General features: G+C 37.3%; 1 protein-coding gene across 8 annotated transcripts; it reads left to right on the top strand.

Moving 5' to 3' along the window:
* The first annotated feature begins 30,184 nt into the window (after positions 1–30,184).
* Scn7a (sodium voltage-gated channel alpha subunit 7) lies at positions 30,185–132,766 on the top strand. Of its 8 annotated transcripts, XM_063284500.1 has the most exons (26): positions 30,973–31,387; positions 31,763–31,834; positions 57,276–57,523; positions 62,009–62,127; positions 62,367–62,456; positions 64,077–64,205; positions 65,128–65,219; positions 65,952–66,158; positions 69,510–69,579; positions 71,993–72,134; positions 77,045–77,251; positions 96,269–96,365; positions 99,294–99,532; positions 105,441–105,611; positions 106,128–106,484; positions 108,362–108,796; positions 111,422–111,527; positions 113,791–113,945; positions 116,699–116,872; positions 119,157–119,264; positions 123,533–123,811; positions 124,633–124,686; positions 125,059–125,196; positions 126,021–126,125; positions 126,668–126,938; positions 130,140–132,766. In XM_063284500.1, the coding sequence occupies exons 3-26, from the start codon at positions 57,290–57,292 to the stop codon at positions 131,201–131,203; spliced, it is 5,043 nt and encodes a 1,680-aa protein (XP_063140570.1). In that variant the 5' UTR covers positions 30,973–31,387; positions 31,763–31,834; positions 57,276–57,289; the 3' UTR covers positions 131,204–132,766. The 8 variants fall into 8 exon arrangements, with proteins under 8 accessions (XP_038961708.1, XP_038961709.1, XP_063140572.1 ...); XM_039105780.2 differs by lacking the exons at positions 30,973–31,387; positions 31,763–31,834 and adding an exon at positions 30,185–30,571 and having other exon boundaries at positions 126,024–126,125; NM_001388508.1 differs by lacking the exons at positions 30,973–31,387; positions 31,763–31,834 and adding an exon at positions 30,355–30,571.
* Positions 132,767–144,179: the final 11,413 nt, after the last annotated feature.

Raw genomic sequence — 144,179 nt, 5'->3', positions numbered from 1 at the left:
GTTTCTGTTGCTTAGGTTCTTGCACTTGTCTCTGGCCATCTGGTTATTTCTAGTCTTAATTGGTCTTGCTGTCTGACTGGAGTTTGTCCCTTCTATGGGCCTGTGATCTTAAGTGTGTCAGCACTCCTGGGACACCAGCTGTCTCTGGGAGGTAATGAGGTGCAGAGAGCTGTGATCTTAGGTGTATGAGCCCTCCTGGAGACAAGTTCTCTCCAGGCTGCATTTAGGTGTGGAGAGCTATGTCACAGGGTTAGCTCAGGGTTGCTGATGGAAACCAGAAGGCTTGTGTCCTTGGCTGCTCTGTGGTTTCTGTTCCCTATGCGCTCCTGGCGGATCCCTCTTTGGCCAGTTATTGAGGCAAAAGTGGTAGTATGACCTGTGAGCTTAGGAGTGACAACACTCCTGGGAGACAAACTGTCTCTGGGCGGGATTTGTATATGGAATGCTGTGGGACAGCCTTAGCTCTACAGCACAGATGGAGACTGGAAGGTCTATTCAAATCTTTCAAGGAGTCAGTACTAATTTTTCCTGTTTTCCAACCCCCAGTGGGAAAAAAATAACTATGGCTGTCTCAATAATGTATTAGATTTCCATTGCTGTCGTGTATTCCCACAAATACAACTATACTTATGGTTGTTAGAATTCCCAAAATAAGTGCTACCAACTACTAGCATCCTTTTGAATCTATAAAAAGAACCCATTTTCTTGTTTTTCCCAGCTAGGATTAGTGTTCTGCATATATATATATATATATATATATATATATATATATATATATATATATATATATCACTTATTTGAAGAAGAAGGGGATCCAGGAAGCATGCTGTTGACTATGTGTGGAAGTCATCTTTGGAAAGTCATTTCTCTCTTTCCATTCTGTGGGGTTTGGAATTTAAACTTGGGTCATCAGGCTTGGTGGCAGGTATCTTTACTAGTATTACTTTTATTCATTTAATAGTAGTCACACTGAATTTTCTCATTCACCCCACAAATTGCTAATGAGCTAAAACATTGGGTGCTGGGATTATCAAAAACAAGGCAACAGGTTCTTATTTAATATGCATTCAGGAGAGTAACAAATGTCACCTGATTAAGTGATAAAGTAGCTTGGTGTGTTAAAATGACTCTTGAAGCAACTCCAAGGGTCAAAAAAATGCAAGAATTTGATCTGTTTAGGGTCTATAATAGCTATTTCCCTGGGATGGAAAGGATAATTCTTGCAAGTAACATAACTTGTTGTAAGAATGGTATAAAGAAAGCCACTGAGGTGCATTGAGGTAGATGTTATAATGGAAGGAGATCTGAGGATGGTACACACCATGAGGAAGCATGTAATTTCAAGACTGGAATCTTTACTTGTATGAGAATAGGCTTTTATGGTCTGAAAAGAAGTTTCCTTGAGAACAAACTGCACAAAATAGTGGCAGGTGGAAATGAAATTTACAGTTGACTATACAAGGTAGCATTATTGCTTCTTCATTTGGGGAGATATGTATCAAAAGAGATGACTTAAAAATTGCCAGGCTCAGGCTCGCAGGTGATTGTTCAGAGATCTTTCATCGTGGAACTGCAGTGAATGAGCTCATGGAAGCAACACAATAATCCCTGGACATTATTTCACTCTAGGGGGCAGATTTTCTGCAACTCAGTGAAGATATAGTTTCTTTTCATGATCCTATATAGATAAATAGTTAATTTCTAATGATGATTCTATAAGAATCCCTAAATTTATACTAATAATTATTGAGCCCTTTATAATAAGGACTGTGATTAAGGGCTTCTGTGATATGAAAACTGCAAATAGGATTCTGCAAGTCTTCATGTGTCGTAAGTTAATTGATATGAGATAGAAAGCAGACATTGATATAGATTTAAAATTTAGGAATTCATATCTTTAGGCCATAAAACAATTAACTAAAGGCCAGAATCTGGGGATGAACAGTTTATTGTAGGTACAAGGACAGAAGATAAAATACTGACTAGCTTTATCTATAAAAAAACTTTAAGGTTAACTTAGACCTAAGAATTATAGTTTAAACCCTCAAGGAACCTGTGGAGCTATTGACAGAAAAATAAATGTCTGGTTAGATAACCAGTCTTAATGAAAACACATGTAATCATCTTTTTTGTAACTTCTGCCTCAATTTATGATTCAAATTGATATTTGAACTTGTTGGAACTTTTGGAATACCACATGATCTATTCTCTCAAAAAAAGTGTGAAAAACTAGGAATGATGACATTAAAGAGGCAGGAAGAGAATAGGTTAGAAGCATTGTAGAGATGAGCAGCCCAGTAGATGAGGAGAGACTAACAAGAGGAGCTACAGAGGGAGAGCAGAAGACAGCAGGCAGCTTTCTCTTACAAGGAGACATGTTTTTACATTCATTTAGCAATAAAAGGGTAGAAGCTTTTTCTTTCTGTACCCATAAGGCTGAAGCTTATTTTTCATCCAGAACAAGTGAGATCTTTCTGCACCGACGCTTGCTCTATGAAGCTTGCTCATGAGGGCATTGGTTTCATCAACCAAAAAATGTACATATGTAAGTAAGTATAGGTGTATGTTTAAATAAGTAAGTTCATGAAACAAGTAACTAGACCCAACAGGACTGTATGAAGATATGTGTGTATCATGTGTGTTTATGCGTATTTGCTTGTGTAAAAGGTTTTTCTTTTGTGAGAAATCTGTGACTCTCTTCTCCTGGTTCACTAAAAGTTGATTGCTCCAAACCTCCCTCCTTCATGGCCAGAGAGAGGAGACCTGGAGGTGGAGTTGGGTATCTTCTTGGGGACAGAGGGAGGAGGAATGGGATGAGAAACTATGGGAGGGCATATTGGGAGGGGGGCAATGACTGCTATACTGTAAAAAATTAAAAATAATAAAAGCAGGGAGGGAGCAAAGGAGGGAGGGAGAGAGAAAGAGAGGGAGGGAGAGAGAGAGAGAGAGAGAGAGAGAGAGAGAGAGAGAGAGAGAGAGAGAGGAGTCCGAACAATTCTTTACTTACCCCACTCTCCAACTCCCTCTCTTTTACAATAGGTTGTTAATAGCTTAATAGTCTGAAGTCTTAGGCTTCTGACCTCTAAGTAACTTAGAGTCAAAACAAGTAGACTTTATTATATTAAGCAACTTTTATTATTCCTGCCCACACTCCATCCAATCTGCTGTCTCAGAGAGGACCTAGAGCCTGGGGCAAAGCTCCAAGGAAACAATGCATTGGGTAATGTGTCTTTTCCCCTTTTGTTTATTTTCAGTGGACAGAAGAAACTGAGGAATCTTCTCTTTAAAACTGTAGTGTAGATTAAACAACATTTTTAATGCAACCTTTGTAGATTCTATATTTCAAGCAGTAGGAACTGTTCTTGGCTAGGAAGAAGTCTATTGGACAAGCCTGAATGAGTTTATGGCCATTTTAATGTCCTGTCGCCTGAAGCTGAACCCTCAGAGACTTAGCTGCTGCTATGAAATTTGAGTAAAGAAAAAGGGGCTGTCAAAAGCAAAGGCAATACAAATTTCCATTATAGGAGGCAAACAGATCCTTACTATGTAGAGAGAGTGGATTCGGGGAGGTGTGTGTGTGTGTGTGTGTGTGTGTGTGTGTGTGTGTGTGTGTGTGTGTAAATAGTCTACCCATGAGTCCTGATAGAATAAAAACTTCTATTCTGACTTTTAATTCAAAAGCTAACTGTTTTTAGGAAATCCAGACACGTTGAGCCAAGGCATGAAGGAATAGTCACGGACACATAGAAACCATAGTCTTGCTTTATCAGTCACAATTTACACACATCTGAGCACTCAGTGATTATGGTGAGTAATGAGGTTAATAAGATAAAAATACAACAGCTTTCTAGGACTGATAGAAACAACATGAAAAGAACTGAAAGGCATCATATAAGCTCTGGCTTCTTATAAAAGTTAAGTTTGTGAAGGTAGCCAGCTCCGTCTCTCATAGCAAGGCTGGGACGAATGGACTGGTGCATTATTCCCAATTTCCCCTGATGCCAAGGTGTAGTGCCAGCAATGACCATGTCCAAGGAGGAATGGAAGCCTTTGTCCTTTATAGAACCTTCTGTTAAAAACAATGTAATGACAAAGCTGTGGGTAAGCTGGCATGATTCAGTGTACCTGAGAAGTGCCGAACATATTAGCAGTGGGGATTGAAACACTGGGATTGATTCACACTACATGGCCTAGAAGTTTTCCCTGGTGGGATATTGTTAAAAGTGTAAAAACTTTTCCTTTAAAAATTATTAAGGTTTTTACACACATTAGTAAGACATATGTGTATCATATTCATAGAAGTCTCTATGTATAAGTGTGAAAATTCAGTGATTTTTTTCACTGTGTAGACATAGTATAACCAAAAAATCAAATTGCAGATCAAACCAGTACGCAGCAAATTCTTTAGCATCTACTCCATAGAAACCACTAATTCGTGGCTCTTTATTTTATTTTTGAGATTATAATAAAATTACATGATTTTCCTTCCCTCCCTTCAACCATGAATATTTTCCCTTGCTCTCCTTCTAATCTGTGCCCTTTGTCATTAAGCTCACGAGGTAAATTTAAACCATTCAGGAGCTTGAAGAAGTCCTTGATACTGACTAGTTCCACCAAGGCCCTCTGTCTTCAAACATGCATAAGCTGTAAGAACTGCTAAAGGGCATTCTCAGACAAACTGAGCCTCCTAGAAGGGGCTCAGACCTGCTAAGGTGCCTGGACAAAAAGACAGACTGAACTTCTTGGAAGAAGAGATGACCTGAGGTGCTTGGAGGATGCAGAGACCAGATGGGCTGCCTATAAGAGGCTCAGACCAACCAGGAAACCTGGAAGAGATAACCCCCTTTCCAGCATGATGCCTACACTTTGTGCACTGTGTTCCAGGTTCCCAGCTTTTCTGAACTGCTACCTGTGCTGTGGATGGGTTAGTAACACAGTTTTCAGAGTCATTTCTGCTCATCTCCATAGCACTTCACCCATATTTCTGCAAATAACCCCAGTAAAATCCCTTGGTTCATCAAGTTGGACTTTGGCGGTTTCCTTCCTTTTGTCTGAGGTAGTTCCGTACTTGCGGTTAGCTCATATCTCAGTAACACTGCCGTGGTATGTGTATTTAAGTCTTCTGTCCTTCTACTGGTGCCGACTTTTATTTGTGGAAGTTTTTGGAAAGAGAATCTGCGGTAAAATTTAAAAGAGGTCAATTTACATATTTTTCTGTTTAAATGAATGCTATTATGTTGTCTTTAAAACTTTTTAAAATCTTAAAAAAAGCAGTTGTGGGAGCTGGGCTGGAGATTTAGATCAGCAGTTAATAGCACTGACTGCTCTTCCAGAGGTCCTGAATTCAATTCCCAGCACACAATCATCTGTGGTGGAATCTGACGTCCTCTTCTGGTGCATCTAAAGACAGCTACAGTGTACTCATATACATTAAATAAATAAATCTTTTTTATTCATTTATTATATATAAGTACACTGTAGCTGTCTTCAGACACACCAGAAAAGGGCATCGGATCTCTTTACAGATGGTTGTGAGCCACCATGTGGTTGCTGGGAACTGAACTCAGGACCTCTGGAAGAGTAGTCGGGTGCTCTTAACCACTGAGCCATCTCTCCAGCCCCATAAATCTTTTTTAAAAGGGGGGAAATTTTTAAAGAATAATTTAAAAACAATTTTTAAAAAATAAGTACATGTGGATGAATAAATACCACAAGAATAATCTATGATTTTCTAAAAATATATTTATATTATAATATATTATATGTAATATATAATTTTATATAATATATACTTTTACACTATATATAATATATAATTTTAGTGTGTAATCACATAGTAATATTTTGTAATAATTTTATACTGTGTCTGGATGTAAAAGTCTCCAAATGTACATATTATGTATGTGCATTCATATTCTCCATATGCATATCCAGTAAAATCAATATCACACATTGAGCAGACTATTCTTTATATACAGCATCATGTATCAGTTTCAGAGTAAATTCTTTAATGCTTACACGTCCTTAAAATGGGGTTGCTCTACTGAGATAGACGTTTGAGTTGTCTATCCTCACGTGACTGTGTAGCTTTAAAATAAGTATTTGTGCCTTACACCATAAATGCTTTCATGTCAAAGTCATTTTATTGTTCTTGGCTATTTACTACAGCATAAGTTTATAGCTGCATTGTCAGTTAAATGTAAAAGATGTCGTATAGAGATTTTCATTGAAGTTGTACTGTTTGAGCAGAGTAGTTAAAGTAAAGCTCTAGGATGTAAAGCAAGCATTATAATCTCTCTCTCTCTCTCTCTCTCTCTCACACACACACATACACACACTCTCTCTCACACTCTCTCTCTCTCATACACACTCTCTCTCACACACACTCTCTCACACACACACACTCTGTGTGTGTGTGTGTGTGTGTGTGTGTGAGAGAGAGAGAGAGAGAGAGAGAGAGAGAGAGAGAGAGAGAGCTCAAATCTATAGCTTCACTTTACCAAAGAAGGAATTAGGGAAAAGAACAAATGAAACTCCAAGGAAACCAGAGGAAGAAGAGGAAGAACTACCAGAGTTTAAAGCAGATCAAACAAGCATGCATTAATAAAGAGAATTAAATGGAAAACAAGAAAAACTGATTGAACAAGAAAAGTTGTTTCTTGGAAAATGCTGTCAATGCTCTGTGATGTATTTAACCTTGGACACTGTTTTATTGGTTTCCTTTATCTGCCCAATCATTTTAATGTAAATATTTAAAAGTTGGTTGGAAATCTCCAAAAATAAGTAAATGTTTGACATTTCCCTGAAGTAGTGTCATATTTGTAAATTGATCTTGAAAGCACAGTAAATTTATCTTTGGCATACTGATTCTTTTTGGAGTGATTAATACTATCTGGTAGTGTGGAATTCATATCAACATTATTTTTACCCAAAACACTGTCATTTTAGCTTGGACACTATTTTAGGACATTTTTCTTACTTTGTGGCTGTTATAATGTACTATTTATAATGTACTGTTTCATTTTGCTTTTGTTATATGTGGAAACAAAACTATTTTTCCGTGTTAATCAGCAACCCAATTACTCTGCCCTGTCATCTCATGCTTTACAGTAAATGCTTCAGTTTGCCCTACTTAAAATTCCTAGAATAAACACACATTAAAATGATTTTACCTCCTCCTTTCCAAATTTATGAATTTGATCATTATTAAATCATGATCGTCAATAGTACATCTATGACTTCTGTGTGACTGAAATATATTTCCAGCACATTGGACAAAAATTTACGTTAAAGAAAATAATCGATATCATATAGTTCAGCTTTGAGTTAAATAGAATAGAATTCACCTTGTATTGTTTGGCACTTAAATAACTATCCTTTTGTGTTCAGAATTAAGGAGAAGCCTCCATTCATATTTTATTACCCTGCTTTCCTCAAACAAACAACAAGACACACATTCACATACATGTGCTTAAACATGTCTCTTCAGATAACAAAATGTGCATTGTCTCCCTTTATTTAATATTTTTTCTTTCTGCCTGGCAGAAGAATTATTTTCTCTAAAGATATGTTGTTATCTCTCTCAAATTTTGGGCCCGATATCTTTGTTCGTGGTAGAGATGTTACTTTGCTTGTTTTCTTCTTTTATCATGGACTCTGGTTTGGGTTGCCCAGTTAGTCTTGGGGCTCAGGCCTGGTGTGTCGTCATCCTACCAGTGGTCCCAACATTAAAAACCTGCCTTTTCCTCTCCAAGCAGGGGCCAAATAATATTGGCTCCTATGTTAACAGTTGGGTTATGTACCCACCCCCAACCCAGTCCCTCACTGGGATTTTTTCCCAGCTGCAGTTTGAAGAGGTCTTTTGCCCACTGTCACAATAGCTTCACGTTCCTGTGCTCATCAATCCTGTTGTGTCTTGAAGTTGCCCACCACCTTTGGTTCTTATGGTCCTTCTGACCTACATCTTGCAAAGATCCCCAAGACTTGGGGTGAGGTAGGAATGTCTGACTTAGGGATGAGCGCTGTACAGTCTTTTATTTCCTACATGCCGACCACTTGATGGAGTCTCTGTGTTACTTCCCTCTACTGCTAGGGGAAGCTTCAGAGACCGAGAAGCTGCTCAGATTTATGAGGACAGCAATAAATCACTATGAGCCACTTTGAAACTATATCCATTTACAAGCATAATAGTATTGGCTTCCTCCCTAGGGTCCAGGACCTAAAAATCAGAAATATTTTTTTAAAACACAAATAGCTTGTCAGTATCTCATGATTATATATGCATAAAATAAGACAAAATTTCTTTTTGAAAAACCAGATGTGATGTGCAATAGGGAGAGTATATTATGATTACGGTGGTAACATTTGCAGTAGTCAAGAGTTGGTGTGTTCTTATTAAGGCAGTCAGGACTAGCCTCCTATTTCTTGGCCAAACCCTTCACTTGACTGAATCATGAGTCATTCATGCTTCCTGTTTTTTTTATTTCATTTGCATCTTATCAATTTTTCCTTTTCATTATCTTCAGAAGGAATTCTAATCCTAGAATGGAGAAAACAGTGAATTGTAATTCCAAGTACATCTGTAACACTTGGGTAACCTGGAGGGAACCGTTCTGGGCACGCCATGTCCCGACTGGATTTAGTGTACAAATTTTTAAATTCAAGATTCTGGGTGGAGTTGGCCCTATGCAGCTATCCATGGCTGCTCTAATGGAAAAATGGACAGACTCCTACATCACTGAAAATTACATTAGGACTGAAATTATATTAAATATTAAACACGACCCATCTAGTCACACTGGCTCAGGCAGGAATAATAGAAAATAAATTTGAAGTTAAAGCTTAATGCGTCTGGTTTATTGGTGATTGCAATCCCACGGGAGCAGTTCTGAGGGATTAAAATCACCAGCAAAGCACAAGAAAAAACTGCTTGCTTAAGATACAGGAAGTGCAAAAGTGAGGAGGCTCTAGCTAGGTAGCTAGAGGAGCCATTGCTCATCTCTTTCAGTATTCCCGTGGAAACTGTGGAGCCGCTACTCTGCAAATGTTCAAGGCAAGAACGCGCATAGAGGTTTTCTTTCAGTTACTGCTGGACGACTAGGCTTCATTCGTCAGTTTTGTTTATTTGTTTCCCAAGAAAGGTGAGCTTTCATTCATTTGAAGGCATTTCTCAGTGCTACACAGCCTTGCCAAAAGCTACACAGAACTTCCTCTGGGTGTAGAGTAGTGGAAGTAATATTACTCATTCAGCTGCAGTTGGGGTAAAAAGCTATCTAAAGTTGGTAGATGGAAACGTGGAACCAAGAGTTGGTTAGAAAAGACAGCTGAGTTACAAAACTTGAACTGGCAATAATATCAACATCTAGGGCATGACGCCCACACCCGTAATCCCAGAATACACCAAGTTGATGCAGAAGTAGTTCAAGTTTGAGGCCTCTTTGGGCTACAATGAGACAGTGCCTCATAAAAATAACACCACCAACATTTTATTGTAGATATACAAATATAGTCTCTGTTTGCCTGGGAACCCCTAGAAATACATTGAATATCTCCACTGTCACCTTACTAATAAACAGAATGAATTTATTCGCAGATTTTTAAACTTAGAGCTGTAGAACAATTATAGACTGGCCCCTGTTGTGTGTAATTTTAAAAATGCATGCTTCCCATGCCTGCTCTCCTTGCCCAGTGTTGCAACCCCTCACAACTTAGCTCTGAGATCACACCGCTCCTGCTTGCCCCTCCTGAGAACGCCCAGAGCCACCGCTCACACTCCACTGAATGGCCAGTCCTGTGGCTGGCCCTGCCAACCGCCAATGACTGCCCCAGTCTCTCTTAACCAGCTCCTTTTAGCCCCATGAAAGGAAAACACTAGAGACAATTATATTATAAACCTGACCAGGTAAATCAAAGGCCGTGTGAAGAATAACCTGCCCCATCCTCCTTGGATGCCACAAACTATTGGTGACCCAAGAAATCTATGTGTCTTAACTCCTATCCACCACCCCCCCATCCAATCTCCCTCTCTGCTCCCCATCTGATCTCCCTCTCCATCCCTCCATCCTTCTTCCTGTCCTTCCCTGAAATCTCACCTACAATTTGCCCAGTGACTAGTTTCTGCTGTCTTTATTGAGCCAATCAAAATGGGGAGAAGGTTGACATGGAATAATTGCCTGAGTACCTGATCTATTCCTCATTGTGGATGAGGAAGCAGAATTAGCATCAAAATCCAAACAGCACTAGAGCAATCCACGAAAGTCATACTACTACACTTTTACCGTTGGGCATCCTAGCATCTATTCTTGTTGGGCACGCCCACTCAATATACTTAGTAGTTAGTTTTGCAGAAGTTTCTAGAGTAGAAACTCCTATGAATCGTGAAGATGGTCATCTTCACAAAATCAACAATCTTACGCACATGAGTCTTTTTATAGCTTTTCCATTCGTTCATTAATCCTTTAGTGTGGTGTGCGTGTCCCATACACTTATAAAGCTGAGGTCGTAAAAGAAGTCAAACATGATTTAGTTTAAATGCTGTCAAATAAATATATAAATCAGCCAAAGTTGAGACTGAGTTAACATAAATAAGTAAGGAAAAAATGAGCTACACCATAATTGGTTTTACAGGCGGTTTTTACATCTAAGTTAAAACAATTCTAAAAGCTATGTTACTGTCACAGCAATGGCTACTGCCTTCTATTTCCTCTATTTAGTGGTGCTTAGAAAACAGATACAAATCTGACTTGCACTTCTAGCTCTTGGCAAAGCTTAGAAGGGGTTTTTCAATACTGTATTCTGCAGTCCCAATGGGCCAAGGAGGTTATTATGTTCTTCCAACTCCTAAGATTCTAGGATGTCAGTTCTTAGCCAACACAACTGCATTAGGAAGGAATTAGGAAGAGGTCATGGCCATTCTCTGTTGTAAAGTGAATCCCTGTGAGATGCTTGGCCTGGTTGGTGCTGGATGGTGATACAGGAGGCAGTTAGTGGGGGACAGGAAATAAATAATGAAAAACTGCCTCCTGCAAATGCTAGCAGATAAATAAGTTGGGCTCATTTAGATGAGTCACCCCATTATTACATTCACTGTATGTTAAATCAACCTATCAGTATACTATATGTGGGTGAGATTTGGCTCAGTTTCACAGTTAAGTTCCCTGTTAAGGGTCCTGGACCCTTTTCTATGTACCATAGATTTTCATCAAGTTCTTCAGATTTTCAAAATGCAAACCGAAGCTTGAAATGGCCATTAGGATAGAATGGCTCATGGATTTTCCTCAGCAGATCAGGAGCACAAACTCCAGAATAGATCTGTTTGAAGTCATTAGTAGTTCTGGGGCAACGTTTCATCACATTAACAAGTGTCATGCTTGCTGAATGTCTGTACTTAGAAACACCAAGTGAAGGACCAAGGTTTTCAGCACTATTATTCTTCGGTGCTATTTTTTAAATCTGTGCCTCTTGCATGATTTCTCTGAATGGTTATGTTAATGGGGTTGTAAATCCATAGAACGAGAGATGCGTTGGTTGAAAAAATGAATTATTTTGTGTTTTTCCAAGAGTCTACTGTCCAGTCATTATGGTTTAATGTCTCAAAAGACAAGAAAGTACACAGTCCTTTAAGAGCATCTCTGTTCAGTTGTGATAAATGTCTGAGGAGTTAATCTGCATGACTATATATCATGCTGACTTTTCCGTGCTAGGATAAAGCATTTGGACCAAAAGCAAGTGAGACAGGAAAAGCCTTATTTCATCTTAGACAGATTACAGGCTACCATCAAGGGAGGCCAAGACTGGAACTCAAGGTAGGGATGTGAAGTGGAAATCATGGAGGAACACTGCCTAATGACTCACTTTCTCACTAGCCGCCTCACGCTCAGCCAGCATTTTAGTAAAACTCAGATCCACTTGCCTAGGCATAGTGTCAAGTGGGCTGGACAGGCCAACATCAACCATCGCTTATGCTAATCTCCCACAGACATAGTCCTGTGCCAGTCAGATATAGTCAATCCCTCCGTTGAGCTCCTGTCAGATGACTCCACGTCAGAATGACAGCTGTCAAATAACTGACACCCAGTAGGTAATTCTGGATTTGCTCAAGTCTCAAAAAACCTTAAGAAAGTGATATATTGGTTTATCAAAGGACAAAGGAACTAGGAGAGGACTGAACAGGGCTTTAAAAATAAAGTGGCTAATAAACCAGAGCAAAGGGATTTAAGAGTACAATACGCTGCATTATTCATGTACCCCGGAGTGCTTCAGAACTTAGTAAATAACAGCATTTATACTGGGATCTGTATGCATACAATATTGAAGATAAAACTTAAAATGTATAAAGAATAGTTTGAAACAGTTGATTCTACACAAATGATCCCGCCGTGCTCCACACACAACTGTTGAGTCCTCAGACAAGCTGTCCTTCTGGTCTCCAGGTCCCGGAGGCTCAGAAACTGACAGGATGGTAGCATGTTTTCACATTTCCTTTCATCCTCTAAGTGCATTTTCAGTTTTCCGTCCTTGCTTTTAGAATATTGAAAATCATTAGCACTGCAGCAACACTCATTTTGTGCCATTATAAATACTGACATTTATTCTTAATGACTCAAGGGTGGAAGCCAAAAAGCAATTACAATCGATTATATGTAGAAAGTTCATTTTGTTATAATTATAGCATTTGTAAGAGTTCTAAGATCTGAAGTTCTACTTATCTTTGAAGGTAAATTTGCAATTACTACCAAAATGCAAAATACATTTTTAAAAGCAAGTTTTTTAAATAAGAAATGTGTCAAATATGTTGTTCTCCTTTTCTTCCCTTGGGATCCAATGCAAAAATTATGTTTTTGCGGTCAAAGACTCATCCCCAAAGTATAGTAAAGAGTTTCATTTATTCTGTCTTTTCCAAATAAGTTATCTTAGTAAAACAAAGTTTTAATGTTGATTTGATATCCATTCCCTTTAGCTTACCTGGAATTTCAAAACATGATTCTTTCCCTGAAGCACTTTAGTGGCAATGTTTCCTATTGGAATGGTTTAAAACACCCTAATGTCTATGATGTTATTTCTTGTCAACTTATTTATTTCCCTTTCCATTTCATTTTTATGACTGTGCTATGAGAACAGGTTCATTATCAGGAAGAGAGTGAGTCTTTATTGTTTCTTTTGTATTGTTCTATAAGCACTAATCCCCATTTCCAAACAAATGTGGACTACTCCTACTTCGTGCTTTATGACAAATTTCTACAGATGTGGGTTTATTATTTAAATTCTACACTGGCTAAAGCTTTATGGTCACTTCTGCAAGTGTCTGAGCTACTTTTAAGGTTTTAAAATCCATATGTATACACACACACACATATATATGTATACATATATATATATATATATATATATATATATATATATGGTGGAGAATATGCATGAATGTGTGTGCAGGTATCTTCAGAATCCAGAGAGAGTATCAGATTCCCTGGGAATGGAATTACAGAGGGTTATGAGGCACCTAACATCAGTGCTAAGAGCCAAACTAGAGTCCTCTGCAAGAACACCATACATTCCTAACCACTGAGCCACACACCAAGCCGAGCTCTCCACTTCTAACACTCCAGTGTATTTTATGCTTGTTCTTTTAATGTAGGCTTATACTTATCTGATATTCTCTTTGACTGTAGAAGGGGTTTGCAGTCTGTTTGCCACAAGGTATGGCACATAGTAGCCACTTTGCAAATATTCGTTTATGTAAATAATAAAACGTCTCTCTGCTTGCCAGTGGTAACTTGCAAGAGAAAACATCTCAGATAAAACGGAGCGTTTGTGGCTTTTATCGTGGATCTCTGTTATTTCTAATGTTCCTTATTGTATATTTCTCCAGAGCTGAAGTGAAACACTGCCCATGTTGCCTTGAGATCGCTGGTGGCTCTAAAAGTGCAGAGATATCTTCTTCATGCTGTTTCCCATGCAATAATTTGGAAGGAGAGGAAAAAGGAGTGTCTTACAGATTTTCTTAGACAGTTTCGTAAACTAAGTATTGAGATAAATCTATGTCAATGGAGTGGGCTCAGGAAGAGCCTGATATTTAAGGAAAAATTAATTTTACTGTGTCTATAAGTTTGCTTCTGAATGAGATTAACCTTTCAACCTGTAGATAGACAATGAAAATTGTCCTCCCTCATCTAGAGAGCACTCATCTAAAGTGTTGAAGAATGAACAAGAAAAAAAAATCTGCCCTCTAGCTTTATATAGGCTGAAAGGATGAATATCTTGAGCTGACACTCTTGGTTTCTCCTGCCATTAAAGTTAGATTCAGACTGGGAAGTCCTTAGATCTCTGTCTTACTGAACACAAGGCCTATCATCCTCCTGTTTTATCTAAATTTTTGACTATTTTAGATCTACAGTTTTGCTATGTAACCCGGGCTAGTCTCAAAATCATTTTTGCATCAACCTCTTTAGTGCTAGAATTAAAGGCATGTATACCACCATATCACACTTTAATGTGAAATGTTATTTTTTTCCAGTGTTGAGTATTGAACTCAGGCCTTTGTGCATACTAGACAAATTTCTTCCACTAACCTGAATCTATAGCTCCAGATCACTAATTTTAGATTGGAATAATTAAAATATATGGATCAAAAAATGAAAAAAATCAGTTATTAATATTATTATTAATTAACCTAAAGTTTACAGCTACAGTTCAAATAAATCTCACTTCTATCCCCAAATTATGTGACAGTAATTGTTCTGGGTGGCCTGCAAGGTTATAATATGCAAACACCAGGGGGCAGTAGAGTATTTTCTTCTTTAAAATACAACCTCTAGGAATTCTTAATTTCAACCACCCACATTTAGTAAATGCCACTGTATGCAAATCCTTGGAGGCAATGTTGTGGAAATTCATCAATAAGTAATATATATCAATCAGAGCCATTTAAGGTGCATTAACTTCGAGTTCACTCTGTAGAGCAAATGATCCATAGCTACACACAGTTGCTAATTACCTTGTTAGTCAGACATTTCCATCGCTGCTGAATGCTCTTTTGGAGACCACAGCTAATGGTAATATAAAACCATATCTTCTGAGAAGATGTGTCAGAGATATTGAATCATAAAAGTGTGGTGGCAGCAAACACAAAGAAAAGGTTTCAAGGAGGGAATGATTCAACGGCCTTGTGTTCTGACATTCAGGGAACAGACTTCAGTACACTGTACAAAGTCTCCAAGTTTCCAGTATTATAGTAGGATGTTATAAACTACAGAGGGACCAATAGTTCGAGTAAATGGAGTATTGGATTTTAAGATATCACAGGGCATCAACTAACTAATTAGAGCCACTTTCAATTTATTTTTTTTATTGTGAAAAGTGTGAAGATTTTTCTAACATAAAAGAAAAGACAAACCAGGAGAACATCTTACGATCGTGTCAACTGCTACCATTTACCCTTGCAGGGCATTTTAGGCCCTAGAGATGTTCTCATAGTTCATCCTGACAGAATCACTTCAGGTTAAGAGAAAGAATCTTATGTCAAATTTTGTAGGAATGTGGAAGAGGGGATGGGATGAAAAATGTTACACAGAAACCATTTCAAAATGTAATTAAAAAAAGACAGAAACGGAGGGGTCCATAGAAGATCAGGGTTGGTTTCATGCAACATCTCTCTAACAATGGTGGTTCACAAACCTTAGGAAACCAAATATTCTGTTTCCTGGGTTTGTGTACCTAGGCCCTGTCTCTGTAGAAACAGTGCATAACATATCTACACTTGAATGGAAGAATTTGGAAATCAAGAATAAGGAGTGAAAAGTGATGTAAGCGAGTGTCACAGAAAAACACATAAAGAAAGGGATTGTGGATGGTTCACAGAGGATCACAGAATCCTCAGCCCTGCTCAATAGATGGAGAGTGGGGGACAAAGCCTGAGCCATCAGTCCAGAGTGTCTACGCCTGCAACTTCCTTCTCAGGGCTGTGCATTGCTCTTCATTTCGTGCTGTGTTTTCCACACACCATTGCTAAGGTAATCTCTGTGGTGAAGAATGTTGTGTCTGTGTCTGTTATAACCTAGACTTTAAGCTAACTCATCAACACTTATTAATTGGGCCACTCTGAGTTCATGGTGGTCAGCCCTTTAAAAATTATTCTTGCACATGCTTATTTGTACCAAGACCAGAAATATTCAGAAAGGCTGAGATGCAGCATTACTCAAATGATTTTTAAATATTTAGTGCATCTGGGAATCTGCCTTATCTTTGTTATTCATGATACATAATTCATTTCACCCCTTTCTCCATCATATCCAGAGTCCTCCTTGTACGCTGCAATAAGCAGTCATAGTTCTGAGGAAGCTTGTTTATTTATAATTCAGTGCCATTTTTTCCCTTTTAACCTGTTTGTCATGATTTTACTCTAAAACACGTGTCTGGAAGTCAATCTCTGATCATACTGTTGCTCTCATTGTTCTGTAACAAACCGCAGTAATAAACAAACAGCGTTTATTAGGTAGTTATCATTCAAAATCTTCGTGTTGGGTATCGGTATACTATCATACTTTCCAGACAGCTTAATAAACACCATAATTCTTGGGTCTCTGAAGGTCATTATTTTTTTGCTATTTACTTTCATTTCCAAACTAGCAAAGCAGACAAAATTGCTTACAGGTTCCTTAGAAGATTGGCACATGTGACAAGAAAGAGGCGTGTTCTCTGATTCCTTGGCAATTGTGGTCTGGGGAGAAGATCTCAGTTAAGTAAATAATGACATCGTTAATTGTAATGGCAATAGGCTGTGTAAACACTTGTAACTTCTCAGTAAGGAACAACAAAGGAGTCCTTATTACTCCTAAATCTGAGGTGGAGTACAGTAGGAGACATACCAGCCAGATGTTACTGGAGAAGTAGTAACCTCACAAGTGGTGGCTATTTCTTCCAGATTTACATACTCTGCCAGAGAGAAATTTTTATGTATGCTATGTTGTAAACATGTCTGCATGATAAATTTTGACAACTGACTGCTGGGGCCCAGCTAAATATGTGCTTCCTTTCTCAGGCAAAGCCATGATTGAATTGGAGCTATGTGACTATAAGATGACTTTGGAAAACTATAGTTACTAGATAAAGGCCAGGGAGAATGTCCCTGGGGACAAAACTAGATCACAAGCGTGGGGAAGTGTGGACCAGGTCCAAGAGACAAGTCTCTCTCTTAAGCTCCACGTGTACTCTATCTTTAGTAGCTAGCTAAGTGATATATAAACATCATTGGGAAAAATAGTTGTTAATTCCTGAAGCAAGCCCAGAGTCCTGTGTCTCTGTCTATCATTACTCTCTTTTCCGGGTCCCTTTGCCCCCACATCAATAAACTTTGACCAACAGCTGAAATTCTCTGTGTAAAGGGGCCACTGCACACCCCACATCCCCTGGAGCATTCTATTTTGGATTCAACTTAGATTCTTTGAAGGTTTGTTCCATGGTCCAACTGCCCTGCTAATGGATGGGTATCAAAGGACATTCTCATTGTTTTTGAAAGGAAAGCAGCCATGTTTTTGAGAGTGACCAACAGATACTCGACCTAGAGGGCTTCCTGCAGACCAGGTGGAACGAAGGCCAGGGAGAGTTTCTCAGGCTACGTTTATAAATGTAATATAACACAGGAGAAAGCAGATAGAGCTCCGGCAGCGTTTCTTTCTAAGCATTTCCCTCATTCTGTTCAGGTGAAACACGGGTAATTCTATCTCTTCACTCTTTCCTTGACTACATTTTCTATTTAAAAAAAAGTAACTATGAATTGTTTTTCTAAAACTGATTTAGACAAAGCAATGGACCTAGTTAAGAGGTAGATCATTAGTATAACTTCATACTTGCTTAAAACTTTCCTTAAAATTGTGCATTAGTTATTTTTAATTTGTTTTATTAAGGCAAAACATGAGCATCATTTTAAAAAATCATATTTTCATTAACCAACTCATCTCCCTAAATACTGTTTCAAAGTCAAAAACACCTCTCAATTATTCTAGCTGTCATTTAGTTTTAAATAAATTTAGCTCTATTTCATCTTACTGATTTGCAGGTGAAGTTTGATGCCGACTCCTAATGACCCACAAGTTTTTGAAAGTATCTCTACCATTTCTAAGGAGAAAACTGATCATCGTCATAGTCTTCCTCTCTTTTCGTGAAGTCAATATGTCAAGAGGCCACTGGTAAAAATCCACAGCAGTTAAATTCATGGTTTTAATTCTTCTAAATCCAAAAAAGAGTGCATATTGTACAATATAACTTGTTATATATGTTTGAGTTAATATTAGAAGGACTTCTAAATGTTTTAACTGTAACTCATTTTCTCCTGTTTTGAATTGTTCTAAGGTATGTACTGTTTCTGCTGCCTGAGCTGTGTGCCCTCAGAACAGATTATCCATCTGACACACCCATGCTGGCCATTAGGAAGTCATCCTTGCTTTTGTGGTTCCTCATGCTTACTTGTTTCAAAAGCATTTTTTTGCCCTAAGTGTCCCGCCTCAGATCAAGGATTTGTGCATTTGCTTCTCCGTGTGCATAACCCATTTTCTAGTAACTTCTTAAGTAAGAACAGGCATGAGATACTTTAAATGCATACAAAATTGATTTGGGGGAACTTCTCTGTCTGAAAATCTGAATATGGTGACTTGGTTCTCTATAGAATAATGGACTACAAAAATTTATAAATTTGAATACACATATTTATTATGTTCTAGTGGATTTTCATGCTGATACTGACAAAGTCTCATAGCATTCACAGTCCAACCTCCTGATAGTTTAATATATAGATTTTATTAAAATAATAAAACACTTCATTTCTATTATTGCTGTCTTGATTGCAAAAGTCCCCGCTATATATAAAATTTCTTTTCCTCTTCTCCTATATTCTTTTTTGCATTAATTATTTTTTTTATTTATGAATGTTTTACCTGTATGTATGTATGTATGTATGTATGTATGTATGTATGTATGTATGTATGAATGTATGTCCCATGTGTTCTTGGTGCTTACAAAAGCAGGATCCCCTGGAATTGGAATTTTGGATGACTGTGAGACACCATGTTGCTGCTGAGATTGAACATCTGTCTTCTGTGCAAACAACAAGTTCTCTAAACCACTGTGCCATCGCTCCAGCCCCAGTTTTCATATTCTGTGGTATTTTCACATCTTATGAATTCAGGGCCTTTAAAGAACAGTAGCCTTGCCAAGACTTTGTGTGTGTGCACTTGAATGCCAATGTGTGTTTCTACAAATATTTAAAAGCCATAGGACAACCTTGGGTATCATCTTTATTCACTACCATAGTATTTTTAAACTATCTTACTACATGTATGTTTTGTTTATATAGTGTAGGTGGGATGGTAAGAGAAATGTAAAGACAAAGCCAACACAAACCCTTTGAAATACAGTTCTACCTTGACCATAAGGTAATGGTAATGCAATGGCAGCACTAAGGTTTTGGGAGGAACCAAAATCAATATCATATTTTACTTAAAACACACTCCATATCCAACACTGCTGGGGTGACCTAGAACCAGAGACTAGATAGTGCAGGGATCTATGGTAAAACCATATAATATTGAAGAGAAACAAGTCAAAACAAATTGTAGTGATAGAATGATTCCAAATGACATTCTGCAATAATCATCAGAGGAGATTGTCCCCGTCATAAATGAGAACAAACACAGAGGCTCACAGCCAGACATTACATAGAGAGAGAAGATGAGACATTCAGTCCTAAACAAGATGTCTTCATCAAATTCCTCCCCTCATGGCTAGGAAACCCTGAAGAAGAGAGAGCAGAAAGCATATAAGAGCCAGATTGAATGGATTTTTTTTAATTTTATTTTTCTTGGATATTTTATGTATTTATATTTCACATGTTATCCCCTTTCCTGGAATTTTTTAATCAACATGATCAAAATTCATATAAATTAATAGATTGAGGTAGGATTCAAAGGGTCTACATGGGTTTGCACGCATATATATTATGGCTTCCAGTTTAATGTTTTTATGGGACTCCTGAGTGTGGGAATTAATGGTTCTCTGATTCTTTTGACTTCTCTTGAGCTCTTTCCCTTCTGTTTGATATTCTAGAGCAATTCCAATGTGTTAGTTTATTTTATTATAGCTTATTTTGTTGTATTTATTTATGGTCTTTTAGAAATCTGTTCTTTTCTAGTGAGAGACAGACAGGGAATAGGTTGGGATTGGAAAGAATGTGAGGAGGGGCAGGAAGGAGTAGAGAGGGAAACCCATACCAGAATATATTATGTGAAAAAAAATCTATTTCCAATTAAAGGAAAAATAATGGTGTTTTGTTTCTGTCTTATATCGAGAGAATATACAGTCATCATGCCCACACACTTTTGAGGATGACTCAGTTGAGTTACTCAGACTTCCCTACTATAAAGGGGACATCTGCCATTTAAATTTGCTTATGAACTTTACTGGTTTTGCCTCCTCTGAGTCAGTTCTTTCAGACTATTTACTTATATTTTTTTCTGCCATCCTGAAGGCATTCTTCAATTCAGCAGTGGTTCTAATATTGTGATGAGCAAATAAAAAGTTGTGTGCTATGTGCACTGTGCATTTGTATGATGCTTGAAGAAACTGATCTTGAAGAATGAGATGCTTGGTTTTCTGTTGGTCTGGGGATTAGTTGACCTTTCCTTTACTCATATTTGTATTAGTTTTTTGAGAATTTTGCACAATGCATTTGGATGATTCAACTTCCTTATTACAGTCATTGAATGCTCAAACTGTTGGGTTTAGAGTGTGGTACAGGTCACGTACATCAGAGAAAGACCTTAGAATTGGCCTTGTAAAATTCAGAACATAACAACTAGAATTCACAGACTTAAAGGAGAAATTGCAGCAAAGGACAGGTCTTTTTACTTCCAACTGTATTACCCAAGTGCTGTTTTCAGTCAAGCCTCTATCTTTGACTGTTATTATTATACCAGATTCAAAATTTTTATGATGTAAAGCTTCTAGAGTGAATATGTTTCATTTTCAACTGAATGTGAGAGGGGATGAAGTGTGGGTTGGACTTGAGTTTCTGCTGACCTAAGATTCTCAGAGAATGTTCTGTTTGTAGCATCCTACATTATCCAGTTGCACTGTGACCAAATCTTGTATCTTCACAAAGATACATGATTGTTTAAAAAGAAAGCTGACTTGATTCTCACAGGTATCACTTTTTACAGATAGTGAATTAGTGAAACTAATCTAAAGATTAGTGATACTAATCATTTTATCCTTGACTGAGGCATTTAGCATTAGTCTGGTGCCCTCCAATCAGCCTAACTGGCATTGGTGTTATAGATCTTTTATAGTTTCATAGAAAATGCCCTTAGGAGTTAAGATATTTGTATGCTTTGCCTTGAAACTTTTAACAGAGAAATAGATTTCAGCTGATATTTTATCTAACCAAAAGTAAAGTGGTAGAAAAGAAAGAAATGGATCCAGTGAGATAGCTCAGTGCGAAAACATACTTGGTACCAAACTTGATGACAAGGATTCTGATCCCAGAAGATGATATAGAAAAGAAAAAACTGACTTCAGTCAATTGACTCCTGCTCTGCCATTATGAGTAAGTGTTTGTGTGTGTGTGTGTGTGTGTGTGTGTGTGTGTGTGTGTGTGTACATATACTCATGCAATAATGAATAAGTAAATTGAAATAAATGTATAATTTGGAAAACTAATCATTTTACAAGACTAATGAAAACCCACTATTTTACTGGCCTATCTGAACTCATCACCTGATAATTCCAAGTGGTACTAGAAAAATATTACATTCAGATGCTTTATTTGTAAGTATATTCATTAGACATCCTGAATACAGTAATAGATCCTAAAGGACAGAGAGAGAGTCTAAAAGTTTGAGTAAGCCAAAATCTGGAATGTTGTGACCTTCCTCCAACTCTGTTTGAGAGACATAAACTTTGCTGTTTTACAGTTACTCTTATGTTAGGAGATTATGGTGCTGAAATCTGACTTGTGTACATGGCATAAACATAGTAACAATTTCACATGTATGCAGGCAATGAAAATATAACAGTAAATGACAACAAGTTGCAACATATCAATTATGTTTTTGATTTTATTTTTATTGTTTGGAGTCCTCTGGGACCCTCCCAAGTCTGTTTGGGAAGTACTTGCAGGTGTTTGTTGAACATGTAATTGAAACCGGAATGAATTGTGGTTAGGAGCATTTTGAACATGAACTTCAGAAAGGCTAATAGTTTTTATACTCTGATTCCTAGGATAAAGACAGTATTGTAAACTCAAGGAAGGCATGAAACAGCTCAAAAAATTCTACATGAGTAGAAATTCCATCTTTAAGTGTTAAATATCCTTTCTAAACTTAAATATTTAATTTAAATTTCTTCTTATTTTCTTTAGTGATTGTGCCTATATTTAGAAGACTTTGGAAACTCAAAGTGAAATAAGGTGTTCATTGTTTATATATCTCAGGGGTTGAAAGAATCAGGAATTAGTTTAAAATGTTTTTTGACTTGTAGTTAATATTTCTCCCCAACTATTGTAAGGACACTCAAATGGCTGGAATTAGCATTAGGCCATCTTTTATGTCTAAGAATCTGTGATACAGTCTGTTTACCTTGTTGTCTCTGACTGTCAAACTTTTCCAGTTTTACTCAGCAACCAGGGCCACATTCTAACAACTAGAGAACAACAGACAGGACTGAAGATTATGATAAGGTTTTCTTGAACCAATGCCAAAGAACTCCAGTTTATAAATAGTGTTGTTTATAAAATTCTATGTATACAAAAAGGACAATAAGAAAGCAACACTGTCTTTGTGTATAAAGACTTTAGGTATTGAAATCTTTTCTCATGATATTTCAGACTGCACCTGAAGAATCAATTAGCATTTGCAAAAAGTCCATGTGAATTTAGAAGAATAATAAATGCTGGGGTAGGCAATGTAGCTCAGTGTTATGGTGCTTGGCATAGCATGAGAGAGGACCTGGGTTCAACCTCCCACGTTCCAAAATAAAAGGATACACAAATGCCAAACCTCAGGAAGACATGTTTCTACAATATGATTTATAATTTATTCATCCTTAAAAGCTATTGTCCTGGTTTTGACAACAATCCAAAAGCCATATGTATTCCTTATCATTCCTCAGCAAGGATAAAGAAAGGATACTGACTGGACAGAGCATCCACCCAATGAATTCATGTTGAAGAAACAGAACAACTTCACTCTTGTATTGTTAATGACAAAAATAATTGAGTATGTCTGTGACCTACCCTGTGGTATTTTGACATTTGAATGCATTGTGAAATAGTCAAACTATTTAACATATCTATCACCTCACTGATGCTATTGTACGTGTTGTGAGAATTTAAAAATGTTCTAGGTAATTTTTAACATATATAATAATATTCCTTTACTTGGTTAGCATGTATACACAGTCTCACCAAAGTGTATTCCTTTGGCATAATTTAAATATCTGTACACTTTGGCTGGAATTTTCATCTTCCCTTCTCTCCCACTCTAGCAGCAACTCACCTTTCTAATTTTCATTTGCATGCTTACACACAGAGATAAGATCATTAGACATCTGCCTTTCTGGATGTGGCTTAGTTCCTCTAGCATAACAAGAAACCTTTCATGTTTTTGCAAATCATGGGATTCATGCTTCTTATGGTCCTGTAGTACTCTAGTGTGTGTATATTCCATTTCTTTACTCACTGTTGTGTTGGTGAACCCTGTACTTAAGAAATGAATATACACCTATCTTTTTGATGTGTCAATTTCAATTTCTTTGGATTTTTACTGAGAAATGTTAGATCATGTCATAACACTAGTTTTAGTTTGAACTTCTATACTCTTTCCCACAACTATAGCATGAACTTACATTCCTATCAACTATAAAGACCTGTTTTATTTTCAGAATTTCTGTCAAGCATTACTCATAGGTTGTTTTATTTATATAAAACATGACTAACAACTTAGTTATGTTTTTTAACTCTGCATGAACCTGTGTAACTGTGACAGGTGATGAATCTTTACCCAAATAATTATTTCTAATGGATATGCATGTAAACATTCACTGTTGTAAATGTCTTATTTCATTTATAACTTGAATTTATGTGCAAACTTGTGATGAACTTTTAACCATGTGGCTTGTATTCTGAAAGATATATAAGTGCTGAAGACAAAGAGAGGAGTGCAAATTTCCCTTATTCCACTTAGTATCATGATCATTTGGCTTTTCCCCTTTTTCTTAGAGAGTTTTCATAGAGAACATTTAACAACTTAGAAATAAATGCTAAAATCATTTTTCAAAGTGTCCGTTTTTCTTCCTATGACTTCAACTAGCAGGCTGGAAGTTAGAGCTGTGCAATTCCTGTGGAGATAGAACAAAAGCTACATTACTTTATCCCCCCTCCTCCTGCTGTTAGGCTACAGGTGTTAATCCCCTATACTAGTGGCTTTTTTTTTATTAACTTGAGTATTTCTTATATACATTTCGAGTGTTATTGCCTTTCCCGGTTTCCGGGCAAACATCCCCCTCCCCCTCCCCTTCCTTATGGGTGTTCCCCTCCCAACCCTCCCCCCATTGCCGCCCTCCCCCCAACAGTCTAGTTCACTGGGGGTTCAGTCTTAGCAGGACCCAGGGCTTCCCCTTCCACTGGTGCTCTTACTAGGATATTCATTGCTACCTATGAGGTCAGAGTCCAGGGTCAGTCCATGTATAGTCTTTAGGTAGTGGCTTAGTCCCTGGAAGCTCTGGTTGCTTGGCATTGTTGTACATATGGGGTCTCGAGCCCCTTCAAGCTCTTCCAGTTCTTTCTCTGATTCCTTCAATGGGGGTCCTATTCTCAGTTCAGTGGTTTGCTGCTGGCATTCGCCTCTGTATTTGCTGTATTTTGGCTGTGTCTCTCAGGAGCGATCTACATCCGGTTCCTGTCGGTCTGCACTTCTTTGCTTCATCCATCTTGTCTATATGGGTGGCTGTATATGTATGGGCCACATGTGGGGCAGGCTCTGAATGGGTGTTCCTTCAGTCTCTGTTTTAATCTTTGCCTCTCTCTTCCCTGCCAAGGGTATTCTTGTTCCCCTTTTAAAGAAGGAGTGAAGCATTCACATTTTGATCATCCGTCTTGAGTTTCATTTGTTCTAGGGATCTAGGGTAATTCAAGCATTTGGGCTAATAGCCACTTATCAATGAGTGCATACCATGTATGTCTTTCTGTGATTACTAGTGGCTTTTAAACCTCAGAATGAGCAAGAAAGGTTTTAGGACTTTTCAGAAGTTACCATCAACATTCAATATAGTTAGAGAGCCAGAACATCCAGAGACCATCAGCCTTAAAGCTCCAACGGGGTCCTATTCTGTGTCTTCTTTCAACTCGATCCAGGCTAGGAGGCTTCCAACAAATAAATACACATATATAACCTGCTAAAATCCTGTTTACTTACTAGCATGTACATGATTACATACAGGGCTGACCACTTCATATTGGACAGTTAATGAGGAGGGTCACTCCTGGGGAAGACGACTTTTGCTGCTTTCAGAAGTTCATAGCTCTGAACAATTCTTTGTCAACAGGATGGGCCCCAGTAAGATTTTCTCCTCCAAAAGAGAATGTCTATTAGAGTTGCCATTTCTCAGGATGTTTTTGATCATCCATATTGTTGAGTCATCATAAATGTAGCTTCTTTGTTGTTTCTAGGATATTTGACCTCATAGGAGACCTTCTGATCCTCTGAGCATTACAATCTTTCCCAACTCTTCTAGAATAATCCCTGAACTTTAGGTGCAATAGTTAGTTGCATTGTAGCTGTATTCATTGAGGGTTGAAACCCCACAGTTTTTCTCTTTATTTTAATGAGTTTTGGATTTCTGTAATAGTTTCTGCCTGCTTCAAAAAGAAACTCCTTCAATGGGTATTAAGAGATACTTTTCTCTGTGCGTAGAAAGACAAATTTTTAGATTACAGTTAGGAATTATGCTGGTTTAGTTAAGTGTGGAGCAAGTTTTCTTTTACTATCCATGACCTCATTAGTCATGAGGAGTTGACTAGGCTTCCAGTACCAGATACAGTTTCTCTCCTAGTGAAAGGGGCTTAAATTCAGTTAGACAGTTATTGCTTCCCACACAGACACGAGTGCTCCATTGCACACTTAGGACTATCATAACATACTGGTCATCGTATTGGTTCATAAGTATTAGAGTTGGGCAGGAATATTAGTTATTTCCTTCCCTTGACAGCTTGCACAGGATCTTCTAATAAATATAAAACTAATCTTCAGGGAGGAAGCTTTCAGGTAAGATCCAGCTCAAATCCTCCCAGTTCTTTGTTCAAAATCCACAATGTCTTCAATCTCTGAGAAGAAACCAAGGACAGCAGCAAGAGAATGGTTTTGAAACCCTCTGTCCAATATGGTATGGAGAAGAGAAGCCTCTATTAGGGAAAAATTTTAGAGTTCTTCTTTTGAATCTCTTCTGTACATGGATGTAAAGGCTGTTAAGAGTGACAGTAAGAATTTGGATGGAGAAGATACTATCAACCACAAAATAAATTATTTTTAGATGTATTTTTAAATTAAACATAATTGCATCATACTCCCTGTTTTCTTCCCTCCAACCCTTTCTGTGCGCCTCCTGATGCTCTCTCTCAAATTTATAGTCTCTGTTTTTAGTCATGATTTTATATATATATATATATATATATATATATATATATATAAAGATGAATTTAATAGAAGACAGTTGAAGCCCAAGGTGCAGTTTCAAAAAGAATGTTTGGTAGAGTTGTTTGTTTGATTATTTTACTGTATTTATATTTACTCAATACTATGTAAATTCTGGGATGGTTATATAGATCATCTGCATTTCCGATACTGATTTATTGGTGTTAGAACAAACATACCCTGTTTACACAGGCTATAAGAAAAATAGTGCTCTTAGGTCAAAAGGCTATTTAAAATAGTGTTTTTTTCTTAATGAGGCAGAATAATTGGTCTACAGCTTCTATAATCTGAGTATGTGCCAAAGACAAAAGAGCTTAGAAAATACAACAAGATGGTCAATCATATTAAATTATTTATATATTATATTATATTATATTATATTATATTATGGACAAGACTAGGCAAGGTCCAAAACAGATGTGTAAAGCATTGTTCACCTTCCACACATCTTTCTACTGAGAAAGGAGAGAGATGGTTTAGTATACTTCTTGGAACATAATGATTGTAAGACTATTTCAGCAAATTCCATTATCTAACAGTATTATCAGGATATTTGTTTTAGAACAATTTAATTATACTGTTTCAAACCCAAACTTTCTACCTTGTGATGCAAACTCAGTCTGAAGGCATTCCTCTGCACTTCACTTTTCAGATCATGAGTTTTCAGCTGCCTGTTTTTCCACACCATATCTAAAATTGTCCTTGTTTATGCTCCTTTCACACGACTTATTAAATGTTCGAGATAGCAAATGGCTATTGCTTAAAAATGCCATATGAATTTTAATTGGACTGAGTTCACAGCTTTTTGTCTCCCCTCCAATTTCTAAGCTCCCCCTCACCAACCATTTCTCCTCCAAATTTATATGCCCTTTTGTTATTGTTAACCCCTAGGTCCATTTAACACTGCTAATGTGTATCGGTACAAGATAATCGTTCAGAGGTCTTTCCCCAAATTTGTAACAGTCACCAATAGCTCCTCAGGTAGAGAGAGGTAGGATATTTGAGCTCTGGCCTGGCCTGTGCCTAGAGTTTGTTTGCTTTGCTCTTGTACCAGGCTTGTGCATGCAGCCCCAGTGCTGAGCAACCATGTGTGCCACAGTCCGTTCGTGTCTTGGCAAATACTGTTTCATTGTAGATATCCTGCTCTTCTGGGCTCTTGTATCTCTTTCACTTTTTCCATAATGAATCCTGAGCCTTGGTAGGAAAGAGTGTGTTATCCCTTTTAGAGCTAAGCATTCTATATCCTCTGTGTGTTGTCTAATTTTTAGTTGGAGCATAAATATATTCAATGAATAAAGAAATTTCTTTGAAGAAGAATGTGAAATGCACTAATTTATGTTTTAAAAGATAAGAATTTAGAGTGCAGTTTATTACTTTGTCCATTCAGCATAATAAAGCATAAGTTTTTTTCTTACAGCCAATGACCTAGCTGGGTTTAAGTTCTATCCTGTGGAGTAGGTTTTTAATCCAATCAGTAAGTGGTTGGATTTTCTAATAACATTTGTGGCACAATGCAATAGTGGGTATATCTTATTAGACCTGGAGTTTTTACGTAGGACCCTCTAGCACTATGAATGCTAACCAGTAGGGACAAAACTTCCAGGTAAATGCTAGATTTATTTCCCCATGCTATGACTCAAGTATATGAGGTTCTTAGGAATAGGGTTTACAATAAATTTCTTAAGGGCAACCAAGAGGAATAGCAAGAATGTATAATGTTGGAAATGGTGTCTACGAGATTTGATGGACAACTTAAAATCGGTAACCCGTAGCTGGCATTCTGCAATCTGAAAGCATGCGATGCCTGGGGAAGGCAATTTCCCCCCATTAAAAGATAACTCCATTTAAACCATTTTTTAAAATTGGATATTTTATTTATTTACATTTCGAATGTTATCCCCCTTTCCGGTTTCCCCTCTGTAACCCCCCTATCCCATCCCACCTTGCCCTGTTTCTCTGAGGGTGCTCCCCCAACCACCCTCCCACTCCAACCTCACTGCTCCACCATTCCTCTACACTAGGGCATCAAGCCTTCACAGGACCAAGGGTTTCTCTTCCCAATGATGTCAGATAAGGCCCCTTCAGCTCCTTCAGTCCTTCCCCTAACTCCTCCATTAGGGTCCCTGTGATCAGTCCAATGGCTGGCTTTGAGCATCAGCATCTGTATTTAGTCAGGATCTAGCTGAGCCTCTCAGGAGACAGCTGAAACAGGCTCTGTCAGAAAGCACTTCTTGGCTGCAGCAATAGTGTCTGTGTTTTGTGTCTGCATGTGGGAAGGATCCCCAGGTGGGGCAGTCTCTGGATGGCCTTTCCTCAATCTCTGCTCCATTCTTTGTCCCTGTATTTCCTTTAGATAGAAGGAATTCTGGGTTTTAAACACACACACACACACACACACACACACACACACACACACACACACACACACAAGCTATAGTACTTTTTCCATATGGTATTTGCCTAGCTTTGAGAATGTTTTACAGAAGTATTTGTTGAGTTAACATTATGTTTGGATATACTAAAGGATATATAGGATTGTGTTGGTAAGTATGGCAAATTGCCCCAAGAGAAAGCTTTCTACACTAGGAAATATACTTGTATTAACACTTACAAAACTTGGGCAAGAAAAGCTGGAAATCCATGTACCATCTTTGAGAAACAAATTAAATGAATGTTTGGCATTGCAAAGTTCTAACTTTTATTTTGGGGTATGACAATAGCACTGGGTTAAATTTTGCAAAATGATTATTTTTATTCATGGACATATGCTGATTTTTAACAAATCATAGTTTAATAAAACATTGTGATAGCTGGACAAAATGTGATTATACCATGAATGGTCTATATTGTTTCAAAACTTCTGTTCCATCTCAGCAAACAAAACAAAACAAAACAAAAACAAAAACAAAACAAAAAACAACAACAAAAACCTAGCATATCTTCCCTACAGCCCTCAGAATATACTTTAGATGAAGAGATTGCCAGTGTTTTAAAACAACAGTAACAGTCTCCTCTGTACCTCACTCATATCCCAATAGCCAGAGTAGGAGACAAATATGCAATGGTTTTAGTCTTCCAATAGATTATTTCCTAAGCAATTGCACACCTGCTCAGAACAGCATCCACGGCCATATCCAGTTTCCCATCCTGAAGGCTCACACTCCAGCTGACATTTAGCCCCAGATGTTCTGCTGCATAATCAGACCCAATGCAGGGGAAACTTCCTGCAGATCAGGACCCTGCATTTACCACCCTCCTCTTAATACACTTCCCTCTGCTCTTTTCTACACACTCAGTAACATAGAAACACACACTTTTGCTGCATCCTGGTTTTGCTCTTCTTCCCAGGTTTTGGACCCTTCATGCCCCTTCCCAGCTCTCTCCCTCTCTCTTTACAAAACCCTTAACTGACTGGCTCCTTCCCAGGCAGCAGGAGGATGCAAAGCCACTGCTGAGGCTGTCATTGCCTCTGCAGCTGGGTCTCTGTCAATATCACCCGCCCACGCTTGATTATCCAGCTTCCAGAGTCACTGACTGGCCTGGAGATGAGGGTGGGGGAGTGGCCAAGAGAAGGGAGGCAGGAAGGCAAAGGAAACAAAACCAGCTACAAGGCTTGCTGGGCATCTGTCTGTAGGTGGTCTCTGGGTCTGTGACTGAGGAGACAGCCAGGTGACAGAGTGTCTAGCTGGCAAAAGCAGTGGACAGCAAGCTCAGTGCCACAACCCCCTAAGCAGAGAGATCTGGGAAGAAAAACAAGCCCAGGAGAGCAAAGGGCTCTCATGAGCCTTGCTTCTGGGTTTCCTGCTGGAGTTTTAGTGAAGACTATCATTTGGCAACAAGTAAGTGCATTCTTCTTCGTTTCTTCTAGAGACAATCACAGGATGGGGATAGCTCATGGCTGTGTCCTGCTTTTCTGTCCTACTCTACCTGCCCCACCCCGTGCACAATCTCTGGGAAATGTTTGAGAACCAAAAAGAACGGGAATAGCTAGACCTGAACTAACAGTTGCAAGGTGCGTGTTTGCTTTGCATGTGTGGTTAGTTTTATCACCCAGCCAGGTAAGCCGAAACCAAGAGATGATTTTTTTTTTTACTGTAAAATATCTTGATATCCCTAGGGAGTGGTGGTCAGAATAGATGAAACAGGAGTTTATGCGAGTTGGACTATACTATTAAGGAATTTAGACTCTGTATTTTGGGTAATTTTGTGCATTCAAGAATGGAACTTTTGATGCTACAGTCTCAGTATGAAAGCAGAAGAAAAATGCTATTGGAAGCGGTGTGTTTCTTTTGAACAGCTTAGAGTTTGGTATTATTTGGTTCAACATGATTTATGTTTTATTTGTTGTGCTGTGTGATCTCTCAAGCATATTTATTCTAGATGTCTGCTTCCTTTTTAGAATTGATGATGCTATTCTGGTTATGTTACCTGCAACATTTACAAAATTGTCAGAGCAGGACTAATGCTGGATCCATGTAGACGTCTCAGCTGATGGACTCTTTCAGTGGGCCACGTGGATTTTGATCAGGAAATTGTGAAATGGAAGTGTGGAAGTATTTTGATGGGTATTTGGAGAGACTATAGAGCACAGTAGAAGGGGCCTGCTGTGGACTGTTCAGAATCCTGGCACCTTGCCTTCCATGACTAGCCCTTAGGTGCGATTATCAGCTGCTACTTTCACAAGTACTATGGACAAGACCCATGAGGAAGAAAAGAACACTTCCTCTTGTACCAGCTTCTTTCATTCACTTTACAGTTACCCTCCTAATTTCATTCTCTAAGTAATAATTTGATGAGTTACTGGGTTATCTAATAATTGAACTAGAATCCCAGTCATAAAACTTGGGAAATTTAGAATTATAATTTATTTGCATTTGGTGTAACAATATGAATTATTAATATTTCATGCTGCCATCATTTGTTTAAAAATGATAAATAACCAATTCCTGCTAAGGACTAATAGAGACAATGTGAATTATTTCATGAGAGCAATCACTTATGTAACGATTTGTTTTTCTCTATTTCACCAGTGTGGCTTCCATTTGAAGGGTAGCATTCATAAGGAAGAGGGAGTCTTTACACACTGGTCCAGAATTATGAGAGTAAGAGAAAGTCAATTTTTTCTCACATACTCTTGAAAGAATATTATAACCTGTAAGAGTTCATCTTCCTAAATTGTGTACTCATATTGTAACACCCTTGGGTCTTCTGTAAATATGACTTACTCTTTTTCTCTTTTCAATTTCAAGTTTAGCTTTCAGTGTATGGCCTTACTTTCTGAGTTAAAAGTATTAAGTGTAGTAAGTAGGCTGTTTAGAATTTATTTGATATAGTTATTATTACGGATGCAGTCAAGTTTAGACATTAAAAATTCGTGATTGCAGAAATCCATTCAGTCTTGCAGTTCAGCAGAGGCTATCATGAGCTCCCCATTATTCATAGATATGTTTAATAGAATTAACTGAAACTGTCATGAGGCTATGGATTAGGGGTTGTCAAGCCTTGGATGACATAGTGGGGACCTGTCCACTCTAGCTGCTTATCAGTGTCACTTGGAGAAGTGAAGTAAGAACCAAACACTTGGGAACTGGACATTCTGTCTCTTGGTTCTCATGGAGTAAATAAATGGACAAGGTAGTTGATATGTGCATATGATTGAATTTGCACAAGTGAGGTGAAGCATGTCTCATCAGATTAGAAATGTAGAGTCAACACATTGCCTAAGCCCTTCCTTGGATAAGAATTATGATAATGCTTCCAATTCTAGACCTCACTGGAATAAGATCTGCATGTCAGAGCAGTACCTGGAGATTCACCCACATATAACTCTCTAGCCACTATTTAACCTTGTCTTAAAAGCTTATGGTAAAACCTTAGTTCACAAGAAATATTTTAAATATATATATATTTAATTTTTGAAATTACAATATAATTACATTTTATCCCCTTTGCTTACCTCATTTTCACCTTATTACCTTTTTCCCCTACCTCATTGATTTCACACAAATCCTTGGTCTCTATATCTTTAATTATTGCTACATTTCTGGGAGTCTGGCATTTTATTTTCACAAGCCAATATTAATATTAATATCAGTTTGAGACTATCTACCAACCTTACCTGCCTCCACTGACTGTTAAGAAAGATGCTGTCTTTCTTCCCATGAGATTAATTTGTAAAACAGTCATCATTTCCCTTGCCTTAGTCTTTCTTTCTCCTGTATCTCCTGGATCATACAACATCATCTAACCAGAGTCTCACCTGCCAAACACCTAAAGATGGAGCCTTTGGCTTTCTTATGATGATTGTTATGGATATGCTGTCATATCTCTTGACCCAGTTACGATTCTGATTTGCATATATTTATGAGGTTACTGTTTTTTTTTTTTTCATAAACCAGTACCCATCTTGTGATACTCTGTCATCCTCTACCAATCCATTAGGTCTCACTGTTGTTGGCGCAGCTTTTTGTTCTCAGCTCACTCTACTGATAATAGCTGAGAATAACTGGCGATTGCTCCATAGCAGACTCGGGTATCAACCTCTTTGTGTAGGTATTAAAGAGCTGATTGAAATAAGAGCAGAACATAGGGACCTGCTTATACAAATTCAAACTCAAAACATCTAGAATTAGACTATTTGGTTTTCAACTAGAACACCAGATGTTGATTCTTTGGGGACCATAGTTCTTGAATGAAAAACTATGTCCTGTGGAATATTCTATCCTTTTTTACTTTAAACACAAAGAGTGAAGCTTCTAGTTCAGCAAAGTCCTCACTTCCTGAACCACAGATTATAGGTTTCTATTTTGGCTCTGGTTTAGAGTCTATCTTCCCTTGACCATAAGTTGGTCATGGTTTTGCCCAATGCAAAGTCAGATTAAAAACTATTTAACTGTCATTCAGCTCAGTTTTTTCAAAGTTTCTCTGTTGTTGCTCTCCAATTTGAAATTGGTGGGCAGCTATTGTGTTGAGTCCTTCACATTTGAAAGCTGAGAGTGGTTTGGGAGGACTCTGGGATCATAAAATATCAGGCAGACTCAGGACTATGAAGAGAAGTAAAAAGGCAGTCCCAAGAGGTCCTTGGGCCTCCAAGGAATGTCCCAATCTGGATTTAATAAGAACATTTCAAAGACCCATTGGCATCTAATACTGTTGTCCAAAAGGTCTTAGGGTTGCTGGGGACTGTACAAGCTACATTCATTACTAGATCTCTTTTTGTTTCTCAAACAGAGACAAGAATGCATTCCTCTCCTTTGAGGTCTTAAATGGACTCTGGCCAGCTGTTTCTGGTCAAGGGTTTGACAGACTAGGATTGCAAGGATATTTAATTTTGAAAGCTTTGGCTTCCCCCCAGCATGCTTGTTTTGTAGAGCAGACAAGCACAGCTTGATAATTTTCACAATCTCAGTAGAAGACCTTCCTAGGGTCTTCCTACTACTACTACCATGAACTTGACATAGAACTGCTCAAATGGATATTGCACATAAACAGCTTTCATTCTGGGGCCTGGAGTTCTCTCCTAATTACACTGTCTGACTTGTTATGGAAGTTTATTGTGTTGCGACACACCTTCCATAGACTTGATACCCTGTGTATCTTTGCAGACATTCAAATCTATAAGAACTTAGATAGTACTTTTCTTTTTTTAAAGAAAGATTAGTCTTTGACAATTTCATAAATGTATTAATGCATTCTGAGGATACTTCTCTCCCAGTATACTTTCTTATTCCCTACTTTCCCTGACAGTTCTCCCTCCTCACTGTCATGGCACTTTGCTTCATTTGGGTTTGGTTTTATTTTATGTTTTGACTCACAAATCTAACCAAGGCTCTGTCTATAAGGCAGGGTATGAAGCAATCCACTGGAGCATGGTGGAATCACCAATAGAATTTACCACTGGGTGGGAGGAGGAAGACTTCCCACCTTCCAAGCATCTAATATTACTCAATAGTTTCCCATTTATAATGATATCTTCTTTATGTGGAATTAACTTATAGAAACCATCTCATTTTCTCTGTCTTGGTCCTCTTCTGTATCTCCTGGGTGGTAAAAATATCAGCTAAGAAAGATTTCACGTCCCAACAGTGATGATGGCGCCTTTGAGGCTGAGAAGATGTTTTCATTTGATGGATAGAACAACCATGACTGCATGTTGACTGGCCCTGTCATGTGAATCCCTTTGCAGGAAACCATACCTCCCAAGTTTATGATTTCAAAGATCCTTCTGTCACTTGTTTTCAAGTAGCACAGACTGTATTGATGGTGACATGGCCAGAGAACAGTGTTCTCAACCTACGGGTCTCAACCCCATTGACAAATCTTCAAAAATACTTACATAACTATTCATGACAATAACAAGATTACAGTTATGAAGTAGAAAGCAATAATTTTATAGTTAGGGTCACTATAAGGGAATCTATGAAAGGATCAGAGCAGTTAGGGAGGTTAAGAACCACTGATATAGACAGTCATTATTCATTTACTTATTCTGTGCACCTTGAGCAGCTATTTAGCACTGATTGCTCTTAAACTGAAAAGCAAGCCACTTCTCTGGTCAAGGATGACAATATCACCTATGTATAGTAACAAAAACCAATATTTTGAAGATAGTTTTCCATCACATTGATTTAGCAAAGCCATAGTAGTAAGTGTCCTTTGAGGGTATAAGATCTCTCCAGTAGCCATGGGCATTTCTGGTATCAGATATGAATTCCCTCCTGTGAGATAAACCACCAACCTAACCATAAAATGATAGTTACACAGTAATAGTCCCCACTACTGCACCAGTAGGCAGATCTTCCTGTCAGGTCAGTATAATACTGGTCAAAGTCTACCTCTGGGAAATATACCTCATGACTTCTCTCTCCCAGCTGCCTGCATAGCATCTTTTACAAAATGAAATCTACTTATCAGGGAGGAAACTTCTAGTTCATTTTGAGCTTGATTTTTCTGTGTCCTACAGTCAATGTGTGTGTGATTTTACATAGGCTGCTACCATGTAGTTCTCATGGACAGCTGAAAGCAATGTCTATAGTGTGTGTTGTTCTGTGGTTTCTGGGTGCTTTATGAACAATAATCTGAACAATTAACCCCTGTCACTAGTAGCAATTCCAGAGTTTGTCCTGTGACTGCTCTTATAAATAAGCTGATTCTGCACTGAGAATGTTGGTTACTATAAGTCTTCCTTCAATAGAAGACATATTCAAAGACTTTGAATCCTAGTTAAAAAAATTAAGACATTGTAAAATCTAGATTTGCTAGACTCTAGGTGAAATTTGTCTCTAAAAAAATGAAGGGGTTTGCAATCCCATAAGAACAACAATACCTACCAACCAGAACTCACAGGGACTAAACCACCATCCAAAGAGTACACATGGCTCCAGCTACATGTGTAGCAGAGGATGGCCTTGTTGGACACCATTGGGAGAAGAAGCCCTTGGTCCTGCCAAGGCTGGACCCCGCCCCCCAGTGAAGGAGAATGTCAGGGCAGGGAGGTGGGAAGGCATGCGGTGGGTGGCTGGGTGGGGAAGCACCCTGATAGAAGAAGGGGGATAGGATGGGGGTTTATGGATGGAAAACTGTATCATTCCTGTGGTAAATAATTGTATAATCAATATGATTGTACTGATAATCTCTTAAAAATTCTGATCTTAGTCCCTACACACACCACACACACTCACTCTCTCTCTTTCTCTCTCTCTTTCTCTCTCTCTTTCTCTCTCTCTCTCACACACACACACATACACATATACACACACACATGCACACACACACGCAGAGAGAGAGAGAGATGCATTATAAAGTAAATATATTATGCAACATTAACTTAAATATCACCTTGGCATTCATAGAGGCTTGATTTCAGAATCCCTTTGTGGATATCAATATCTGTAGAATTTTAGGTTTCTTACATCAACTCAGTCATGTTATCACTTACCTCTGCATATCTTCCCATATATAATGCCATTCCTAGACTACTTACAATGTAATTTAATGCCACTGTGTGATGCAGTGAACTTCTTAGAGCCAAATTTAGTTGACCTGGTTACAGAACAGAGGTTCAAAAGCTTTGGTCCAAAAAGAGTGTGGCAAAAGTCATAGATTAGGCTAAAGAGAATGCTGGAAACAAGTTACAGACCAGGAAGCCGATACCAACAATAAGCAACCCAGATTTAGGAAAAGTAGAACATCAAGGAGGATAAAGAAAGGAAACATTCCAGATGGCTGCCAAATTATAGGTAGACTGGTGTTATCTCGGTTACCTTAGCCTTGAAATTTCACTGTATGACATTTCAATTTCTGGATTTCCTAATCTATACTGACTGAAAAGTATGTTACCCTAAAGAAAAAAAATAATATAGAAATTTATACTCTGATCTCAAATGTATCAGAGTGCCCATATGCCAGTCAACCAACGGCTTTTCACTGAGATAAGTTTCTTTTATTCCACTATACAGTTTCACCACTAAAATTATTGATTATGATAATTTTATTGAGGCTTCTCAGAATTTTATTACCTACAATCATCATTCCTTGTAGGCTTTTGCTTTCAAAAATCAATGATTATATATTTCATATACTCCCATTTTAAAAAGGAAAAGAACAATACACTAAATAAGATTTATGTGTAATACTCCATGGGGAAAATAGATTCTAGTCAGAGAGCTTTGAGTGAAAAGGATATATCAGATAATTCAGCTGTTAGTCACACTAGAATGCAGCACAGATGAAATATAAGCTACAAAATGTCTACTAAGTGCAGTGAGGCAGCCACAACCAAAGAAGATGTCAGTCTAAATTGACCATTAAAGGCTAAATTGATTAGCAGTTGGCTTCTTATATTCTCAAAAATTCATATCCTGTTCAATGTTTTCATTTCTTTGCTTTTCACCTAAGCTGGTGGCACCTTCTAGTCTGAAGGAAATCTAATTCAACATATAATGGTGGGCTTATAACTATCATTGTTCTAAAAAAAGAAAAACCATTTGTATGATAAGGGTGTGATAACGTCATGCATTGCTCTTGTCTGATGTTGAACACCATTCATTCAAAAGAGTTTGACACCTATTAAATGAGAAATAGTTGTACACTATTATGACTGCCTAAAATGGGCATCTAGGATGCCACCTTTACTTGATGGATAAGTTGTTGGGTTTGTTTTTCCTTATTCTTCATTTTTAGTCTCCTTTTCTGTCATCTATGTCCTTATTTGCTAGCCTAAAACATTTTGGAAGTTCATTGGAAATGTGAATATGTATATCTATATTTTAGGTTGATGTAAGAAATCCTTTTGACATCCACATGTGATATTGATATCCACACGTGATATCTAGTACAATTCCCTGTCAAAACTAATCTAAACATTTGTTTCCTGATAAACTCCCCCAGGTTCCAGAAAGCTTGCTTATTAATTATTTACATTTCAATAGAGTAAATGCCCTAAAATAGGAACAAGCATGCAGAGGCACTGGGTGGTTACCTATGATCTCTGGAGAATCGGCTGTGTGGGTTGCCTGCTCCATTGCAGATTTTGTTCTAGATATCAATAGAAGAAAAGGTGTTCGTGTGGGGAAACAGGGGATTGGGAGTAGGAATACAAAAGAAAACATCAACCATAACATTTCATTTTTTCTCGTGTCCTTCAATATTTGTAAGATGAAACTGCAGATGTGTGAAGAAAATCCTACTAAAGCTGGTTTAGCCTAGAGAGCTGAATTCAGCGAAGCCTGCTGTTGGCTCAGTGATTAGGTGGCTATATAATTCATCATCGAGTTCAGAATTCTTTGGGGAATTAAAGAGAATGTTGATAGCTTTCTTCCACAACTGATGGGCACCCAAACTATGCCCAGCTACTGAAGATTTTTGATTATACTATTTGAAGATAAATTAGGGTACCCTGGGAGGAAGAGGAAGAAATAGAAGGAAAGGAGAAAGTAATTACCAACTAAGCAACAATTAGGCACAGGATAAGATGCAAGGGAGGTCGCCATGAGTTTAATCTCAGGTATCCAGGTGTCTGAGGTCTTCTGTTACCTGAATACCACCCTGACAAGTCCATCATCGTGTACTCAGAAAATGATGAGAAACTGTCCAGCTGAGGGGAAGTGGATGCCTAAAGGATTTAATAATGTGAATTTCTTTGGATGAGCAGTTCTGAAGCAGCAATTTTTTCCACTGATATTACTTTACCCTTGTTTTACCTTATTCAGTAATGTTTATTAAGATTAACAAAAAAAATGAAATCCAGTGGTGTGCATGCTGTAGAGTTATGTGAAGACGTTTGAGTTGAGCCTAGTATCTTTCTGTCTTCAGTCTGAGTCAGCTTTACCTCATGGAGCTGCAACCCAGATATTCTGAAGTTGTCTGGCTTCCACCACTGATTCTTCATTTTTGATAGATAGGCTGGGGAAAATGCTGATGTACAGCCAAGAGATGTACACACGGTCCTCTTCAGCAACACTGATAGGACCATGTCACTCAACAGTGCTCGTGTCAGCTATTGAACCTTACACATGTGTCTTCTCGGAGACTACAGGCTTCCTGAAAGGCAAATCAAACACCATTACATCGAATCATCAGCCCAGGGTCTAGCACATGGTTGAAAAGTTTTGGGTTCACGTCAAGATAACATAGGCAGAGAAGATGATAGAGCCTTAGGACTGGACACATAGAAAAACTGTTTCAAACTCCTCTGTCTGGTCATCAATTCAGAAAAACCACATTAGAATCTATGTGCTTACTTTGCCCATTGAGAAGCTAAGCACCAGTGAGGAGACAAGGGAGTCTGGCAGAATGAAGACACCAGAGAGATACAGGAGCTCAGCTGGCTGCTGGAGCTCCTCCAGCTCTCTAGAGATAGATCTCATTCCTGAGTTTCTTTCTTCCACAGGCATGAGTCAGGTCATCCCTCTCAGAGCCGCCAGTTGTATCAAAGATTACAAGAATCAAATTAGAGAGTCTGATTGCTGTAACACACTTGTTTTCCATGGAGAGCTTCTGGGTACTTTTTCAGTAACTTTCTATCTCGAACGTGATCATGACCCAGGAGTGATTGGTCAACAATCTGACAGAACGGGTCTGTCAGAATTCTAGGACAAGCCTGACTCTACTGCAACTTGATTACTTTGGCAAGGTAACAAAGATGACTCTGCAATCCTTATGATTTTATGATGCACTGGGAGTACTTAGAATATCTGGAGAAATAAAGCAAATTATACTCTTTAAAACCCTGGGTTAGACTACTTTATAGAATCCCTGGCAAGGAAGGGAAGAACACTGGTATCTTCCAAGATGTAGGTGAGAACATTTAGGGTAAAACTAGATATATATTGTAAAACTGATAGATAAATTTCTCAATTGTTTTGTCACAGTCATAGGTCATAATGAAATTTATTGTGACACACTTGAGAGGATGTTACTATATTCCTTCTGGCTGTTCACTCCTACTAGGTTATTGATTTTCTTTTTTTTTTTTCTTTTTTTTTCTTTTTTGGTTCTTTTTTTTCTTTTTTTCTTTTCTTTTTTTTTGGTTCTTTTTTTTTTTTCGGAGCTGAGGACCGAACCCAGGCACTTGCGCTTGCTAGGCAAGCGCTCTACCACTGAGCTAAATCCCCAACCCCTATTTTCTTTTTTTTAACCAATTATTTTATTTATTTTCATTCCAAATATTGCCTCCCTCCAGGTCATCCCTCCCAGAATTTTTCACCCTATTCCCTCTCCCCTTTGCCTCTGAGAGGGTGCTCCCCCACCAAGCCAAGCATCCCCATTCCCTGGGGCATCAAGTCTCAGCAGGATTAGGCACATCCTCTCTCACTGAGACCAATCAAGGCAATCCTCTGCTCCATATGTGCAGGGTTCCTCAGGTCAGCCCGTGTATGCTCCTTGATAGGTGGCTAAGTCTCTGGGAGCTCCCAGGGATATGGGTTAGTTTGCATTGTTTGTCTTCCTATGGGGTTGCCATTCCAATCAACTCCTTCAATACTTCCCCTAACTCTTCCATAACGATCCACAAGCTCAGTCCAATAGTTGGCTATGAGTATCTGCATCTGTCTCAGTCAGAGCTGGTAGAGCCTCTCAGAGGACAACCATGCTAGACTCCTGCCTGCAAGTACGCATAGCATCAGTAATAGTGTCAGGGTTTGGTGCCTCATCATAGGATGGATCCCAATTTTGGCTAGTCACTAGATGGCCTTTCCTTTGTTCTCTGTTTCATTTTTGTCCTTGCAATTCCTTTAGACAGGAACAATTCTGAGCCAAAAATGTTAAAGGTAGGTGAGCAACCCCAGGTCTCCACTGGGGACCTGCCTGTCTACTGGAGGCGCTCTCTTCAGGTTCCATATCCCCCACTGGTGGGCAAGCTATGGCACTTGCAAAGTTGCAATCAGGAAGGTTTTGATTTCGCTTTTTGCTATCTGATTCTGTATAGTTATAAGTTGATGCTGTTCAGTAACTATGTTACTTTGCACATCAGAAAGGCATTGATTAATTTATTGTTCAAGGGTGGAGTTCAGTTTTCCAACCTACACAATCCAGATTCACCACTATTTGGAGTAATTTTGGTCTATACTTCTCAAAGTGTAATAATTTTCAAGGATTAGCAAGGTAAAAGTTGGTTGTATTTTTAAGAGTTTTCATCCCACCGTCCTTAATTTAGGGACTTTATTCTATATTTGAAACATTGAGTATGATACCATGTTTAGTATATTATAATTATATGTTCCACCTAGCGTGTGAAATCAAAACACCATATTGCACTCCTCAAATGTGTACAAATATTAAGTATAATTAAAAACTAATATATATGTATATATAAAAGACATGACCCTGGTTAATTTTAGTGTCATTATGGACTATTAAATGGATGAATAATCTTTTGTAAAGTTTAAATTAACTTTCATGTATTTGAGGTAAAAAACTACCTCAAATAACAAAAGTGTAATAACAAAAGATACTGACTGAGCATGTTGTCAAACGTGTGCGATTGTGACCCTGTGGAACCTAAGATAGAAATATTGCAAGATCAAAGCCAACTTGGGCTACTTCATGAGAACTTGTGCAAAACACATTTTTGTCTTAAAAGTGAGCAAGACTGTATTGTAGAGACCTTCCTTTCTTTTCAAATGTTCTCTTTAAAATCCAATTTCAACAATGTGTTCCAAAAAGCAAGAATATGGTAAGGCGAAAGAAGTAAAGAAAAACAAAGTTAAGCAATCAGAAAATACGAGGCCAGCAAATGTGAACCATACTTGGTCCCTTTGTGATGAGGTTAATTGTTCTCCAGTAAGTTAAGTTGGGAGCATTAGCCGTTTGCTGAACTCTGAGGAAAAACACAATTTCAAACAGACCCAAAAAGGGAGAGCCATGAGGAAATCAGCAGTGGCTTACATTAGGACAGAATAAAGCAAAACACTATTTGCCCTCGGGAGCAAGTAGGAGAATTGTAATAAAGAAAGTTAGTTGTATTAAGGAGACGAAAACACAGGAATGTATGTGTGCCGTCAAAGTGGGTGATGATGAAATAAACTCCAGACAACTTTGGAAGCCGGAGTTCTGTACAGATGGACATGACCATTTTCTGTTAGATGTAAGTCTGAGCAGCTGGATTGTTTTAGTATCTCACAGAAAAGTATTTGTATCCTTGAGATTCACAACCACTAAGGAATAATTGGACAAATTTAGATTAGCCGTGCAAAATCATCTATTCTTTCTAAATCTGATGATGAACTTCAAAACTAGAGAGATCTGTGTGATGGTTCATTGATCAGGCTAATTTTCCACCAATCTCAAGCCTTCAAGATTAGCTGGGACCAAGAAATTAATAATGCATTTGGGTGTGGAGAGATAGAGAAGGGAAAGGAATCTAAAGAGTCTAAATATTTATAGCATGGTTGACTCTTCCATTGGCTGGCTTAGGCTGCTTTTTACAAGCTGTTATTTCCATTGTCATGGTCAATTGTAATGACTTAAAGACAAATGTTAGAAGAGGAAACAGAAGCAAACAATCTGAAATTAGTAACAGGCTGCAAGCCCAATTATAAAAGAAATATACATAAAGTAGGGACAGAAAAGCTCACTGAGTATTGGAAGCTCTTTAAGAAAGTCAGTGTATTACAGTCGATCACTATAATTTATTACTTTACTATTAATTATTGGGTATCAGCAAGGAGTTATACTATCTTCTGAATATTGTCTTTATAGATTCTAATCTATTAGAGAATTGATTAATTCAAAACAAGTAGGCGTAAAAAGAACATGCTTTAAAAGATTTAAAATAAGAATAAAGGATATAATATAATAATGACAGTTTAGAATACATGGCAGACATTGTTCTAAATGCCTCGCATTTCTTATCATTTCTATCATTACTCTTATTCCCATCATTTCTACATTATAGCTGAGAAAAACAAGGCATCAAGAAGTGAATTACCTGGTATGAGGTCAAAGATGAAGAAAAGTGTTTTATAAATTGTATAACCATTTACAATGAATGAGAACTATTTAAAAAATAATAACCCAGCACTGGAAAGATAGCTCAGCATTTGAAAGTACCAGAGGGTCTTCTAGGAAACCCTGGTTTGATTTCCAGTACACAACCAGCTGTAACTCCAATCTCAGGTGAGCCAGTACCCTTTTCTGTCCACTGAGGTTACTTTACACTTAAGAAACACAAACATATATTCAGGCAAAACAACCATACACATAAAAAGTAATTAACTATGTTCTACTAACTAATCATTAACTAGTTAAGTAGCTAATTAACTAAAATTTAAAAGTAGAGCCTAGATAGGAACCTAATTCTACTGCTGAAACTTCTGCACATGTTGAAAAGCTACTTAAACATGCAAAGGGTTTGTGAGCCAGGCGTCATCAGTAACCGTGCACCTAATGCCGATTTTGTTACATGTTTATCCATCTGCACATTTCTGAAACCAGGTTTTGATTCTTATTTCATGTCTTTCGAAACAATTTCCAAATGACCTTGTATCTGACTCCTAAGAATTTTTATGGGTATAATAATTAAATGGGAATCACAAGTGTTTATGGCTACCCAAAGTTAAAATTTACAAATCCTACGATTCTGAGTGCCACTTTGATAAGTATATTTACCCATGTGTTCAAAATTCCTAAGAGATTTTGCACATTTCCACCAGCACTGTCTCTCCTTGATGAACATTGCCACACTGAGACATGCCTAACCTTTTTCTAGAAGTTGGGTTATACTGTGTATAATCCTTTGGGTATCTGTTGATAAAGGGGAGTTTTTGACTTGTTATGTCTACTGGTAATTTACCATTTGTATTGATCCAATGCATTCTATTATATGAAATTTATTCTATAAAAATAACACAAGTGCTTTATCTTAATTAATTTTGATAGAATCTTTATGGTTTTGGTAATTAAGCCAGTTAGTTTTCTTTTCATTTCTATATTTATGCACCATATCTCCCTTTCACCTCATTTATTCATCTTAAATGTCTAAATATTTACCTGAAGATATGAAATTATCTTTGTCCTACGTTCTTTGTTCAGGAAGATCTTTGCTGAATACAGAATTGGGGCTTTACAATGGCTTTTCCTTGTATACATTAAAATCATTGTTATTCATTGTTTTGGCTTCCACTTCTCCAAGAAGAATTCAGTAATTACTCTTGATATTATCTTCTAGCACACATGTCATCCTTCCTTAATTGTTTTCAAGATTTGGCTATTATATATTTGTTATATGATTTAAACATTAAGACCAATTTTTTACTCTCAATTCCTTTTAAAGGACATATTTTTTAAGGTATTGTTTCTATGTGTTGCATTTGAAATTTGAATTTTATAAAAAATTTCAGGGATTAGGAAGATGACTTGTAAGGTATTATGCTTGCTAACTAAGCACAAGGACAAGGAGCTATGCAAAAGCCAGGTGGGCTACATAGAGATTTGGGGATGCCTGGCCACTCACTGTAAATGAAATAAGGACTTTCTTATCTTTAGAAATGAAGGTAGAGGAGTTAGAGAAAGGACTGAAGGAATTGAAGAGGTTTGCAACCCCTTAGGAAGAACAACAATATCAACCAACCAGAGCCCCCAGAGCTCCCAAGGACTAAACCACCAAACTAAGTGTACACATAGAGGTACCCATGACTCAGGCTGCCTATGTGGCATTGTCTGGCATCAACAGGAAGAGTGAAAACTCATTTACCTAATGTAGGGGACTGCCAGGGAGTTGAGGTGAGCATGGGTGGGTGGGGTGGGGAGCATCTTAATGGAAGAATGAGAGAGGGGAGAAAGGGGATAACTTTTGAAATGTAAATACATAAAATATCCAATAAAAAATGAAAACAAATGAAGGTAGAAAGTCTATTGAGGAAAGACACCCTAATGTTGCCTTCTTGTCTTCATATAAACCCATACAAGCCTGAGTACCCAACCACACATGTGCACACTCATGATATGATATGCATAAACGATGCACATACAAAATGCTCAGGCATACAGTAGCACACATGCATATATGAGCATACATGTTTAAAAAATAAGAGGAGGTCCTGCTGTTTGCCAACATACATGATCCTAGATTTGAACTTGGATTCAGTGATTTGTGTCATCATATACTATATATGCATGCATGCTAGTGCACACATATGCAGATGTGTATATAAATCACATGCACACAAATAGAATTTACCTGTCCTTATCAACCTTCGGGTCTATATTTATAATTTCTCACTGAATTTCCACTTTTATAAGTTTTTAGATGTATCTTAAATTAAAAACATCAGCTCTTTCCTAATATTTGCAATAGCATTTTTCATTTCTACAATATCTTTATAAATGCCTAATAATCATTTCCCAAATCCTATAAATCTTATAAAGTTTTGTCAAAACCTCTGGCCTGGACCTAGAAGTCAATTATTAGCATTTAACACTTTAAAGTATACTAGAGAGAACTTTATTGTCTAGTTACTACCTATTTTCTATTTTTACAAATTCTAAAAATACTGCTGTGGTTTGGGAAGCATTAATAATGTATAGGAACTCTATTTAAAACCCATCTATCTGATTTTTGGAGGATGCATCTGAGACACCCCACCCAGAATCTACCTACAAATGTTATAATGGCTTATGCTACCAAATGCTTCCTAGTATGTTTCCCTGAATACTAGTCAACAGTTCGTTAAACTGGGACTTCTATTATATTTATTGACTTATCACATGGAATATACATGTTCAGATGTGCTCATGTGACTGCATGTGTCAGAATTCACATGTGCATGTGTCATATGCATGTGTGTGTGTGTGTCAGAGATTGACAGTGTCTTCCTAGTTTGCTTACCACTTTACTTACCATGGTGGGGACTCTCACTGAATCTAGGGTTGCTATATTTAGCTAGTTCAGTCAGCCACGTTGTGCATGGAACACCCTGTCTCTGCTTCCCCAGCGCTGGGGTTATAGAGAAACTGCCATTCCTATGGCGATCTGAACTTCTGTCTTCACACTTGTTTAACAAGCACTTCATACACTGAGACATTTTTCCAGCCACTCTATTTTAAATTATTATAAATAAATGAATGCATTGAAAATCCTTTTCAGTTTTGAAATTTACACTATATTTTTACTTTTGGATAATTAAGCCATCTAGAAATGGATTTGGTTAGAAGACTACATGAACCAGGTTAATGGGAACTTCTCGGTTCCACATCTTGCTATAAGTGCTTCCCCAAACATGCAAAGGGCAAAAATAACCCTTAAAACTACACAGAAAACCCTGTAGGCCTAACAAATATAGCAAATACTCAAACTTCACAGTGTTGTACAAAAACAGTAAAGGTAGGGCCACGTGCACTGTATCTCACATAAATCATAATTGAAATTGTGAATCACAAGCAAAACTGAAAACATGGCTGGTAGAGGAGTAAAAGTGATGTAATGTGACTGACCGGGGTGGATGCAAAAAAAAAAAAACAAATAAAATACTGGAAGAAAAAACAATTTTTCCATAACTGTTCATTGACTAAATTTAATTTTCTGATCATGTTTGAAAGGCACCCCCCCCAATTTTACTGGTTATTTTATTTAACATTTCAAATGTTATCCCCCTTCTCAGTTTCTCCACTTTATGCAGATCCTGAATACCTTCAACCAGTGCTCCTCATGAAAGACCCACCATATTCCTAGGAATAAACTTTAATGGTTCTCCAGCTCCATTTATGCTAAATATTCTCTCTCCACAGGGGAGACTTTTCCCTTCAGTTCCCATTGACTGAAATCAGAGAAGGTGTCCAGCAAATATAAGAAAAGTTAGGGGGTTGGAGAGATGGCTCAGCAGTTAAGAGCACTAACTGTGCTTCCAGAGGTCTTGAGTTCAAATCCCAGGAGCCACATGGTGGCTCACAACCATCTGTAACGGGATCCAATGCTCTCTTCTGTGTGCCTGAAGGCAGCTACAGTGTACTTATACATGATAAATAAATAAATCTTAAAAAAAGAAAAGTTAGGAAACAAGTTAGTAGAGAGATTACATAATAAGCAACATACATAATTCAAGTTATGTCAAGTTTGTGGATAGATTACATAAGCAGCACTCCTTAATATCTATAGATCTACAACCTGCCAACGGTTCAAATTATGCTGAATGTTCATACCAAGGATAGCACTGGGAAATAGAAAATTATGTGATAGATTAAAATAGCCTTTAAATATTGTTATTTACATCAGTAAGCAGAAGAATTCCCAGCTAAGTCCACAGTCAATATCAATTGGGGAAAAAACACATTCTAGTGAACAGTCATGATATTTCAACCTAGAGAAGTCAAAACAGTGCTGGATACAGTGCTCTATTGCTGCCTCCTATACCGCTGAATGTTGTCACAAAATCTGTGCTTCCTTTAAACATGGATTACCCATGATTCTTCCTGCTTGGTGCCTTTGGATCCAAATTCAGTATCTTGAACGGGTGCACTCACTTGACTTCCCAAAGCACAGTTACTTAGATGTAGGAGAAACCCAATGTCGTTCTCCTAATCACCTAGCTCTTTCTTTTCAGTCGTTGTTCAGAAAGTCTCCTACCATGATTTATAGAAATACAAATTCCCTAAATCCTGAGAGCAGAATCCAGAGAGCAGATTGCATGATAGCCATCTCTTGTCCTCTCCAAACTAATATCTATCTTATCTTTCCCTAGACGTGCCCATTTGCCATTGGTCTGCCAACTGTAAAGTGATTCAATGTTATCTCCCTTTTGGACATTTCTAAAGTAGCCATACTGGTATATCAGTAGTTTACATTTGCCTAAACTATTGGTAGCTTGTTTGGAGGTTTTATTTTAAGCGCATTCAACCTGCGACTTAAGTGTAATAGTTTTAGCCTTGGTCTCCATCAATTACCCAAGGAAACCATGATAGAGCAGTCATCCGAGAGACCAAGAAACACCTCCTCATTTGTAAAACGATACTTGCAGGGGCAATACAAAAGAAAATAAGAGAATTTAACAAATTTATCTTAGGAATGGCAGTCATTCAGTAAGAGTGCTCATAATTACAGTTATCACATTATTTTGATAAATTGATCCATATTAATTTTTAAATTCAATAACTTTTTCCATAAGATTATACTCTATAGCTTTTCTGATTATTCAAGAGAAATGGACTCCATTTTCCTGAATAGTTATGCAACTGGAACTTATCAAGAGTGCAATTGTGATATAATTATTGCCAAAACCTTACTCTAGCTATTCAATATTTTAGAAAGGCCATCTAATGGGCAGATTAACTATTAATCTTTATTTTCTTAGGCATTGATGCTGTATTAAAAGATGGCAGAACAGAAAGTGTAGTGCCTGGACAACGTTACATAAAGTCCCCACAGAAATGCTTTTTACTGAATTATGTTTTAATGATTAATAATTCAGTCTGCACTCTACCTTCTAAAAGTCAGAGGCCTGCCAATTCACTTGATAAATGTTTGGTTTGCTTTTCAGTGCATTGAAGACAAATGCCTATTGTCCATTCATTCTTCGAGTCAACAATGGGGTAAATTTTCTTTCAGTGTCAGAGTGACTACTGAAAGTGTCACCTGAAATAAGTTGTTGTGGTGAGGGAAAGAGTGAGTCACAATAAAGACTGTAGTGTGGCTCAGGGTTTCTGCATTATCTGATTTAATCTTTCATCATTTTACATTGTGTATATATGAAGGATATGTAATTTGACATATATGGAAAGACACTGAGAATTTTACTGGCTGTCATAAATATTAGCTAATAAAAGAAGGTATCATTGGATTATTTTACCGAGTAGTCCAGAAAAAGTAGTTTAAACTGTATTGGGGCTGTACAATAAAAACAAGCAAACCAACAAACAAAACACAACCAGACTGGTAGTTTGAATCTACCAGGTTTCAATGGTAGTGAGTCTAGACTATTTCCACTGATGACAGCATCTTCCAATGAGCTGGGACCATCTAACCCTCCATGTCTAGTGTTAATAAATATAATTTTAATATACACGAGCTTAACATTGGTGGCTAGCCAAACATTGGTGGCTAGCCATCTAAGTGGTTCTACTGACATTGTGATAATTATTTTAGGCTGGGTGTAATGGTGCCAAAAGCTCAGGTATTCTTTATTCAGAGTCTCTCATCTCAGCCTACCTTTGTGTCTTGTGTTGCTGTACAAAAACTTCAGTAAAAGTATCTTAACAGTTGACTGTTCTCAGATGACATAATATTGACATTACAATCAATATTTGCATACATTGAAAACATCTCACCCAACAGCCAGTAATTTTATGCTTCCTATATCTATTTAAGGTGAGGCATGGTGCCCATAGCTACTCATTCAATATTAGGAAACACTCTACCTTACAGGCAAGTCTGGGCTGCAGTTGGCGCATTGATTCCAGTTCTTCCTCCCTGGTAATACAGGTATCTAGTTTCCACATAAAAAGTTTCAGAGACTTGGAAGCAACAAGTTTCACTCTGTGCCTCTTCTGTGTCCCTATGTCACACCTCCACCTTTTTAGCCAGACTCTCCACAGTTTCGTTTTATTTTAATTAAAAGTAATCATTAGGTTTTGTCCAGTTTATCGACACCAAATAGAGGTGGATCCATTTTTAGTCTTTTGTCAACACGGTCTAAGATTATATTATCTTTCTTGGCAAAAAAAATGGTATTAAGTTATATTCAAATTTGTATTAAATAAAACTGTCTGGCACTTTCTCATGTTACAAAGCAGCTCTCTTTCCTGTTATATTTGTGTAGATATCTAGTACAGACATCTGAGTCCTATATGGACTATCACTATAACCTTGGATCCACATACCAAATTTATAACAAATAAAATTTGGTATAAGGGGCTGGAGAGATGGCTCAGTTGTTAATCTCACTGACTGCTCTTCCAGAGGACCCATATTTAGTTCTCAGAACCCACATAGTGGCTCACAACCATAGAAAATTTCAGTTCTGAGGTGATCTAGTGCCCTCTTCAGGAATCCACAGGCACTACATGGACATGATGCACAGACATAAATCCAGAAAAAAAACCACTCATACAAATAAAATAAAACTAACAAAAATCTCAGTACTGGGCTATAAGAATCCTTTCAAATTGTTGGTCAGGAGAATCCAAGAAACTCTTAAAACATTATAAGTTATTGCTGCTCACTATGGATGCCTCCCAAAGGTTGAAAACAAGTCTTTGTTACAGAAGACATGATGCATTTCAGACATAGCAGGCAAGAGATTCAAGGTGGATTTAACCTCAAGTCCTCCCCCCAAGGACAAGCTGTGATATAAATGGAAGATGCTGTGCAAAATGGTAAAAGATTGACGCCGATGATACTCATACACAGGAGTGATACTGGTGGACCACAACAATGACCAAAGGCCACAATATCCCTGAAGTGCAGTAGTGACACTTAACGTCTTAGCAGTAACCATCAGCTGTCTACTTGGACCTAAAGGCCATTTAATAGGATGCTATCCAGACATGGTACTGGATTCATAGCCAGTGACCCGTAGCTATTGAGATCATAGATCTTAGATGAGAACCTCCTACTGCCACTGACATTAGACTATATATTTCCTAGCGACATTACAAATATGTACTCTCATACACAGAGGTAAGTGTAGATATCCCCCATTCTAACAGCTTCTTATTGCAACGGGAGCTACTACAGAAAGGCCCAACTAATCACGGTGTATAGAGTAAGTTATTTCGGAGTGTCCATCCTGAGGCCAGCAATCTGTAACACAAATCCTACACAAGTTTCAGAGAGCATCATGGATGAGTGTCTGGCAGGATTGTAAAACCAGATGACCAAGATGTCTGCTTTGAGATCGTTTTTTTCTAGATATGACAGTGAAGCTACACCCACAAGATTTCAACCTGCCAGACCAAGAGGTGAACAATTCCAGCACCGGTTACTATCCTAGTGCAGGCAGGGAACGTCTCGTGTGGTCCTACCCCTAAATGAAGAGCTACAAGCAATGGACTACTACTGAAAGAGAAAGAATTAGACTTCTCCAGTAATCAATTCAGTTATTATTTATCCAATACCTATTGATAATACATAACACACAAGCAAAACTAAACTGACTCAGCAGGCTTTATATATATGTATATGTATATATGTATATATGTATATATGTATATATGTATATATATGTATATATGCATATATATTTACATGCAAATTCATAATATATAATTATACATGTAACAGTAAAAATTGAAGAGGATGCCATGAATTTGAGAAAGATCAGGGTGGGGGACATAGAACACATCAGCTGGAAGAGAAGACAAAGAAAGGAAAGTGATATAGTTTTATTTTAATTCATATTTTAGAAGAAAAATCTTTCAATTCACATGGAGAATAGTAAATACATTTATATCTGCGATGGTATTTTTGATGTAAGAACTTCCTCATGCATATCAATGGGAAAGCAAAAATGAAAAAAAAAAGACAAAATCCAGCAAAGGTTCTATGCAAGACATAAGCAGTCAACACAGTATGGTTTTTCCATGAGCACCTGTGACACAGACATGTACTTTACACCATCTCTCTAGAAACCTATGAGATTTGTCATATATTTGCATGGTTTTGATCACCATCGCCTTAAACTAGAGATTTGTATTCTTACAGTGAGTCCTATCCCACTTCCAATAACTTTGTTCTTTTCGGTCTTCTTAGTTACTAAGTAATGTGTTATGCATTGCTTCACATTTTACACAGAAATGAAAATTCTGGAGGTAAACATAGTACATGGCATTTCTATTTTAAAAAAATTATTTTGAAAGAAATGCCTCCAGTGGGATGCAAAATATAAAGTTAGCAAATGTGCATCATTAAATACACCACCTTTAGCTTTCATGTCCTCGTAAAGAAGGATTGAGCAAATTAGTAATGGACAATAACTCCTCGGAGCCTAAGATTTTGATAAGACTTGGGCTGTCACAAAATGTAATGTAAGCACAATTATTGGAATCATGGGCTGGAGAAGGGCTCGAGTGGCTATGTGGTTAAAGCACTGTTGCTCTTTCAGAAGACACAGACTTGGTTGCTACCACCCACGTGGACGCGCGTATCATCTATAGCTCTATTTAAGGCATCCAAGCTCCTCTTATGACCATCTCAGATATTATGTAGCACATACACACATGTAGGCCAAACACTAATATGCATAAAATAAAACTAAATATGTCTTCTAAAATAACACTTTTGTATGTATAAATAAAGAATAGGTTATCTAAGTGAACACTGGTGCTGCAGTCAATGGAAAGGCACACCTTCCCATGTCTAACAGAGTGGGTTAGCATCGGTAAATGGCAGAATTGATACCTGACATTACCAAATTGTGCCAAAGAGAGGAAGGCAGATATAGATGCTCTCAGGCAGTTGTGTAAATGGACAGTATTCAAGATCATCATGAAAAAATATCCCAAAATTGTGTCACATGAAGAGAGGTTCATGACACGGAGAAAAATGTCATGAGTAATTTTCTAGTCATAAATTTGTGTTATTTGGTTTTATTTATTTTACATTTTCTTTTGTTTATGTTTTTAAATTTGTTGTTTTATTTTTATTTTATGTGAATTGGTGTTTCATTGGCTTATATGTCTGTATGAAGTGTTGGGTCTGCTGGAGCTGGAGTTACAGACACTTGTGAGCTGCAGTGTGGAATCTGGGAATTGATCCAGGGTCCTCTAGAAGCACATCCTCTGCTCTTAACTACTGAACCATACCTCTAGTTGCTTTATTGAACTTTTTAATTACATTTTTTTCATTCAATATATTCCAATTTCCTCACTTCCCACTTCTCCCAGGTACTCTTTCCTTCCCCACCCCCCCAACTCTATATTCTTTCTTTCTAGAAAAAAAAAATAATGGCTAAAATGTTAAAGGGTATTTGTCATAATTGTGAAAGAAAAAATAAATGAACAAACTTCCCTGTTGAATTTTTTAATTTTATTTTTCTTGGATATTTTATGTATTTACATTTCAAATGTTATCCTCTTTCCCCCCTTTCCGATACCCCTGCTTCTTTGACGATGCTCCCACTCCCACCCACCCACTCCCTGTTGCTTTCATTGGTGAACTTTCCACACAAACATCCAAGAGAAGAAAGCATTTGAGAACTGTAGTTGGTAGATGCCGGTGTACAGAGAGTAACACAACTCCTGTGCACCCATCAAGACATTTGTATGACATAGGAGAAGGGCAGGATTGTAAGGGTATAGGAGTTAAATATCCAATCAAATTCGACCTATATTCCTGGGGGGGGGGTTATACCTCAGTGGAAAAGCATTTTCCAACTATGAGCACAGCTCTGGTTTTATCCCCGAACCACTAAAATGTAAGAATGATAACAAGTCATGCAGGGCTTGAGTTAAAGTAAATAATTCAAATCTAAACACAAGAAGAATGGCACCCAGAATGATGGAAGACCATTTATAAAACAAAAGACCAGTTGATGGCTGCATGCCATCTGTTAAGGACTAAATGAAATTCCAAATGAGTATAATATTAAGTATAATAAAATTCTGAATGGCTTTTAGCTCTATAAAATTGAGACAGGATCTCCTCAAATGTACCTATTTAGTTTCAGGGGAGTATCTATATATTTATATCTTGATGTCAAAATTTGAGTTTAGAGACTGTAATGTTATGTATGGTCCAGAGAATCATTCATAATATTGTTACTTTTTTAAATTTTTGAATGAATTCTATTTAGTAGATATATAAGAAGGTAAAGTAAGAGAGTAAATATTAGCAAGGGATGAATGAATGGATAGTTATATCATAGGAGAGAGAGACAGAGACAGACAGACAGACAGAGTGTGAGCATCATTATATGAAGTCAAATACAAAAACACGAAACAGAAATCAATTGGAGAAGCCCTATTGAAGTTAATGGCTGGAGTACCACACATATTTCCAGGAGGAGTAGTGTCTCCCGTTAAACTTTCAAGCAAATGGAAAAATACTGACAGAGAGAAATCACCTCACAGAATGAGCTTACAGAAACTGACTGTGGACTTCTGCGGGCCATGCAGGTGGGACACCAATATAACTAGAACTCACGGGATGCATCCCGCCAGTTACACAGTCATGATGGGTATGCCTTAGAGAGGCAGAGCTCTGACCCCTGTGTCCTGAGGACTCCATGCTGTCGTAGAGTTTCACTCTGCTTGCTGCCCTCACATCACATCCCTCATAATCTATGGGTTCTGTGAAAACTATAAGAGGGCTTCCTGCCCCTCAGAGGGCAGTGTCATTGGCACTTACAATATTAATAATTGATCTTTTTCAAGCATTGCTGCTGGGGCAGATAATGATTCATCTACAATCCTCGGAAAGGACTTAGAAGTGTAGCTTGTTAGCAATGACAACCACCCTTAGAAAACATTTGGGGATGAAAATTTTTAGTGAAGTTAGGTTAAGATGTTTTGCTAGAGGCTCTGATGTAGAAAATCTTAGAAAACAACTTGAGGTTCAAAGAGGCACACTTTTAATAGTTGAGCTAGAGAAATTTTAAGGTTGGGAACAATAACAATGGCAGACTGAATTGCGTGGACTCATGTGACCATTGTACTAAAGCTGGGCTGGTGATCAAGGTGATAATTTCTTGTGCCCATTTTGGTCCCTGTTTTCCTCATATGAGTTAATAACAAAAATGAAAACGAGTAGATATGCACCTTGAAGATCTAACATAGATGTTACTGATTGTTGTTTACATAAAATTTAGATTTGTGATTCTTTCAAGGTTTTTATTACTTTTTAAGATAAATACGAAGATAATTGAATCTGACTGCTTTATTAATTATTTTATTTATTTACATTCAAATGTTATCCCCCTTTCTGGTCCCCATACCCCTTCACCACTGAAAGGGTGTTTCCCCAGCCAGTTACCCACACCCACCTCACCCTCTAGTATCCCCCTTCTCTGTGACATCAAGCCTCCACAGGACCAAGCACATACCCTCCAACTGAGGCCATACAAGACAGTCCTCTAGTAATACATAGTGGGGGGCATGGACCGGACCATGCATGTGCTTTGGTTGATGGCTTAGTCCCTGGGAATCAGGGTGGGGGCTCCATTTAGTTGATACTGTTGTTCTTCCTATGGGGTTGCAATCCCCTATAACTCCTTCACTCCTGCCCCTAACTTTTTCATTGGGGTCCCTAGGCTCAGTCCAGTGGTAAATATCTGCATCTTTCCCAGCCAGGTGCAGGAAGAGCCTCTCAGAGCACAGACATGGCAGCATCTGCAAGCACATGGCAGTATCAGCAATGCTGTTGGAGTTTGGTGCCTGTGCATGGAATGGATTCCAATTTGGGGTGGTCTCTGGATGGGTGTCTGGTCCATTTATTTTACCTGTATTTCCTTTAGATGGGAACAATTCTGCGTCATAAAGTTTGAGATAGGGGCCATGTCTATCTACTAGAGGTGGTGCCTTCAGGTTCCATTTCTTCACTGTTGGGAATTTTGGCTGTCATCCCCATTGGGTCCTGGGAGCCTCCCACATGCCTGATGTCTAGGACTTTCTATTGACCCTCCCCCATTGCCCACCACATACTGCTGCATATTTCAACTCATTCTCCTGTCCCTCTGGACTTCCCCCTATACCTAATCCTGCCTTTTGTTCCTCCTTCTGAGTAGGGTGGAAGCATCCACACTTGGGCCTTTCTTCTTGTTATCCTTCATATGAGTTGTATCGTGGACATGCTGAACTTTTTGGCTAATATTCATTTATCAGTGAGCACCTATCATGTACGTCCCTTTGGGTTTGGTTTACCCCACTCAGGATGATATTTTCTAGTTCCATCCATTTGCCTGCAAGTCCCCAATTCTGTCTTTACAACTGCAAATCGCCACCTTCTTGTAAAGAGAAACTGGCTTAGAAAGTTACCTTGCTTGCTTAACTTTGTTACTCTATGAAAAATTGCTTAGTTATAGATGTATGTGTTTTCTTGTGAATAACTGTTTTCTTCATCTGCAATAGTAAAATGTTTTTCATGTAAAGGTATTGGAGAACCTACTGCTTCTTCATGATAATTTACTAAAAGCAAAATAAAATGTAATTGTTACTGTAATTATTTTGTACTTCTTGAAAGATCTTGGTAGGCTATATAAACTGTGGGAGAAGAAATAGGGTTGTTGAAGCTTGCTCATTGGAGCGTTGCTCCATCCATCCATAAATGCATGTATGTTTATGTATGTAAAGTGGTTGAGCTTTGCTCCATTCACCCAATGTGTGAATGTGTATATATATTTATATGTATATATGTTTATATGTATATATGTTTATATGTACATATGTTTATATGTATGTATATGTATGTATATATGTATGTATGTATATATGTATGTATGTGTGTATGTATGTATGCAGCTGTAAGGATGTTGGAGCTTGTTGAACTTGGTTTCATTCACCAAGTATGTATGTGTGTGTGTGTGTGTGTGTGTGTGTGTGTGTGTGTCTGTGTCTGTGTCTGTGTCTGTGTCTGTGTCTGTGTCTATGTGTGTATGATTCTTCTCCCTCTTTTTTTTTGTCAGCCCCAGTTAATCAGGCTTTACTCCCACAGAGAAAAGTCTACTGAGTGATCCATCACCAAGCCTACACCCTCACCTTAGTTTACCCTGACCTTTTGAAGATAGCTTTCAACAGTGGAGATTGACGCAGTCTAGCAGAGGTGTTTCATTAAGCTGTATGTTCAAGGATCAGCTTTTGATGGCTTAATTTCATGCTTCACTTCCTCATTGCCAATATTTTTATAAAATGCAATTTTAGAAAAGTAGTCTTTATTGTAAAAAATTCAAGGACAAAACATTTTCACTCCTGGGCAGTTTTTCTGTTCCCTTCCACCATTGTCATAAGCAGCTCACCCCCAGAAAGGGGACCCTGGAGTATACTTTAAGGTAATTGTTCTTAAGTCTGGAAAGGCAGGGGAGAACCCCACTTCCAGAGCTTTTTATGGGTTCAAAGAGCATGTGACAACGTACTGATATAATGACTTTACACATGACCACATTTTATATATTTACTTTTTCATAGGTACAAAATTGAAAATGTTGACTTCGCCAGAGCCGAAGGGCCTTGTCCCATTCACGGCAGAGTCACTTGAACTTATAAAAAATCACATTGCTAAAAAATGCAACGAAGAGCATGAAGAAGAAGATTTAAAACCAAGCTGGGGTTTAGAAGCAGGCAAAAAACTTCCATTTGCCTATGGAACCCTTCCTCAAGGAACCGTGTCAGAGCCCTTGGAAGATGTGGATCCATACTACTATGTTAAGAGAAATGTAAGTATTATTCATTATTATTGAAGCTATATTTTAATTCGTTTATTTTCAGCCACTTGAAATATAATTAAGAAAAGACTTAAGGAAAATTAATAGAGAAGGCATTCCTTCACAATGGATGAATTTAATGTGGGGTCAACATATTCAAGGTAGGTAATAAATCTGATAAAATATGTGAATAATATGTTATGGTTAATGATATATATGTGTTATATACACTATCTTTTTATGATTATCAATTTTTAAATAATCATGAAATATTTAGAATATGGACAGAAATTTCAAACACCTTGATAATTTTCTAGTCAAAATAATGCATTTATTTTCATTCATTCATAAATTCACAAATTCAAACCTACCTAATTTCCAGAAACACTTGAAAGACTTACAAATTATGTATACATAGACACACACACACACACACACACACACACACACACACACACACAAAAGCGTACACTCCCAGAACAACTACAAAATGCTAAGTATTAGAATGATTTTTGTTAGAAAATAGAGAAATGTGAATTGATGGAGCTAGAAGAGTTTTTATTTCAAAAGTACAATTTTGGGGCTGGAGACATGTCTCAGTGGTTCAGAGCACTGATTGCTCTTCTGGAGGTCATGAGTTTGATTCCCAGCCCCTGCACACAGCAGTTTACAACCTTTTGCAACTCTATATCCAGAAGCTTGGGCCTCATTTGGTCACCCTGGGCACTTGGAGCACAAGTTAATAGATATACCTGAAGTGAAAACATCTTTATACATGAAATAAAGTAAACTTTTAATTACAGCTTGCAGATTACTTAGAACTTTAATAAAGTCAATGTAGAACATTTTATGGACACATGGAAAGACAACAGACAAGATAGATTCTTCAAGGGGGCATAGAAAGGGCAGTGCTGTTACTGGAAAGTCAGTGATGTTGTCAACCCTGCCAAAGATGAGACTGGAGATGTGAACATGGACTTACTGTAGTGGTCAAGGACATATGGAGTGAATGTGGCAGGTCAATAGAACTAAGCCATCATCTCTTTTAATTAGAAGAGAAGGAATCATTAGAGAAAATGGAAGAGAACATGAAAGAGAAGGAGAAACAGTAGGTAGAGAAGAGGAAAAGAAGGAAAAGAGATGAGGGAGAAGAGAAAGGGGTGAATGGGGAGAGGAAGGGAGGAGAGATAGAAATGGAGAGAGGGGAGGAAGGCAGGGTTTATATGGTACAGTTAATTAACTTACTGTATGTACTGATAGTATAAATGGCTTTGGTGGAAATACGATGATCGCCTTCTAGTTATCTATTTTTAAATAATCATAAAACACTTACACTATGAGAGAGAAAGAGGGGGGGGGCAAACAAGTAAAAAGGAAATAGAGAGGATGGAGACAGCCCTGCAATTCAGTGTCTTATATCAGGAAAAAAATAACAATGGGATATAACTGATGGATAATGGAAACATTAAAGAGTGAAGTTACGTTGACAAAATGAAATAAAGTTTGATAAATTGGGGAGTATAAGGATTATCTACTAGCATGGAATTGATATCCAAATATCATATTCACTGATGTTATCTAATGGGGAGCACACAGTGAATGAAAATGTCTGCAGAAAAAATTATGTACATTGCATAGTCGCTCCTATAATACCGTAGTGGTGAGTCTCCCTTGAATTACTTTGAGAACACTTTAGTTAAAATGAAAAGTTAGGTCCTCCTTTGTATTGTTCCAGCACTCACTTTGTGGTGTTCTTGAGTTGTAACAGTTGATAATGGGCAGCAACCTTAGGATTGCCTGTTACTGTTGCAGCCATCTGCTTACTGAGCAATGTGTGCAGGCATGCTAAGCATGGGAATGCTGCCATTGAAGATGGAAATCAAAGGTCTTAAAAAAGAGAAACAAATGCTTTATGATAGGTCCTATGTCTAACAGTAGTTGGCCAACACACACACACACACACACACACACACACACACACACACACACACACACACACAAAGATTGTGATTTTGATTCCTTTGTCTGGGTGTCATGTTTGGAGACAGAGTCTGCCTGGATAGCATTGGCTGTTCTGGAACTCACTCTGTGGTCATGGCTGGCCTTGAAGTCATAGATCTGCTTTCCTCTGCCTTCTGAGTTCTGGGATTAAAGGTGGGAGCCACCACTACCAGGCTTTTTGATGTTTTATATTTTGGTTGTTTGTTTAGTTGGTTTTGTTTTTGTTTTTAAGTGTGTGTGTGTGTGTGTGTGTGTGTGTGTGTGTGTGTGTGTGTGTGTGTTGTTTGTCTTGGTGGTTTTGTGTGTGTATGTGTGTGTGTGTTTGTTTTGTTTTATTTTGTTTTTGCTGTCATGTTGTTTTGGTTGTTTTAAGAAAGTCAATGAACCTGAAGTTGAGTGATAGGGATGTGGGGAGTATCCAGGAGGAGTTGGGACAGGGCAAAGAATAGTATCAAAACCTGTTATATGAAAAAAATAAATACAATATGAAACAATTCTACAAACTCAAAATAAAACAAGATTCTGAGTGATTTAGGCTACTAGCTGCTATGAGGCCCCTAGGTTGAAACCTGACAGGGCAACCTCATGCACTCTGAAGCCTGCCAGGGTGGCCTCATGAACTCTGAAGACTGCCAGGGTGACCTCATACACTCTAAAGCCTGAAAGGGTGACCTCGTGGACTCAGTGCTACTCTCAGTAACATCATATTATCTAAATATCTGGGTTGTATTTAGCTTACTCTCTTCCACACAGGATAGAGATAAATAATCATAAAATTAAGAAAACAACGCCAGCACATGGAATCAGGAGCTAACCTGAAAGTATGCATCCCTTCACAATGACACACACATATGTTGAACTTTCCATGGAGTTTGCAATTATTTTGGAAGCTACCATGGAAAGTAGAATTTACATAATCAGATATATCATTTGTTTCTATTTAGTTTATTTAAGGGGGATTGTAGAATAAGTACAAGAGCTGAACAGAGTCCCATAGCAGTTACATGTTGAACTATATTTATTTAAGAATTGAGACCCAGAACTAATTCCAGTTAGAGCTGACATGCATGGAGAAGTGTTAGCAGTTGTAAACTCTTATAATTTCTTTTTAATATGCACCTGCCAATATAAAGAGCAAAAAGTCATATCTCCTATATTATTATCAGATTGTATAGTAGACAATATCATCTATAGTTTCATATATAAGATTATTTTTAAACCAGGCCTTCTGGGAAGGCCTATAATTCTAGAATGATTCAAGTCCTCTATGGTCTAACTGTGAGTTCAAGGCCAGCCTTTACAATTTAATGAGATACATTTTCAAAAGAAGGAAGAATCAAAGAGCCTTGGAATAAATAGTAAAAGAGAGTTTGCCTAGCACATGTGAGGCCCTTGACTTAATCCCTGTTAGAGAGGAAAAAAAATAATGCATAACTTTTTATTTATAACAATATAGTTATCTTACTATATACTATGTTATGTTATAAAATATGGCATTTTATCTCGTAGTTTTCAGAATATTTACTACATATAAAAATTGTTCAGTGTTAACTGGATGAAACCCATGGTTTGTTGAAGGCTGAGCAAACACTGTCTCCAAGTTACATCATCAGACAGTACGTGCTAATGCACATCCCACATTAATACTTTCTCTGGAGGGAAATATACAGTGAACATATATACTTTCAATGACCATGTGTAATATATATCATATATATTATTATAATGTTCATTTATATACACAAATCTAAAAGTTTGCACACATGCATGTACATAAGCCCACATGTACATATGTATAAATTAACCCATCCATCTACATATATACAAACAATTTCTGTCTTTTACTATATTTATCAAGTTTTAATGCTTGAGTATCCAAAATCCCTGTTTTATATTATATAAATTACTATTTTTAGATAGGTTCACATAAATAATATTAAATAAGTTAAGTTTTTACAAACATTAATTTTTTATCTACTTTTTAATTGTTTTATTTCTAATAAAATTTTATTTAAAATAGGATTACATCAAATATCCCCTTTTTCCTCCCCTTCAGTCCCTCCCACATAAATAATGTAAATGATTGATAGGAGATTTCAAAACATTTGACTTTTGCTTTTACAACTCTTCATTGATTTTTTCTGATATAAAATTAAAATTTTCACACTCACTAAGTTATGAGATAAAGCCCTTGTGATTTCTTTAAGTGCAAATCCACACAACATCTGGAGAGTTTCTATTACATTAATTTAAGGTGTGACTTCACTGCAAATGACTTCCTTAAGTATACAATCAGGAAAAAGAAAAAAAAAGCTATGAGCTATCAGGTAAGTCTAAATACAAATGAAAACTAGGAAAACCACTCCTTTTGCTTTAAATACAATTAAATATCCAAGCCAATGAAAGTGTGACAGAGTTTCAAACTGGTGAGCATTGGTATTGTGTTGCTTCAGTTCTCCATTCCTAGTTGACTGTATCTACTGTGGTTTCTTACAGACTTTCATGGTCTTAAACAGAAACAGAGTCATCTTCAGGTTCAATGCGGTTTCCATCCTCTGCACGTTGTCTCCTTTAAGCTCTCTCAGAAGAGCTGTTATCAAGGTTTTGGTGCACCCATATCCTTTCGAAGGCTGTGTCTTCGGCATGCTAAAAATAAGTCTAGACGTTATGTTATTCAACCCCTGTTGTAATAATAGTTAACAAATGTTAATCCTTATTTTTTAATTAAAATAACATTTATTTTCAATATTTGCAAAATAATTTTTCACTTGAATTTACAAATGCAATTGTATAAACAGATCTGATGTGAAATCTGATGTGATTTCTTATCCATTATTCCTTGACCATGGCTTACCCTTTTTCGCCTGCTGATTTTAATTAGTGTTCTCACCGACAGCATACTTATGTGCATGAGTAATCTACCGGAATGGATATTGGCAGTAGAGTAAGTTACTTAGTTTTGCTATATATCATAGAGTCTATGATTATATTTTCGCTTTAACATTTTTAATATTGATTGCATTACATTAAATTACAAAGTATGTTATGGATAAAAACACAAGACTATTTTACTTTTTAAATTTTTAAATGTTTCAAAAATGTATAAAGACAAGAGGTTTGTTTCACTCATCATATGAATGTTCAAGAGCATGGTGCCTAGGCTGTTCGGTTTCAAGGACAATTAGGTCCTAAGCTCCAGCCTGTGCAAGTAGCAAATGCTCTTTTAGAAGCAGCCATTCTTATCTTGATTCCATAAAATTATGAATGATATGAACCCCACCTCAGCTTTTCTATTACTCTTGTGAGTCCCATGGAAACAGGTGGACAAGTGTCCCAGTGCCACAAGAACCTTCAAATAGACTCCACTTCTAGGGTTCCATAAACTTTTGCATCACCACGATTGGGATCAAGTTCCCAATATGTGGACATATCGTAGACATATGAAGAATCCGCATCTTACTATTTCTATGCTGTATATACTGGTAAATTTGTGGGACATCATGATATGATCATTGTGACTGAATTTCTAAATAAAATACATAAATATTTATCGATTTGGGGATATTTTGTTCTTTCATTCTTCTTACTAAATTCCTTTTAGTGTTATTTTATTTGGTTCACATTCTTGCTGTATATCATGTATTTGCTTTTGACTCCTGTGGCAGGCTCTTGAATCTGGGAATTATGACTTCATATTGCCAATTTAAATATCTACAGTTCTATGTAGACTGGGGGTTTAATTGTATCAGTTAATTATATTCATTGGAACATTTAGGCCTTTTGCTCTATGTATATGCCATGGATTCGTGTGCATGAGTTTTACCTCATGCTTGCTTTCTTTCTTACTCAAAGTTTTATTTATTTATTTCCATTCGTTAATATGCTGTCAGTGTTATACTTTTCACTGTTCATGGAAGTCTAAAACATGTTTTTTACTAGACTAATGGAACAGTACATTAGGGTTTTTTGTTGGTGGTGGTTTTTGTTTTTGTTTTTTATAGTTTTTTTTTGTTGTTGGGTTTTTTTTTCTTATTTGTTTGCTTTTGGAAAATAAAGCTCCTAGACAATAACTTTGGGCATTAACATTGTTCTTGAAACTATGTGATTTTGCAAGGTAGCTATGATATTGACTCATCAAAAAATTCCTTGCATTTGTTTGCCTGTCTGCCTGTCTTTGCACACATTTTATTACATTGGGGTTTAAAATTACCAAATTAGTTATGGGAAAATCACCATTTGAAGTATATTTGATATAATTTATTTAGTATAAAAATGTATATATAACCCCTGAGACAGAACTACTAGGAAGAAGTAATTCATCAAATCTAGTAACTGATGCCCTCCACAGGCATCACCGAAGTGCTCCAGCAGCTCTTTGCTAAGCCTCTAAGGGAACAGCCTATTTGATTATTGTCTGATTGATTGTTTCCATCCCACCAAACACATCAGATTTTACTTTCAGAAAACTTATGTTCCATAGTTGATGACTAGTAGAGACATATCATTTCAGAGTTGGCAATATGCTACCTTCAACAGTTAATATCTGTGTGATTTTTTTCTGCAGGAATACTTTGCTTGGGATTTACACATTCGAAATACTTGTAAAAGTCATTGCAAGAGGTATCTGGGCAGGGTCATTTTCCTTCCTTGGGGATCTTTGGAACTGGCTTGATTTCAGTGTAACTTTGTTCGAGTAAGTAAAATTTCAAGTTGTACACATCTTAATGATTTCAGTTACCATGTGTCCTTCATGCAATTGTCTCTGGGTGGTCTTTATAAATGAAAGGAATGGGTGGTTTGCTGTCTTGTAGAAAAGTGAAATCTCTCAGCAGCTCACACTGTAAGTGGTTTTTATAAACAGTGATAGCAGTGTCTACCACATGGTAAGACTAAAATGAAATGGTGGTATCATTATAATTATTGTCATTACTATTATTATTTCAGTTTTCACTGCTGCCATTAGTGCATAGCTTGACTGAAAATGAACCTCTATTATGTGCATGCACACATCTATGAAGTCTGAATGCATTGTTCCATTAAATTCCTACACAATTCCTTAGAATAAGGAAATATCCTCTACACTTGAGCTAGGGTAATTATGGCCCAGTATATTAACCACAAGTCCTGTCACACAGCTAGGAAACAGTGGGTATTATTTCTATGTTGGCCCTGTGGCCTCAGAGAAGATGCACTTACACGGTACACACACTGTCTTTTTCTTTCCTTGCTGTTTACCATCAGCTTTCTCAGCATAAGAAGATTAAACACTAAAGATTATTCATATTCCTATTTTTAAAAAAATCAGCTGGGAGTTTTTCTTCTTCTCAGTGTCATTTTCTTTGTGATAAGATAACATTTTATGAACACATTGTAGTGTGTTGTTTCACTGGAATTTAGCATGGAGTAAAAGCATTATAAACTCAAAAGTTTGACTGTGTGAACTATTAAACATAGATCTACCTTGTCCAGAGCAAATTTGTCTGTCAATCAACAATAAACCTATTTCAAGAGTGGAGTCATGGGAGCAAAAGGCATACTCAGAAATATAATTTTATAGTACTTTTTAAAGATCATGGGCTCAATGACTTCAAAATAACTGTCCTTTACCCACACAGGCTTATCACAAGGTCTTCACCTCTAAGCTCCCTTCCAATGTTTAAAACAATAAGAACCTTGCGAATTTTGAAGATCATTCCTTTGAACCATGGTAAGAAACACTTTGGGGTTTATTTCCTCCATGGTGTATTTTTCTGTGTTCGTGGAGTCACTTGAACTGTCTTAGTATTACTTAGAGAAAAGAGGTTAAATTGAACAACGTCTCCACTTCTCCAGCTTTCCAAAAGTTACCTAAATCTTAAATCTATTTGTCAACAAAGAAAGTCAAGAAAAAAATAAATACATTCAACTGTTGTTAGATGGTGTGGTTTGCAATACAAATATATATATATATATACATATATATTATATGATATATATATATATCAGTCATGCTTTCATTTTTCAGTTATCCTTCCTATTTTTAAAAGAACTTATATTCTATAAACTCCATGGAAAACAGAGACAGATTCTAATATGCTTCTTTTGTCTCAGTTTCTCCTCATTTCACCAAGAAACAAGTTTAAATGATTGAACCTTGCCTAATATAATTATCAGCACATTGGTGTCAGAAACTCAAACACACACCCACTTAAAATGATGTTTCTGATTTATCTCGTTAAGGAGCATCAACTCTCTCGTAACCAGCAAGGACACAGAACCCTCTAGCAGTGACTTGGGCTCTTAGTATTTGTTAGACCCGGGCAGTAGAACTTAGAATGAAGGGCAGCTTCGTTGACCTCAGAGGGACAGGCATTGGCCACAGGAGAGGTTTTCTGAAACTGCTTTGTTAGAAATAAGTTTTTCTTCTTAAGTTAAGAACAGGTGTCCTTTTTTTTTCCAGGCCTGCAGTCTATTGTGGTGACGCTGGTCCAGTGTTTGAAGAAACTACTCGGAGCCATTGCCCTAGCTCTGTTTTTTCTGACTGTGTCTTCGCTATTCGGGATGGGTCTCTTCATGGGCAACCTGAAGCACAAATGTGTGCGATGGCCCCAAGAAGATGGAAATGATGTGATGTACAATGGAACTGGAAGCCAGTACCATATTCTAGGTAAGACTCCCTCCACCTAATGACACAGAAGCCTTTAGAGAAGTCAACACACCGTTTCTGCGCAGGCAATAAATCCCGTAACTACACTCGAGGACTAATTTGAATCTGTTTTTCATTTCCCAATTTTCAGACAATTAATGAGAACATAAGTTTTATAAAAACAGGTAAAATCCAATTTTTTTTGGGTTCTTTTTTTTTTTTTTTCGGAGCTGGGGACCGAACCCAGGGCCTTGCGCTTCCTAGGTAAGCGCTCTACCACTGAGCTAAATCCCCAACCCCTAAAATCCAATTTTTAAATTTATTTCAGAGAGATTAAAGTTCACTGGGTTTTTTGCCATTCTTTAAATAATTATGTATTTACATGTAAACTTTTATTTTATCTGTTATAGTGTTTGAGATTACTCTAGAAGTCAGATAGTCACCTTCATATGGAAATAAACTCGTTAGATTTTGGTTACTGTTGTACTTTTAAGACATTTTGTATGTCAACCTTTTAAAGAAAGGAAAACATTTTGAAACATCAAGCAGTAAATAACACTGTAATTTCTTACGTTTTAGAAATCAGAAAATAGACTTACCATAATTTTTCAGAGGAGACATAACAATGACCGTGCTGCCTTCAGCAACAGAATTAGATGATGCTTCTAGGTTTCATCACTGCTAGTCAGGAGAGCTGGGATTCTACCTAAGCTAAGACTATCCTAAGATCATACATCTTTTAACCAGCAATGAACTCATATTGCACTCTTCTCTCCTGTTAGTCCCCTGTTGACAATATTTGGGGATATGTGTATGTTTGTCCGTTAAAAATGTTTAATATTTTAAACTTATGCATCTTTTTATGTTAATCTCACTCATATCTCATGCTTCCCCCACACTAGCATAAATCATAACAACTAGGCTCCGTGGCCAACTACATAGTAGGATCATGCTGCGATGTGAACTGTAAGCACAAGAACACAGTACATGCTTCATGTCTTCTGGGTTTACAACACCAACACCAAATTTAGAACAGAAGATCAGGGAAGTGCACATTAATTCCTGATCTTTGCTAAAACACCCAGTGGTCTTCTTGATGTAATAACTAAAATCTACTGACCATTTAAGGCAAACAAATACTGCTACTTTACTGGTTATTGTAAAAACATAGGCAAGCAAACCAACCAGCCAGAACTTTGGTTCTTTCCATCATTGTTCCTTTTTTTTAAGTTCAAAAAGTACTTTTATTTTTACAATTATAATTACATAATTTATCTCTTCCTTTTTCCTCCCTCTACACCCTCCATATAACCGTTTCTTCTCTTTTCCAAATTCAGTTTTCCTCATTAATTGTTGTTATATACCTATATGTATATGCATATACCTATGTATCCCTAAATGCATAAGCACAACCTGCTCAGTGTGTATAACGTAACTTGTACGCATGTTTTCAGATCTGACTGTTTTGGACAATCATGCTTTTCCTTGGGGAAGACTATTTCTACAGCTCGGCATTCCTCAGTTGCCTGTAGTTCTTTGTGTAGTGTGTTGAGACCTCATGGGCTTTTCCTAGCAGTTTAGACATTCTTTTTTTAAATTTTTTATTAGATATATTTCTTTACATACATTTCAAATGTTATTTCCCTTCCCGGTTTCCTGTCCAGATAGCCCCCATCACCTCCCCTTCCCCTCCCCCCAGATTAGACATTCTTAAAAATGAAAAGATTGAGACCTTGGAAGACAGCGCAGTCTTTAAATGACTTGTCGGTGTGAGGATCTGAGATTAATCTCCAGGAGCCACTTAAACAAAGATGGGTGTGGTAGTGTGTGCTTGATGACTCTCTGCCTCCCGCCATTCTTCCCCTTCCCATCCCCTGCTCCTTATGTGCGTTCATTTATACGTGTAAATAGTTATCATTGTTTATTTGTTTGTTTATACTTGGTCTTGTGTCACAGGCTGACCTTGAACTCACAACATACTTGAAGATGACCATGGAATCTCATCCTCCTGCCTTTACCTCCTGAGCGCCGGAGTTAAAGGCATACGCCAGCCACTCTGCTGATGTGGTGCTGAAGGGTTGAATCCAGGACTTTGTGCTTGCCCTGCAGGTTCTCTACCAGATAAGCTTCATCCTCACCCATCCCACCCCTTTCACCTTGACATCACAGCATCACAAGGAGGTCAGGTTACCAGCTCGCAGTCCTCTGGAGGATGCCCAACACCTCTCAGAGCACATGACAAATGCGGACCCATAACTGTGTCTACTCTGTCTGCTACGGCAAGGCCATCTTCATCACACAACACCTCCACTTGGCTCACTGCTAGCCCCACAGAATTATGATCGTTTTGTACATAACCATTCCTCTTTCCATCATTGTTAGACCACAATATTGTAATTAAAAAAAAACCTTTCTTCGTGCCATAATGCCTGTCAATCTTTTCCATTTCATCAGTGACATATTAAGAAATACAGGAAATATTATATATATGTATATGAAATATTTTAACCCAATTGTCATTCATAGTTCTTTCATGTCAAAGAATTCTTAGAGTCACCCAGTGTAATTGACGTTAAATTTAATTTAATTTAAATTTGATTGTCATTAAATAAAAAAAAAAGCCTCAGCCAATAATACCTCATCTTTCTGACTTAAAATGGTCTACAGTTATTGTAGGGAGCTTGTTAAATTAACATTATGTTAAACTGGAGTAAAGCATACTTATTTTAGGACACACACACACCTTTTTCCCCCTATAGTTTGGATTCTGAGATTTGAATCTGGAACAGATGATGCAATGTTTCTAAGCCTGCATGTCCTGGCTAAAGTACCTAATATCTACAACCATAATTTTTTAACTTATTAACAGCAGTTTAGCATGTGCTGCCAAATTATGTAGACTATGAAGAAATTAGCAAAATTCGCCGTTGCAGTTAGCATGTCACTGGCACTAGGTACTTAGTACAGAAAGGCTGGCTCAAGTTAGGAAGAGGCCAAGGATTCTGGTCTCAGTTCAGAGATATCATCGGGAGCAAACCTTGGAAAAGCAGTCCTCAGCTTGCTAAGTAATCTTGGGTATTTTCCTTCAGCGATACTGTCATGTCTGGCTGTTTTATCCATTTTTCCTGGACTCTGACTTCGATGTTCTATTCCTCCTTCTGCGCTCAACAATTTCAGTTCCAGAACAGCAAAGCACCTGCGTCCTCAAGGGTCCCTGGCTTGCGCATGAAATGACAAGAGTAAAGAGAAAGAGTTTGCTCTTTTCTCTCAAGGATATAGGCAGAATGTGCGTCTCCTAGAGAAATCCAGACGGACATCATGTGGCTGACTCAAGACGAAACATAGAACCTTATTTCTTTCTTCTTTTTCCAGAAAGAGAAAACTTCTACTATATGGAAGGCGCGAGATACGCTCTCCTCTGCGGCAACAAGACAGATGCCGGGTAGGTTGGGCCAACGCTTTCTGTTAGCATGTTTTTAACATCATTGAATGAATATTTATTTGTTTTGCTACTGTTCTCAGTTGCCTGTGCTTTCTCACTCCATTATCAAAACTATGCAGAGAAGCTGTTTTGTTCTTTTTGAGAAGTTTCTCCCAACATTCCATAGATTCCAAGTCTTAGAAACAACGGGTATGCGTTTCTTAGTTTGGCAGACTTCTATGTTTGGCCCATAGGTGGTGACTTTATTGCTGTATCCTCAGAGCGGAAGTGGGACAAATCCTCAGATTTCCTCCATGAAAGCATTAACCACACACGTGAGGCCTCAATTTTGGTCTAGTCTGTCATTAAGAGCCCCACCTGCCACTACCATAACCTTGAGGTTGAATTCCAAAATATCAACTTTGAGCAAAACCAGAAATGTTTAGTATGAAATACCATTAATTCAGTTTTCTAAAAAAAAAAAATAGACAAATTAATACAGTGGCCTATTAGAGCTTGAGAAGCTAGGTCGCCACATGGCTAGAACTCCAGTAAAGATCTGGTTTATTTTCAGTGTATCCCAGCACCAACAGCTAACGAAAGATAATGTAAATCAGCCCTTTGGTTGAGGGTTTTTAGAAAAGTATATTATACATATACTGTTATTTTACTTTCTTGGTGTCTACATATTTATTTTGCATTAATAAAATTACTTTTCAGAAGCAAGAATTATTCGGGAAGGTAACATTATTCTCATGTGTTACTGCTATAGACTCTTTTTATTACATATCTGTGAGGAAAGTGGGGCTAGAGTAGTGCTATGACACCCATGGGGATCAGAGGATAACTCACAGGAGTTGATTCTCTCTTCCATCACGTGAGTCCAGACAATGGAACTTAGGTGGTCAGGCCTGGCAGCAAGTGGCTTAACCCTCTTAGACTTCTCACTGGCTGTATCCTGTGGAGTATCGTGGAACAAATAAAGAAATAGCATTAAGCCACTGCCCAGCCTTGTTGACTTAGAAGTGGTCCTTATTGCTCTGCTCTCAGTAGAGATGCCGTGAAACCCATTGGTCATAGTGTCCTTCTTTTTGTTTCTAACGCTTAACATGCTGGAAAATAATTAAATCCTTGTGGAAGATAAAGCACCCTTGTACAGTTTATGTACAGCTTCAGGTGATTCAGAAGTTTTATTGCTTAGTTTCCGTTCTACCCTCTAAACCAGATTTTGGAGACTTCTCTTTGTAACCACTTATTCAGTAGCCCTCCACTATAAAGACATTCTGTATACCTTGTGAAGGCACCTGGCTCTGAATGTTAACACAATGTTGTATTTCAAGGCAATTAACAAAAACCAGATGGTATTTCACCTCCAGCACCATAGTTATCAGCACGGTAAGCGACCTCAAATTAGGAGGTGAATGTAACACCTAGCATACTGCTCTGCTTAGGGTTTCAGTCTAGCAAGCCTCTATGCACAAAAGTTTGTAAACCTCTTTTTTCATTGTATGTCTAAGGCCTACGGCATCGCCAACCCTAAAATAATGCAGAGAGAGAAACTACACAAAGCCTTGGAGAGAAGGAAATGAGATATATTGACCCAATACCATAATAATGAGCCGCAATACTCCAACCTTACACAGATAAAAGTTTGAGAACTCCCTGAAAGGGAAGAAAATAAATATTTAATGTGCCTTTTCCCCCAAGTGCTAGCTCTGCGTTTCAATTATTAATGTGACAGATGTTTTCTCACCCTTAAATAATGGGAACTAGGGGTCTGAGGTGAGATTACTTGACGATTAAGCCCTCCAGTATTGTAGTTTATTTTTATCAGTGCCATTTTTTTAACATTTATACTTTCACTATGACATTCGGAGATTTTTATGTCCCTCCCTCTCTCCCTGTCTTTCCTCTTGTCTTTTTACTTTTTACTGAGTTTTGGCTTGAACTCAAATACTCAAAATACTAGGCAAACAGTTTACCACTTAGTCACACATTTAGCTTTTAAAAATGGATTTTGAGCAGCAAAGGTACGAACAATAACAATACATTAAATTCTTGAAATTGTGAAATATTCTTGTTATGGTAGATGTGGGAATAATGTGTGAATTAACCTAATTTAGATACTCAACAATGTATAAATATTTAAAGCAAATGTGTGATGAGCATATACATTTTGTCAATTTAAATCAATCATTGAACAATGGCATTTTGAAAGCCAACTTGAAGGTGCTTAGGATTCTCTTCCAACACTTTTCATGTGCATCAACTTAAAATACAACCGATTTTTAGTGTTTTCTGTAAAAAGAAAATTGACTACATGCAAGGGCCTCTCCCTGTGCTCTTGGGCAGAAAGAAGACAGTATTTATAACTGGCCCATTGCCAAAAAGCTACTTAATAGCGAACATTTCTTCCTTTCTTTGTCTTCTTTAGCCTGTGTCCAGAAGGTTATATGTGTGTAAAAGAGGGCTCAAATCCTGACAATGGCTTCACAAGTTTTGACAATTTTGGCTGGGCTCTACTGGCTATGTTTCGATTGATGACTCAGGATTACCCTGAATTACTTTATCACCAGGTAAGAAGAGATTTCTGAACTGCACATGATAAAGGTAACCTCTCCACCTTTGCAAAATAAGGGCTTAAAATGTAAGTCAAGTTGTTAAAAAGGAATTACTAAAACACACACACACACACACACACACACACACACACACACACGTTATATATGAGGGAAGGGATTGTGTGAAGAATTCAAGACAAAAGCAAAGAATCGCAGCTGGTGAAGGAGAAATGCTCCATCCACTCCTGTACTCGAACTGTTTGGCCTTTCATAGTCCATGTTTAAGATAATGCTCCAAGGTCCATGCACAGATCCTGGTTTAAAAAGGCCTCACTTTGGACATTTCAGCTTTACAGTGGTGCCTAGTGATAGAGTTCAGTAGTAGTGACACTCAGATTTTAATTCTGACTGTACCCATTGCGTTCTAACATGTTCTCCACAATGGGCAGGAGAATCAGGTTCAGCACCACCAGCCACACAGTCTTGGAAGCAGCCATCTACTGGTGTGGGTATGATCATGATAAGCTATGTTATTTATGTGGTCAGCCACAGTAAGTAATAAGTAACTTTCATACATCACAAATTAAATTTATCGAGACAAAATACCATATAAAGTTAAAGAGTATCTTTTTAACCTATATTTTATATAAGATTTGAGTAGATTGAATAACATATCCCAATTTTTAGATGTGAAGATCACTTTCTTACTCCAAAAGGGCATGATGTTGACCTGTTCTATATGTATGGTTTTGCAATGAGCATTTAATTATTGAATAAAAATATTATGGACCTATCAGGTTGGAACACGTTGAGTAATAATAATATTAACTGAAATTTTTTTTATTTCCTTTTATCCTAGTTAATGTTTTCTACTTAAACATTAAACTGTTCTCCAGGTACGATGACAAAAATTTTCCACCATGGTAACTTTTGTATAGTAGCCTCCCAGGAAGGGATAAAACTTGTTACAGGACCATCTCCATTACCATGAAATATGTAATATAATGGTAGACTAGTTAATATAAAAAGATTCTAGAACAAAGAATTGCTTCTGTAAATTCTAAAAGGTTTTCAAGCTGAGAGTATTCCTCTTAAAAATGTGTTCTGTTGAGAAAGCTTTCACTAGGTCAATAGAAAGAAATACCTCTTCCCGCTGAGATAAGGCGTCAATGATAGAACAAAATCCAGTTCTACCAAAGTCTCTATAGATCATGGTTGCCAGTAATCGAGTAGAGTGTAAGTGACCTTAAAGAAGTTTAGCAATTAGAAGATTAACCTTAACATGGATGGTGACACCCTTGTAGCTGTATAAATGAATCCAATCATCCCTATTTACCCTGTACAGTCCATGTATTATAGAACCTCCTGAGCCTTCTAGGCTATGTGCCATTGGAGCAGAATTATATAGAGTTTCTTTATATACACTACAATAGAGAATGACTATGGTCTCTGAGAGGATTCAGTGACTGCCCTTAACTGTTACTTTTGTAAGGCAGTGTCAACAGTCCATAGGTCTGATAGTGATGATCCATTGTAGGTGGTCATTCGTGGTTTAATGAAAATGACAGTAGATAGGCTTGAAGAATAGACTTCCATAACAAGTTATATACCTAATATATTTATTTCTATTTTGACTACACTGTGATATGTGTGCATGTTTGGTCATTTAAAAAAATGATAGGGAACAGTCTTTGGAACTTGCTCAGTGGTTTATAGCACTTCTTGTTTATGCAAAGGACCTAAATTTGAATCCCATCATCCTTTTTAAGTAGCTTATGTCCCTCTGTAATTTCAGCTTCAGAAGAGTTGGTGCTCTCTTCTTATCTCTACATATACCTCCAAGCATGGTTCAAACAATTGTATTCTGGGAATTTTCTGTTTTCAGTTTTCTTTTGTTGTTGTTTTGGTTTCATTTTCTTTTTTAAGATAGGGTCACTCTGCAAAGTTGTCTGGCCTGAAGCTCTCTGTGTAGATAGTGTAGTCTTGAACTCATAGCTACCTACCTGTCTTTGCTTCCTGAAAGCTGAGATTAAAATAGTATGTCAAAAGGAATCATGAAAACGTTGGATGTAACATATTTTTGTTGTGTAAGCTGCTTTCCTATGCTAATTAGGTTAGTGTTTACATTTTTATTTCCTAAGATTTATGTTGTGTCTGTGCTTCTTATGAAATAGTCAGAGCTTCTTAGTTTTAAAAGTGTCTTAATGTTTTGCTAAATTACCTGCCTTCAAAATCCTTTTTTATTTTTCAATTTGGTCTTTGAACTTCTGTGTAGGATGATGTCATACAGGTGAGGCAGGAACAAGATAGAACAAGGCCTGTCATTGGATGAGATGGAAGGATGGGCAGGAGAAAAGTTTGAGGAAAGAAAGGAGACTGGAGGGACAGGAAGGCAGAGAAGCCTCAGAGAGAACATGGAGGCTGACGTCAAGATTCCACTCTGTGTATTTATGAATATTCTTAAGGGATGGATATGTATAGGACTTTGTATGTTTAGGTGGGCAATTATATCTTATCAATTGTATCAGAGGTTAGTGTTATGTGTCCTTTCACATAACGATTTAAGTTTAAGAGAGTGTGGTGGCTAGAGACACTGGGATACCACGGAGTTTTGATATGTGTTTCTGGCAAGACATCTACCAGATATCTTGGGGCACTACAGTGCCAGATCTACTGGGGGATAAAAGAGAGCCTTAATATAATTTTATAAAAACACTTTTGTTCAGAGCCACTATTTATGATGCAAATATCCTTTAAGATCTCTGTTGTACTTGGTAATGGAATAAGACATTTTCTCAGTGATCTTTTCTTGGAGTTGTTTCCATGTATATTTTTAAACTTCACAAAAATTAAAGTTTCCTCTGTCATTATCAAGAGTCATATTCACTTTTGATCATTCCCTTCACCCATATCAGAGATAAAGCAGTGTACACTCATCTCCGTGATGTGATATCTTAAGTACTTGTTCAGATATTTCCCTCACTAGGAAACAAACTCACGCAAAAGGAATTTGTTTCTTTTTTAATTAGGGATTAAAAACAATAAGTTATGTGTTGCCAACAACAGTCCTGTATACTAATGAAGGCATTGGGTTTGTTCGTTCTTTTTTAATACATTCGAGGGTATGTTATAAAACTGTCTAGTTAGGATTGTATTAAAGTCAAACCGATGCCTCTTCAAGTAAAAAGGGAACAGAATTTATGTAGTACCCAGGTTTACTCATGACATTCATTTCTGATTCCTGCATTTTTATTGTATAGTAATTGCTTTGATTTAATAGTAAATTTACTTAGCATTTCCATAAACTCAATTGATCAAGGCTCAGATATTTTGTAGTTGTTACCAAATAGTACAGCCCATGTCTTAGGCAATATTATGTTTGGTCCCAATATTCCTTGAAACTCATTAGCAAAATTCATGAAGAGAATTGAGTTTAACAATATAGTGAAAGTTTAAAGTGGATATGCTGTGTGCTAAGTGTACTCATTGCTTCATGTTATACTCATACAAATACTGTGAAATCAGTTCTAGAATTAACTAATCTTATACTGAGATCCTAATAAAACAATAATTTTCTCATTATTACATGCTAACAAGGATGTGTATCTTGAGTCTGGAAAGGTGGTACACAACTATAATGCCAGCCACTGAAGCAGAAAAATATTAAGATAGTGCTAACTGGCCTGAGATGTAAAATATTTCCTCTCTTTAAAAAAGAAAACATATTTTATAGTTATTTTAGCCTATATGAGAGCCTATATTATATGTTCAAAGTCTAATGATTTATATATCTAAGATTGTGAAAAGTAATTCCACAGTCTGACTATTTATATGTTTATTGCAAATAATAAATATCACATATATGTGTTACCAGATAAGACGACAGATAAATCTTTATTATTATTCATGGCTTGTAGCAAAACCTAGACTATTCACTCATGGACACTGTATTTGTTAGTGTTAATAACAGCTACTTAAGTACTTAAAAATATTTAATCAAATCATGAATAACAATCTCAATGTAATATCAGATTATAAAAAATCACTTTTGAAGACTAACATGTTCTAAGTTAATAAGATATTGCTTCAGAAATATTTGGACTTACTACTACTTAAAACCATTATAGCCACAAAACATTTTCTGTGAATAATAATTTCTATTTATTCAATCATATGCTTAAAAATCAAAATTTTGTTTCCATTACTTGTATTCATGTATATTTATTTATTCAGTAAACAAAATTGATTGTACTTTCTATTTACATTTTACTACATTTGTTATGAGCTTGCATATGTAATTATTATGAAATTAAAGCTAGTAATGTTCAGTTCAAAAATATAAAATCATTCAACTATCCAGAAATATTTCTTCCAGTAATTATGTCACATGTCTTATTCTACTCGGTTTTCTCTAAAGACTGTACCAGAGTGTTCTTTTATGCAGAGAAACATTTCTATTAGTCTTGGTTTTCACACTGTGCCCTTCCTATAAATTCATGGTAAGAGAAAATGATGTTTGAAACATACTTTGAAATCTTCTAATACTTAAAGAATAAAGCACTATGTGCATTCATATTTTCCAGCTTTTTATTGTGTGAGGTTGAGATTTGTCTATTTGGTGTGTTTGTTCTGGTAATGAAGACATGAATCAAATACTCATACTCAATTAAGAGAATTCCAAATTTTATCTCTCGATTCACTAGCATATATTTTATATCTCAATGAAAGTAGATAAGATATACTTTTTCTGTATTTATTTATTTTTATTTCTTTAGGTAGTACCTAAAGACATAAATTATACTTTGATTATATTGTATTTATAGATAAATAATTATAACAAAATTTTTATTTTTCATCTCAAATGAGGAAAATATAGAGAAAGATAATAATACCTCTCACTGTCTTTGTGTCCTACCAATCTGCAGATCCTTTATGCTTCAGGAAAGATCTACATGATATTTTTTGTTCTGATCAGTTTCTGGTTTGCCTTCTATATGGCAAGTTTGTTCTTGGGCATCCTCACTATGGCCTATGAACAGGAGAAGCAGAGAGCTTCTGAGGAGTCTAGAGACATGGATTCTAAATGTCATCAGACTGTGAAAGAATTCGAGGAAGAACATGAAGGAGCTGAGGTATAAATTTGTGCTTCAAAGATTTTTTATTGGATATTTCTTATTTACATTTCAAATGTTATGCCTTTTCCTGGTTTCCCATCCATAACCCCCCTATTCCATCCTCCCTCCCCGTTCTTCTATCAGGGTGTTCCCCCACCCAACCACCCACCCCTTCCTGCCTCCCTACCCTGACATTCCCCTACACTGGGGGATCAAGCCTTGGCAGGACCAAGGGTTTCTCCTCCCATTGGTGCCCAACAAGGCCATATGCATCTGGAGCCATGGGTTTGTTCACCTGTACTCTTTGGATGGTAGATTAGTCCCTGGGAGCTCTGTTTGGTTGGTATTGTTGTTCTTATGAGGTTGCAAACCCCTTTAGCTCCTTCAACTCTTTCTCTAACTCCTCCAATGGGGACCCAATTCTTAATCCAATGGTTGGCTACAAACATCTGCCTCTGTATTCATCAAGCTCTGGCAGAGACTCTCAGGAGACAGCTATATCAAGCTCCTGTCAGTGTGCACTTCTTGGCATCAGCAACAGTGATTGGGTTTGGTGGCTGTATGTGTATGGGCTAGATCCTCAGGTGGGGCAGTCTCTGAATGGCTTTTCCTTCAGTCTCTGCTCCAAACGTTGTTTCCATATTTCCTCCTGTGATTATTTTTTGTGAGGAACTTCTCAAAGTCTTGGAGTGTGTGGTCTACTGACAGATGATCACATCTGTGCATGGTATCCCATCAGAAAAACAAGTGCTTTGTAGGGGCAGGTAGGATGACTATTCAGATCAGAGCATATACTGTTCTTGCAGATGGTAAAGTGATGCACAGTGTCCACATCAGTCAGTAGAACCTCCTGTAACTATAGCCGCAAGTGACTTTGACACTCTTCTCTGGACTCCACACACACATGTATCAAATGAACACAAACAATGCAATCACATACATGTGCACACACATGCAAACACACATATATACAATAAAATAGGATCACTTAACTTAAAAATTTTTCATAATGCTTTCACTAAAAAGGACCCATTTTTGCTTTTTTACTTTACTTTCCTGTATATACTTGGTCTTTTTATATATAATGTATTAAGAATGACCAATGTATTTACATATTTCATATGTATAAATGTTAAGCCAAATTTGCATTACTACTACCGATAAAGTCTCAATATGTTGTGTTCTTATAACTTGAAGTTTTTCTAATAGAGATTTAATTTATTAATTCCAACATGCTTCTGATAGTACATCAGGTTTAGGTTTGAACAATGTGCTCAAATGTAAATAATGGCCTCCTCAATCTTTACTATAAATTACTAAGATAATGGTTTAATAGTATAGTGCTAAAGTTAGAAAATGAAAAAATAAAAATAAAATAAAGAAAAAAGAAAAGAAGATATAAACCTTCTGGCCTGCTCAAGAAGCAAAGGTCATCATAATATCTGGAATTATTTGATCAATAGATGATTATAATAATAAATCTAACAATATTGTATTATTTATATATTTACTTACTTTATAATATTTTATTGTGATTTTAAATTAAATAGCTTCCAGATAGTTAGCCTTCTATAAAAATTCAGTCTATGAATGTGAAAGTGCTTAGCAGAAGTGAAGTTTAGAAGATTGTACACCATTTTTAAATTCAATTACCATACATGTTTGAAGAAGAATGAGAGACCAGAGGAAAGTAACAAGGAGTACCTTCTGGCATTGCAAGTGATCACATCTTTTCCAGAAGACTGAAAAATAGACAAAATTGAGACAGAAAACAAAAGTCAGAGAGGAAGTACATTTGGGAATTATTTTTAAAGAAGAAGAAGAAGAAGAATAGAAATGGGGTAAAATAGGTCAACAAGCAAATCGAACTTAATTACACCTTAATTAGAAATTGTAGAAAGGTTCGCTAAGAGCTTTGTTTATACAAAAATATTCCTTCTTCCTTAAAAGCAACTGAAGGCTAACCCCTGCATCCATGTAGTTACCATCACTAAAGAGCCTCTGGGAAATAAGAGTCGCCCAAGTGGAATTTTGAATAACAGGATGTTGGAATGTGCCCAGTGACTTCATAGTCTCTTGTATCCATAACATGCATGCCATTAAACACGAAGCAATTATGGACTGTTTGAACAAAACAAGTACAAAAAAGAGGCTTTTATTGCTCGTAAGTAAAATGTAAGAAAGAAAATAACAAAAGATTTCTGTCCTGCAGATTGGACTTGAAGGGTCTGAAGGAAATGTTGATTGTGTAATTTGTTTTCAAGTGGCATTTCAGAAACTCAAGAGCTTGTTACTACATCTCAATGTAGCCAACAGCTTAACAATACTTCCCTTATTCCTAGATGAAGTTTTCTACTAGCTTTGATTGTGAAATAGATCTGACTATGAAAGAGCTTTGGCATTTCCTAATATCTTTTTTTACTTAGTAAATTTGGTTTTAACAAAGCTTTCCTGGTATTTATTAAAAATTTTCAGTTACAAATACTTTCTTCCCTGGAAGAATCCTAGAATATTTCTCATGTACAGTTATTTGGAAATTGAGAATAAAATCCATTTTTATAAAATCTCTTTTTCCCCTTGGTCTTTACATATAAAAAAAACCATGTCAGTAGAAAAGAATCCAGTTATTGAATGACCTTTTGAAATTGGGTCAAGTTCAAACTCTAAAGATGGACTTCCAAAGAGACTGACTACATGGAACAAATTCTCATGCCGTAGGAACTCTTGAGAATTTTGTTGACTAAAAATTGTTTTCCAGTCAGGCAGATGTGGACTTCAGTTCACTTTAGGTACATGATATAAACATGACATTCAACGATTCTATCTTGGGAAACATAAGCTTCCTTATCAATAAAATATTGACCGTAGATATTATCTGTCATATAGGTGGTATGGAGTCCAAATGAAACATGCACAAGACACCATGTAGTGCAAAAACATGCTATGAAGAAGAAATGTTAATAAGGTCATAATCAGTATTATAGAGCATATCAAAATAGCCTTGATGTATCATAATCAGCAAACTACAAACACTTACTTCATCTTTATTTATGGTTATTGTTGCTGTTCTTTTTTGATTTGGGTTTTTTTTTTTTTATTTTTGGCGTTGGGCAGGTTGGTTTCTTTGTTGACATAAGGTTTTACAATGTAGTTGAGACTGACCTAGAATTCAACCATTTAAGGTCATAAAGTAATCCTTCTTCACTCGGCTTCATCCAGCAAGAATTACAGGCATAAACCACCACATCAGGATATAACGCATAACATTTATAGGAAAAAAACCTTCATGTTATATGTAAGCTAGTTCATAAGTGTATAGTGTTAATTTTGTGAGAGATTTCTTATTTAGTCTATGCCACCCTCTTTGCAAAATGGGTAACATATATTATACCACATTCCACTTGTGTCAATACCTTGAGATACGATTTCCAAAATCTCAAGTGAGAAAAATTGAGGGCTGGTTTCCAAGAAGCATGTATGAAACCATATGTTGTAAATGCTCATATTTGTTCCTAATCACATTTAATTAATATCCAATAATGATTATAAAGATCACAGACTGATTAGAGAACAGATGAGAGAAAATATAAGAACATGAAGTAATCTGAATGGAGAAAAGCATACCAATGTGAAAGTCTTACATCTTTGGCTGTATTCAAATAGTAATATTTTTTTTCTTAACTTATTATTCTTTATTTAACTCAATAGTCTGATTCATAGAATATCATGAACAATATTAAGAAAACAGAAATTTAGTGTGTAAGCAGTGATACTCTCACTAAGAGAACATGTTCTATAAAGAGATAGGAACTATTAAGTTACAGATATCAGCTGGCATATTGAGGGTTGCGGCATGAAGGGCTACGGTGCCCTTTGGGTCTATTTTATGGCTCAGCTTATGCATCTTTTTTTCCAATCTTTATTAAATTGGGTATTTCTTATTTACATTTCAAATGTTATTTCCTTTCCCGGTTTCGCCTATGTATTTGCTGTATTCTGGCTGTGTCTCTCAGGAGAGATCTACATCCAGTTCCTGTCAGCCTGCACTTCTTTGCTTCATCCATCTTATCTAGTTTGGTGGCTGTATATCTATGGGCCACATGTGGGGCAGGCTTTGAATGGGTGTTCCTTCTGCCTCTGTCCTATTTCCTCCCAAGGGTATTCTTGTTCCCCTTTTAAAGAAGGAGTGAACCATTCGCATTTTGATCATCCTTCTTGAGATACATGTGTTCTGTGCATCTAGGGTAATTCGAGCATTTGGGCTAATATCCACTTATCAATGAGTGCATACCATGTGTGTGTTTCTGTGATTGGGTTACCTCACTCAAGGATGATATTTTCCAGTTCCATCCATTTGCCTATGAATTACATAAAGTCATTGTTTTTGATAGCTGAGTAGTACTCCATTGTGTAGATGTACCACATTTTCGGTATCCATTCCTCTGTTGGAGGGCATCTGGGTTCTTTCCAGCTTCTAGCTATTATAAATAAGGCTGCTATGAACATAGTGGAGCATGTGTCTTTGTTATTTGTTGGAGCATCTTTTGGGTATATGCCCAAGAGAGGTATAACTGGGTCCTCAGGTAGTGCAATGTCCAATTTTCTGAGGAACCTCCAGACTGATTTCCAGAATTGTTGTACCAGTCAGCAATTCCCTAGAATCAATTTCTATTATGCCTGTCATTTGATAGGGACTGTTGAATTCCAACGTGTAATTCTTGTTCAGCTGCAAACAATGAACAGTACACACTGCTACTAGGCATTTTTTATTTGTTTTGTTGCTGTTGTTGTTTTTGTTTTTGTTTTTGTTTTTTTTATTAACTTGAGTATTTCTTATATATATTTCGAGTGTTATTCCCTTTCCCGGTTTCCGGGCAAACATCCCCCTCCCCCCTCCCCTTCCTTATGGGTGTTCCCCTCCCAACCCTCCCCCCATTGCCGCCCTCCCCCCCATAGTCTAGTTCACTGGGGGTTCAGTCTTAGCAGGACTCAGGACTTCCCCTTCCACTGGTGCTCTTACTAGGATATTCATTGCTACCTATGGGGTCAGAGTCCAGGGTCAGTCCATGTATAGTCTTTAGGTAGTGGCTTAGTCCCTGGAAGCTCTGGTTGCTTGACATTGTTGTACATATGGGGTCTCGAGCCCCTTCAAGCTCTTCCAGTTCTTTCTCTGATTCCTTAAAGGGGGACCTATTCTCAGTACAGTGGCTTGCTGCTGGCATTCGCCTCTGTATTTGCTGTATTCTGGCTGTGTCTCTCAGGAGCGATCTACATCCGGCTCCTGTCGCTCTGCACTTCTTTGCTTCATCCATCTTGTCTAATTGGGTGGCTGTATATGTATGGGCCACATGTGGGGCAGGCTCTGAATGGGTGTTCCTTCAGTCTCTGTTTTAATCTTTGCCTCTCCCTTCCCTGCCAAGGGTATTCTTTTTCCTCATTTAAAGAAGGAGTGAAGCATTCACATTTTGATCATCCGTCTTGAGTTTCGTTTGTTCTAGGGATCTAGGGTAATTCAAGCATTTGGGCTAATAGCCACTTATCAATGAGTGCATACCATGTATGTCTTTCTGTGATTGGGTTAGCTCACTCAGGATGATATTTTCCAGTTCCAACCATTTGCCTACGAATTTCATAAACTCGTTGTTTTTGATAGCTGAGTAATATTCCATTGTGTAGATGTACCACATTTTCTGTATCCATTCCTCTGTTGAAGGGCATCTGGGTTCTTTCCAGTTTCTGGCTATTATAAATAAGCTGCGATGAACATAGTGGAGCACGTGTCTCTTTTATATGTTGAGGCATCTTTTGGGTATATGCCCAAGAGAGGTATAGCTGGATCCTCAGGCAGTTCAATGTCCAATTTTCTGAGGAACCTCCAGACTGATTTCCAGAATGGTTTTACCAGTCTGCAATCCCACCAATAATGGAGGAGTGGTCCTCTTTCTCCACATCCTCGCCAGCATCTGCTGTCACCTGAGTTTTTGATCTTAGCCATTCTCACTGGTGTGAGGTAAAATCTCAGGGTTGTTTTGATTTGCATTTCCTTTATGACTAAAGATGTTGAACATTTCTTTAGGTGTTTCTCAGCCATTCGGCATTCCTCAGCTGTGAATTCTTTGTTTAGCTCTGAACCCCATTTTTTAATAGGGTTATTTGTTTCTCTGCAGTCTAACTTCTTGAGTTTTTTGTATATTTTGGATATAAGGCCTCTATCTGTTGTAGGATTGGTAAAGATCTTTTCCCAATCTGTTGGTTGCCGTTTTGTCCTAACCACAGTGTCCTTTGCCTTACAGAAGCTTTGCAGTTTTATGAGATCCCATTTGTCGATTCTTGATCTTAGAGCATAAGCCATTGGTGTTTTGTTCAGGAAATTTTTTCCAGTGCCCATGTGTTCCAGATGCTTCCCTAGTTTTTCTTCTGTTAGTTTGAGTGTGTCTGGTTTGATGTGGAGGTCCTTGATCCACTTGGACTTAAGCTTTGTACAGGGTGATAAGCATGGATCGATCTGCATTCTTCTACATGTTGCCCTCCAGTTGAACCAGCACCATTTGCTGAAAATGCTATCTTTTTTCCATTGGATGGTTTTGGCTCCTTTGTCAAAAATCAAGTGACCATAGGTGTGTGGGTTCATTTCTGGGTCTTCAATTCTATTCCATTGGTCTATCTGTCTGTCTCTGTACCAATACCATGCAGTTTTTATCACTATTGCTCTGTAATACTGCTTGAGTTCAGGGATAGTGATTCCCCCTGAAGTCTTTTTATTGTTGAGGATAGCTTTAGCTATCCTGGGTTTTTTGTTATTCCAGATGAATTTGCAAATTGTTCTGTCTAACTCTTTGAAGATTTGGATTGGTATTTTGATGGGGATTGCATTGAATCTGTAGATTGCTTTTGGTAAAATGGCCATTTTTACTATATTAATCCTGCCAATCCATGAGCATGGGAGATCTTTCCATCTTCTGAGGTCTTCTTCAATTTCTTTCCTCAGTGTCTTGAAGTTCTTATTGTACAGATCTTTTACTTGCTAGGTTAAAGTCACACCGAGGTACTTTATATTATTTGGGTCTATTATGAAGGGTGTCGTTTCCCTAATTTCTTTCTCGGCTTGTTTCTCTTTTGTGTAGAGGAAGGCAACTGATTTATTTGAGTTAATTTTATACCCAGCCACTTTGCTGAAGTTGTTTATCAGCTTTAGTAGTTCACTGGTGGAACTTTTGGGATCACTTAAATATAGTATCATATCATCTGCAAATAGTGATATTTTGACCTCTTCTTTTCCGATCTGTATCCCCTTGATCTTCTTTTGTTGTCTGATTGCTCTGGCTAGAACTTCAAGAACTATATTGAATAAGTAGGGAGAGAATGGGCAGCCTTGTCTAGTACCTGATTTTAGTGGGATTGCTTCAAGTTTCTCTCCATTTAGTTTAATGTTAGCAACTGGTTTGCTGTATGCTTTTACTATGTTTAGGTGTGGGCCTTCAATTCCTATTCTTTCCAGGACTTTTATCATGAAGGGGTGTTGAATTTTGTCAAATGCTTTCTCAGCATCTAATGAAATGATCATGTGGTTCTGTTCTTTCAGTTTGTTTATATAATGGATCACGTTGATGGTTTTCCGTATATTAAACCATCCCTGCATGCCTGGGATGAAGCCTACTTGATCATGGTGGATGATTGTTTTGATGTGCTTTTGAATTCGGTTTGCCAGAATTTTATTGAGTATTTTTGCATCGATATTCATAAGGGAAATTGGTCTCAAGTTCTCTTTCTTTGTTGTGTCTTTGTGTGGTTTAGGTATAAGAGTAATTGTGGCTTCGTAGAAGGTATTCGGTAGTGATCCATCTGTTTCAATTTTGTGGAATAGTTTGGATAATATTGGTATGAGGTCTTCTATGAAGGTCTGATAGAATTCTGCACTAAACCCGTCTGGACCTGGGCTCTTTTTGGTTGGGAGACCTTTAATGACTGCTTCTATTTCCTTAGGAGTTATGGGGTTGTTTAAATGGTTTATCTGTTCCTGATTTAACTTCGATACCTGGTATCTGTCTAGGAAATTGTCCATTTCCTGCAGATTTTCAAGTTTTGTTGAATATAGGCTTTTATAGTAAGATCTGATGATTTTTTGAATTTCCTCTGAATCTGTAGTTATGTCTCCCTTTTCATTTGTGATTTTGTTAATTTGGACACACTCTCTGTGTCCTCTCATTAGTCTGGCTAAGGGTTTATCTATCTTGTTGATTTTCTCAAAGAACCAACTTTTGGTTCTGTTGATTCTTTCTATGGTCCTTTTTGTTTCTACTTGGTTGATTTCAGCTCTGAGTTTGATTATTTCCTGCCTTCTACTCCTCCTGGGTATATTTGCTTCTTTTTGTTCTAGTGCTTTTAGGTGTGCTATCAAGCTGCTGACATATGCTCTTTCCTGTTTCTATCTGCAGGCACTCAGCGCTATGAGTTTTCCTCTTAGCACAGCTTTCATTGTGTCCCATAAGTTTGGGTATGTTGTACCTTCATTTTCATTAAATTCTAAAAAGTTTTTAATTTCTTTCTTTATTTCTTCCTTGACCAGGTTATCATTGAGTAGAGCATTGTTCAATTTCCACGTATATGTGGGCATTCTTCCCTTATTGTTATTGAAGACCAGTTTTAGGCCGTGGTGGTCCGATAGCACGCATGGGATTATTTCTATCTTTCTGTACCTGTTGAGGCCCGTTTTTTGACCAATTATATGGTCAATTTTGGAGAAAGTACCATGAGGAGCTGAGAAGAAGGTATATCCTTTTGCTTTAGGATAGAATGTTCTATAAATATCCGTTAAGTCCATTTGGCTCATGACTTCTCTTAGTCTGTCGACATCACTGTTTAATTTCTGTTTCCATGATCTGTCCATTGATGAGAGTGGGGTGTTGAAATCTCCCACTATTATTGTGTGAGGTACAATGTGTGTTTTGAGCTTTAGAAAGGTTTCTTTTACGTATGTAGGTGCCCTTGTATTTGGGGCATAGATATTTAGGATTGAGAGTTCATCTTGGTGGATTTTTCCTTTGATGAATATGAAGTGTCCTTCCTTACCTTTTTTGATGACTTTTAGTTGGTAATTGATTTTATTTGATATTAGAATGGCTACTCCAGCTTGCTTCTTCTGACCATTTGCTTGGAAAGTTTTTTCCAGCCTTTCACTCTGAGGTAGTGTCTGTCTTTGTCTCTGAGGTGTGTTTCCTGTAGGCAGCAGAATGCAGGGTCCTCGTTGCGTATCCAGTTTGTTAATCTATTTCTTTTTATTGGGGAGTTGAGGCCATTGACGTTGAGAGATATTAAGGAATAGTGATTATTGCTTCCCGTTATATTCATATTTGGATGTGAGGTTATGTTTGTGTGCTTTCACTCTCTTTGTTTTGTTGCCAAGACGATTAGTTTCTTGCTTCTTCTAGGGTATAGCTTGCCTCCTTATGTTGGGCTTTACCATTTATTATCCTTTGTAGTGCTGGATTTGTAGAAAGATATTGTGTAAATTTGGTTTTGTCATGGAATATCTTGGTTTCTCCATCTATGTTAATTGGGAGTTTTGCAGGATACAGTAACCTGGGCTGGCATTTGTGTTCTCTTAGGGTCTGTATGACATCAGTCCAGGATCTTCTGGCCTTCATAGTTTCTGGCAAGAAGTCTGGTGTGATTCTGATAGGTCTGCCTTTATATGTTACTTGACCTTTTTCCCTTACTGCTTTTAATATTCTTTCTTTATTTTGTGTGTTTGGTGTTTTGACAATTATATGACGGGAGGTGTTTCTTTTCTGGTCCAATCTATTTGGAGTTCTGTAGGCTTCTTGTATGTCTATGGGTATCTCTTTTTTTAGGTTAGGGAAGTTTTCTTCTATGATTTTGTTGAAGATATTTACTGGTCCTTTTGAGCTGGGAGTCTTCACTCTCTTCTATACCTATTTTTTTTATTTTTATTATTTTTTTATTAACTTGAGTATTTCTTATATACATTTCGAGTGTTATTCCCTTTCCCGGTATCCGTGCAAACATCCCCCTCCCCCCTCCCCTTCCTTATGGGTGTTCCCCTCCCAACCCTCCCCCCATTGCTGCCCTCCCCCCACGAGTCTAGTTCACTGGGGGTTCAGTCTTAGCAGGACCCAGGGCTATTATCCTTAGGTTTGATCTTCTCATTGAGTCCTGGATTTCCTGTATGTTTTGGACCAGTAGCTTTTTCTGCTTTACATTACCTTTGACAGTTGAGTCAATGATTTCTATGGAATCTTCTGCTCCTGAGATTCTCTCTTCCATCTCTTGTATTCTGTTGGTGAAGCTTGTATCTACAGCTCCTTGTCTCTTCTTTTGGTTTTCTATATCCAGGGTTGTTTCCACGTGTTCTTTCTTGATTGCTTCTATTTCCATGTTTAATTCCTTCAACTGTTTGATTGTGTTTTCCTGGAATTCTTTCAGGGATTTTTGCGATTCTTTCAGGGATTTTTGCGATTCCTCTCTGTAGGCTTGTTTATTAATGTTTTCCTGTGTTTCCCTAAGGGAGTTCTTCACGTCTTTCTTGAAGTCATCCAGCATCATGATCAAATATGATTTTGAAACTAGATCTTGCTTTTCTGGTGTGTTTGGATATTCCATGTTTGTTTTGGTGGGAGAATTGGGCTCCGATGATGCCATGTAGTCTTGGTTTCTGTTGCTTGGGTTCCTGTGCTTGCCTCTCGCCATCAGATTATCTCTAGTGTTACTTTGTTCTGCTATTTCTGACAGTGGCTAGACTGTCCTATAAGCCTGTGTGTCAGGAGTGCTGTAGACCTGTTTTCCTCTCTTTCAGTCAGTTATGGGGACAGAGTGTTCTGCTTTCGGGCGTGTAGTTTTTCCTCTCTACAGGTCTTCAGCTGTTCCTGTGGGCCTGTGTCTTGAGTTCACCAAGCAGCTTTCTTGCAGCAGAGAAGTTGGTCTTACCTGTGGTCCCGAGGCTCAAGTTCACTCGTGGGGTGCTGCCCACGGGCTCTCTGCAGCGTCAGCAACCAGGAAGATTTGCGCCACCCCTTCCGGGAGCTTCAGTGCACCAGGGTTCCAGATGGCCTCTGGTATTTTCCTTGGTGTCCGAGATGTGTGTGCAGAGAGCAGTCTCTTCTGGTTTCCCAGGCTTGTCTGCCTCTCTGAAGGTTTAGCTCTCCCTCCCACGGGATTTGGGTGCAGAGAACTGTTTATCCGGTCTGTTTCCTTCAGGTTCCGGCGGTGTCTCAGGCAGGGGTCCTGCCGCTCCTGGGCCCTCCCCCACGGGAGCCCAGAGGCTTTATACAGTTTCCTCTTGGGCCAGGGATGTGGGCAGGGGTGGGCAGTGTTGGTGGTCTCTTCCGCTCTGCAGCCTCAGGAGTGCCCACCTGACCAGGCGGTTGGGTCTCTCTCTCATGGGGTCTGGGAGCAGAGAGCTGCTGCAGGCCGGGATCCGCGGGTGTGGGACTTCCGGTAAACACAGGAGGTGCCCGGTCCTAGAGGAATTCTGCCTCCGTGTGTCCCAGGCTCACCAGGCAGCTTTCTTGCAGCAGAAAATTTGGTCTTACCTGTGGTCCCGAGGCTCAAGTTCACTCGTGGGGTGCTGCCCACGGGCTCTCTGCAGCGGCAGCAACCAGGAAGATTTGCGCCGCCTCTTCCGGGAGCTTCAGTGCACCAGGGTTCCAGATGGCCTTTGGCGTTTTCCTCTGGTGTCCGAGATGTGTGTGCAGAGAGCAGTCTCTTCTGGTTTCCCAGGCTTGTCTGCCTCTCTGAATGTTTAGCTCTCCCTCCCACGGGATTTGGGTGCAGAGAACTGTTTATCCGGTCTGTTTCCTTCAGGTTCCGGCGGTGTCTCCATTGTTTTTGTTTTTATTGAATATTTTATTTATTTAAATTTTGAATGGTTTCCCCTTTCCCGGTTACCCCTCCAGAACACCCTATTCAATCTGTCCTCCCACTGCTTCTATGAGGGTACTTCCCCACATACCTACCCACTCCACCTCCCTACCCTGACATTCTCATACACTGGGGAATTGAGCTTTTACAGGGCTAAGGGCCTCTCCTCTCATTGATGTCCAACAAGGCCATCCTGTGCTACATATGCAGCTGGAGCCATGAGTCAATCCATATGAACTCTTCGCTTGGTGGTTTAGTCCCAGGGAGTTCTGAGGGGTCTGGTTAGTTGATGTTGTTGTTCTTCCTATGTGGTGACAAACCCCTTCACCCCCTTCAGACCTTTCTCTAATTTCTCCATTGGGGATCCTGTTCTCAGTCCAGTGGTTAGTGGCAAGCATCAGCCTCTTTAGTTGTTAGGCTCTGACAGAACCTTTCAAGAGGCAGCTATATCAGGCTCATGTCAGCAAAATGTCTTGGCATCCACAGTAGTGTCTGTGTTTGGTGTCTGTATATGGAATGGATCCCAAGGTGGAGCAATCTCTGGATGGCCTTTCCTTCAGTTTCTGCTCCATTCTTTAACTCTATATTTCCTCCGCCGAGCATTTTGTTTTCCTTCTAAGAAAGAATGAAGCATCCACATTTGGTCTTCCTTCTTGAGCTTCACGTATTCTGTGAATTGTATCGGGGGTATCCTAAGAGTTTGGGCTAATATCTACTTATCAGTGAGTGCATACCAAGTGTCTTCTTTTGTGACTGGGCCACCTCACTCGGTATGATATTTTCTAGTTCCATCCATTTGCCTAAGAATTTCATGTAGTCATTGTTTTTAATAACTGAATAGTACTCCATTATGCAAATGTACCACATTTTCTGTATCCATTCCTCTGTTGAAGGACATCTGGGTTCTTTCCATCTTCTGACTACTATAAATAAGGCTGCTATAAGTAAAGTGGAGCATGTGTACTTGTTAAGCTTGAGCATCTTTTGGGTATATGCCCAGGAGTGATATAGCAGGGTCCTCAGGTAGCACTACATCCAATTTTCTTTTTTTCTTTTTTGAGAATTTTTAAAAATTTTCATTTAACTTTTTTTACACTCCGGTTTTTATCCCCCTCCCAGTCCACCCTCTGACTATTCCACATCCCATACCTCTCCCCCGCCCCATCTCCATGGGAATGTCCCCGCCCTTACCCACACCTCAGGAGACCTTCCCACACCCTGGGGCCTCCAGTCTCTTGAGAGTTAGGTGCATCTTCTCTAACTGAGTCTAGACCCAGCAGTCCTCTGCTGTATATTTGCTGTGGGCCTTATGTCAGTTGGTGTATGCTGCTTGGTTGGTGGTCCAGTGTCTCAGAGTTCTCAGGGGTTCAAGTTAATTGATACTGCTTTCTACAACCAAAAAACGCCATTGAAAATAACCTCCACTCTGCCAATTGAAGAAAATTATATCACATGAATTATATTTTTCAGTTAGTGCTAGAATCCAAACTCTTAGTTTTAAGTCAACATTTCTCATTTCTAGAAAATTCTTGACTTTTCCAGTCTGTTTTCTTTTTTCTTTTTGTTTTACTTTTTTAATAAATGAAGATCATACCTCAATGTGATTGTTTTTGTTAGTTTATTGATGGTGTTACGTGAAAGGAGGCAGCTTTGAACTTCTTAAAGACATCCTTTGAAGCTGTCTTGACCGTTGAGAGCCTTGAGGATGCTGTAAGAGACCAGCAGGCCTGGATCTGACAGAGGTGCTCAAAGCAACAGCTGTGTGTCTTTCTAAGAGTGTAGCAAATGCTTGAGTGCCATATTATAAATTTTATCTCCAATATGAAGTCCTTTATAACTTGAGAATGTTGAAGATACAAAGAGTAAGGATGGTTTCCATCAAACCCAGTAAGTACAGGACCACTCTGTCTTCTGGAGTCCTTTTGAAGATGGAAGCTGTTCTTTAGAAGCTGTGCTCTGTTCACATTTACTCCATCATTGGGAAAAGCCAGAGACACCTAAATTCTGCCTTACAAATTCCATTAGCTTTTTTGGCTCTCATGATGTAACAAAACAAACAAACAAACAAACAAAAACAAACAACATCAGCAACACTAACAAAATAAAACAAGTTTATCTGTGAAGGAAAATGGCACTGATCCTCCTCTGTCTTCTCATTTCCTGTGCTACAGGGGCATGATTTATGGTAGAGTCCCATGACTTCACTCTCATATCACTTTACTCTACCTTTGGAGCCAGATGAAAATGAACTGCATCGTTAGGAGGAGGATACATTACTTTGACATAGTTCAGAGACCAGAAAGTCAAAAGTCAAACCCAATCCAATGCCTGGTGAGGCCTTGTTTTCTAGTCTGCTTCAGTTGTGTCCTTGTTGCTAAAAGGACAAATGTTCTCTTTCAACCTCACATGTACAATACCAACCATTTCACTAATGAAGATTCTGTTTTCATGACCTAATTACATCTCCAAAGCACAACCTCCTCAACCACCATCATTGGAGCTAAGAATACAACAGTGGGACATTGAGATTAGATTGAAACCTTTGCCCATGGCAGAGGCCTTCTGGGTCCCTACTCATGAGTTCTTCATTCTAGTTCTGTCTGTCATATATTCCCAAAGGGCCATTTCAGGCTTTTTGAGTTTAGTAATTTACCTCTAGGAGCTGACATCTGTTTCCTTTACTTTGGCTACGTAAATTACTCTATAATGTATTAGAATGACAGGATCTTTTATTGTCCTATCATTTTTCTAAGGAACCTACAGACTGTTTTCCAAAGTGGTTTAATGAGCATCTAATCCCACCAACAATGGAGGGGTGTTCCTATTTCTCCACATGCTTACCAGCATCTGTTGTCACCTGAGTTTTTGATCTTAGGCATTCTGACTGTAGTGAGGTGGAATCTCAAGGTTGTTCTGATTTGCATTTCCTTGATGAATAACAATGTTGAACACATTTTAGGTACTTTTCAGCCATTCAGTATTCCTCAGCTGAAAATTCTTTGTTTAGCTCTGTACCCCATTTTAATAGGATTAGTTGGTTCTCTGGAGTCTAACTTCTTGTATATATATATATATATATATATATTACATATTAACCCTCTATCAGATGTAGAATTGGTAAAGATGTTTGTCCAATCTGTTAGCTGCCATTTTGTCCTATTAATAGTGTCCTTTGCCTGACAGAAGCTTTGCAATTTTATGAGGTCCCATTTGTCAATTCCTGATCTTAGAGCATAAACCACTGGTGTTCTGTTCAGGAAATTTTCCCACTTTCTCTTCTATTAGCTTCAGTGTATCTGGTTTTATGAGGAGGTTCTTGATCTACTTGGACTTGAGCTTTGTACAAGGAGGTAAGTGTGGATCAATTTTCATTCTTCTACATGCTGGCCACCAGTTGAACCAGCACCATTTTTTGAAAATGCTGTCTTTTTTTCACTGGATGGTTTTAGCTCCTTTGCCAAAGATCAAGTGACTATATGTGCATGGGTTCATTTCTGGGTCTTTAATTCTATTCCATTGAATTACCTTCCTGTCTCTTTACCAACACCATGCAGTTTTTATCACAATTGCTGTGTAATACAGCTTGAGGTCAGGAATGGTGTTTCCCCCAGAAGTACTTTTATTTATTTTTTTTACCAATTGGTTGAAGCCATTGCTCATCACTTAACTTCTACTTAGTTTTCTTAAAGGCAAATCATGTTCCCATATGAGTTTTTAATTTCATTAATAAAACAGTTTAAAGGCAGAGCCAATGAGATGACTCAACACAGAAAAGCCCTTGTCATATTGTCTTGATGATCTGAGATTAAACTCTAAAACCCATGTAAAAGTAGACTGAGAAAATCAAACTCACAAAGCTGTCCTCTTACCTCTGCACACAGAGGCACACACACACACACACACACACACACACACACACACACACACACAGTACTAACATCATTTTGACGCAAACAGAAACTCAAAGTAGAACTAGAAGGAAGATCTAGACCAGTTTGATTGAGAGAAAATTAACAAACCAGGCAAGCTATACGTCTCAGCAACTGCTGGGAGAAGGGGAGTGGATGCATAGAAAAAGAATCGTGCTTTTTTTAAGTTAGACAAGGAGTTGAAATGAGATACGAAAAAGGAAAAGAAAATGTTATGGGTTTTTTTTGATAATTAATGTATTTGTTCACTTCATATACAGGTAGCAGCCCCTTACCTCCTGTAGGTTCCCCCATACCAATCCTTAACTACCCTTCTCTGAGAAGGGGGGATCCCAGTAGGTATCCCCCTACCCTGGCATATCACATCTCTGTAAGGCTAACCATATCTTCTCACAGTCTAGACAAAGCTGCTCAGTTAGTAGAACAGGATCCATAGAGAGGCAACAGATTTACGGGCAACATTTACTTCAGACCGAGCTGCATATCTGCCACATATGTGAGGGAGACCTAGGTCCAGCCCCTCCATGTTCTTTAGTTGGTGGTTCAGTCTCTGTGAGCCCTCAGGCACCAGGTTAGTTGACTCTACTGGTCTTCCTGTCAAGATCACTTTGATGGGCCTGAAAGTACTCATGATCCTGCTTTTTTGATATTTCCACTTGGTATTTTAAATATTTATAGGGGCATTTGTGAAGCTTCCATTTCTAATGTTACTAGGGAAATTGGGGATGTGTTCCAAAGCCCACTATGATGAATTAGCTCAGCCTAAGTGGCCTATAATCTGTTGGAATCTGTCTAGCTACCTAACAGTTCTTATGGCCCACTTCCAAAGCAATATAATTCCAAAATGACACGGTTTACATAAATAATTCTCTCATATACCATTAGAAACTGGTAAAACTTCAGGAAAAGAATGGAATATTTGAAAACCAGAGTAAAGTGAAAGCAATTTGAAAAGTGGTGGCTACATTTAACTTGACAACCCTATAACATTTATGTAATTAATCTAATTGATATTGATAGTTCTCTAAATATTGGGGATAAGGTTGATAAATGTAACTGCCATGTAATTTTGTAAATTTGCACAAAACTATAGGTCTAATAGGGAGAAAAGTTATGAATCTGTCATAAGGCCAGAGTTATCTCCAGAAGTAAAGAAATTATTTACTGATGTTATTAGAGGAAACACCAGGGCACTATGCATATTATCTCTTTGCCAAAACCTGAGCTATGTCTGATGTGCCTGTTAATCTAAGGACCATATGAGAGAGAGGCACAGATTAAATTTCAACTAAAGGAGCTAAATCAAGACTGTAGAGAGTTCTAAAGTATAAGTGATTTAACATCTTTAACATTTAAATCATTGAAAAAATATAGAATCATTAGAATATCTGCCAGTTAAGTGCATGTGTGAAACTTACTTGTATTGGAATGGCTCAGCCATAGCATAATGTTTTTGAACAAAAGAGAACAAAAAAATCGGAGATAGTTGTTGATAATATTAAGAAATAACTATTACAGGTTGTAATGTTTGGGATTATAATATATTTCTTAAAATAATATCATGTCTGGGTTTCATTTGCATATCTTCAGAAAACTGAAAGAAACTGAAAACTAAAGTCTGTCATATGTTGTTAATTGTTAAGGATAGGTTTGGGGTCACCCCAATTCTTTCCTCTCCCACGTAGATGATAATATTAACTGATTGCTCTTTGGTGGAATTCCAGCAAATTGTTGCTCTCTAAAACAGCTCTGTGAGGGCCAACTTCTGTCATAAATGATCACCTGAGATATTATGGACTACATCAGAAACTATCATCTTTATGGAGAATATTACCTGAGAAATCCTTGTCAGATTGTAGAAATTTCACTTCTATTGGTTTTTGTGTCTTAGAAATTTATGGGATATAACTTCAATTTTATATATAACCTTATAATTCAGTTAAAATGTTTTCTTGAATATGTGTTTTTTGATTAAACAATGATTGTGAAATTCTTAAATTTTAGTTTATTTTTTAACCTAATTATAAAGGGAAGTAGATCTGATGAGTTTCATTCTCATAATCAAACTCAATATGAAATGTAGTTGGACTTAATGCCCTCTGCCTCTATTAATGAAATTTTATTGATACTAAAGTTATTGCAGTGATTTCATTAATCTCTATTTGGCCACATCAGATGTACAGTATCAGAATTTGTCAAATAGCAGAATATGTAAAGCATAGTCTGGAGTTTGGAGGACTGTGACTGCTGGTCATCTCTAGACATGTACAACAATAGTTCCCATGACAGGTTTAACATTACTCTGTCTGAACTTCAACATACTGGACCAGGAGATCTCTTTGGTTCTTCCTGTGATATTACAATTTGGTAAAACTGAAACATCCACACCAAAGCTTTTAATTTTAGAGTAACATTGTACTGCAAGAACTCTTTTAAAAATTATTTAAAAGATCCACAAGACACAACTAAACCCAAAGGTCAGATTTCCATCCCAGGAACCCACATGGCAAAAAAAGGAACTGAGTCCAGAAAAAATGTCACACACACAAAGTACACACCAAGTACACTCAGAAATAATAAATAAATGTAAAACATATAGAAGATAAACACAGCAGAGAATATGTTAAAAACATTACTGAAGGGACATGAGACACTTGAAGAAATAATACATCTGTGGAGTTAGACCTGTATTAACTATCAAACACTTTCCATCTAAACAAGCCTTTAAATCCATTCCGGGACCTTAGATTCTTCAAGATTTATTTAGTCATGTATCCAAATAATTTTAATTTTTAGAGGATTGTCCATATTATAAAGTTAGTATATCTTTGAGCAAAAATATTTTGGTTTTAGGGAAATATTTTCATTACTCAGAAGCATATTTGTCAAATGAATATCCCATAATAATCTGGTAATTGGTTTAAATTACTTTATGAATATAAATTTTATAAATATAAATAGTACTGCTAACATTTACTAGCCTGCTCTATTTATTATTCAGGTCAGAGTGAAAACTTTGATTGCGTTCCAATTGTAGCCTTTATCGCCCATCGAATTCTAATTAATTTTAGTATAGCCAATACTGTAGGAAGGGCCAGTGATGAAACACAAAAAGCCCCTGGAAGAAAGAAGCTGTAGAAAGGTCAAGTTCTATATTCTGTTAATGCCATGTTGTAATGCTGTGATGATGGAGAGCTAGCTCTTACTAAACCTATTAAACTTCTTTTAGATGGAAACTACACAAATAGAAATGAAGAAAAGATCACCAACCTCTATAAACACCACATTGGATATACTGGAAGACACTGCCCTTGGACACAAAGAAGGTAAAATGAAAAAAAAAAAAAGAACTACTTGAACTCTCCACAGTATTGAGCAATTCTCAATAGTGAAGTATTTGCAAAATCTTCTGAATATCCATGGAGTGCTAGTCATTACACAGGAGCGGAGTCTTTTAACTAATTGCACATTGATTGCAGTTTCACATGGTTCATGGATTTTACCCCCACAACTAAAACATATAAAATATAAAAAAATGTGTTGATGGTTATATTATGTGAGGAAATCTTAGCTCCGCTTCAGACTATTATTATGTCTGTAGCTATGGGAAGATAGACCTGTATATTTGGTGGCAGAACTCTTTGGCCTAATCTCATGTTCTTCAAAGATCAACTGTATAATGACAATATCTCAAAGTATTTTAGATTCATATATTTTTTACATTTAACCAGTGGTTCTTTATCACAGACAATTTCAAAAGTTATTATGATATAAATCATATAATATAGAAATTAAGGACAAATTCAAAGAAGATATCAGAAAATGGAAAGATGTCCCATGCTCATGGATTGGCAGGATTAATAAAATAAAAATGGCCACCTTGTGCAAAGCAATCTACAGATACAATGCAATCCCCACCAAAATACCAACTCAATTCTTCATAGACTTAGAAAGAGCACTTTGCAAATTCATTTGGAATAACAAAAAAGCAGGATAGCAATAAGTATTCTCAACAATAAAAGAACTTCTGGGGAAAGCACCATCCCTGACCTCAAGCAGTATTACAGAGAAATAGGCATAAAAACTGTATGGGATTGGCAAAGAGACAGGCAGGTATATCAATGGAGTGGAATTGAAGATCCAGAAATGAACCCATACACCTATGGCCACTTGATCTTTGACAAAGGAGCTAAAACCATACAGTGGAAAAGACAGCAGTTTCAACAAACAGTGCTGGTTCAACTGGCAGTCAGCATGTAGAAGAATGCAAATTGATCCATTCCTACCACCTTGTATAAAGCTCAAGTTCAAGTGGATCAAGGACCTCCACATAAAACCAGATACACTGAAACTAATAGAAGAGAAAGTGGGGAAGAGCCTTGAACACATGGGTACAGGGGAAATTTTCCTGAACAGAATACCAATAGTTTATGCTATAAGATTACGAATCAAAACATGGGACCTCATAAAACTGCAAAGCTTCTGTAAGGCAAAAGACACTGTCATTAGGACATAAGGGCAACCAACAGATTGGGAAAAGATCTTTACCAATCCTACATCCAATAGAGAGGGCTAATACCCAATATGTGCAAAGAACTCAAGAAGTTAGACTCCAGAAAATCAAATAATCCTATTAAAAAATGAGCTACAGTGCTAAACAAAAATTCTCAGCTGAGGAATATTGAATGGCCACAAAGCACCTAAAGAAATGTTCAACATCCTTAGTCATCGGGACAATGCAAATCAGAACAACCCTGAGATTCTATCTCATACCAGTGAGAATGCTAAAGATCAAAAACTCCGGTAACAGCAGATGCTGGCGAGAATGTGAAGAAAGAGAAACAGTCCTCCACTGTTGGTGGGATTGCAAACTGGTACAAACCTTCTGGAAATTAGTCTGGAAGATTCTCAGAAAATTGGACACAGTACTACCTAAGGACCCAGCTCTACCACTCCTGGGCATATTCCCAAAACATGCACCAGCATATAACAGGGTCACATGCTCCACTATGTCCATAACAGCCTTATTTATAATAGCCAGAAGGTGGAAAGAACCCAGAAGTCCTTCACCATAGGAATAGATACAGAAATTGTAGTATATTTACACAATGGTGTGCTACTCTACTAGTAAAAACAATGACTTTATGAAATTCGCAGGCAAATGAATGGAACTAGAAAATATCATCCTGAATAGGGTAACCCAATCACAAAAGAACCCACATGGTATGCACTCACTGATAAATGGATATTAGCTGAAAAGCTGGGAATACCCAATATATAATTGATAGACCACATGAGCTCAGGAAGAAGATAGAAAAAAGTATGACTTCAGTCCTTCTAGAAGAAGGAACAAAATACTCATAGGAGGAAATACAGAGACAAAATGTGGAGCAGAGACTGAAGGAAAGGCCATCCAGAGACTGCCACATGTGGGGATCCATCCCACATGCAGTCACCAAACCCAGTCACTACTGGGGATGCCAATAGGTGCACGCTGACAGGAGCCTGATATAACTGTCTCCTGAGAGACTCTGCCAGATCTTGATAGATACAGAGGCAGATGCCCACAGCCAACCATTGTCTGAGAACAGGGTCATCAACAGAGGAGTTAGAGAAAGGACTGAGGTAATTGAGGGGGTTTGCAACCCATAGGAAGAACAACAATATCAACCAACCAGACACCCCAGAGCTCCCAGGGACTAAACCACCAACACAAGAGGACACATAGAGTGACCCATAGCTCTAACTGCATATGTGGCTTAGGATGGGCCTTGTCAGGCATCAATGGGAGGAGAGGCCCTTGGTCCACTTGGTTGATGCCCCAGTGTAGAGGAATGCCAGGGTAGGGAGAGGAAAAGAGTTGGGGGAGCACCCTAATTGAGGCATGGGGGGATGGGATTGAGGGTATTCCCGAGGGGAAACCATGAAAGGAGATAACATTTGAAATGTAAATAAAGTATCCAATAAAAGAAAAGAAAAAAATCATCTTATTCTCACCCACACTTGGTTTATGAGAAATTTATCCTTTCCTACTTGTACATTGTTGCTTCATTTGCATTACATTTTTCTACCTTGATATTTACAACAAAATAGAAGACATGGGTCTCACTTTGTTGTGTGTTAGTATAGACTATTCATATATGCTCACTTGGCATACAAAATCAATATCTGTAGAGTTTTCTCATGAAAGTGTTAGATTTGCCTACTGTCAAGAATTTAACATTATTTTTAACTTTTCTCATCTTTCATTTTAGAACCAGAAACATCCAGGAAGGAATGCCCACTCTGTTGGTATAAGTTTACTAAAACCTGCTTTATCTGGAAATGCTCTCCCTGTTGGATAAAACTGAATGAGTTTGCTGACAGAATTATAACACACCCATTGTTTGATCTTTTCCTTGTTATATGCATCATTTTAAACATATGCTTCCTGGCCCTAGAACACTTTCCAATGAGTGAGGAGCTCATGTCACTCCTTGCCATTGGAAACTTGGTAAGAACTCATCATTCATTGTTTTCACTCATAGTTTCAGGGTTTTGTAGTTTTGTAATTGCTATCCTTATCAGTTTATCTTATAACCCCACTATGTTACTGTAAGCACGGATTATTCTGGTATTGAGTAAGATGGTATATTATTACCTTGTTCACTTCAGCCCCCACATTGTAACTATTATCATCAAAAGTTTAACAATTAAAATTCAAGATTCTATCATTTAAATTTGGAATCCTATTTTGCCTCCTGGCAATGAAATTAAATGGAAACAATTTATTGTTCAATCTTTCCCAAACATACATTCTAGAAATGGATGTCCTATCATGAGCATATTCTGGGAGGGTAATATTAATGGTAGCTTTCTTCTGCATTCTGAATCCTGACTACAGCAGTACGTGGAGCCACTTGTTTCAACTGTCTCTCTTTACGCTAGATTGGTGTTTATCATTTTAACAAGGCATTTTTAGAGATTTGTGAGTAGTTTCTCATATACAATGAAAAAATTAAAATAGATTACAATGGATTTATGAACATGTTAAAACTCAAGTAAGTGATTATTTCTTAAATCTTTTAACTGCTCTGTTATTAGGTTGCTAAGTATTGTACACAAAACAAACCAATAGGCCATTTCAAAATATACATTTACTTGATACTATAATAATGGGATGCTGGAGAGACGGCTCAGTGGTTAAGAGTACATATTGTTCTTGTAGGGGACCTAAATTCAGTTTTAGAGTACCTAGCACCCACAACAGGCAGCTCAAAACTGCCTGTAACTCCAGCTTCAGCAGAAGTCTGACTCTTCTGGCCTCTGTGAACACCCTGCACTTACACACACACACACACACACACACACACACACACACACACACACACACACACACACACACACAGAGAGAGAGAGAGAGAGAGAGAGAGAGAGAGAGAGAGAGAGACGGTATTTTGTTTTATTTTGGGGGTTTGGGAGCATTTGCTTTTTGTTTTGTTTGTTTTTGGTTAGTTGGTTTTGGGGTTTTTTAAGAGACATTTTTATTGGATATTTTCTTTATTTACATTTCAAATGTTTTCCCCCTTTCTGATTTCCACTCTGGAATGCCCCTTCCCTTCCCCTACTCCCCCTCCCTCTATGAGTGTCCCCAACCATCCACCTACTCCTTCCCATCTCCCCACATTCTCATTCCCCTACACAAGGGCATGGAGCCTTCATAAGGCTAAGGGACTCTCCTCTCTTTAAGGCCAGATAATGCTATCCTCTCCTACATAAGTGACTGGAGCCAAGGACCCTCATGTGTACTCTTTGGTTGGTGGTTTAGTTTCTGGGAGCTATTGGGGGTGGGGTTCTGGTTGATCGATATTATTGTTCTTCCTATGGGATTGCAAACCCCCTCAGTTATCTCAGTCCTTTCTCTAACTCCTCCACTGGTAACCCTGTTCTCAGTTCAGTGATTGTCTCCTGACATCTGTCTCTGTATTTGTCAGGCTCTGGCAGAGCTTCTCAGGAGACAGCTATATCAGGCTCCTATCAGCATGCACTTTTTGGTATCCACACGATTGTCTGAGTTTGGTGGCAGTATATGGGATGGATCCTTGGGTGGGGCCATCTCTGGATGACCTTTCCCTCAGACTCTGTTCCACATTTTGTCTCTGTATTCCCTCCTGTGAATATTCTGTTCTTCTTTCTAAGAAGGAGTGAAGATTCCACTCTTTGGTCTTCCAACTTGTTGAGCTTCATGTGGTCCATGGATTATATTTTGGGTATTCCCAGTCTTTGGTCTAATATCCACTTATCAGTGAGTGGATACAACTTTTGTTATTGGGTTACCTCACTCAGGATGATGTTTTCTAGTTCCATTCATTTCTTGTTTTTAATAGCTGAGTAGTACTCCATTGTGGAAATATAACACATTTTCTGTATCTATTCCTCTGTTGAAGAACATCTGGGTTTTTCCTGCTTCTGGCTATTACAAAAAATAAAGGCTGCTATGAGCATAGTGGAACATATGTCTTTGGAGCATCTTTTGGGTATATACCGAGAAGTGGTATAGCTGGGTCCTCAGGTAATGATATGTCCAATTTTCTGAGGCTCCTCCTGACTGATTTCCAGAGTGGTTATACCAGCTTGCAATCCCACCAACAATGGAAAAGTGTTCTTCTTTTTCCACATCCTCACCAGCATCTGTTGTCACCTGAGTTTTTGATCTTAGGCCTTTTGACTATTATGAGGTGGAATCTCATGGTTGTTTTGACTTGCATTTCCCTGATGGCTAAGGATGTTGAGCATTTCTTTAGGTGCTCTCAGCCATTTGATATTCCTGTTGAGAATTCTTTGTTTAGCTCTGTAGCTCTTTTTTTTATTAAGTAGCTCATTTTAATAAGGTTATTTGGCTCTCTGGAGTCTAATGTCTTGAATTCTTTGTATATATTGGATATTAGAGCTTTATCAGATGTAGAATTGGTAAAGATCTTTTGCCAATCTGTTGGTTGCCATTTTGTCCTATTGTCAATATTCTTTGCCTTACAGAAGCTTTGCAATTTTATAAGGTCCAATTTGTCGATGCTTGATCTTAAAACATGTGCCATTGGTGTTCTGTTCAGGAAAATTTCCCCTCTGCCCATGTGTTCGAGGTTCTTCCCCACTTTCTCTTCTGTTAGTGTCAGTGTATTAGATTTATTTGGAGGTCCTTGATCCACTTGGACTTGAGCTTTGTACAAAGTGATAAGAATGGATCAATTTGCATTCTTCTTCATGCTGGCTGTCAGTTGAACCAGCACCATTTGCTGAAAATGCTATCTTTTTTCTACTGGATGATTTTAGCTCCTCAAGTGACCATAGGTGTGTGGGTTTATTTCTGGGTCTTCAATTCTAATCCATTGATCTACCTGCCTGTTTCTGTACCAATAATGTACTGGTTTTTGTCACTATTGCTCTGTAAACTGCTTGAGGTTGGGGATTGTGATTCCCCCAGCAGTTCTTGTATTGTTGAGAATAGTTTTCTCTATCCTGTTTTTTTGCTTTTGTTTTGTTTTTTTTTTTTTTTTGTTATTCCAAGTGAATTTGCAAAATGCTCTTTCCAAGTCTATGAAGAACTGAGTTGGAATTTTGATGGGGATTGCATTGACTCTGTAGGTTGCTTTTGGCAAAATGGCCATTTTTACTATATTAATGCTGCCAATCCATGAGCATTGGAGATCTTTACATCTTCTGAGATTTTCGTTTTCTTTCTTCAGAGACTTGAAGTTCTTGTCATACAAATCTTTCACTTGCTTGGTTAGAGTCACATCAAGGTATTTTATATTATTTGTGACTATTGTGAAGGGTGTTATTTCCCTAATTTCCTTCTCATCCTGTTTATCCTTTGAGTAGAGGAAGGGTACTATTTTTTTTAGTTAATATTTTATCCAACCACTTCCCTGAAGTTGTTTTTCAGGTTTAGGAGTTCTCTGATAGAATTTTTGGGTTTACTTAAGTATACTATCATATCACCTGAAAATAGTGATATTTTGACTTCTTCCTTTCCAAATTGTATCCCTTTAACCTCTTTTTTGTTTTCTAATTGCTTTGGCTGGGAATCATGTATTAAATTGAATAGGAAGGAAGAGAGTGGGCAGCCTTATCTAGTTCCTGATTTTAGTGAGATTACATCAAGTTTCTCTCCAATTATTTGATGTTGGCCACTGGTTTGCTGTATATTGCTTTCCTATGTTTAGGTATGGGCCTTGAGTTCCTGATATTTCCAGGACTGTTATCCTGAAAGGGTGTTGAACTTTGTCTAATGCTTTCTCAGCACTTAATGAAATGATCATTTGTTTTTGTTTGTTTGAATTTGTTTACATAGTGGATTACATTGATGGATTTCTGTATATAGAACTTGGGATGAAACCTACTTCATCATGATGGATGACAATTTTGATGTGTTCTTGGTTTTGATTTTGAAGACAGGGTTTCCTCTGTGTAGCCCTGGAACTCAATCTGTAGACCAGTTGGCTTTGAACTAAAAAATTCATCTGTCTTTTCCTTCTGAGTGCTAGGAATAAAGACATATGCCATTACCACCACATACACACACACACACACACACACACACACACACACATACACACACACTTTTACTGAATAAATAAAATTGTTAAAACAATAGTTTAGAAGTCACTGCTAGTATAACATTTGAAAGATAATTTCTATAAGTATATTCAGGAATTTTTCTTGATCATATATATACTTTTTAAAGGTTATAATATAACAATATTTCCCCTTTCCTCCTTTCAAATATTCCTATATACCTTCTACTTCTCTTTAATCTTTTTTACAGTTCAGTATTCATCCCCCTCCCATACTGCCCCCTAACCACTCCCCATCCCATACCTCCTCCCCCACCCTCTCAGTCTCCAAGATGTCCTCTCCACTCTATCCCACATCACCAGAACTTCCCTCTATGTGGGGCCTCAAGTCTTTCAGGGGTTAGGTGCATCTTCTCTCACTGAGACCAGAAAAGGCAGTCCTTTAATGCACATGTGTCAGGGGGCCTCATATCAGCTAGTGTATGCTGCCTGGTTGGTAGTCCAGTGTCTGAGAGATCTCAGGGGTCCCGTTCACTTGAAACTGCTGGTCTTCCCATGGGGCTGCCCTCCTCCTCAGCTTCTTCCGGATTTCCCACAATTCAACCACAGGTGTTCTTGGCTTCTGGCCATTGATTCGGTGCTAGTATCTATATCTGACTCTTTCAGCTGCTTGTTGGGCCTCTCAGAGGGCAGCCATGCTAAGCTCTGGTCTGTAAGCACACCACAGCATAAGTAACAGTGTCAGGTCCTGGGGCCTCCTCTTGAACTGGATCCCAGTTTCGACTGGTCACTGCACCTCCTTTCTCTCAGGCTCTTCTCCAGTTTTATCCTTGCAGTTCCTTCAGACAGGAACAATTCTGGGACAGAGCTTTTGACTGTAGGATGGCAATCCTATTTCTCTACTTGATGTGCTGTTCCTCCACTGGAGGTGGACTCTACAAGTTCTCCCTCCCCACTGTAGAGCATTTCACCCAAGGTCCGTTTCTTTGAGTCCTGAGAGTCTCTCACCTCCCAGGACTCTGGTATAGTCTAAATAGAAGGTCCCCTTCCTCCTATCTCCTGAGGTTGCCTGTTTCCATTCTTTATGCTGGCCTCAAAGGTTCAGTCCTGCCCCCCTAATACCTGATCATGTTTCCCCCTTTCCCTCCAGGTCTCCTCTCTCACCCAGGTACCTCTATCCCTCTTGCCCCTCTGCCCTGTGACTGCTTTCTTTTCTCTCCCACATGAGATTGAGGCATCCACATTGGGCCCTTCAGCTTGTTAACCTTCTTGAGTTCTGTGGATTGTGTCCTCATTATTCTGTACCTTTTTTGGCTAATATCCCCTTATTAGTGAGTACACACCATGCATGTCCTTTTGGGTCTGAGTTACCTCACTCAGGATGTTTTCTAGTTCCATTCATTTGCCTGAAAAACTCATTATGTCCACTTTCCATCAAATTCATGGCTTACTTTTTCACTAGGTGTCATTGCATGCATGTGTACATGCATAAGTATGTGCTTCTTACATTCTTTCATGAGTTAAATGGTTAAGTGCCTTAAATATATTTTCCATATTTCCAAACAAAGTATTTCAAATGTAATCACTTTTCTTCAAACACTCCTTTTCTTCATGAATATCTTTTATTAAATTTTCATGTTCCATACATTAGGACTTGAAATAGAAAATCAAATACAGACTCTAAACTAACAAGGGTCTGAAAAGAACTGTGTAGCAGGTTAGGGTGTGGAATTCACTCTGCATCACAGGCCTGTGTGAGTATGAAGTCCCCTGAAAAGCACAGGCCTATGTGTGAGTCTTAGCTGCAACTGGGGAAATGTTCTCACCATATGTTTGGTTTCTTTTCAGGTTTTTATTGGAATTTACACAATAGAAATGATTTTGAAGATAATCGCTATGCATCCATATGGGTATTTCCAAATAAGCTGGCATATTTTTGACAGTATTCTTGTGGTTTTGGGATTAACAGAAATGTTACTAGCAGATATTGAAGAAATAACTGTTTTTATATTAGTCCCAGTAAGTAGAATTCAAGAGTGAATTTTTATTTTATTGTAGTATATCTTACTTTCTTGAATGTAAAAGGACAATAGTAAAACATTTTAAAATGGAAATATTAGGATCCTCTGTAAAATTCATTCAGTCCTGAAATGATATTTAATGTTTTCAGTGTATATAAATGTGGGAGACTGGTAACGTTAAGAAAATACAAATATGTTATAAAGAAAAATATAAACAAAGAGTGGATATTTATGCCCAACAGCTATTAAAATTCACACCTGTCACAATAAGGGAAGTTCAGTATTGAGTGTGAATTAACAAATAGGTTAAGAACATATATAGAGAATTAGTATATAAAGTTATGAAATGTTTAAGATATAAATGTAATCACTTGTTTTTATTGATAATGTTGAATTTGGTATGACTTTAAAGTACATATATATGACTACATAATTCTGATGAAACTTGAATTGTGCATAATCAACACTGATCTTCTGTTGATTTTTTTCCTTTTATTTTACTTTTGTCTATTAGTTGATATTTATAAAATTGGGAAAATATGCACCACCATTTAAGAATTTGATGCGTATTCTTGGTAGAGCATTGGTGGCCCTGAAAGACTTGGTCCTGTTGGTCTCCATTTTCATTTACTTCTCTGCCGTGTTTGGCATGAAGCTGTTTGGTCGAAGTTACAAAGATTGTGTCTGCCACGTAGATCAAGACTGTCAACGCCAACGTTGGCACATGAGTGACTTCCTCCACGCCTACGTGACTGTGTTCCGAATCCTCTGCGGAGAGTGGATAGAGACATTATGGGAGTGTATGGAGGTTGCAGGCGAGGCCTGGTGTATTCCATTTTACATGATGGTCATTTTAATTGGAAATTTATTGGTAAGTATTGATTGCCTTCATTTCTTCTTAACAACAACAAAACAACAAAAAACTGGTGTACATTATAGATTTGTATTTGATCAATTGATAGAATCCAGTGATTTTTAGCTGCATTGTCCAAAAGAGTTGGGTACATGTCGATTACCAATGAGACACAATTGGTCCAATTTGAGCCATGTAGCAACTGAAAAATATATACAGGATTTATTCCCAAAGAATGTGTGTTATTAATAGGTTTGTATTTATATTATAATAATATTTAAAGGCATATAGTTTAATGAAATTCATTAGTACGTCCTTTCTTAATATTACATGTGTAATTTCCATATTTCTATTGGCTAGCACTAGGTCATAATACTGTTAATCAAAGTAGCTTTGACACCACATGGATACGGTTAGACCTGCAGTTTCCAATTCCATACAGGTATGTGGAAGCATAATTCACCTGGCAACTCTATTCCCAAAAGATTTGTTGGTTTATTAAATTTTCAGAAGCACTTAAATATAGCAGTGGCTGTCAATATACCTGCACACTGGCATTACCTGGGGAATTGTTAATGGCGGATTCATTCCTCAAATACATGCCCACAGACACTGATATTATTGATAAGTTGTGAACTTGTCGTTCGTTAGACAATGGTTTTTTTATTCTCACTTGACCAATCAGCAATGACTATAAACATTTGTATACAAATGTTCTGCATTAGATAAAGGAGAAAGCTTTTACTTTAAAACTTCTTTACCGTTGAACTACTGCCAAATGAACTGAGTAAGGAGCCTTCACTGCTCCTAAAACAATCATGTGGTATAGAAAATTTTAAAATCTCTCTCACAGAACAATTGATATTTTCTTTCTTTGTTTTTCTTATATTTTCTTATAGAATTCTTACATTTTGATTTTCTAATATGAAAATAAACCGTTTTGCAGAAGATGTAAAAAGAAGGAGAAACAATAATCTAAAAGTATTTTTATATATATGCAATAATTGAAAACAGGATTAAAAATTGTTCTCTGTAAATTAAACAGGACTTGATTATATTTCTCAGTGATTGTAACATCACAATATACAGTACTGTTGTTTTAAAATCATTTACACACAATGATTTTTTATTGGATTTTTATTGGATATATTGCTTTATTTACATTTCATATGTTAGTCCCTTTCCCGGTTTCCTGTAGTTTTGAATAACTTGTCTACTATGAAGCAATATTTTATGTAGTGAATGTTGACATTTCTTTTAAAGTATTAGATGTTGAGCTCAGTACCATGGCTAACTCCCTGGAGCATATCCTCTTTTGCATGGTCTTCGCACATCTCGCTGGGACCGGACTCAACTGAAAATGGGTTTGCTATAGGCATTTGTTAGTAGAGAGCTTTTCTGTCAGTTGTAATGCTTCCTGTTTCTAAGTTAATGTGTGTTCTCTTGCTTTAGGGAAGCCTGACTCCCTGAGGAAACAAGTTTTGGCATGACAATCTAGAATAGCTTTTAGATTTGAGGTCTTTAAACCTTATCTTTTTCTCCCCGGAAAAAGAAACAAATTGAACTGTATAGGTAGGTGTTGTGATCTTACAATTAGTTCTTTGGTGGAGTAGTAAAATTTCTGCTAGTAGTCACATGTCCCCAAGTCCTCGTGTTCAATCTTTAGTGTCAAAAGAAGACAACTACAACTACAGCAGGTAAAAGAGCAAGCAACACAACACAATGGAAACAAACAACAAACTGGAAATCTGTTCACAAAATCTGCTAGCAAGGCACCTACAAGGAGCACTGTGACGTAGTTGAAAGTTTTCGTGTCTCAGACTAGAATCTTTAGAGGTCTGCTTTTATCATATGAAACAAAACAAGTAAATGTTTTTTTTCCTTTTTTTTAAAAGATACTTTACCTCTTTGTGGCATTGGTGAGCTCATTTGCTTCATACGATGCTACCACAGAAGTGAGCAAAGAAGCCAAAAACCTTCAGCTTGCAGTGGCATGGATAAAAATGGTAATAAACTGTGTGCTTCTTAAAATACTGTGCAAAGAAAAAACTGTTTCTACAGAAGCAACAGACCAAACATGTGATCCAAGTGTTAAAGAGAATATTTCTGGTCATACTCTTTCTGAACTGAGCAACACCCAAACATTCCTCAGATACAAGGACCAGAGCAGTGGTACTGAGAAAACTCCAGTGACTGAGTCTGAGAGCCAATCCCTGATTGCTAGTCCCAGTGTATCAGAAACTGTGCCAATTGCTTCAGGAGAATCCGATATAGAAAACCTGGATAACAAGGAGACTCGGAGCAAGTCTGCAAATGGAAGCAGTAAAGAGGTAAGATGATCTATTGTTATTCATTGTGGATTTGTGGTTTTGCTCAAAAGAAGTAAATCAACACTGGTGTTACAGAGTTAAATCGCACGTTTGACCCTAATTCCACCTTCCCTAACTACTGGATTTCATGGTTTTAACCAAACTACTTAAATGTCCAAGCTTTTGTTTCCTTATCTGAAAATGAAGATATATTTCTTTTACAGGGAAGAAGTGAGAGAAACAGTAGTGAATTCGCTTAAAGTGATATTTGGAAGATATACTATGATTTAATTGTGAAGTTCTATAAATCAATATGTAAGACAATTTGTGGTTCTGAAAATCATCTCTAAAGCACATACAAACCTTTGTAAAACTCAATGTGTATGATTGAAATTTCTTGTGCGTTATCATCTTCAAGCTGTGAGAATAGCTTAAAAGACTGTGACATGATTGTTTCTTCATTGCTAAGAATGAAAGTCTAGTCCATTCACATTTACCATATTTAAAAATATAATTGATTAAGACTAAAAAATAATAACAAAATCAATAAGTTTGTATTGTGACTAGTTAGAACTTTATAAATTTCTGATTGATAAAAAAACAAACATTTAAAAGGCTAAACATTGTTGTTCACTTAGCTTCTGAAATATTTAATGTTCTATCCTTTCCACTTAGAAATGACCTAACGCACTATCAAAAGGTACAATTTAGTAAGAGCCATTCTTACAGAGAGCGTATGTGCTATATCAGCTTCAAGCTCTGAATCTTATTGGACATCATCTCAGGTCAACCGAAGGCCCCAGAGAAGGACAGATTATGTCTTTAATGTGTCCCCATTGTGCCTGGCATCCCTTTCCCCAAAATTCTGCTGGTTAGGCAGATGTGGCCCATTATAATGCCTCAAATGTATCTTCTGACACAATTTCAGGATCAGTAATTAGTAGATCCTCAACTTTCCTCTGAGCATATCAATATTCTTGGCTTTCTTTTTCTTTAATGACAAATGATGGGAATTTCTATTCCTCAAATATTCACACACACACACACACACACACACACACACACACACACACACACACACATCTTTCTTCTCTGAAGACTTGGCGTCCATGCATGTCAAGATGAAACTGTTTTGTGTAGTAAATAGAACAGGATTTTCATTGGAAAATCTTGATGATTTCATTAGAAATTCTAAAGCACAAAATGCAGAATAAAGCAATAATGTGAAATAACTGTAAATATTGGATTTCAGATTCTGTCAATAATATTGTGTGCTTATCTAAGCCTTTTTTTGGTTAATTAACTTCTCAAAGATTTATCCATGATGCATATCCCTAGCTATATATTTAATTAGGCAATTTGTCAATTATATGGTCCAAGAATATTTAATGTACACTGGACTAAAAATTACCACAAATAAAGCATGAAAAAAGACTAATTTAAGAAATACATTTTTATTAGTATACATGTATTCTTCCATTAAAATATTATGTATGCACATAAGACTGATCAAACTATATTTCATATTGTTAAACTTTTTAAAAAATATAGAACTACATCACAATACATTTTTTCATGATGTTCAATAACCTACCAAAATGAATTATAATTATAATTTATATTTTGAGCTATATATGAGGTAATAAAGTAAAGCTATTAATAGGTCATATTAATAGCATATGGAGAAGTGTTTGATAATATCTATAGTAAGTGTACAATTATTTATCTAAATAATACTTTTCTGCTCATTTTGTTTCTTTGCTCAAGCAACAGATTTTACTGAGATGACAACTAGCTATGTAATAAAACAAAGAAAGTTTTCCATTATAGTGATCCTGCATAAGATCACAAGGAATGAACAAATACCAATAAGATCTTTCTCCAAATTCTGTCTAAACAATCCCGTAGTAATAACATTTTATATACTTTTATATGATTTGTCTACATTAGGAAATATCTTTTAGTGCTATTGACTTATGGGATGCTGATTTATTTAAATGATGTTATGTTTGTGTCCATCTCAAAGTAAAGTCAATAGAAGCATTTGCCACAGGTACAAAGCAATCAACACCCTGACTCGGCAGCCTAGAGCCTCAGTCATGGCCGAGTGGGAATGGAGAACCTCTCTATCTCCAGGATCTTCCTATGTGACTTTATCCACTTGCCCCATTCTGTCCAGATACTTCTCTGTGTGTTTCTTTTCACATCAGTGTAATCTCATGTGCAAAGCTGACAAGCACAAAAGTATCTGGATTGGATTAAGCAGTTATAATGAAATGTATTGTCTACTCAGTAATAGGATGAATTATTGTGATGTATCTGCCTAACTAAAACAACATATATATGTCCCATGTGAATTGCCTTAAAATTCAAATCCCAATTATTTTAGAAACAATAAATGAAATGCTTTATACTTAAACTTCAATTTTACCTCAAGTTATTATCACTTAAGTACTTCAAAGTAACTTAAAAAACCAAATCTATACACAGTGAATGTCATTTCAGGTCAGCCTCAACTACCTTGATGTCTTTTAACTTTGATAATATTTTTGTATATCATATTTACTTCTGAAAATAAAACAAAACTACCACAATCAAGTTGAACTTTGGATGTAACTTTTTTATTGGGACTATAATTTTTTCTAGAAAATGAAGCAATCTAGTTCATCTGAGTGCAGCACGGTTGATATTGCTATTTCTGAAGAAGAAGAAATGGTCTATGAACATGAAAAGTCGAAGCTTCATAAAAATGGCAAGTAGTTGCTTTTCTAGTGACTTTATTCTAAAATAAAATATTTTTCTGAATCTCAATAATGGCAGTATTTAATTTGAAGCTTAATTATAAAAAAGTTGCATACATATTGAAGTGTGTGTACATCAACGCACCTATAACTTAATAGATACAATAAGTATCGAGAAAAGACCATTTTTGGGAAAAGAGAGAGTCTGTTTGATACACTGCAATGTAGTAGTTAAAAGCTGTCTCTGACATCAATAGCTTCATTTCATCTTTCTGTCTCTCTGTCCACTTAGCCCCACACTGCATTCTCGTCTAAAGAGTAATAAACTTCACAATATGGTTATGAACATAAATTTATGTTTGTGGGATAGGGTATCCATTTGTGTATGCAATCCTAGAAGATAATCTTTCCAAAGAATAGTAACACTCAAAAATGTTATCAGCATCATCATCCTAACTCATTGACCCAGCCTATAGAGATAGTGACTGACATAGTTGATACAGAAAGAAACTCTAGAAACTTGTGACTACTGGAATAATATTGATAGTTTACGCAAATGTACTTTTCATGGTATAAATAATATTGAGAATGTATCTAAAGTTTTTATGTAATAGCATACTTGTATTTAGTGCAACTGCATACATTATATTGGAGCAAGGAATAGTAGCTAAATTGACACTAGACTATGTGGATTGCAAGTAAAATGATTTTGACTTCATGAATTGAGTCAATTTAATTTTCTACATACTTTATACAAAAATAAAGCATAATTATAGGTTTATATATTTGCATAGCGTGAGCTAAATCCCCAACCCATGCATAATGATTAGCACATATAAAATATGACTTCAGGGAGCTCTTTGGCACACTAGATATATACTGTATACTTCTTAGTGATTTATAATTCAAATTTGTTTACTAGCAAGATTAATAAATTCCTACTGATTTCAACTTTTGAACTGCAGTCATTAAATTACTGCCAAAAATGCTCAATTGATAGCTTGAAAATAAGAATATTTGTGCCTCAAAATATGGCTCAGAGTGGATATGATGTGAATAGATTGCTTGCTATACAATCCAGAAAGACTGGAATTTGAATCCCAAACATCCACATAAAAGCCATGTTTGGCAGTCATGTCTATAACACCTCTGTTGATGAAGCAGACACAGGTGTATCCAGGAGCCTTTAGGCCAGCCAGTCTCGTGGAAATGGTGAGTCCAAGTTCATTGAGAGACCTGCCTCCAAACATCAAGAAAAACATCCCCAAATCAACCTCTCAAGAACCCACATGGGCAAGTGCACCATAACACACTTACACACACACACACACACACACACACACACACACACAGAGAGAGAGAGAGAGAGAGAGACAGAGAGACAGAGACAGAGACAGAGAGACAGAGAGACAGAGAGACAGAGAGAGACAGAGACAGACAGAGAAACAGAGAGATAGAGAGAGAGACACAGAGAGAGAGAGTAACAGAGGGAGACAGAAATACAGAGACAGAGATGCACACACACACAAATATTTCAGCAACTTAAATTCAAGGACATGAGTCAACTAAGACAAAGGAAGGAATACATCTCATTTTTATTAAAGAAGCACATTCTGGCACTAAAAGCATAATAAATTTTTTTTAATTTTATCCAACCCCCACACCCATTTTTTCACACAGTCCAATAATCATTCACTTACTGAGCTACAAATTTGTTTGTGCTAACTCTCTCTAACAAGAAGGCAACCTTCTTACAGCTACATGTACTCAACCGGTGAAGTACTTGGACTCCTGACTACCTCTATAAATTGTCTTGCTCAGGGTCTTCATTTCCACACTGCTTAAAGCATTGATTTCAAAGAAATTGTATTGACTTAATACTATATATGTCAATATAAGTAATTGTGTCGTAAATGATTATACCAAGTATTCAAAACCTGATTGGCAAGCTATCACATATGTGTGCAAATCTGAGGGTAGCATTGGCAGGCTGATTTCGTCCACGTTGATTCTTTTTCCTCTAGAGTAGAAGGACATTCTGTTCTATTTACCTTGTACATCTCGTTTCCTCCTCTTCCAAACCCACGGGTTTGGTTCTTCTCATGTCCTCACTGATCACGGACCACCGAGTGGTGGTAAAAAGGCAAATGTGTATGGATCACAGAGCATGTGTATCAGAATCAGGAAATAAGTCATCGGTAAAGCATCTAAAATAGAGACGTTTATCCCTTGAGTTTCCTAAACGGTTGCCTCTAACGGTTCTGTTCTTGACAGGTTATGAACGCAAATCTTCAGCTGGCCAAGTCAGTAGAGAATCTAGGAATGGAAAGATTTGGAGGAACATAAGGAAAACTTGCTGCAAGATAGTGGAGAACAGCTGGTTTGAGTGTTTCATTGGCCTGGTCACTCTGCTCTGCACAGGCACTCTGGTGAGCTCTCAGCCTCAGGAAATGTCATGTGAAGATATGCTGTAAGACTCGCAATTCAGATTGTCACTATGCCAAATGACTTCACCCAGGATACTTAATATAGCACCAGAGTTCATTACCTGCACTCTGTTAGCATTAGAACCACCTCACACTTTATTAGAAACGTTGTTTACAGACGATTTGATATTAAATTTAATATCAGTGCTATTTTTGTTATTTAGAATTGTGTCAATGGTAATTTTATGGTAAACTTTATATTTACAGTGTATACAAATGTTTAATATGTATGTTTAACAAACAAAATTAAGTAAACAATAATTTCAAAATGTGCACATTATAATGGAAAAGGAAGTGAACTTACTCGATTCTACTGATTTTATTGATGTTTACTTCATTAATGAATTCAACAATTTAACCCACAAATTGGTATATTGTTCTTTCCCAAATTTTTGGTAAAAGTCATTTAAAATTGGTGTCCGAGAAGAAACAAGTGAATGAGTCCAGGTAGCGGTGACTTGGCTGCCAACAAGCATCACCAGTCTAGAATTATATTCCAACCAACCACAATAAGTTTCTCCATGGGTAGTCATCCATTTGTGGATTTCTTTGTCACTTCATAATTTTTTTGATCTTCATGCAATTTTTTCCAATAGGATGTGCATATATGTCCCCTCTCCACTCCTTTCGTTGTACAGCCTATCACTTTGCAATGATGACATCATAAGTGTCAGTCATCCCTGTTTTCCTGGAAAATATCTACTATGACATCTACTATGATATCCAGTGTTCTATTCCATCCAGGAACAAAAACCTCCAAAGTCACTTACCTTATAGGTGAGGGAATAGAAGTTTGGGTCATCCCCAGTAGGATGGCCCTACGCTCCTTGCAGTTGTTTTTTTTTTCCTCCATCAGAAATTCCCCTTGAAGATGTATTATCTTCCTATGCAAATGGGCAGGCTGCAAGGAATGTAGCTAAAATGAAAAGAGCAGCCCTCTTTCACTAGATCCAACTGAAAAAATAATAAGTAATTCAAGTCACCTTATAAATAAGTTAGACTAGTATTCTTAAGCATGGAATTTTGCCTTTGGGACTGAAGTGGTCCAGTGAGCCTTGTCTTTTCTTAGTAGTAGAAAGTGCAATATTCCCCCAGAGCATCTTTTGAACTTTCCATTCCCTGTTTGTGTATAGGGTTCAATTCACAGGACACCATACAGTAGCAGGCTAAGTTGGTGTGCAGCTTTGTGTCACTAGAGAGTGACTCCCCAGCAGGGTGTCTGTCCTTTTACTCAGCTCTGTGCTCTGGTTCTTTGATTCAATGGCCACATGAATAATAATCCCTAATTGTGTTCATATCACGAGGCCCAGAACTATCCTCACTTAGATGGCAAAAGATCCCTGATGATATGACTCAATTCATCTTGAACAGAGCAGATGATCCAGGGTTCTCCATATGAATCAAAATTAATCACAGTGGTTCTTATAGACACAAGAGTTAGAGCCAGGGCACTATTAAAATTTGAATGGAGGTAGAGATTGGAGTGGTGTGCCTTCAAGGTGAAGGAGGATGTCACAAGACCAGAGAAAAACAAAGAAAATTCACTCTCCAGATACTGGTTTTCACACAGAGAAACTAATCACTGGTGTCACATTTCAAGACGATAAGAACATACATTTATTACTTCACAGACAGCAAATTGCCGTGATCTTTACAGAAACTATGTGAACATACTAAATATTTCCCTTAGGATTCATTTCCAAGTCTATTCTCCCAATTCTTACAGTATCCTCCGTATGGCCCATGCTTTCAGGATATCAAGGTTCCCTTCTTTAGTAACCCCCGAGCTACTTGACAAAGCTTTTGTTTGTACTGATGGGATATAGGAAGTGGATAAAATTACATCTTTTAGAAAGGAGTCTTTTTTTAAAAAAGGCACCTTGCCTATTGAAAAATTGGTCATGGTCCTCAAGGAAGAACAGATTTCGTGGATGTTACAAAAATGCTCTAGAGTCCAAAAACACCACCAGAGTCACACCTCGAGTAGAAAAGTGGCTGTCTGTCATATGTGTATGTCTGATGGCAGTTGACTAAGACATGTCCCAGTAATAGTGACAGTTCAGTCTCTCAATTGAGGGAAGTTCCTGTGTGACTATGTTTGCCAGCGAGCTTCACTCATACCTTATCTAGCAGCACTCATTGTTTCTGCGGAAATTACATTTGGTTAGTGTAGAGTTTTGGATGACACCTGTAGAATCAATGCACTGCTCAATATGCAATTTGAGAAGTAGGTGTCATGACATTGGTTACCATTCATGCAATTATTTCATTTGTTGATTCTTTTGGCTTCTTCCTCTGCTGTGTTCCTACTGATGGAATAAAGGTGGATTTTTTGTTTCATGGCCCTGCCAAACTGTGCATGCCTGTCTTCACTGATCTTAGAAGCGAAGTAAGGTCAGTCCAGGTACATGCTTAGATGGAAAACACTTTGTTGGAGTACTAGGTATAAAAATTGATGTGTAAAATAACCTGCCACAATTCAGTTTTTCTAGATATCGTAGTTCCAACTTTTCAAAGTGTGTTCACACACCACCTGCTCTCACCTACACATGGGGATTCGTGGAAGTCACTCACTTTTTACTATGAATTGTCCTTTATTTTCAGTTTTATGTGTCAGATTTGAAGTTGAATTCAATCCCATATGATAGGAGTTCCTAGACTATTTCGTACATTACCATGTAAAATTTTAATTACAGGCTCTGGAAGACATATATATTGATCAGCGGAAAACCATTAAAATCTTCCTGGAGTATGGAGACATGATATTTGCTTACATCTTCATTCTGGAGATGCTTCTCAAGTGGGTGGCCTACGGCTTTAAAGCCTACTTCTCTAACAACTGGTACAAGCTGGACTTCATGGTCGTTATCGTACGTATTTTAGTCTTGTTTTGTTTTTCCATTTCTTTTTATGTATTCTTTAATTATTTTTTTTACAGTCCAGACTTTATCCCCCTCCCAGCCCACCCTTTGACTATTCCACATCCCACACCTCCTCCCCTGCCATTCCCCCCACCATCTCCAAGAGGATGTCCTCACCCACCAAACCTCCCCACCAGACCTCCCCACTGCCTGGGGCCTCCAGTCTCTTGAGGGTTAGGTGCATGCTCTCTGACTGAGTCCAGACTTGGCAGTCCTCTGCTGTATGTGTGTTGGGGGCCTCTGCAGTTGGTGTATGCTGCCTGGTTGGTAGCTAGTGTCTCAGAGGTCCCAGGAGTAAGGTTAGTTGACACGGCTGGTCTTTCTATAGGGTTGCCTTCCTTCGCAGCTTCTTCACTACTCTCCTCTCTTCATGCTCACCCTTTGACCCTATTCCCTTGACCTTGTCTACCTACAGCTTCCACACTAACATCTCATTTACTAGCTGTCCACATCTGTAATGTCTAATGTCTACTTATACCCTGTCACCGCGCAACTTGACATATCCAATATTACAATTCTAGACTATTACAATAATTCACACATGGAATTATTTGTAACGTAGGAGTTTATTGAACAATATCATGAAAAATCACTAAAAATCTTTAAATTCCAGTGATTTGACATTTAAATAATGTAGCCACAATTTGAATATCTATTGTCATCTGAACCATCCTCACAGTATCAGGGTTTCTCTTGTGGATCATTGGGTAGACTTTATGCTAACATTCCTGCTCTCGCTAAGGTGTAGCTTCTTGTATTTTCTGCACAGAAAACAAGTAGGAAAAAGTCAAAAGAAGTCCCACTTCTCTTAGTGGAACTGTATAACAGTTTATCCTCCTGAGATTAAAAGCCAACTCGTAATAATTAAAAGTCTCTCTTGATGGAGTGCTGGTAGTACAAGCCTTTAGTCCCAGATCCCAGGATGAGGAAGCAGGTGGATCTCTGTGATTTTTGAGTTCAACCTGATGTGACAAGATCGCCTGCTGCCCTACTTCCCATCCATCCCCATTCTCTACCCCTGCCATCTCAGTAGATGATCTGCCATCACTAGCTTTTGATATACTTCAGATTAGTCCATATGAATTTCATCTTATTGCCTTGCTATTCATTCTTCCATCTGGGATTTTGCAAGTGTTTATGCTGTAGCTGAAAGGAAACCTTTGAAGTTCCATCCTCCCGTGCTTCCTAATAAAGTCTACAACTGCCCCAGTATTTTCTTCACTTCCATAATGCCTATGAATATTATGTAATCTATGCACTTGTCGGTTTATAATTTGTCTTTCCACACTTAAAAATAAGCTTTATTAGTGCAGACATTTTCTGAATATTATTCTTTATCCCTCCTTTATCTACTATGTCCTCTAGACATACCATATAGCTGATAATGTTTACCCAATGAATAGCTGATTTTCTATGCTATGAGCAACGATGGAGGCTTTTCTGCACATAATTAATGACTTGTAATAGGTGACTTCTGTATTGTTACTCAGTTTTTATCATTTGTCTTCTATTCCACAAGAGACCCCCAAAGGACACTGCAGCTCTACTCAGTGCTCTCTGTATCTTCAGCCCTGCGTGCTTTTGTGGTACCTCAATGCCATTTTTATAGCATAGAATTAAGAACAAAAATAGTGTTTCTCTGTGCTGACTTGAAAATCAAGGAAGCAGAGAGATACAACATAAATTTCATCAGAACAGTATCAGCATTATTCAATTCTAAGTAGAATACGTTTTATGAATATAAAACTTTACTTTAAAAGTCACTCAAGCACATAGCCATATGTTTTATAATCTATACTTGTGTTTAATTTAATTAATACCTTTCTTCATACATAGCTTCTGGATTTTCTATTACATGTTGTCTTAACCGTAGTTAAACTCTGGTGAATATGTAAGTATGGTCTATGTGTGTTTCAATGAATATATTTTCACTGATGTATTATAAATGATCTTACTACAAATTAAAAACAATACACACAGTCTTGATCATATAAAATATCATATTTGTAAACACTTATATACAAATACTATTTATTTATGGAAATGCTTATTGTTTTACCTTTTACAAAATAATTTTAACAAAAATTATTTTCTTACAGTTTGTATTTTTAAGGCATTATGAAATATATATTTATATGTTTAAAAGGTTGAGTGATAGCTTTAGATAGTGTATTTTTATTGTAAGCACAGAGGGAGGTTATGATCATATTCACTTTTTCTAACACATGTGCAGGTGTTGTGTCTTAGCTTAATAGGCAAAACTCGAGAGGACCTGAACCCTCTGGCTTCCATAAAGTTCCTTCGAGCACTTAGAGTTCTGTCTCAGTTTGAAAGAATGAAGGTAAGACAGATTTAAAACTCAGTTGTGAGTTTTCCTGGGGGACCACTAGATTTCCATGAGTTGAAAAACTTTATTGTTGCCGTAAATGGCTAATTTTTAAACAAGTAAATAGCTAATTTTTAAACAGATAAATAGCATATATCCCAGTACAAACCAATAGAGAAGCTTTACTAGTCACACTTTTATTGATTTTTGGAACCTATTATTCAGAAGTCATGAAAACTAACAAAAGAAGTAAAGACAAGTAAAAAAGGAGAGATTAAGTACAGTTTCAGAAACAATATATTCCTAACCCTCATATATATGTATATATTTCTATCATTTGTTTATTAAAATTATATTCAATTTCATATGTGATATATAATATGAAGGTGTATATTATATATGTGTATATAGGTGATGATCAGGAAAACAAGTTTATTAACTATTTTAGTAGTTCAATTAATTGTAAATTAATTTTATAAACACATTTTGATTCTATTCACTCACAAAATCCCTTTAACGTCTCCCAGATGAACCCTCACCTCCCTATATCTCACACTAATGTCATCTCTCCTTCCCCTCTTTTATTTAATAGCTCATTGGTTCTAGTTTGCACTTACCATATGCCTCTGGGTGTGAGAAATCTACTAGAATACAGGTGACTCCCATGGAGCCATAGCCTCAAAGAAAACTGACTCTCACTCCACAGAAGTCAACCACAGCTCTTCAGTTAGGAATAGGGTCTCAGGGACTCCTTTCTTCTCCATGCTACAGTGTTGACTTGCTTAATCTGGGTAGGTAATCATGGCTGCTGTCAATTCATGAGTGTAGGGGATCTGTCATGTCTAAAATACACTGTTTCACTCTGGTCATTTCTAACCTGTGTCTCTGACAACTTTTCTGCCCCTTATTTAGCCATGGATGAAGAATAGAGGAAGAATAATTTAAATGTTCCACTTGTGGCTGAGCACTTATCCACACTCTTCACATTGACATTTTTTCTGCATTAACTATTATCCAGTGCACAAAGGAACATATGATAATGTCTAAGAATTTCACTAATCTACAGGAAGGAAACACAAATTTATGAAAGAGCTTGGTAACATGACCATTTAGCAAAATAAAAGCAGTAAATGTATACCTGGGATCTGTTGACTCCCAAGTCATGAATTCTTATTTTTTACCAGTTATGCAGTACCTAGCAAGCATCTATGCTATGTCCTCCTGAGTAGGACACCTTATATCCAACCAGAAATCAGACAGTTATTCCCATGACATTCGGAGCTGTTTTCCCTTAGCAGACCTTGTCTCATCATGACTACTGTCATTACAGTTCATGGCATTCGCAGCCGAGGAAGACATTTGAAAACTCTCCCAACGCCCATCAGTCTACCTAGCACACTTTGGTATTATGAAATACCAAATTATTAGGAGTCAGTTTCCTAGTCAGTAACAACTCGGTTTTTCCAGATCCTATGACCAATGTGTATAGTATCTTCAGCAATAAAGTCTTCTCACTACATTCTGTTGAAAGATTAAAAGCAATGACAGTTCTCTGTATTGTACTGGAGACCTCAGGGCCATCTCTGACCAACAATTGAGGGGGTTATTCCACACTTGCCTTAGACTTTTTATTTAGCACTCAATGGCTTTGGAATAACCATCAGCCCCTATGTAGGGTGTCTTCAATTACACTTTTATATAACTATGTAAACATATAAATATATTCGTACACACCTATAACATAGGCATATATGTGTATATCGTATATATGAAGCATGCAAAGAAGTAGACTTCCATAGGCTCTAGAAGCATCCTTCATGTTAACTGTTCCTCCCCCAGTTCCTATCTGTATCCCTCCTTAGATCTTGTTCCTTATTATTCCTCTACAGTCTTTCATATCACTTGTTCTCTTCTCCCCTTAAGATCTTCATCCTCCTTTGCCACCAATGGTTCCTTTTTTATTCATATTAAAGACAGCATCACAATGGTTGAATGCTAAGATCACATAGTAGTGATATGTAACATGCAATGTTGGTATTTCTGTGTCTGGGTTACCTCATTCAGTATAGTGCTTTCCAGCACAATCCATTTACATAGACATTCCATAGTCTCATTTTTCTTCATAATTGATTGAGTAGGCCATATTTTAATTATCCAATCATCACTTGATGAACATCTATACTTTTCCCACGTCCAGACTAAATTGGGGTAGGATGTATATTGTTTACTAAATTAGAGAGAGCTTTGCTTTTTATAAGAAAATTCACTTAAAATCACACATCACACACGGCTAATTTTTTTTATCTTTATTAACTTGAATATTTCTTATTTACATTTTGATTGTTATTCGCCTTCCCGGTTTCCGCCCAACATGCCCCTAACCCCTCCTCCTCCCCTTCTATATGGGCTTCCACTCCCCATCCTCCCCTCCGTACCACCCTCCCCCCAAAAAGGAGCCAAAACCATCCAATGGAAAAAAGATAGCATTTTCAGCAAATGGTGCTGGTTCGACTGGAGTTCAGCATGTAGAAGAATGAAGATCGATTCATGCTTATCACCCTGTACAAGGCTTAAGTCCAAGTGGAACAAGGACCTCCACATCAAACCAGATACAGTCAAACTAATAGAAGAAAAAGTAGGGAAGCATCTCGAACACACGGGCACTGGCAAAAATTTCCTGAACAAAACACCAATGGCTTGTGCTCTAAGATCAAGAATTGACAAATGGAATCTCATAAAACTGCAAAGCTTCTGTAAGGCAAAGGACACTGTGGTTAGGACAAAACGGCAACCAACAGATTGGGAAAAGATCTTTACCAATCCTACAACAGATAGAGGGCTTATATCCAAAATATACAAAGAACTCAAGAAAAGTTAGACCGCAGGGAGACAAATAACCCTATTAAAAATGGGGTTCAGAGCTAAACAAAGAATTCACAGCTGAGGAATACCGAATGGCTGAGAAACACCTAAAGAAGTGTTCAACATCTTTAATCATAAGGGAAATGCAAATCAAAACAACCCTGAGATTTCACCTCACACCAGTGAGAATGGCTAAGATCAAAAACTCAGGTGACCACAAATGCTGGCGAGGATGCGGAGAAAGAGGAACACTCCTCCATTGTTGGTGGGGTTGCAGACTGGTACAACCATTCTGGAAATCAGTCTGGAGGTTCCTCAGAAAATTGGACATTGAACACGGTTAATTCTTACTTGTGCATTCTCCCCATGTGGATGCTAAAGGTTTCTCTGAACAATATGAAGATAACCAATGGGTTCAACTATATAAAATGCCAAAATATCTACAATGTCAACAAATGTCCTGTGGCTTCATTTTAGAGTTATAGTAAAGTGATTATAATTACACCATAAGTCAAAGCATTTATCCAAGGACATAAATCCCTGGCTATAAGCAAAGAAGTGTGGAAAAGATATAAGTATAGTAATGGTTAAAAGATAAAATGAAAAAAATGTTTAGATTGATGATATAAAATAGAATTGATGGTGTTTCGGGGTGGAAAGGAAAATATAAATTCCTAGAAAAAGTAAAAGAGACTGCTATGGTTTGAAGGGTATAGAAAGCAGTTCAATTTTGGTTCAAACATTTCAGTGCAGTAGTAAGAAGTTCTAATTAAAATTTTGGAGGGAAAGAGATGAGAAACGGAAGACAGTGAATGCAGACTGTGGCTGGTGCTTACATACTTTAGGGTATGGATTCATTACTCCAACCTCTCACCCCACCTGGCTCATTAGTAGCATAGTTCAGTGAGGAGAGCAGAGGCTGAGTTAGAGCTATCGTGCTTCCTGAGCCAAACTATTGCTTTGACTTCATTAAAACATCTGTCTCTGCTTCATATTTCCTGTGCCTGTATTGTCTCCTTTGCAAGTCCATCCTTCCAAAGTCACTTCTCATTCTGTTGTCTATCATGTTTGTGTATTTATACATAATCTAACTCATGCACTGAGCTTAAATTATCTTAGCCATTCTAAAATAGTATAGAATTAACTGAAATAAAGACTTAGGGTAGCATTTGAACTAACCAGTTCTGTTGACTGTTAATAATGTGCCAAGTTTTTGAAGGAATTTCGACTTACAGTATAATTTTTATTAAAAGTCAATGACTGTTGAATCAATTCCAATACTTGCATATTAAGTATTCAGACTTTAGATAGACGTGTTATATGACTCAGTATGTTACTATGTCAATTAGTATTTTTATTCTGATCAGAAATTGAAATGGTTTTCTTTTCTTACCTAAAGTGCTAATTTTCTTATACTCCAGGTGGTTCTGAGAGCTTTGATAAAAACAACCTTACCCGCTGTGAGCGTGTTTCTGGTCTGCCTAATGATCTGGCTGCTTTTCAGTGTTATGGGAGTGTTCTTATTCGCTGGCAAGTTCTATGAATGCATTGACCCAACAAGGGGAGAAAGATTCTCTGTATTTGAAGTTATGAATAAGAGTCAGTGTGAAAACCTGGTATTTAATGAATCAATGCCATGGGAGAATGCAAAACTGAACTTTGATAATGTTGGAAATGGTTTTCTTTCTTTGTTCCAAGTGGTGAGTATACTTTTTCACCTGTTTCACATCAAATTCATGTTCAAGTTAAGGACCAAGCTTGCATCTAGAACAGATTGTGGGTAATGAACAAATTTTATTATAATAGAGATTGCAATTATTAACTAACAGATAACAATTATGAGATGCATGCTATTCTAGGCTTCTTTGAAGATCCAGTAAGGTAGAGTCCCTGCTCTTGTGGGAGAATCAAGTGAGTTGACAGTGCAGACAATGGAGAGGAAATGCCTGGCCTTAACAATTTCCACCGGGGTTGGGGATTTAGCTCAGTGGTAGAGCGCTTGCCTAGCAAGTGCAAGGCCCTGGGTTCGGTCCCCAGCTCCGAAAAAAAGAACCAAAAAAAAAAAAAACCAATTTCCACCATTGCTTCTTGGTTACAGGGTCAAAGCCCTTCAGTCTGGCTTTGACGGCTATTGTCTTTCCACCACTAAAAATGCTGAGCGATGGCCACTCAGTGATATGATATCCAGCAGATATGCAGGGTTCACCATTCAAATCACATGACGAAGACCACAAGCTCAATTTTGATGCTTACTAACATGTAGCTAGAGCTTTAATATCAGTTTCCTTTGTCTCTCTTGTTCTATTGAAACCATACTAAATATTTTATCAATTATAAATGAATTAGGTAAAAATAGCAATATGACACTAAATGTGATGAATCTCCTAGTGACACTGTATATTGAATTATGGCGAACCCCATCATCCAGCATTTAGAATACTAAACATAAATGAATTAAGTTTTGTTTTTTGTTCATAATAAAAATATTCTATAAGATTCATGTATATTTTATTTTCAACAGGCAACATTTAATGGGTGGATCAGTATTATGAATTCAGCAATTGACTCTGTTGGTGTGAGTATCAGGCATTCCCAATGTCATTGTCAGGGTGACAATTTAAGCAAGGAGCACAATAGTAATTTATATAGACAGTATTTTTTTCACATAAGGTATTGCATTGGCACTGAATTTCCTTCCAATAGTGTGTGTAAAAATTGAGGCCTTGTTATCCCTCTTGAAGGATTATCATCTTTTTAAACCATAATTAACAAAACAAACAGATAAAGTCCCAAATGAATGCAGCCATGAGAGCCTTACACTATGAAGCCAGGGAAATATTTCCTTCATTTATCAGGACCTGGTTGTCCTCTCCTCATTTATGGTATAAGTCTCATGTTTAAAAAGTTAGTATCCATATTTTACTAATTTTTTCACATTTAATTTTAGGTGTACATGCAGCCTAGTTTTGAGCACAGCCTCCACATGTACACTTACTTTATCATCTTTGTTGTGTTTGGATTATTTCTTCCCTTGTGTATGCTGATTGGTGTTATTATCAGGAATTTCAACAAGCAGAAAATTAAGATAAGTATAAATATTCTTTCTACTTGCTTAACAATTAGACTTAACAAAAATATTTCTAGGATTGTCCTCTTGGTTTGATGTCAGGTATACATGGCACAAATGTAATAGAACAATAATTAGTGTTCTTGTACATTATAAATATTATGAAAATGCCCAGCCTTATTGTATCTCCAATAGACAAAGGACACTCAGGCAAGAGGTACAGTTTAAAAGTTCCTGCACTTATATATGTTTGCTGGTAAATGATAGTGTAATGAAAACCAAATAACAAAATTCTACTATGTTCTTACACATATGTATGTGTTCAGAAAAAAGTTTTATTTATTAAATAATGTCTCGCTATTCTTTGAATTAGGCACGTGATAAATCCAGGGCATTATTAAGTTATAATTACAGTAGGTTTTTGCAGTTAGGCAGAGGAACATAAATGATATATACTTCCAGAATTATTTTTTTAAAAGTGTTTTGATTGCATTTGTAAAATTAGGCCATATTTTAAATTTATAAAAATGCAAAACTATTCGATCCTAATTTTAATTACTTCTGCTTTAGACACAAACCATATCGATTAAATTTAATTTGTCACAGTGGGCTTCTCATGTCTTCCGCTGTGTCGCCTTGTCTCGCTAACTGAAAAGGAAAACCTGAAATAAAGATGGTTGATTATCATATATTCTGTGTATTTTATATGGATTTTATATAGAAATACCTAAACTTGATTGTGCAAAGAATGAAATCTAATTTTCTAAAGCATACCTCCGAAAAGGGAAGATTTTGGGTGAACTGCAATTTTCATATCTTTTTATTTATTTATTTTTTTTTACCAGGGAGGATCAAATATCTTTATAACGGTAAAGCAGAAGAAACAGTACCGGGCACTGAAGAAGCTCTTGTATGCAGACTCTCAGAAACCAGCAGCCCGCCCTAGAGTAAGAAAATATTGTTTCAAATCTTAAAAAAAAATAATCATTTTATTCAGGCTGGGAACATAGCTTAGGGGCAGAATGCATACCTCACACATCCAAGGTTCTAGGTTCAATCCGAAGCACCTGAAATAAATATTTAAAAATATGGGGGCTGGGGACTTAGCTCAGTGGTAGAGCGCTTACCTAGGAAGCGCAAGGCCCTGGGTTCGGTCCCCAGCTCCGAAAAAAAGAACCAAAAAAAAAAATATGTTAGTTGTCGTGGAACACGCCTTTCGTCCCAGAATGTGGGAAGTACATGCAGGAGTATCAGGAGGCAATGGCTGGTCTTCACTGTGTGTGTGTGTGTGTGTGTGTGTGTGTGTGTGTTTGTGTGTGTGTGTGTGTGTGTGCGCGCGCGCACTGTTTCTTGACAACAGTTATAAAGTACATTCTCTGTCAAAGGATCCGATTGATGGTTTTATATTATTTGCGAAGGGAAACCGTGGAATCCAGAAATTATGCAAGTACATAAGTAGCTTGTCAATTGTCCTTTGCTTCCCTTACAGAACAAGTTCCAAGGCTTCATTTGTGACGTAGTAACACATCGTGTCTTTAATGTCATCATCATACTTCTTATCTGTTTCCAAGCAACAACCATTATGATACAAAATGATGAGCAGAGTCCACAAATTGAAACCGCTGTCTTCTGGATGAACTCCCTTTTTACCATGCTGTTCACTCTGGAATGCATACTGAAGCTCACCGCCTTCCGCTGCCACTATTTCACCAGCGCATGGAATGTTCATGACTTTATGGTGGTCGTTTTCTCCATTACAGGTAAGGTTGGCTGCTGTCAAATTTTCCTTTATATTTTAATTTAGTCTATCACTGTATGTATCAAGATAATGACTTTGAAGAAGCAAAATCATAAGACCATTTTCATCCCCAAAAGAATGAATCATTATTTGCAATTGTGTGTGTGTGTGTGTGTGTGTACTATCACTATTTTTAGATGAAAACATTTTATCTGTTTAGAAACTTAAGCATGTGTCACAAACACAGGATATGTACTTGGTTATCTGTAACATTCTAAGCTGCCATGAGAAGAGCTCTGTGTATTGAAATGACATGGTTTTCAAAGCTCACTAAAAGTCCTTACTTTTAATTTTTTTAAATGTTCCCCACCATCCCATCATTACAATTTTAGTATTTAAATGACTTTGTTCCTAGTCTCATAGTTCTGGGGTTTAATGAATTTGTCTCTAGTTTCTCTTACCTGAGTAATTTTATATTGGTTGACAAACACATTTTGTTATGTTGTTAAATAAGTAGAACTGTGTATAGTAAGGTTAGGGACACTTTCTCTACACATATCGTTTAAGGACTATCAGGGAGTAAGTACATTTGCAGAGCAGAACATTCTCTTATGGGCTGAATCACAGAGTTCTATTACACAGGGTAAAAGAAAGAGCACCTTATCAGTAACTGGTGGTCAGAGAAAATGCCATTTAAGAAGGAAATTTAAACAGAGACCTACTGGGTAAGGGCTATCAGGCAAAATTATACCAGGAATAAAGAAGTTTCTTTAGTGTTTGCTTCTGCATAACCAGGATATGGTCTCCATGAGAGTAGGGGATAACATTTAAAATGTAAATTAAAAATATCCAATAAAAAAACAATCAATGATGTCAATGCTGCACTTAAGGCTCGGGGATCATCGGAGAAAAGGGGTAGGTAGGATGGATGCAGGAACCAAAGAACCAAGGAGTTTGCTGTGAGAATCTATCTCCTAAGAATATCAGAAACTATGCCCATGAAGTCTCACCAATGTGTCTGTATAAACATTGGATGAGTAAGGATGAAGATATGCTACAAGGGAGAGCCCAGGATATCTCTACTAGACACAAAGAACTAGAAGAAACAAGGAATATTGTGAGTAGAAGGACTACTCCTTCCAGGGAAGCGCACACCAATTGGTTATCCTATGCCAAATGGTCAATCCTGAAAGTAACATTACAGAGAATGGGCAGGTTGTATTTACATATTAAGAAACAAATATGTATGCATGTGTTTATGTATATATACATTGTTTTATATATACATACATAGACATATATAAGTATATATGTGGAACAGTAGTAAATGTAAAAACAGGCCATAAATTGAAAAGAGAGAAAGGAAGGATATATAGAAAGGTTTAGATGAAGGGAAGGAAAGGAAATCTAGTGGGATTATATTGTAATCTTAGAAAGTAAAAAAAAATTAAAAGGTTAGTGATATCAACCAGAACTTTCGTAAAAGAAAACATAAACTACCTGCCTAATATGAGTTCAGAAATTTCACTCTTTCAGTAGAACAGTGAATTCATGTCACTGACTACTGAAAGAAAAGTATAAGCTGGAGAGAAAAGTGTATGGAGATTGGAGGGGCAACAGGAAAGAAACAAGGGAAGTATAAGCTACAGTGTCTGAAGTAGGAGTTACAGAGTGTACAGGAAGAGAAAAGCAGCCATAGTGAAAGCCATTCAACTTGAATTTCCAGTCTCCTGAGGCAATCATCTGGCCAAGGCACTGATGTTGCCAACTTAACTAAAATAATGAGTATTGTTAAATTGAGATGGTTAAAGGCTGAGGTGAGTCCTTGGATTGTTCATTAAGGGAGACGCTGTAAACAGGGAGACCATGAGCCACTTATTAAGTCTCCAGCTGTGTGTAAGTGATGAGAACTGTGTGAATCATAGAGCAAGGGAATGATAAAAAATTGAGTTGGACAGCATAATCCACAGAGGGCAGGAAATGTATCATAATTTTTAATAAAACTTATTGGACAAAATGTGCCTAGAAATGTAATTGGAAAGTGACAAGGTACTTATGCTGCTGTTTTGCCTTAGAAATGTAGAGAAGAAGAGAGTATGCATTCTTCATTTTAAAGTGTTACGTGGAAAATAATGTCATCAGCAGAGTAAGAGTTTAGATAAGGGGTTTAATTTCCTGGTAGGGAGCAGGAGTATATGCACAGGAAGTGAGGATGCCTCTTTATTAATGGAAGAGCTTGAAAGATTGGGGAGAGATGGGAATTTGTCTAGTGTAAAAGAGTCACTGATATACTTTAGAGGGGGTGTAGGCATGACAGAATATAGAATATAAAATAGACATGACCCACCAAAAAGTTCATCTTAGAGAGTGCACATGTTAACAAAAGTATTAGGCCTGATACTTCCTCTCAGCAAATACACAAAAGCCTCATGACACTGTCCTCCATGACCTTTGCAACAAAAACTAAAACGAAGTTATAAGGAGATGTTCACATGTTATACTCATATTTAAAGTTCTTTAGACTCAAATACTACTTATAAAAGAAATAAATTACAATCTATGAACCCCTAAATTATATACATATATAGAGAGATAGTCTTGGTTATCAATAATGGAGCAATATCTCAGGAGTTAAGAGCACTGTCTGCCCTTCCAGAGGTCCTGAGTTCAATTCCCAGCAACCACATAGTGACTCACATGGGACTTTATGCCCTCTTCTAGTGTGTCCGAAGACAGCTGCAGTGCACGCACATACATTAAATAAATAAATCTCTAAAAAAATAATGTCTCCCTGCTTTACATTCTCTTCATCTTTAAGAACTCTCATAAGTTAATGCATTAAAAAATCTTTGAGGGAAATTATATTCTATATTTACATGATGCATTAGTGAGATTGGTCAAATTCCTTAATCCAACAATCTTAAGAAAAGTGTGGACTATTGAACTACAGTATGGATCTGGTCACCTGTGATTTCAAAACTATCTTAAAATAGTAGCACAGAAGAATTCTATTTTAAACTTTGGCACAGAGCCTGATCATTGATAAAAATAATATTTAATTAACCTAATGTTCAATATGCTGTTCTATGAGATAGGTTAAGTGATGGAGTAATAGTAGATTCATGAACCATACAAAACTAGAGCAGTTGGGAAATTATCTTTTCTATATACAATTGCATTTGGATAATTTTGTTTCTTCCTTGTATCTTTTTCTCACACCAAGGACTGCTGCTGCCTTTGTCAATAGGACAATACTTTGTGCCTCCTTCACTGGTGCAGCTGCTTCTTCTCTCTCGCATCATCCATGTCCTGCGTCCTGGGAAAGGACCAAAGGTGTTCCATGATCTGATGCTTCCCTTGATGCTGTCACTCCCAGCACTGCTCAACATTGCTCTTCTCATCTTCCTGGTCATGTTCATCTACGCCATCTTTGGAATGTACAACTTCGCCTACGTAAAGAAAGAAGCCGGAATTAATGATGTGTCCAACTTTGAGACCTTTGGAAGCAGTATGCTTTGTCTCTTTCAAGTTACAACATTTTCTGGTTGGGACGGGATGCTGGATGCAATTTTCAACAGTCAGTGGTCTGACTGCGATCCTGATAAAATTAACCCAGGGACTCAGGTCAGGGGAGACTGTGGGAGCCCTTCTGTTGGGATTTTTTATTTTGTCAGTTACATCCTCATATCATGGTTGATCATTGTTAATATGTACGTTGTTTTGATCATGGAGTTCTTAAGTATTCCTTCTAAGAGAAAAAACAGGACCTTGAGCGAAGATGACTTTAGGAGATTCTTCAAGGTATGGAACAGGTTTGACCCTGACAGGACCCAGTACATAGACTCTACTAAGCTTTCTGATTTTGCAGCTGCTCTCGATCCTCCTCTTTTCATGGCAAAACCAAACAAGGGCCAGCTTGTAGCCATGGATCTCCCCATGGCTGCAGGAGACAGAATCCATTGCCTTGATATTTTGCTTGCCTTTACGAAAAGAGTGATGGGAAAGGATGAGCGGGTGGAGAAGATCCTTTCAGAGATAGAATCTGGGTTTATGTTAGCGAACCCTTTCAAAATTACGTATGAGCCGATTACAACGACTTTGAAACGCAAACAAGAGGCAGTCTCAGCCACTATCATCCAGCGGGCATACAAAAGTTACCGCTTAAGGCAAAGTGACAAAAAGATACAAGATATCCCGGAAATAGATGATGGCAGGGAGGATCCTAACTCTAAAGGTGTCCACTCTGGTCAAATCGAGGAAAAGGCATCTATTCAGACCCAGATCTAACCGTACTTCCCAATTCTTCTTTCTTTACATATTCCCACACACACTAAAAACGCTTAACTAAGCAGGAGATCGGAGACTAGAGATAATGGTCACATCTGTGTGCCCACACATCTCCATGACAAGCTCTGCTTTATGTCCAGTCTCGTGATACCTCAGGAAAGACAGAGCCTCAGTATTGCTGCAGGTAGCTAAAGTGGGTCACACTTGTCATTTGGCTATTTAAAATGTTTCTCTGTGGCTTGTCTAGTGTTGCCTATAGTGGAAGATGTGTAAGAAGAAAAGAGAGGAGAGGGAAATAAAGTTCAGCAGTTATACAGTTTTCCTCATATATTTTATATTTAATTTTACAGGCCGGGTCACCACCCCTGGGGCCTAGTTGCAAATATGAGGTATTTCCTTAAAGTGGATTGTGCTTCAAAAATTCGGGAAGCCTGCCTTCAATCATGAGCATGCCTAAATAAACACTACTGGGTGGGAAAGGAGAATGCAGGTCTTCAGAAAGTGCCTTTCAGTTCTACATTTCTTAAAATGTTTAACTGGCCCCTCCCCCTCTTTTTGCTTTCTTCCTGATGGCTTTTTGAATTTTTGTTTCATTTTTTGTTTGTTTGCTCGCTTTGTTTTGCTGTTGTTCTTTGGTGTTTCGTTGTCCCTCGTGACTATGCAGGTTCTACAAGAGCTCCAGGTCAGAAAGAACTGAGATTTATGGAGCAAGAAGCGTAGGAGTCACACTTAACAATGAGCACATTTTCTGTATTTCATTCACATTTATACCTTTTTATAAGTACACATTTACTAAAAGGATACAATAGAGTTAATGGACTGGAGCTTTACCTTGTTCTAAAAACTGGTTTATTTTTTACCATTTATCCATAGCAGGTGCATGCTGTCATATAAATTAGAAGAGTTGGGGGCAACCAGCATGTTTAGGGGTTTTCAGTGCCCTGATCCTTAATTTAAAAACTGGTCACTTGAAAGTTCTTCCCATTGTACGTTGTATTTCTTGCAACTTGAAGAAAATGACCCTTCAAACAATAGGGGTAGTGAGGAAGCAGATGAAAGTTAAGTTGGCATTTTATAACATCATTATATGCAAATTAGCTCACTTATGTTTCCCTTATTTCTTTTATATCTTCTCATACATACTCATGCAAATGTTTTATATTTGAGAATCTATAAAATAACAAACATTAGTTTTAACTACTGATATTATTTTTGTTAATATAAATAGTTGGTTTTGATTTCTTCACATAGTTGTTTACTTCCACTCATGTAGTTTGAGAATCTGATATTTTCTCCATTTGTATAAAGACTGATTACACCGTGCCTATGAAGCCCTCCAGAATTGAAAAGAAAAAATATATATATATATATATATTCTACTGGCTTAAATAAGAAGCTTTAAATGGGTTTTATGATACTCAATGCCATTGTATTCTCGAGACTGTATTTTGTAATGAACGCATGGACTCGAGCCTTAACTCTTGTTATCTACTTTCGATCCTCAGAAACTCAATGAATTTACCAACTTGCCTTGGACAATCAAGTAAACGTAATTTCAGAGTCTGTGGGTTTTGTGGATTTTTTGTGTGTGTGGCTGGTAGTTCGGTTGGTTGGTTGGTTGGTTGGTTGGTTGGTTGGTTGGTTGGTTCGTTGGTTGGTTGGTTGGTTCGTTGGTTGGTTGGTTGGTTGGTTGGTTGGTTGGTTGGTTGGTTGGATGGATGGTTGGTTGGTTGGTTGATTGGTTGGTTGGTTGGTTGGTTGGTTGGTTGGTTGGTTGGTTGGTTGGATGGATGGTTGGTTGGATGGTTGGTTGGTTGGTTGGATGGTTGGTTGGTTGGTTGGTTGGTTGGTTGGTTGGTTGGATGGTTGAATGGTTGGATGGTTGGATGTTTGGTTGGTTGGTTGGTTGGTTGGTTCGTTTGTTCGTTGGTTGGTTCGTTGGTTGGTTCGTTGGTTGGTTATATTTATTAAAGTCATTCTCTTTCATTGTTTACTCTTTGTTATGTGATGGAGGCAAGAGAAGCATGGGAGGTTTAACTGATGACATGTTAGCTTCTGTGTTACCTCAACGCTTCAGTTTTCCAATTTCTGGGAATGCCTTACTGAGGAAAGTGCTACAGATAGTCAGACTCAGTCATAACTTGCTTCCATAAATCCCATTAAGACAAGACACAGAGTTTGAAAATCATTTTGCTGTTACCAATAAAGAATGTCGAGCAATAGCCATCCAAAAAGTAGAAAATTTCATTTCTGAATGATTGTCGCCCTAGGTCCTCCTTTTGACATCCCACAGAAAATAATAAATATAACCTGCTAAGCATACTTGGCTTTGATTTTTTTAAAAAAACTATTAGTTTATAAGCCATGTTGGCAAATCTGATTAGTGAATTTTTAAATAATGTTTACAGAGTTATTTCATTGTTCATCCTGATAATGCAAGAGTGAGGGTGCCTGTGGATCTCTGATGCTTACATATAAGAATATGATCAGCTATCAAATCCATGAAAGAGAGAGTTAGAATGTTAGTAAGAATCACGCTGACTTTGAAATTCTCTTGGGTATTAGCACAGTCACCAAAGTTAGTCTTCTGTTCCACTAATAAAGCATGTATATCAGTTTTATTCAGAGGCTAACCAATTCTAAGGGCTTTCTGGATCCATTTTTTTCCATTGGTTTTTCTCACTTCCTTTTCTCACTTTTGTTGATTTCTGCTCTTATTGTTAGGGTTTCTTCCTTTCTCTTGTTCCAGTCTCCATTTTTATTTTTGTATAATAGAAAATTATTTATTTTATTTGGGTATTTTCTTCGTGACTAATATGTCTTAAGAAAAAGAACTTCTATATTTATTTGTGTCCTAACATACTAATGTGTTGCATGTATTTCTTTAGTTAATTGACATATACATACACATTTAAAATAATCAAAATAAAATATTTTATAAATAGAATAGAGTGCCTCATTTACATATGTTTTAAAATATCCTATCATATGCAGATTTGCTCTTCTAGTGCGTGCTTCCTTTATACAAGTACAGTTTAATTTGGAATCTCTTAAATTTTTCTCTAATGCTTATGCTCTGATTCTTGAATTTATTCTAAGTTTATTTCCATGGTTAGAACTTTCATGTATGTGATTGATTTATAATTTAGATACATTATGGCCTAAGAACACATAGCATGTAATTTCAAGTCATTTTGTCGTGATCCATTTGTTGAGCAAATATTGACCTGGTTCAGAAGCTGCTCCACGGGCACTTGATAGCATGTGCATTGTCACGGTTGAGTGGAGTGTTCTGTGTGTGTTTACATCCTGTTTGCTCGCTATGCTGTGTGGATCATTTGGGTCTTTGTTGATCTTGTTGATATTTGAGAGGGAAATATTCTCACGCTTCTGTTCCTTTCAATGAGTTTTGCTTCATTTTGAAGGGCTGTTATTGACACATTTATATTAAGGGTTGCTATTTTTGCCCTGGGATAAGCCTTTCTTTTGATCATTGTATAATGCGCCTCATAACTGTTCCTTCTGAAATTGACCCCAGCAAAGAACATCATCTGAGCTGCTATTTTGAGAAGAATTGGGTCTTGTTTGGTGAATCTTTTCCTTACTTTTGACTATTTTTATTAGCAATTTCATATGCCATTCAATTGGAAGGATTTTCTTGGATTGGTGTATTCAACCATTTACATTTACCTAGAGATTTCTTAGCACTGAAGACTGACATTGGCTCTCTAGGTTTTTTTCTCTCCCTTTCTGTTGTTGTGGTTGTTGTTTTTTAATTTTTGCATCTACTTTTTTTGAAAAAAATTATATTTTGTTATAATTTTATTGAAAATATATATTCCAAACACAGTTTACTCTCCCAGAACTTCTTCCATATCTTTCTCACTTCCCCACTAACTGAACTCGATATTTATCAAGTATTTCTCAGCCCTTTGTTTTATGTTATGAGAACTCTCTGTTTAGCTCTGCATCTCATTTTAATATGGTTATTTGTTTTCTTGATGTTCACTATTCTTTAGTTTTGTATTTATTCTAGAAATTCATCCTCTATCAGATGTGTAATTTCTTATTCCTTTGCATTGCAAAGAATTAAGCTCCCCCTCCTATATTCAGCACGAAGAACATTTTATTTCGTCTGATGAAGTAAAGATCATATTCAGCTTCTGCCTTTTCATATTTTCCTTTCAGTCTTGAAATGTACTCAAATCTTACATGTTTTGGGGGAAATCCTGTATTTTTAAAAACTTGGATATTGTTTTCCTTTTTTATTGTCTCACACTTAAGTTTAGAAAAAAAGAAAAACTCTTCTCTGCTTACATGGGAGGAACGTGGCAGAGGATGGAAAGAGTAAAATATAAGTCCAAACATATGAATTCATCATTATATCATGCAACCACAACACAAAGAGACTTCTGCAAAAGCCACATGAAAATCTACAACTGTAGAAGCTTTCTCAAACATACTCATATTCATCTATATAAGGAGTTTAAATAGAATTACTGTGTAAACAAGGATGGGTAACTATTTCAAGATATTACATACTAGCAAATAAAACCCTTAGTTCTAGTAATGGGTCATCATTTTTTGGAGTTGTTGGCCAGGGGAGATCCATATGTTTCCAAACATAGCCCATTATTGTCACTGTTCTTGGTTACTCTCTATAATTTGACAAAAACACTGGAAATATTTGAATACTTCATTTCTACTGGGTAGTTTTCATGGTGCTAGAAGAAAAAAACCCGATTAAACTACAGTTATGCCTCCCCTGGAAAGCTATAACTACCACTGCAATAGTGATGATAGACATCTTACAGGAGGAAACAAACACTTTCTCATTGGAATTACGGACCACTCCAAGAAATGGAATTGAAAGCCGGCACTGTTATTGGAGCTGTGGATGTGTTTCTGGAGAGGTTAGAGGCTATCTAGGGGGAAATTTTACTGCTATTATTCTGCTAAGTGGAAATATGAAAAGATTCCTAATGACTTATCATTATATTCATGGATGAATGTATCTCTCAACCCTTATTAAAGAAGCTTCTTTTTGTAGCAATTGACCACTCAACAACTCAGAACTGGCCAGTGTACAGAGGATACCAAACTTCTGAGCACTCCTCCCTAAATAGGTCATCTATATTGAACCCTTTCTCACAAGGCTCAGTAATTATGGAGGTAAATGGAGCATAAAACTGATAAGGGCTAGAGACAGAGTAAGTCTGCAAACAAACAGTGTTTTTCAGATACACAGGCTAGTTGCACATGTGAACACACTGTGGTTGCTACAGAATGAACTAGTCTTGTGCAAAATAAACTCAGACAAAATCCAAGCAGGGAAGGAGGGAAGAGACCTCAAAGTCGTACCTAACAGAGGATGCATTGGCGTTTGACAGCTGCTGAGAGAGGGAAAGTCAGTTTTCTTCAGTAACCACATGCACTGGGCAGATTCCATTCTCAAGAGTATTTTGACAACCCAAACCACTGGAAAGGTTTAAGAACGAACAAACAAGAATTTGGGTGGTTATGAAAGTGGAGGTGGGTCCAAGAGAAGGTAAAAATGGGATGAATAAGGTTAAAATACATTGCGTGGAATTCACAAAGAATTAATAAAATGTTATAAAAATTATGAATTCATATCATGGAATACCACAAAATTATTTCTTTTGAAATTTTAAGTTTTTAATTGACACAATAAATATAGATATTAGTTTTGTGCAATGTAATGTTTTTATGTATACCTACAATGTGAAATAAGGCTAGTGAATAAATATCTCATTTTTATTTCTATTATAAGAGCATTTTAAAATCTTCTAGCAATTTAATAGCATTTAAACTATATTATCCTTGATTATAATCTGCATTTTCTTCAGTATATTTCTGTTTTTTATCCGTGCTATCTAACAGAAATTCTGTACACTTTGAGTAGCATCCTCACTGTCCCTTATGCACACCCCTATCCCAGCCTCCTGTAATTCTACTTCCTAGAATAATTCCATCACAATTCTACTTCCTAGTTCTATTCATTTACATTTTTAGATATCATATGTTAGAGAAGCCACTCTGTATTTTTCTTCCTGTTCATGGCTTATTTTGCTTAGTATAATGTTATCTAGATTAATCCACATTGGTAAACCTTTAGAATAGTAGATGAATAACAGCCCACCACAAGTATTACAGTAATACACTTACTACATTTTCTAAATTCATGTCTGATAGAGATACTTAGAAACTTTCATATCTGGGCTTTCATGAATGGTGGTACAATGACTGCAAAATTTTACTTGGAATATTTTTGATGCCTTTGGATACATATGTACTTGGCAATGAGATTAGAGTGTCAAACAGTAATTCTAATGTTCAGTGTTTTCAAGAATCTTGAGATATTGTTTCCCATGATGATTATATTTGTCTTCCTCCTGTCAGCCCCCAAGATTCCCTGTTCTCCACATCTTCCTCAACACTAACTTTCATCTTTATGTGAAAAGAACTTCTATCAGTTGTGGGGTGATGCTCATTATTTTTTGAGTTTCTGGTCTTTTGATGAAATACTGATTTTTCATAAATGTATTAATTGTGTTTATTATTGTGTTGTTTGAGGTTCTTTGCACATTTTCAGTGGAATAGTTAGTTTCAGTTCTACAAAGTTGCTTACATATTATATGTAAATGTTCCTTACATATTATAAAGTATATGTTTCAAATCTTTTCTCTCGATCCAATAGCTTGGCCTTTCTCTCTAGTAACAGAATCTTTTGCTATGTAGAAAGTTTTTAGTTTGATGCAATCCAATTTGTTTTTATCATTGTTGCTTATGCATAGTCAAGGGCTCTGTTCAGGCCAACATCTTGTAGCACTGACATATGTTTTATTCTAATTTTACAGTTTTGTGTCATATGTTTGACTCTTTAATCCATTTTGGATGGAGTTGTACAGATAATGTTAGATTAATTTTGGGTTTATTTATTTACATTTCAAATGTTATCACCCTTCTCTGTTTCCCCTCGACAAACCCCTATCCCCTCCCCTGGTCCTCTTACTTCTATGAAGATGTTCCCTCACCCACCAACCCAATCCTGCCTCGGAGCTCTGGCATTCCTCTACAATGGGGCATTGAGCCTCCACAGGGACAAGGGGCTCTCCTCCCACTTATGCCAGACAGTGCCATCCTCAACTACATATGCAGCTGGAGCCATGGGTCCCCCCATGTGTACTCTTTGGTTAGTCGTTTAACACCTGGGAACTGTGGGGTGTCTGGTTGGTTGATATTGTTGCTCTTCCTGCAAGGCTGCAAAAACCCCACCTCCTTCAATCTTTTCCCTAACTCCCCCATTGGGGTCTCTGCACTCAGTTAGATGATTGGGTGTGTGCATATGCATTTGTATTAGTCAGGCTCTGGCACAGCCTCTCAGGGGACAACTATACCAGACTTCTATCAGCAAGCACTTCTTGGCATCAGCAATAGTATCTGGGTTTGGCATCTACAGATGGGATAGATCCCTAAGTAGGATAGTCTTTGGATGGTCTTTTCTTAAGTCTCTGTTCCATTCTTTATCCCTGCATTTCCTTTTGACAGGAGCAATCCTGGGTTAATATTTTTAAGATGGGTAAGTGGCCTATCTCAACAGGGGGCCGTGACTATCCACTGGATATGGTATTTACAGGTTCTCTCTCCACTTTGTTACATATTTCAGCTAATGTCATCCCTGTTGGGTTCTGAGGCTACCCTCAGCTCCCCATCCGCCATCACTACACACCTCCGTTCAATGTTCAATTTCCTGACCGTCTGTACTTCTCCTCCATCAGGATCCTGCCCCCCTCCCCCCTCCCCTTTTCCTCCTCTTTCCCTTACAAATCTCTTCCCTCCTCTACCTCCCATGACTATTTTCTTCCCCCTTTTGAGTAGGACTGAGGGATCCATACTTTAGTCTTCTTTCTTCTTCTTGAATTTCATATGGTCTGTGAGTTGTATCATGGGTATTCTGAGCTTTTTTTGGCTTACATCCACTTATCAGTGAGCACATATCATGTGTGTTCTTTTGTGACTGGATTACCTCACTAGATTACTGTTATTGCCCGTGTTTTAGAATCAGTTTTAAGATCTCTCTCCATGACTATATAATAGGACATATATGTTTTATTCTAGTTTTAATGTGTGTGACTTATGTTTGACCCTTTAAATTCATTTTTAATTAAGTTTTACAAAAAACATTAATTAGATAAGGATTCACTTTTGTTCTTGTGTTTGTGAATATGTGGTTTTCCCAATCTGGTTTACTATAAAGACTGCCCTGTATAGCCCCTGTGTGTTCTTGGCAACTATGGCAAAATCAATTGACCATAAGTATATGGGTTTATTTTGGGTCCCTGTAATGTGTCTTTTGTCAATTAGTCAATTTTATGCCATTTTTAAAGTACTTTGATCATTAACAGCTATGTCTGAGCTCAGTCTATGAACTGCAAACATTCCAGGATATCTGTAGTTGTAACAAATAACATTTATATAATGTCAACATGAAAGTGGTTACACAGTTTGCTGACAGCTTTCTATTATACGTTTAGATCTAGTAGGCTGCTTCCAGCTTCTGGATTTTAATTCATGATAACCATGAAAATTATTTTCAATGTTGTTTATTGTTTCATAGAAATTTGGGGTTTTTTTCCACAAAGTTCAATAGATATTTTGATTGGGATTTTAGTAGTGATAATATTGAATTTGTAGTTAACTTTGGATAATGTAGATATTGTAATTGTCTCTTAAATGGCAATGTAATTTTTAAATGATTACTAAATTATAATTCTTTAAATCCATAAACACTATATTTTCATTTATTATGCCATATATTCTATAATAAAATATTTCAGCAATATTTGATAATTTGTGACATATGGCTATCTTAGCACTTTGACTAAATTCACACTTAAATATTTTGTGTTATTATAAATGGAATTGAACTCTTTTAACTTTTTCAGACAAGTTGTCAGTATTGTAAAGAAATGCCAGTTGTTTGGGGTTTTTGTTCATAAATATTTAGAATACTATTATTTACAATAGAGAAATATAAAGAGATGACTTAAATGTCATCAGCTGATAGATGGATAAGTATAATGTATTATCTTCATACAATGAGAATTATTCAACTACAAAAGTGTCTGAAGTAGCAACATATAGTGCACCACTAAGACAGGAGCCTAAATAAAAGAAGCCTTACACAAACAGCACATATTGTATTATTTCATTTATGGAACTGTCTGGATCAGAGTATCTGGAGTCTGAAAATGGTGAGGTAGTAGCTAGGAACTAGACAGAGAAGAGAAAGGAGAATGATTAGGTGTGTCCATGGGTTGCCTTCAAAGTGATGAAAATATCCAGAACTAAACACTGATGACCATTCAACAATGCTGTAAATAGGCTAACATTTTCTTAACAAAGCATTCTAACATCAAGCAATATGAAATGTGATTTGTTTCAGGTAACACATATGGACAGTGAGTATAGTACAATTAAAATAATATTTTTCTAGTTTACCCTGCTTTAATAAACAAATGTTCTACAGTAACTGAAATGAGTCACTAAAATCACACAGTTAAATGAAGAACCCTTTTAATATTTCCTGTAGCCTTGCATTGTTTCACAATGGCTTTCCATATCATTGAACAAAAAAATAATAATTTCCTTAATTCCTCTGGCTTGAGGTAGGAATTTTTATGGTATTTTGATTTTATTTAAATGTTAAATGTTAACAAATGTCCTTGGATCCCTCAACAGACTATGAAATCAGCAATAAGTATTAGAATATGTATTGTGATGATATATTCAGATGTCGTGTTTTCACAGAATGTAAAAATTTTCACAAATTTGATTATGTCTTTCTCAAACAGAAACATCGCTGTTTCTTTTATCATTTGAATGTCAATTTTTCCTGTCCTATCTACCTGTCTCAGTGATATGATAAATAACAGTATGAAAAATGATACTCCTTTTTTGTGGTTGTTCCTGGTCATTTAATAAAATGCTTTCAAGATTTTATCATTAAATGTGTGTTAACTGCAAGTTTGTCATGTATAGTATTCATTCACAGCATTTCCATATATTCAATATTTATAGAGGATTTATCATAAAAGTATATTGAATTTCGTCAAATGAATTTTCTGTAACTATTGAGTTAAGGTGATCCTACTTTTTTAAACTTTTGTTCCTTTGATGTGGTATGACATATAGATATAGTTACATATGTTGATTAAACTTTGATTTTCTATGATAAATTCCTCTTAATTGGGGTAGATGACCATTCTAAGGTTGCTGATATTTCAATGATGAATTTTACATTCATGTTAATTGCAGAAATTAATGTATACTTTTCTTTTCTTGTACTATGTCTGAATTTTATATATCAGAAAATTTTGGCATAAAAAAATAAGTGTGGTAATATTCTTCACATGTACATTTTTTGAAAGTGTTTACAATAGATTGTTATTACTTCTTCATTATAGAATACCATCACAGAGTCATTTCACCTAAACTTTATATATAAAAATATATGCAAAATAGAATCAATAGAACTCATAGTGACAAACCTGTTATTATTTTTTTCATTAGGAATCACAATTTTTTATTTTTAATTATTTGTTTTATTAGCTTTAAATTATTTTCCTCTTATTGAAAAATGGATGTTTTCACATAATAAAACTTGATTATGGTTTCCTTCTCTCCACCTTCTCTCATTACCTCCCGACTTCCCCAACCATCTGACTCATCCTCCTCCTTTCTGTCTCACTTTAGAAAACAAATAGTCATCTAAAGGACTATAGGACACAATATGATACAATATGACATGATACTGTACTATAAATGACAGAAAAATGAATATATCAGAGTTGGACAGGACAAAGCTAAATAACCAAAGAGAAACCACAAGAATCATAGACCAACTCTTTTGTACTCAGGAATCTCACAAAAATATTACCTTTCAGAAATATATATATATATATATATATATATATATATACATATACATACATACACACACACACACACACACATGCAGTGGGCCTGGTGCAAATTGTATAGGCCTGACTCCAACTCTGTGAGTTCATAGGAGCTTTGATGGTGTTGACTTGGAGGGTCATTTTTTATTGGTGTTGTCCATCACCTCTGTCTATTTTACTGGATTTTATACTGATTTAAACAACCATAAAAATAAACAAATAAATAAAATATGAACAACAAATTTTCTCACCTCAAAAAGTTAGTATCCAGTAAGGCAACAGTATATCAAGAAAGTCATATAAACATATTTCAACCTTAGCTACTAATGGGATTATGTATACTACAGTTGCTGGGTTGAAAGCATGTTGAACTTGACCCAGTTTTTGACCACATCATAAACATTTATCTATATGCAACCAAAGTGAAAATATTTTGAGAACTTTTATACCAATTCTTTTTCTCTCACTTCAAATTCCAATTACCTGAATCCTTTCCTGAGAAAATCACTTCCTTAGTATCAAAGCCAAGACAATTTCTTGGACAATTTCTTCTCATGAGTATTAAGCTTTCAAAGCTCCAACTAGCAGAACCGGAGAGGGACTGATTCTCAGGTGGGTACCATGCTGATACTGAATGAGTGACGCTTTCCCTGGGAGACATATAGCTATAACTTATCAATAATTTGTGTGTTAAATGTCATTATTCCACTTGTGTGACAATGCTTACCGAGAAAACTGCCTATTTTCTAACAAAATTCCAAGTACTCATAAGTCTGCCTTTGAGTTATTGGTAAGAGGAAACCAAAAGACCCTCAAACCATATAAACTATTTCTTTTTTTCTCATCTTTATTAAATTGGGTATTTCTTATTTACATTTCGATTGTTATTCCCTTTCCTGGTTTCCTGGGCCAACATCCCCCTAATCCCTCCCTCTCCCCTTCTTTATGGGTGTTCCCCTCCCCAACCTCCCCCCATTGCCGCCCTCCCGCCAACAATCACGTTCACTGGGGGTTCAGTCTTATCAGGACCCAGGGCTTCCCCTTCCACTGGTGATCTTACTAGGATATTCATTGCTACCTATGAGGACAGAGTCCAGGGTCAGTCCATGTATAGTCTTTAGGTAGTGGCTTAGTCCCTGGAAGCTCTGGTTGGTTGGCATTGTTGTACATATGGGGTCTCGAGCCCCTTCAAGCTCTTTTAGTTCTTTCTCTGATTCCTTCAACGGGGGTCCCGTTCTCAGTTCAGTGGTTTGCTGCTGGCATTCACCTCTGTATTTGCTGTATTCTGGCTGTGTCTCTCAGGAGAGATCTACATCCGGTTCCTGTCAGCCTGCACTTCTTTGCTTCATCCATCTTATCTAGTTTGTTGGCTGTATATGTATGGGCCACATGTGGGGCAGGCTCTGAACTATTTCTTCTGCCTGTTGTTACCTCCAAAATTTGAAGATATGTCCATTTTGCTGAAGACAGCAAGTACTTACTACAGAGAATTAAGGAATGAAGCTAAATCTGACCAAAGCCCCTCCTTAGGACTAGATTTTACAGTGTTGGTATTGATGCCCATGCTGCCAAGGGGGGGAGGCAGCCAACACTTTTACCCAGTTGTGATTCTTATGAACCACAATAATGACAAGCATCGGGAGATATTACTAAAAGTGCAATAGTAGCATTTATGTCTCAGAGGTATCCAACAGCTATCTGATTGAACTTAGGGCTTGCTTGACAGGAAGAGCATCATGACTGGGGCTGTGAACCCAGCCAACCTTCCATGGCTAGTGTGGTCACGAATTTTAGAGAATAAACCACTACTGCTGCCTCCCTAAACTGTTCCTAACTGCATTATAAATGTTTATCTGTATATTCACAGAGAAGGGCAGCTCTTTCTCTCATCAAAGACTCTTCTTTCTACATTAAGAAAAAACCTTTACAGAAAGCTACACTTGGACAAAATGGAAAGAACAATTTTTCACTGCTCCAGTTGCTGTATCTAGCAA

The sequence above is a fragment of the Rattus norvegicus genome, chromosome 3 (assembly GCF_036323735.1).
Source record: "Rattus norvegicus strain BN/NHsdMcwi chromosome 3, GRCr8, whole genome shotgun sequence".
Classification (NCBI taxonomy): domain Eukaryota; kingdom Metazoa; phylum Chordata; class Mammalia; order Rodentia; family Muridae; genus Rattus; species Rattus norvegicus.
The sequence above is the reverse complement of the archived record's forward strand: the minus strand, read 5'-3'. Positions and strand labels throughout refer to the sequence as shown.

Bases quoted from the DNA above. Each gene is read 5' to 3' on its own strand.
- Scn7a (NM_001388508.1), top strand. From the start codon at position 57,290: ATGTTGACTTCGCCAGAGCCGAAGGGCCTTGTCCCATTCACGGCAGAG. The intron at 62,128-62,366 runs ATATCCTTTCGA...ACCATGGCTTAC, and splicing joins ATCAAGGTTTTGGTGCACCC to CCTTTTTCGCCTGCTGATTT. The intron at 125,197-126,020 runs ATAAGTATAAAT...ATTTTTTTTTAC, and splicing joins TCAACAAGCAGAAAATTAAG to CAGGGAGGATCAAATATCTT.